The sequence below is a fragment of the Notechis scutatus genome, chromosome 1 (genome assembly GCF_049901735.1).
Source record: "Notechis scutatus isolate UNSWTSFEM ecotype Mainland chromosome 1, rNotScu1.2, whole genome shotgun sequence".
NCBI classification, from domain to species: Eukaryota; Metazoa; Chordata; class Lepidosauria; order Squamata; family Elapidae; genus Notechis; species Notechis scutatus.
Genome location: NC_142009.1, coordinates 77299621 through 77443799, shown reverse-complemented (window position 1 = coordinate 77443799; position 144179 = coordinate 77299621). Strand labels below are relative to the sequence as shown.

Genomic DNA, 144179 nt, shown 5'->3' with positions numbered 1-144179 from the left:
TAATGAACATACAAAAGGAAAAAATGGCAGTGCTTGCGCAGAAGTAGTTATCAGTGCAAACTTCCTCAACAATAGACTTCCTAAAACAGACGTTAGGAATGCAATTTTTTTCCCCATGGTAACCAAAGGCCTTTACATGGGTTCCATTAAATTGAAGGTTCACCCTTTTGAAGAATAGTACTGATCTTTATCACTTGTTACCTCTCTCCAATCCGATGAGAAACCATTGATACGTACTCTCTATGTATGATTTTTGAACCAGCAATATACGTTCATTTAATTGTTATGGACTGTAATAATCCATTCTCTCTTAACCAGCTTCCTAATCAACATGTCACTAAATAAAAAAAAATCTGTCAAATGCTTAGCAAAAGTCAGTGAAGGAATTTATCTGAATCAGGCAAGATTGGTTGTCAAATCCACATTGATTCATGGCAATTAGAAAATAGCAATATTTAATGGGAGTGATTTGCACTTTAAAAAGAGGATTTCCTGTTTTCTGTTATGATCTTAAGCTGAATGCATTCTTAGAAACCTCACCACTGTATTGATGTGGTTGTTCCCCCCCACTCTGTTTTCCAAAACAATTTTTCCGCAGGAAGTATAAGGTATGTTGCCTGCTTGTATCCTGGAGGTTTTGCTACAATCACTATCAGGATTCCCAATTCACTTGTTGGACTGTGAAGTGTTTGCAATGCTTTGAAATGTTTTTGTGTGCATCTTGCTAAGCTTTTGATGTCTTGGTGTGAACATTAGAGTTGGGTGTGAATGAGTGAATGCTTTCTCAATTGCACCAACCCGTCCTCTTAGCAATGCTGATGGAATACCTATTTTAGTCCCAGGATAAACAGCTTAATCTTTCTTCCACTAGCTCATCACCTCCAGCATCTGTTCTGCTTTACTGGCTTCTTAGTATAAAGAGTCTGTGATAGTATTATCATCTACAAGCACACTACCATGTATTGTAACTGAAGTTTTCTGTGGAGTGACAGCTTCAAATATTCACGTTCTCTTCTGCCCTTACCTAGTCATTTGACTTCATTGGAACTGCTGACTGCATGACTATAGATGGGAAAATGAGGCATAATTTCTCTTGGGGGAAAAAATACAGCACTGATAAGCAACTACCTATCAGCTTAAAATCAAATCCCAACCCAACAACCACTACTACAACTACTACGTCAACTACAATCACAACTACAACCAAAAATAACCACCAAACCACAACCACAAATAATTACTATCCCATCAAATAATTCCACAAATGATATCTCCTTACTCATCAGAGACACCATAGAATGTGATCAGAAACGTCCAAATGCCGATCTTATTTGGTCTTGAAAACACCAACGAATCAGATGACATCACCAAAGTTCGTAATATTATAAGCAACTCAAATACAACAAACATCTCTCCTAAAGATATCATTGAAATAACCAGAGATGGCTGTGGGTACAAATACAATGACAGCTCTCTGGCCCCAAAATTTTGTAGAGTTGTTTGCAAAAATGAGTCCAGCAAACGCATTACAATAAACGCCATTGTAAAAACCAATCCCAACCACAAAAAACTTCACTCAAGACCAGGCTTATCCATACTGCAAAGAATCCGCTCCACACAATGAACTCAAAAGACATCTAGACAATGGAGAGAAGGATCTCTACATTGACTACCGTGCAGATTGTATCAAAAGTAAGTCACACAACCCACAACTCCACATCCAACCCTATCTCATACAACCCACCATCACTCAAAACTAGGTACACACACCCCTAACTACCTCAATTCCAACTACAACTGGCCTTAAATGCAAGCTACTCAATGCAAGAAGCCTTGTGAATAAAATACCTGAATTTCTCCTCTTACTAAATATGGCTAAATTTGACATCATATTTGTCTGTGAAACATGGCTCAATGCATCTCTCCCTGACTCCATTACCACAATAAGAGACTATCATGTTTACCGATCAGATCATGAAATCCATAGAGGAGGTGGTGTTGCAATCTTCTATAAAAAGTCCTTACATCTAAAAAACATCCAAGTTACCCAAGAGCTTGCTCTTCTGAGACCATTGTCTGTGAACTGTCCTTAAATATCACATTTTGATTCTTACTATGTTACAGAGCCCCTGATTATGACATCAAACATGTAAACAAGCTAAATTCACGACTAACATGGGCAACATCCTGCCCACAAACTTTTATCTTTCTTGGTGACTTCAATCTACCTCACATTAACTGGACCCTAAACAAATGTAAAACTGAACCCATACATGCAACCTTCTACAATGCTGTAACAAACCTGGGACTGGAACAACTAGTAACCAACAATACTAGACTTAACAACTGCCTCGATCTCATCTTCTGCATTAGTTTGAATTCAATTTACAGAATAAAAATTAAAGAACCCTTTTCCAACAGTGACCACAGCATGATTGACTTTTGTCTCAACATACGTCCACACAAAAATCAACACAACGATGTGATCCCCAATTATAATTTCAAAAAAGGCAACTATGATCTTATAGACAACGATCTCTCATCCCTTGATTGGCAATTTCTATTCACTGGATGCAATACTGTTGAAGACCATTACAACATATTTTTACTTGAAGTCAAAAGAGTCATCAAACTATATGTACGAATAACAACTCCAAAAACCAGAAAAAACAGATTACCCATAACAATAAGGAAGCTTCAATCCCAAAAGAAATTATTTTGGTGGGAAAAAAATCTGGTCACGTTGCCAACTTCAAAAGCCAATACAAAAATTTATGCCACCAGATAAAGACTGAATGCACCAATTATCACATTAAACAAGAGGAAAATCTTCTAAGCACCAATTCCACCCACACTTTCTACAATTTTGTAAACAACAAACTAAAAGCCTCAAGGTCCATCCCACCCCTAAAAGGACCTAATGGTAAAGACTGCAATGATGACACCATTAAAGTCAACCTCTTTACAAAATTCTTTGGCTCAGTATTTGTAAACAGCAATGGATCATGCCCAGTATTTCCTAGTCGAACCACAGATAACAACAATGATCTAATACATATCGATTTTACAGAAGACAATGTTGAAAAAGCACTTTGCAATCTAAAACCATCTCTATCTATTGGACCAGATGGAATATGTGCCTACTTCTTAAAAAAGCTATCCATTGCCATAGCCGAACCTCTCAGCATAATCTTTGAAAAATCTTTCAGGACCAGCTCCTTGCCAAAACTGTGGTCACAAGCCACAGCCATCCCCATCTTCAAAAAGGGAGAGCCCAGCCTAGTTGAAAATTACAGACCAATCTCTTTATGCTGCGTCACCTGTAAAGTCATGGAATCAATTATTAACCAATCCATTATCCTCCACTTAGAGATAAGCAACCTACTCTCTAATAAACAATTTGGTTTCAGAAAAAAACTATCCTGCAATCTGCAACTCTTACACTGCAAAAACATATGGACTACACAACTCGATCAAGGCAAAGCAATAGACGCAATCTACATATACTTCTGTAAAGCCTTTGATTCAGTGGTACACGACAAACTACTCCTAAAACTAAAATCTTATGGCATCTCTGGACACCTGCATACCTGGATAGAAGCATTCCTGTCAAACAGACAACAAATAGTCCAAATTGGGAGCGTCCTATCAAAATCTGTAAATGTCAACAGTGGTGTCCCCCAAGGCAGTGTCTTATGACCAACTCTTTTCATACTCTACATAAATGACCTCTGTGATCATATCAAGAGCAACTGCATCCTTTTCGCTGGCGATGTAAAGCTATTCAACACCACAGACAATACTGCTACCCTTCAAAAAGACCTCGACTATGTATCAGAATGGTCAAACAAATGGCAACTTCAAATCTCAACAAACAAATGCTCTGTCTTACATGTTGGCAAAAAAAGTCAGAAAATAAAATACAGGCTGAATAGTGAAGACCTAGCTGATGATCCAAACTCTGTCAAGGACCTTGGTGTACTCATCTCTAATGATCTAAGTGCTAGAGCCCACTGTAACTACATAGCCAAAAAGCCATTAAGAGTTGTTAACGTAATCTTACATAGCTTTTTCTCTGGTAATATTACGTTACTAACTAGAGCATACAAAACATTTGCTAGACCAATACTTGAATACAGCTCATCAGTCTGGAACCCACATTACGTATCTGATATTAACACAGTTGAGAAAGTCCAGAAATATTTCACAAGAAGAGTTCTCCACTCCTCTACTTGTTGCAGAATACCTTATGCCACCAGACTTGAAATTCTAGACCTAGAAAACCTAGAACTACGCCGCCTTCGGTCCAATCTAAGTACAGTATATAAAATCATACATTGCAATGTCCTATCTGTCAATGAATACTTCAGCTTCAACCATAACAATACAAGAGCAAACAATAAATACAAACTCAAGGTTAATCTCACCAAACTAGATTGCAGGAAATATGACTTCAGCAATAGAGTGATCAATGTCTGGAATACTCTGCCTGACTCTGTGGTTTCTTTGCCAAACCCCAGAAACTTTAACCTTAGACTTTCTACTATTGACCTCACCCCTTTCCTAAGAGGTCTGTAGGGGGCATGCATAAGCGCAGTAACGTACCTACCGTCCCTGTCCTATTGTTTCTTTTATTTTTCTTATATGTATCCATGTATTCATAACTATGTTTTTACTTATACCTATTATCTTGTAAGCAATTGACAAACCAAATAAAATAAATAAATAAATACGGGACCAAAAAAAATTCTACACAAATGTAGAACCGATTCAAGCTATAATATAATATAATATAATATAGATTAATTTTCCCCATCCTCTGCCACTGATCATATTCAAACATATGCCTTGTTTAACCCCCGATGAAGACATCCTGACAACACTAGTTTGTGGAAAGTCTAAAGAAAATCTCAGATTGCCCCAGAATCATGGTCCAACTCCCAGCAAAATACAGGTCCTGTTGTAATACCATAATAATAATAAAAAACATTTGAATATTTCTGGAAGTTCAGCTGTTAACTACCTGTTATAGAGGTTAGATATTAAAGGAAAAGTAATCACTTTCAGAATAGTGAAGTGTTGGTCCTGGGGGTTATTTAGAACAAAAGTAATCTAAGACTTGAATTAAAGAGAGCAAAATCTTAACATGGCCAGATCCAGATTTCTTAATATCCTCGAAAATGCAAGAGACAAAGCACCATAACAATCTGGAACATTGGAAATAGGTACTGCTGTTTAAGATTTAGAAACTCAAATACATGCAATTATACATACAATATATCCTATTTCGTTTGGCTATAAATGCAAATTTGGGACTCAGCATGTAAAGCAGTTAGATAACTTTAAATGACAAAGTTACATATCCATCACTCAAAATGAGTAATTTCTCTATTTGGCTCAATAATACGTTAAATAATTTCATTCTCAGGATAGCATAGAAACAGCTTTGGTTGCGGTGATGGATAATGAATGGGGAGAGAATGGGAGCACTTTAAACCTAGCTTAATATTATTAATACAACTCTTAAAGCAGCTGCATCTTTTTTTTTTTTTCAGGACAAAGCCTTTAAAAAAAATAGGCTGCTTTAATGAGTAACAGGTGTTACATTTGCAGGAGGCTTGAAGTACTTCTCAACCAAGTTTAAAGTGTGCATTGCCAGTCATACATTAATGTATTTTTCTTCAGCCCAAGGTATTTGGAACAGAAACCAGGATGTGCAATGGACAGATATACCAATACAATAAAGACAGGAGTATCAGACATACCTTCTGCTTAAACCAAGAAGGTGACACCAGGAGGGATTTCAAAGATCAACTCAGGCAGTAATCTTATGACCTTAGAAATAAACCACAATTGATCTCACAAAGAGTTATTTCTGCTTAGACACGCATACAATTGTGCTGCATATATGGTGATCAGTAAAAAAAACTGTACTAGGAACAAAGGAAATCATGACTCAGCAGTTAATTTGGCCCGTGGTGGATTTAGGGTGGCTCAGCAAAGAACATTTTGCCACAACTGTACAATCTGTTATGGAATTCACTATCATAAAACTTTGGGATAACCATAAGCATAGATCACTTTAAAATGAAAGGGAGCCAAATTCCAAGTTTCTTTTTCTCAAAGCCTAACTGCTTTGATGTTTCTTAAAGTTCAACTTACCCATAGCATTTTTGTCGTACAGCTATACTCTTATTTACCTATGTTATTTTTCATTTCTTTTCTTTTTTTAATAACCACTTTCCGAGCAAGGCAAAATTTCCTGAAGTAGTGAGGCTGATCACATCATTATGCTCCCCTGCCCCAAGGCCCATCCTTTTTGCCCTTTCCTATTTGATGGTTCTCTTGGATACAAAAGATAACTTGCATATTCATATTCTAGGAATGAATGGTAACCACCTTATGCATCAAAATAAGGATCATAATAAAGTGGCATCTTAAGAACAACAGTGTAATGAGTCACATTTTCAAAAAAGAAGAGTATGGCATGACAAAAATATGCAATCTCCCAATTCCAATATGAAAATAGCAGCGATATTTATATACTATTAAAACTCTTGCTGTCATGACTTTTAACTGGGCGAAACAGTGCATCATCAGGTAACAATTTTTGAACCAAGGTACCTCAAATGGGCTAAGTTACAGAATGAGTCTAAAATCTGAGACCCATGACTCAGGGATTGAAATTTGGGGAAGTCATGACTGCTTTAGTGTTATTGGCTAGTGCTGCAGTCATGTGACCTTCTTTTTTAACATTCTGTGACAGTTTCCCAGCCGGTCTCACAAACCCTTGTAACCTCCGCCACCCAGCACTAGCCCTGGTGGGGTAGTGGGGAGGGGAAGGAAAAAGGTTTCCAATGCTTCCTGTCAGATTCCCTGAAGAAACTTAATGGGAAACCAGCAGGAATTTGGAAGTCACTCCTGCTACCACTGCTTTTTTTTTTTTTTTTTTGCTTGCCCTTGGTTATTCTATTTCTCTATTCAGGTAAGGAGATAATTGAAATGATGATCCAACAAGGCATGGGTTGTCTAGTAAGGTTGTCAACTCTCCTTTAACCTGAATACTACTATTGATGATCTGATCTCCACATCTATGTGTGGAAAGGGAACTTCACGAGGACAGTGGTGTCACCCAAGCAGGAAAAGCCCAAAGGGAACATCAAGCCAGCCATAAAACAAACTTGCATAGGAAAAGGAATCAAATAAAAGGTATTAAAGAAGCCCGTTAGACAAAAGCCCAAATAATTAAGAAAACTAAGGAAACAAGAAAAGAAAACCCTTACAAACACAAGACATGCCAAATCAGCAAAACAAACAGACAAAAGACACAAAATATATTGCAAAGGAGACAGACAGGAGATTGCCACAAAACAAATATAAGAAACCATTAAGCAAAAAAAAAGACTAGGACGAAACTGATAATCCAATCAAACCACCCTGCGGAGTTTACCCTCTGGCGGAAATGAAGACAACCCCTGACAGGATTTAAAACATTAAGACATACAAACACAAGCACACACACACACACAAGGAGAAAAGGTATAAAAAATCAGGGGCTTATACAAAGCTAGCTAGCCCCAGGAACGCAGACTTCTTGCTATCTCTCGCCTTCCTGAAAATAAAAAGATCCAGCTTTCAAGCAGTTGTCTGTATCCTTGCACCGGAGCTCTCCCAGCAGGAAAATCGAATCCTCAGAAGAAAGGCAATTTCCAAGCCTTTCAACATATGTAAGGTGTTTTTGTTTTTTTCCCCACCAACACGAGAATGGGAGGTGATGTGCTATTCCCTTATTCAATGGATGATTTTATTTTGTGTCTAGCCTATAGCTCTGCCATTCCTGGAGGCTTTCCCATCACAGCCTTAACCAGGCATGACCCTGCTTAGCATTTCAACTCAGAGAAGAACTGCTAGCTGGTAGCTGCTGTTAAGAATGTTAAAAACAACACCATTCAATGAAACTGCAGATAGCACCAATCAAATTTTCAGCGAATGACTTGAAGAATTATGCTTTATTTATATTGCCATGTAGCTTATGTCAAGTTATGCCAACTGTTCAATTATATCTGGAGGACTTCAAATTGGGTAGCACCATTATAATGGTCTAATAAATACATAAAGACAAAACACTGGACTTGTTCTAGGGCTGTTTGCAGTTGTAGGGAATGGTGATTCCAATGCATGGTGTTAAGTTTGGGAAATAATGGAGACCAGACATCTGACCAGTGACTTCAACTCTTTGAATCTCGAGCCAGTTTGAATAGGCGTCGACAGTAATAAGGAAAGTGTGTCCTTTGGTAGGCCCGCAAAGTCAATATGAATACGGGACCAAGGTCCCCTCGGAGTTTCCATTCGGTTGGGCTTGCTTTAGGCAGGGCGTTGCTGACGTCCTGGCAGCGTTGACAAGTAGCGACCCAGGCCTCGATTCTTTGTCGATTCCCGGCCACCAAGCGTAGCTGCGTGCGAGTGCTTTCATCCGCATCGATACCTGGATGTCCCTCATGCAATACCGCCAAAACAGTTTGTTGCAATTTGCCAGGGATTACACGTGATCGCCCACAAGATACAGCCTTTTTGGGAAAACAGTTCGGTTTGGCGGGCTTTGAAAGCGCCCATTCCAGTGCTATTTGGTCCGTCAGCCACCCCGTTCAACCCAGTGTAGGATGTGTTGCAGAACTGGGTCACGTTTCGTTCAAAGGTAATGTCTCTAGCAGCTGTCAATGGTGGTGCATGTAGAGCTTCGATCTGTAGTGTTGAGATGGTTGGGGCTGGATCTACAACAGAGTCTGGGAGCGGTGTTCTGCTCAATGCATCAGCATGGAGAATTGATTTCCCGGCGATGTTGCAAGGTGTAGTTGTAGGCCGCCAAGAATTCAGACCAGCGGGTCATTCTGGGGGACAATATATACGGGTTGGTTTATTACCCGCAATGATCCCCAGTATCGGTTTATGATCAGTAATTATAAGTAAGCGGACGGCCATAAACATATTCATGAAATCTTTTAACTGCAGCCACAATAGCTAAAGCTTCTTTGTCCAGCTGACTATAATTTCTTTCAGCTTTAGCTAGGGTTCGTGAAAAAAAACGCGATGGGGCTTCGCTCCATTTGGTATCGTGGGCCAGAATTGCCCCAACCCCAAAGGTGATGTGTCACACGTGATAGTGAGCGGAAGAGTCTCGTTGTACTGCATAAGTACAGAATCAGAAGTTAGCAATTTCTTTACTTGTTGGAAAGCACATTGTTCCCGTTGTCCCCAAACCCACATTGCTTTTTGTCTAATAGTCTATGCAATGGTTCAGCTACTGTTGCTTTGTGGGGTAAAAAGACATTATAGAAATTGATAAGTCCAAGGCGCCTGTAGGTCTGCCTTGTTCCTTGGAGTGGGGGCCTTTTTAATCGCCCTTAATTTGTCTTCGATGGGATGGATTCCTTGGCTGTCCAGGAGGTATCCCAAAAATTCCACTTTTTCGGTACATAACTGGCATTTATCTTTTTTAACTCTGAGGCCTGCGTTTTGGAATCTTCGTAAAACCTCTCTGAGTCGTTTTTCTAGGATGTCTTTGTTAGGGCGGCGATGAGTACATCGTCGAAATATGGTACGAACCCTCTGATCCCTTGTAACAACCTTTCCATTAAACTCTGAAAGATTCCGGGGCAACACTTACCCGAACTGGAGCGGTTGCATTTAAATGCGCCCTATGCGTTACGATAGTTTGCGCTTCTGCCGTGGTAGGATCTACAGGCAATTGCTGATACGCCTGGGCTAGATCTAGTTTAGCGAAAACTTTCCCGCCACCCAGGAATGGAGCAAGTGTTGCACTACCGGCACTGGATATGCACTTTGCTGTAGTGCGTGGTTTAAGGTTGCCCGGTAGTCTCCGCAAATTCTTAGTGACCCATCAGGCTTGATAGGCGTCACTATAGGGGTTTCCCAGCGGGCGTGGTCGGTGGGTTCCAGCACGCCCTGCGCTATTAGCTTATCGAGTTGTTCGTCGATTTTAGGCTTCAAGGCGAATGGCACCCGGCGTGGCTTAAGGCGGATGGGTGCTATCTCAGGGTTCAAGTTAAACGAGATCGGGGTCCCCTTGTACTTGCCTAGTCCGTTCGCGAAACGTCTTGGAATTCTTGCCGAGTGCCTCCTCCCAATTGTTGCTCTCGGCTCGGTGGACTCCGGCTACAGTAATTCGGCGGCCTGAACCATTGAAGGCCTAAAGACTAGGCCTGTCGCGGTCCACGACAGTCAGTGGTAGAGCGACGGTACGGTCCTTGAAAGAGATCTGGAATCTGCGGGACCCGGCGATGGGAATTCGGTTGCCCTGATAGTCTTTGAGTATAACCCTTTGAGGGTTAAGGTCTTGGCAGCGAATCGTTGGAATGAGCTGTTGGAGCGTTTTCCACAACACCATCGAGAGGAAGATCCGAGTCTACCTCCATCACGCAAGGTTTGTTTTCGATGGCGACCTTTACTCGGATTTTCCGGCATCAAGGGATGTAGCGTGGCCAATGGTGATTGTTTGGTGGGTCTCTTCCCACCTGGTTTCTTCACGCCTGGTGGAAGTGGTGGACGGCTTGTTTCTGTAGGAGTGGTTTCCCCATTGGTGGTTCAGTTTTTCTCGGTGTGTGCTGAAGAATCCTGAAGATTGGGATTCGACCTGTCGGGGTTTGGAGTTTTGTTTGCTTCTGCAAACCTTTGCGATGTGACCTCGTCTCCCGCAATTTCGGCAGAGTGCGTCGAGGAATTTGCAGCTGGATCCTGGGTGATTCGCCCCACATCCTGCACACGGTCGGAAGGAGGGTTTCGTGAACTGGTCTCATTCCGTTCGGAGTCGGTTGACCTCTTCCTCATCGCTTTCTGATGGGGATTCTAGGTCTTCGTGGTGAGTTGATACCGGGTGTTTCTCTGAGCGAGGCGAGGTATCATTGGCGAGTTTACGTAGCGGTGCGTTGGTGCGGCGCATTCGGGCTGCCGACTTCTTGGTCACCTCCGCTGCCGAGGCTTCTTTAAGGGCATCGTTGAGGCTGATGTCCCCCTTAGACATAATTTTGCTCTGGATCATGCCGTCTTCTAGGCCCAGAACCAGGCGGTCCCGGAGGGCTTCTTCTAAGTCGGCGAATCCGCAGAGGCCTCCAAGGTTGCGGAGGTCCGCGATGTAATTAGCAAGGCTTTCGCCCTTCCGTTGGTCCCTCTGGTAATATTCGTGTCTTCTGACTAAGGTTGGCACGGTGGGCGCATAGTGAGCCCGTAGTAAAGGCTCGAGGCGTCCCAGTCCATCTCTTTTACCTCTGCCGGCTTGGCAAGTGATTTTGCCATTTTAAACACGGTAGGCCCGCAGTGAGTTAGAAAGATAGCTCTTTTTTGCCGGTTGTTGCATCTTTCAAATTGTTGGTCTCCAGAAACTTCTGGAACCGATCCATGTATGCCTCCCAGTCTTCGGTTTCTGGGTTGAATGGAGCGGGTGGTACGGCACCGCTGGCCATGTTGCCGTTGATGGTGCGTGTTCGACCATGTGCTCTGTTGGTTGCTCTGTAACTCAGTCAGCTCTTCGGTCTCCGTATCCCACCTTCGTCGCCAGTGTTAAGTTTGGGAAATAATGGAGACCAGACATCTGACCAGTGACTTCAACTCTTTAATAATCGTGAATAGAACAGAACAGAGCAAGGCTATGGGCAACAGCAACCCTTTTATAGGGTTATCTGCTACCTTATTAACCAATGACATGTGCAATAAGTTCAAACTTATAACCAATGAGAAGTGTCAAAATAGTGGCCAATCAGGGACTACTTATGGACCAATCCCTAGTTGTTGTATAAGGGCCAATCAGGTATGCAGGTTTCCAAACCCTGATTTGCATTTATGCTAGTAACTTTTATTGATTCACAACACATGGTGCCTATGTGCATTGTTTGGAATACAATAGCTGGCCTAGGAATTTCTGCATAGGACTACGTTTGTGATTTTTATCTTTGTTTTGAGAAAAAGCTTGGCTGCCCTTGAGAAAATGTTTTTTTTGGGGTGGGTGGGGTGGGGGGGAAATATCCCTGCATCAGTTTTCTCAATCTCAGCAGCTTTAAGATGTATGGGCTTCAATTCCCAGAATTCTTCAACCAGCACGACAGGGTGAGGAATTCTGGGAATTGAAGTCCATATACCTTAAAGTAGCTGAGAAACCATGTTCTGCACCAGGGGTGTCAAACTGGCAGCCCACGGGTTGGAAGTGTCACATGCAGGCCACACCCACCCCAGTTGCGCGAATGGGAGAAACATCGTGAAACATCATGTGATGGCTACATGACGACGTGAGTTTGACACCCGTGGTTTACATGAAGAGGTTTAGTATATACATATGAAGGCTCTGATTGAATACATTATGGGTCTTTCTTTGTCAAAGGATCCAATATTCAAATATTTTTTGACATATATATAGAATGCAATTAATTGGGATGCTAATCGCCAATTATCAAAATATTAGTATTGGATTTTTTCTTTTAAAAAAACTGATCTCATTTCTATGCCTTCTAGAGAAACTGTACTGACATTTTATTCTGGATCACCAAGGGGTAAGGAGTGGGTTGCAATTCTAGCTGTCGCCTGTTAAGTTCAAACAGCAGTCTTTGTGGCCACCTCCATTGAAAGGATCACAGGCCCATTTGGAGGGCTTCAATTAAGATCAAGATCCGGAAAACAGAGTGATTAGTGTCTAATAAACATGCAGCTCTTTTCTTCATGGGCCAGTAATAATACTTTATTTTTCAGCACTAATTTAGCTTGGGCTGTGGAAATGGTTTGCTTTGAAGTAAATTAGAAAGAGCTGTTTTATGTACTGGGCTTATTTGTAGTACAAATACTTAAGGACGGTACAATTAGATCCAGCTGCTGAAGCCACAGTAGATTCTGCTGTTAATCATTGATGGAGACAGATGCGACTCAGCCTGAGGCGACTGCTGCAAACAGACCCATATATAGATTTCCAGAAGCTTTAAATGCTATTATTCCACAGGAAGAAAAAAAGATAATAAGTTTAACACCCAGAAGTTCCAGAGAATTACCTATTTCCTACACCTGCACAAGTAGGACTGGTAAACTTTTCCTTCACCAACTTCCTTCATATCAGGAAAAATTTCATCTGCATATTTTTACATACAAATATACTTCTAATGGCATGAGAGTCAATAATCAACAATCATTCAGAACCATAATTGGTTTGATTTTGGTTTAATATGCTGTGAGAGCCAGCCCTTCTGGTTTGTAAATTATATTTTCTGGTTATGCTTTATGATTCATCCAACCCTGATTTATTCAAAAACCATGACTAACTATAGCTCAGCAGGATGGACAAACCAGTTAAACTTCCACGTTTTTGTTTAATAGAACTATCTTTAGAATTGTACCTGGTAACTGTATCTATTGTTGCATGTCATTGTACGAATCGGTTTAATTGTATGAATCAAGATTTGAATTGATTTGGGGAGGGAGAATGAAAAAGTTTGCCTTTTAGCTACATTAAAATAATTCTGAACTTCAACAAGACAAAAAAGAAGCATCTACTGATGCATAATTAAACTATGCAATATTGTAATGCTAGCCTGGATTCCTCTCCCCTTTCTTCTCAGGCTGAATGGAGAACTTCAGCAAATACAGATGCTCTGTCAGACTCTAAAAACCAAGAATAACCCACACTGAGATGCTTTTAAGCAGTTTCTTTTATTGTTCTTCATCTATTGACAGAAATCTTGCCAAACTAAAGGAAGCTACTTGTACCATTAAAGATAGATTCCAATGGAGGAGCTATCTTAATTCTCTTTCTCCCACACAGACTATCTAAACTTTACTATTTTTTGCTCATCTGGAATGAACTTACTCCCTCCTGGGAATCTGGACTATATTCTACCAGCTACTGGTAATAAAACTCCATAGGTTGCTTTAATTGGGGTGGGGGTAAGGTACTTTATGACGGTTACTGAAAAACATCACAGGATTTGGTACAGTTATACTCCAATTTCAAAAGATAGCAATAGCACTTAGACTTACTGTATATACCGCTTCACAGTGCTTTCTTAAATGTTGATATATAACTTTCTAGATTCCATGTCATTTTCCTCACACTTATCCTATCCCTGTTTATAATTACCTTTTATGAACCAGGTTTGAGAAAGAACAAAGTTGTGACTAGCTTAAATCTTTAAAATATTCAGGACAATATAAAAGAGAAGTTTTCAAGTACAAAGAAAGGAATTCTAACTTCAAAGCCAGGAAAAGTATTAGAATTCTGCATTTTCTCACATTATAAATGAAAACTGCTTGAAAATATCAACTAGCTTTTTTGTGCACTTGCTGAATTGTTGCAGGTAGGCAAACTTTCAGATTGCATTTCCAAAAATGGCTCATATGCAATGAATGTGCATGTAGGCTTGTGTTTTTGTACTGATTTATGTAAGAAAAAAGGAATCAGTAACTGATCTGCATCTATTCATCTGGTTGAAGAGCTTCCTGCTAAAATTGTCTGTGGTGTGTTATCCAGGTCATGGACATATGTAATCTGTAATTTGAAATTGGAGTCATCTTCACCCGAAGAACAGGATTCCACCCATTCACTTTTGTTTAACTTCTACTTGAAGCTGCTGGGGAAGGTCATTTGTTGGCATAGGACAAAGTACCAGCTGAATATCTCTGTTTTTAGATGACCAAGTGATGCTGTTGCAATATTTGTCCAATGTCAGAAGGCTGTGAGTGCTTAAATGGGGGTAGAATTGACTTAACCTAGGCAAAGCCATTATTCATGAGTCTTGGACCAGTTAGGATCCAGATCAGGGGATTTTCCATCTTTGGCTATAGATGGGTCTGCAAATTTGGAGGCCCTCCTGGACTCACAACTCCTGCTTGAGAAGGTGACAGTTTTGGCCATAAAACCCTTTGGACAACTTGTGTTGCATCCATTTTTATTAAGCAAATCTTGCTTAATAATATTATTATTAAATTTATATGCGGCCCAACCCCCAGGCTGTGCTTCATAATTGTTAAAACATTTACAAAACAAAGGACAATGCTAAAAACAATACTAGACAAAGGGACAATGATAGCAGAAGGAAGCAGAAAGAAAAAAGAAGTGTCAGTTCTTCTCTCAGGGTGAAAGTTGGGGTGAAGAGCCAGACCTTTAAGGCCCTTTGAAATCCTAGGAAGGTGAGAGCTATTTGAATTGTGGGGAGAACCTCATTCCAGAGGGTAGGTCCTAATATTAAGAATGTGCACTTCCAGGCTCCTGATCTGTGGCATTGTTTAATTCAGGGGTCGCCAACCTTTTGGACCTCAGGGACCACCAAACTCATAATTTTAAATCCTGCGGACCAGAGACCCTGGGAAAATCTCCATAAAAGTCTGCAGGAAAATTCCCCACCCTGTTTTCCTACTGATCGATCATTCTTTATTTGGGATCATAGGATACCATCTCCAGCTCCATTCTCAGGGGTGGAGAGAAAGGAGAGAGAGAGAGAGAGACTTTTGGCTTCATGCAAGGAAAGCAGCAGAAGCAGTAGAAGTCTTTCTTTCTCTCCCTTCAAACTCTGCCAGAAATGAGTCTTTGTGAGACTTGTTGTGCTGGCGCAGCCTCTTGAAACAGGATGCCTTGCAGGGTCCCAAAGACTCATTTCTGGTGGAGTTTGGGGGAGAGAAAGAAAGACTTTTGCTGCTTTCCTTGCGTACAGCCAAAAGCAGAAGAAAGAAGCAGAAAGAAGCAGCCCAGTGGCCAGGCGAGGTGCGTGGAGCGAGTGGGGCAAATTCCCCCCTCCGCCCTTTCCCCCTTCCCCTCACTACCTCATGCTGTTCGCAATGCAAGCAATGCAAGCCTTGTGTTCCCGTGAAGCCTGGTTTAATTGCTTTGGGGGTGACATTTTTCTGCAGACCACCAAAATTTTCTCGTGGACCACCAGTGGTCCCTGGCTCACTGGTTGGTGACCACTGGTTTAATTGATGGAAACTAGAGTACGCCAACCCTACCAGATTAAACCAACCAGGCATTATATATATGGGAGATGGGTGGTCCCTTGAGTAGCCAAGTTCAATGCTATTCCTTAATTAATTTTTTCTTAGACCTCTGCAGCACACTGAATATGGAGTTAAAGATGATCCAGAAACTACAATTGGTCTAGAATGCAGCAGTATGGACAGCAATGGGTATGTCTACTCTGCGAATTGCAGTGGCTCTTGATTGAGCTTTCAAGTGGAATTCAAAGTGTTGTTTATCACCTATAAAGTCCTGCCTGGCACAGAGCCAGGTTATTTATGGGTTCATCTGTCTCTGGTTATTTCTTTCTGTCCCATTAAGTCACACAGGATGGGCAAGCTCGAGGTCTCTTCTATGAGACAGTGCTATCTTATGGGACCTAAAAATGTGCTTCCTCTATGGTTGTACCTGCTTACAGATTTGGAACAACAAAATCAAACAAACAAGAATGTATTTTTGAATGCTAGGTCACAGGACTGGAATTTGTGAATAAATAATGTCCTGCGTGCAGAAACATCTACATCAACCAAAAAAACCCTCATCTAAACAAAAACACAAGCACTCTGGACAATTGTGCTATGAGCACAATTTTGAGTAAAAATCAATTTTTTTTCCAGCTGGCTGCTATTGGGCCTGCCTCTTTTTTTTGTTCAGAAAATGTAACATCCTGTGCTTCTTACAACTTTAAAAAAAAAGAAGTAATGTAGAAGGCAGGAGACAAGGAAAAATAAAGCCAGAGGAAGGGAAGTAGCCAACACTAAAAAAAATCACAATGAGTCACATTCTCTTGGAAAATAGTCTTTTTTTTTTTGTTCAGAATATGGAGAGGTAATATAATACTTGGCTTTGGAATCAAAAAGGAACTCAGAAACTTGCCTTAGTAAACTAATTTATCCAGCATGCATCTTCTTTTCACAAATTCCACTCAGTCACTTAATCATTTAGAAGAGATGAGGAAAACTCACAGAAATGGTATGGAATACAGATTGCTGATCTCTCCAATGCAATCGTTTCTAAAGAGTAGGCCACAAATAAGTTGGGGCCGAAGGATAAAGTGCTGAAATATTGCTTTTAAGTTCATTGAGTTGTGTTTCATGAATGAAGGTAAATATACGTGTCCCAGGATAGCGTTGCAGGATGTAATCTGGGTCGGTCACTGGCACCAGAGTTTTTATCTTCTGAGCTTTCAGACTCATGCTGGAGCCCATCTTCAGGCAATTTCTCTGTATGCTCTGGCTTGTTCTGTGTGTGGTATTTTTATGGTGGCTGGTTATTTTTTATTTATTTTTATTTTATTTGGTTTGGCAATTGCTTACAAGATAATAGGTATAAGTAAAAACATAGTTATGAATACATGGATACATATATATGTATGTGTTGTGACTCGGAGGTTTGAGCCTGCTCTGTTAGAAGACACAGGCTCGAGTAATGAGGAAGAGGAGGATTTGGCCTTGAGGTTTGAGCCTGCTTTGCTGGGAGACACAGATGTGAGTCAGGAGGAAGAGGAGGATTTGGCTCTGAGGTTTGAACCTGCTTTGCTGGAAGAGTCGGAATCATCTTCCTCCCCAGGACCTTCTTCCCTGGTTGTGCCTCAGGTGTTGGCAGATAATCAGGAGAGAGTGCCGGAGTCCTTGGCTGAGGATCAAGCTGAGGAATGCTGGTTTGATGCAAGGCAAAGACGCAGGCAGAAGCGTGAAATTCAATGTAAAAGGAAATGTCAAATCAGGGACTGACTTGAGAGACTGACACGCCCCTCAGGAAATAAAAGAGGGCGTGTTAGCTCTGAATCCTCGTTCAGGACAATTTGTTTATTGGGAATAGAAGCTTGGACAAATTCTCTGTGCGGGCGTTTGCTTTTGATTTATGGTTTTGTCTTGTTATCGCACTTTACAGGCAGCTTTTGGAAGACTGCCAAGGACTTCTCCAGCCGAAAGAATTTAACTCTGTCGTTCCTGGTCCTGTCTGTTTATTTATATTCCTTTAGAAATTTGGACTCTTACCTCATGGTTACAGGTGAGACAGAACATGTATGTATGTGTGGCATTTATATGTGTGGCATTTGTATGGTGGTCAAATATTAACACCTAAAAGGCCACACACAACAGCCACCATATAAATATCATACACACAACAGAGCACACAAAGAAATTCCCCGAGGATGGGGTCCAGCACGAGTCTGAAAGTTTGTGAGACAAAATCTCTGGTCCTAGCAACCAACCTAGATTGTATCCTGAGTCATGTTTCTTTAGTTTCTTTTCATGTATGCTGATAATTTGCTTTAAGTCCAAACACAGTTTATTAACAGAGTCAAAGGTGTAAGGTTTACCTGACCTAGAATTGTTGTATTCTCAGAAGTCATTGCTCTTCTCATTGTTCTTTTAAGATTCACAAACTCTGAATCTGAGGCATAACTTCAACCTTTGTTCTCCTCTATTCCAGTTTTATCTTACGTTTCCCACAAAAAGTAAATAAAATGGAGATCAAAAAGCTCCACTCACACACAGAGCAAGGACTCTGACCACTGTCTCTGATGGACTTAAGAAAGATGGAAGGCAGGTCAAATTCTGACTCTGACACCATATAATGCAGAATTGACAACTTGGGGGTCTAGTGGCCTCATTTGCAATTTTGGATGTCTTACAAACTGTAATCTTTGGTAAGTGAAGGGATTTCTATTTACCAAAATAGAACACTTCTCCACCTTAACTTCTGGTACCGCTGAAAAATATTTCATTTTTAATGTTATAGATTTGGAGTCAGTGTGTACAATATTGAGCTAGATGAATCAATAATTTAATTCAATATTACCTAGCTGTCCATCTATCAGAGTTCCTAAAAGAAAAATAAATGTGTATCACCCATTTTTTTTAAAAAATGCACTTTAATCCTAAACCCCTTCAGTGTTGTTGGGATACTGGTTACAATTCAAGACTCAGAAATGAATCCCACTGAAATAAGTTTAAATTATTCACAAGCAAGCACAAATGTAAAGCGATTAATTTCTATTTATTTCAGTGGGACTACTTATACTCAGCTTCCAACATGTTGGAGAAAGTCTTGCTTTTAGGGGGCAGATCTAAGCAGAGCTTTTCTGACAATTTTGTGAAATTTCACAAGGGCAAATGGGAAACTGCCTTCCTCGGTGGGATCTGGTGGAAGATAGTATGTTTATGCTACTTCACAGCGCCAGTGATGAAAAGGTTAGGCCACCACAGCTACCAATAAAGCACAGTCATTCTCAGAAGCTTCCAAGAGGTAAGCAGTGGGGTGCTAAAACCTTAGAAGTTACAAGACAAAGTTATTCGCAAGAGAAGCAAATGGCATTAAACAGTTTAAAGGCATTCTTGGTTCTCTATGTTCCCTAATGAGAATTGATAACTAATGCCAGAAAGCCTGTTCATCTCAAGAGAGGGCAAATACTGAAATCAGCCTAAAATCACAACCTCAAAATTATAAGGAATCTGAAATTACCATATAGAATGTATCTGAAGATAAAGATGAAAAGAGAGGGGAGCCTCTTTAATGTTAGACAAATAACATTTCCATTGTGCAGTATAATTTTGTTTTAAAAATATATATTTAAAAATTCTATTAGAATCCCTGCCCCCATTATATTCTCCAGCTGTTCTGTTTTTATTTCCTCTTCTCTTCCTACTAAACCAGGGCTCTCCAAACTTGGCAACTTTAAAACTTGCGGACTTCAACTCTTAGAATTCCCCAGACTGCATGGCTGGCTGAGGAATTTTGGAAGTTGAAGTCCACAAGTTCTAAAGTTGCCAAGTTTGGAGACCCCTGTACTAAGCTTTCACATTGAGTATGGACAGCTATGGGATTTGAACAGCCTTGGATCCTTTTTAAAAAAAACCTAAATAGACGAACAACTGCCATTATTTCATTAAATCTTCATTTTCACAATTTCTTTGCTTTTAGTGGGCTATTTTAATCCTGTCACCCAAGATAATGCTTCCCATAGTTAAACTACACAGTTTAAGCATTGATTTATTGTTAGGTATATCTATTTATTCATAACAGAGAGCATCATGAAGACTTTCATGAGGACTGAGATCTTGGGCATGTGGTGATAAGTTTAAGACTTTTCTCCTGCATAATTTCGTCATAAGGAGTTGAAGTCCACAAGTCTTAAAGTTGCCAAGGTTGGACACCCCTGGTTTAAATCATAGGCTGAATCCTTTAATGAGCTGCAGTGAATACATAGAGGCTGCACTTTCCCTTCAGATTTCCCACTATTTTAGGATGGGCACATTTAAGATTAAAAACAAAATATGCCTTTCTTCCAATTCAGTTCCTTAGGATTACATGCTTAAACGGCATCTCATCTGCTATAAGTACACATTTTTACAGGTTGGTAACTGTTGTAATTCTATCAGAAAGCACACAGATAAGGTTCAAGTTGCATATTTTTGGAAAAGTATGCAGTGGGACGTGATGCCTGTTGTATGTTAGATAACCACATATTTGAGTGAAATCATGCAGCTGTTCTACTTTCCCCCCTATTGGAAGAAATATCCATCTGGGTTCAGTTCCAAGTGGGAAGAAAGACACTAGAAACATGGAGGGTGCTTGGAAGGATGGTTTAATGGTGAAGCAGAACCACCAAGCACATTTGATTCTGGGTAGCTGACTCCATGGAGTGGAGCAGTGGTGAAATGCTGCCGGTTTGGCCCGGTTCAGCCAAACCGGTAGCAAAAATTGCTTAGCTGAGAGTAGAAAGAAGAGAAAAGCGCAGGATTGGCTCTCCCATCCACCCCTGCGCTTTTCTGTTCTTTAGCCCCTGAGCTGATTGGTGCAGCAGAGCCTCAGCTGGTGTTTGGAAAACTGCACGCATGCACAAAATGCACGATCACCGAACCAGTAGGGAAACTGGTAGAATCCCGCCACTGGAGTGGACAGTGAGATATATTTATATCTTCTCTTGGGCTTTGCAAGAAATGTATCCTATTGGTTGTCAGACACCCAGGGGGCTATGTGTGTGGTCCAGTAACCTTGTAGACTGCCTGTGTCTCAGGCTTGGTTGAATCTTGCTGGGTGATGATGTAATGAAGAGGGCTGTGTTCTGAAAGTGTGTTGGGCAGTTCCTATTATGGCTTAATGGCTTTGCCCTGCTTTGGGTCTTGAGTGGGGGCTAATCCTATCATGTCCTGAGGGTAAAGGTCTTTTATTTTGTAGATAAGCTGGCCCAACCTTTTATCTTGTATATAGGATGGCCCAGTCTTTCTGGGGCTATTAACAAAGGTTGGGGGCTGCTTTCCAAGAGCATGTTTCTCCTTTTCTCATCCAGGGAGGAAGTATAATATTCTGTCTTTTTAATATTTCCTAGAATATTTCATTCTTCTAGGAGAGGGGTGGGTGCTAACTTTCTATACCCCATTACTGTTTTGGATGACTTTATTCCATTCCTAAAGGTATGGTCTCAATCCAATGCAAAAGAGAGTCAAGGGCTTACATTTGACTTTCTGGGATGGCCCCTAAATTATTGGTGTCATTACATGATATTAATGATCAGCCAGGTATCCAGAAGTGAATTATGTATCCCATTTCAATGCAGCTCCTGAACAATTTATGATGAGAAGCAATGAGCAAAGAAGACGGATACATAAATAAAATACCAGCATTAATAATATTGGGGGAAAAGACTTGACCTGCTTCATGGGGGTCTTTGTTTTGGCCTGGGGTTAAATGACTGCTGTGTCAAGTTGGAGCCAACTTAGTATTTGGCAGCAGTTAAAAGCCTGGATAGAGGGAAATGAAAGCTGCACAAGCTTTACATATCAACATTGGTGTGTGTTGGAGCCACAGAACAGACAAGTCCAAAGTAAGCTATCAAAGAGCACTCATGAGTGTTTGCTACAGCTTAGTCTGCTCTGTGGTCTTGGGAACCTTTCCAAAGTTGGTGGTTTGCTGGCTTGTGTCTGTCTCTCTGTGGCTGTCACTAAGCTCTCATTCTTGTCTGTAGAGACATCAAAGGCCATTTGACAAGCCTGGCTGTTCTTGACATGCCTCATTTTCCTTACATTCAACTAATCAAACAACCTGGGAAACAACTTTTGCTTTTATTTCAGTGGCAAAGAGACTGATTTACATGTTTGGCTCATATTTCACTTCTGCCACAGCAAATTCTGTAACTTTCTGCCCAATATATACATGAAGGCAGTATGCACTACTTCCCCTCATACATGCTGGCCTCCCCCCACCCACACACCCAGCCTAGCATGGACCGAACATCTGAATCTCACCGATAGACATTTTGTTTCATGTGCAAAACCAGAATAAGGAAAGGAGGCACCTGAAAGGATGACACATTGGCTCATCTTCATTTTTCAGTGAACTGAAAGAAGTTTATTTTTCCCAAAGAATTTTTCACTGCTCAGGTTAATAATTGTACACCAGGATGTATTTATTGTGATAAAATTGCACAGATGGAAAATGTATTTTTATACATCAGATTTAGAGGGCATCTATCTCACTTGCAGAGCAACACCGAATATCAGACCACCTTTTGTCTAGAAGTAGAAATATCATGCGTTAAGGGGGAAAAAATTGAAAATTTTAAATGTGAATTGTTAGAAGTGTAAATTACAGACCTGTACAGAAACTAAAAGAAATAAACTGATAATACCTAATTCAGGGGTCCCCAACACCCAGGCTGTGTGAGCGGTGGACGAACATGTGTGTGGCTCCACTTGTGTGAGAGACGGGTACTTACACTCACATACAAAGCTCCATTTGTGTCATTGGCATGTATGTGTGTTTGCTGCTCAAGCAAATGGAGCTGAACATGCGTGTGCTACCGCTCATACAGAACTATCCCCTCTCCACCCCACAGCCAGGCTGTCAAGCTGGAAAGGTTGGGTATGACTGATGTAATTCATGCATATCTTCTTGTCAAAATTTCACACTGTAGCAAGATATTTTGCATTGAATTAGGTCTATGAACTGCTTTGAAGTGAATGGGAGCACAAAGTTAGCAGCTCTCTGCAACACTAGTTTAAAACAACCTCATCGGTTCCTGGATCACATGAAAGCTGCACAGAATAGCTATTGCAATCCTGGAAAAAGATGTGGTAGCTTTGAGCTAAGTCTTTGCCTCATTCACTTCAAAGCAGCATTTTTGGAAGTGAACCTAAAGCATTGCAGAGCTGTTTTGAGTATGGCATAATGGAAAAGTCTTCCATAAGTTGCTAGTTATAATCAGAAATCTTTGGATACAGCAGGTTAGAAGAATGCTTAATACCAATATATGTCAAGGTTTTGATTTTCTTTTGTTTACTTCTGCAGTTGCATCAGCAGAAATGACAGGTTAGATATTCTTGGTGCGGTATTTGAAATATTACTAAAAAAAAGTTGGACTGCATGAAATTAGTCGATGTCCATGTGCACACAATGTATGTTTTATTACAGATGAACACATGTGTCACTGATGCACTTCATAGTTACCTTTTGGTCTTGGTACAGGTATTTGAACTGCTTGTGCCACTGTTTCTTAATTCAGACCTCATCTTACTCTGTCTGGAATGATAGCCATGAAAAGAAAAGGGAAGAAGAGGAGAGGAGAGGAGAGGAAAGGAGAGGAGAGGAGAGGAGAGAAAGAGAGACACAGAAACAGAAAGACAGAGACTCTTGAAGAACTTATTTTTGCTAGTTTAAGCTACCAAATGTGTGCAAACTGAGTGAAATAAACACAGATAAGTAGACACACAACATGCACACTATGCAAGATTTAATATTGTTGCAAACTGATGAATGTGCTATAATATTCTAGTCATGCCCTCTTGTGTTACAAAAGGATAATACAAGCACATTTAAGCAGTGCAAGGCAGGTTAATTTGGAAAGAATTAAAGAAATTAAATAACACTTTTTGTAAGGCAATAAGCCATCTCAGGCCGAGAGTCAATGTTTGAAAGCCGTAATTGCTTTCTGAAAGCAAAGGGTATGGGTGAAAATCCTTCACTACTATCTCTTTTTTTGTGCAAATCATTCAGAGAATATTCTTTTCTTGAAACCAGTTTTCTAAATAGATAGAAATTACAGGTTTAGCAATCAAAGCTATAATGACTCATTCTAACTATTTAGAAGATTTCTATTAAGAGTAATTCTGACAAATAATATATGTCAACAAAAACTTCCCAACTAATCCTTGAACAGGACTGCAATGAATTCTGTTCACAACTACAGAAGTGTGAGGATATTCACTGCTAGTCCCTACAGTTTTCTTGGCAAGGTATTTAGGAAGTAGTTTGCCATTGCCTCCTTCTTGCAGCTGAGAGCAAGTGACTGGCCCAAGGTCATCCAGCTGGCTTTATGCCTAAACTGGAATTAGAAATTCACAATCTCTCAGTTTCTAGCTTGACAGTTTAACTACTACACCAAACTGGCTTATACGTTGCTTGCTAAAATTATTTATGCCAATGCAAATTCTTTGGGCAGTAAGAACAAATACAGCTTCTTTGATACACAGATGTGTCAGGCTTATGCACATTCATTTTTAATTACACATACAACTAGGTGACCTGATCTCAATAAGCTAAAGAGGGTAGGGTCTGGTTAATACTTAGATGGGAGACCACCAAGCCTGTAGGCTTAGATTGTATGTAAGGATGCATGTGTTGTGACTCCAAGACTTGAACCTGATCAGTCAGCAGATGTGGGTTCGAGTGAGGAAGAAGATCTGGCACTGAGATTCGAGTCTGCATTATTAAGTGACTTAGAGGGGAGTCAAGTAGAGGGAGAGGAGTTGGATTTGAGAGATTAAGCTGATTTATTGGAAGATTCAGAGGCCACTCTCTCCCCTGAATCTACTTCCCTAATTAAACCTCAGGTGTTAACTGTTAATCAGGAAAGTGTGTCAGAGGTTTCAAGCGGAGATGAAACTGCCGGATGCTGGCTGGATGCCAGAACTAGGAGAAGATTGAGACGTCAATCTCAATTAGAAAAGAGACGTCCAGCAAAGGATTAATTAATGAGACTGACACGCCCTCTCTTAGAGGATATAAGGGAGCGTACGACTTTGTAATAGTTGCTGGAAACAAAGTGAGTTTTGCCTTGGAAAGATTTGCGTCTGATTACTGCGTTGTGATTTACGAACTATACAGAATTGCCGGACAGATTCTAGGAGGATTGTCAAAGGACTGTGATAACAGAGCAATTGAATCTTCTGTCTCTGGTTTTGTTTACGTAAAGTATTTGAACTATATAACTTGAAGTTTCATCTGTGGATACAGGTGGGACAGAACATTAATGCATATCTCTCTTTCTGTCTGCTCTCAGGTCTACAGGTAGGTAGGAACCTATGATTAATTGTGCCAGTTATTTATCAGTCATTCATCCAGTTAAAGATCTAAAGAGAAGGAAAATAAGCAAAGCATCTCCCAAATTTTATAGTCATTTTTCATTGGGTCATTTTAAAAAATTTGTTCTTCTCTAAATATACTAGAACTACAACTCCCAGAATTTTCTGCTCCCTTAGCTGGAAGCACACCCCTGAATTATATTTTGGGGCCCATAATGATTATGATTATATTACAGGTGGTTATATTATAGGTAGTTATATTACAGGTGAGCTACAGGTTGCCCAATGGGCAATCTGTAGGACACCTGTAGCTTCCAAAGCACCCCAGAATGCATGAGATTGAAGTTCATGGATCTGGACAAAACGAATGCTTGGTGGCTTGCATAATTTGATTGTACCCCTCAACCCATCCAAAAATTGGCCTGAATTTTCCATGTTTTGTAAAGTGGTCAAAGGCCTCAGCTATTATCCCTCCTTACTACCTGAACTCAAAATAAAAATCTTAAAATGTTGGTCCTGCCCATTCTAGTGGCAATGCAAACCCCTTTAGGCAGAACTAAAGACATAATATGGCTCCCAGTTTATCTTGTTCACTATTGTATTAACAGAGGAGGAAGATGGGGAGCTATGGGCATCTAAGAAAAATAGTCCTGGAGGGGGTGAATCCAAGAAAGTTGGAGCCAATAATTCTACTTTGGCTGAGGCAGATCCAGCAAGCCCATAGGAGTCCATGCCTACACCCCCTGATAGTGTCTCAGATTCTGAAGTTCAACTGCCCACCCTAACAGAGGCATATTTTGAAGACCCAACAGCAGTTGGCTGAGTTCTGCAGGTCAGACAGATTGCCCAAAAGCAAAGCCAGCAGAAGAGACTCCCATGACATGTCTCAGCTGGGTCTATGAGCAGAGGCTCATCATGGTTGGTTTATTGTCCTTAGCTCTTGAAAGAAAGTGTTGAGATCAAGTTTCAGCTCTGTCGTGCTTACCTTGCTGAGCCTTGTTTAGAATTCTGGCTTCCATTTTAGCTTCACTCCGGTATCTCCTCTTGGAGTTGTTGCTCAAGTCCTGGAATTCCTGGTCTTGGCTCAGGCCAAATCTGTTGACTAGATTGACGGTGGCCATCCTAAGATACTGGTGAAAGGATGTTTTCCTTCCCAAAGATTGTTCTGCATGAATTCTTATTTCGTTGGACATCCAACTTGCTATCTTGTTGGCTGGCAGCCAGCAAGACCTACCCATGAAGTAGGAGAATGGGTACCAAACAAACAGTTGGCTGCTTGATACCCTGTTTCTCCAACAATATGGCCTCCCCCAATAGGAAGTCCCAGCATGTTTTATAGGCATGAAATGAAATTAAGCCCCTCCCCCAAATTAAGGCCTATATTAAAACATGCGAAATGGGGGAATGGTGGGGGGCTTGCCGTTAGGAAGTACTTTTGTTGCACACCGGATATGGTGCTGCCTGCGTTGACCCCGATACGAAGTGCCCCACCAACGCCGAGGTCAACATTCAAGCCATTGCTGCCTGCCCGCCCGAAGATGCAAGGGGGGAATTAAGTCACCCCGAAAAGACAGCCTAGCCTTTTTTTCGGGGCTCAAAAAAAAATAAGACCCAGCCTGAGAAACACGGTACTATATAGCTCTTGTTCTTGTTAAAATATAAGTGGTAACAATACGTAACTTCTTGGGGGAAATAGCAAAACACAGTCAAAGTTACTATAAGGGAACAAAGTGATTTCACTCCCCAGTATTATGGAAAACAAAGCTGAAGGGAAATATACCTTGCAGAATAATTGAAAGGAAGGCCGGCCGGTTATTATTGAAGAAAGATTTGAAACATGGACTATACTTGCTTGGGGATTAAAGATAATTCTTTGCACAACCAATCTATAAAGAAAGATCGTGCCGTCTGTACAATCTGTTGGTTGCTCAAAAGTTTCAGGAAATGAAGATCCCAAAGAATAGCATGGAGAAGAAAGACTCCAAGGAGGGGGGTCTGAGCAGCTACGAGGGCTATCCACAAAATAGATTACGTTTTCGTCTGTAGCAAGAAGGGGCGGAGCTAGCGCAGCCATCTTTGGTCTGTGCGTCCGCCGCTCAGTCTGCATCTAGTCGTGCTAGTGGGAGGTTCGTATCATTGCCCGTTACTTCACAGCAAACGTTTGAAATGTGTGCTGCAATTGAAAATCCCGCGAGTTGTGAGGTGCGATCAGTGATAAGGTTTTTGTTGGCAAAAAACCATAAACTGATTGAAATTTTAATTGAAAAATTGAAAACCTAAGAAAAGCAATTCAGAACAAGCGTAGAGGAAAGTTAAGCTCAAAAATTTTGTTCCAAGCCAGGTCTTCATCCTCGGAAACAAGTGGTAGTCGCTTGGTGTAAGATCGGGGCTGTAGGGCGGATGAGGAAAAATCTCCCACTTGAAAGCATTCAGGACTTCTCGAGTGCGATTTGCTGTGTGTGGTCAGGCATTGTCATGCAAAAACAAAATTTTTGAGCTTAACTTTCCTCTACGCTTGTTCTGAATTGCTTTTCTTAGTTTTTCAATTTTTCAATTAAAATTTCAATCGGTTTATGGTTTTTTGCCAACAAAAACCTTATCACTGATCGCACCTCACAACTCGTGGGATTTTCAATTGCAGCACACATTTCAAACGTTTGCTGTGAAATAACGGGCAACGATACAAACCTCCCAGTAGCACGACTAGATGCAGACTGAGCGGCGGACGCACAGACCAAAGATGGCCGCGCTAGCTCCGCCCCTTCTTGCTACAGACGAAAACGTAATCTATTTTGTGGATAGCACTCGTATTATAAAAATTTTACTGTGTGCTTTCTGAAACATGAATTATTTCTAACCACTATCACCACCCACTTCATCAGAAAAAAAAAGTTTTGTGTGTTTTACAGCAAGGGCAGTCCAACTCCCAGTCTGTGGACCGCCACTGGTCTGCAGCAGGGCAGAACCAGGATGCACAAACAAGCAAACCCCATCCGTGGGATGCAGGCAGTGCACGAAACCACACCCCCTCCAGTCCACAGAAAAACCTCTCTCCACGGAACTGGCCTCTAGTGCTCAAAAGGTTGGGGGGGGCACTGTTTTTGAGGAACAAAATTACAGTTATTACATTCTTTTTTCCCCTTCTTTTTATTATATATGACAGTAACGTTGTTAAAACAATATCATAAAATGAACTTTCCTAATTGTTTTCAGGCAAAAAGAGAGCCTAATTAGCGGACCAGAACTGCAGATGTGCTTAGAAGGCCCCAGATTTGTATATTTTGTAGGTGGAACAAAGATATGTCTTTGCATTTATAGAAATTGACATATGGATATTTTTATTTGAACCTATCCCTGAAATCAGTGGTGATTCAATTTTTTTTACTACCGATTCTGTGGGCATGGCTTGGTGGGCGTGGCAAGGGAAGGATACTGCAAAATCCCATTCCCTCCCCACCCATCTAACCTGATTTCTGGTTCCGTTCTCCTGTGCAGGGCAACCAAAGAAGACCTAGCCAATCAGCTGGGACTTGGAAGGCAGAGAATAGATGGGGGCGGGGCCAATCAGAGGTGGTATTTGCCGGTTCTCCGAACTACTCAAAATTTCAGCTACTGGTTCTCCGAACTACTCAAAATTTCCGCTAACGGTTCTCCAGAACTGGTCAGAACCTACTGAATACCACCTCTGCCTGAAATACACTGCTCAGCAACTAATACAGTCAGCAGATGTTCACAGATTTGCTGTTTCATTTTATAGTTCTGACATCTCCCTATTTTTCATTATTTTTAAGCGTGTACCTTATTTCCTCTCTTCTTTCCCAGACCGTATCTGCTTTCTCCCACAAAACCGAGTTTCCAGACCTGACATCACCCTTTCTTCTCTAACATTTTATTTCCTATTTGGAGCCATTCTATTTCTGATGAGATGAGCAAAATACAGGTCTATTTGACCACAACTCAGCATTAAGGCAAGATTTGCCTTGTAGAAAGAATGGACTTCCCTAAAACTGGTGGGATCTGGGGTTTCTATGATTAAATGCTAGGTTTCATATGGACACTAGCTGATCCGGCAATAACAACTGCATCGTAAGAATGATGATCAAAGAGGCTGGCAGACAAATATTCCCTTGGGGTGCAGAGACTTTATTTTTTTAAAAATTGTTGTTCCACAGTAGCACACATTTGTGTAGTTTTGGTAAACTTCTATTACATAAATAGATGATTGGTGTGGTTCTTATTTTTTACCTAGGAAGTATTTCCTTTCATAAAAAAAACCCACTGGACATAAAAGATGGAGATGTCATAAATATTGTTCAGTTAAGACAGCTGGGTTTTCTAACTTCTATAGACAGTAAGGCATTTTTAGGAGAGAAATCCCATACATCAGTTAAGCTGTACGGTACACAAAATAGAATCTCAAGATTGAAATTAGAAATACAAGTTGTAACTTTAAAAGAAAGTTGAGTGATAAGAGAGTGTTCATTAAGACATTGCATCAGTTGAACCTGATTCTCATTTCCTTTCCAAAGCTTTGAAGGTTCTGGGGGCACAGTCTAGCCAGAAATAAAACAATGTTATGAGTTCAATAGAAAAGAATTGAATAATGGCACCTGGAAATACTATTAAACCTAGTACTGAATCTCATGGCTCTCCACAAGGACTCATCTTCATATTGCCTGTGGTTTGGGTATTCCTCCTTTGCTCTGTTCATCTCCTCATATCTCTTGTGGGAAATCAAGCCAAAATCTGGACAAGTTGCACATTTTCCATTCTGGCGTATTACAAAAAATAATAGCACTACTTATACAGCAGATATACCACCGCCTTTTGTAATGCAGCAGCATGTAAAGGAAGAGATTGGCAGTGATATTTTTTTTCATGCAGAAATGTGAAAGTTGGCATCGTTTATAATCATGCAGATACAATAAAAAGAATTGTTGCAAAAATTAATTTGAGCAATTGGTGCGGCTAAGATACTACTTTAACTGGGCCTCACAGAATCTTTCTCTGTGCAAGAGAATTTTGTAGCAAAAAAGGCTCAGAGTTTGATGCTGTTCATCTATATCAGGGTGTCAAACTCTAGGCCTGGGGGCGGAATCTGGCCTGTGGTGTGCTTAGATCTGGCTTGCGGGGCCATCCTGGAAACAGTGAAGGTGCCTCTGCCAGCGAAAATGGAGCTCGGGAGGGCTCCTGAGCTCCATTTATGCTGGCAGAGGGTTGCAGGAGTCTATCACAGCCGAAAAGGAGCTTGGAAGCCCGTTTTCACTGGAAGAGCTCTTGGGCCACCACAGGCACCCCGACATGAGTGACAAACTGGCCACGCCCATCTTGCCCCCACAAGGTCAAACACCAGCCTGATACGGTCCTCAATGAAATCAAGTTTGACACCCCTAATCTATATACTAAAATTCTTGTTGTCATGCCTTTTAACTGGACAAAATGGTGCACGAAAGAGCAATAATTTTTTGAACCAAGGTGCTTCAAATAGGCTGATTTACAGAATGTGACCATAATCTGAAACTTCTGACTCCTGAGGGGATGAAATTTGGACAAGTTATGGCTGATTCAGTGTTATTGGCTGCTGCTATTGCTGTCATGTGATCATTTTCAACATTCGGTGACAGTTTCCCAGGCAGTCTTGCAACCACTCTCACTCACTCCCCCACCCAGCAGCTGCCACTTACCTGACTGCTGGAAAGGAAGGGAGGGAGGGAGGGAGGGAGGGAGGGAGATTTTCAGTGCTCCCTACCAGATTCTCACAAGGAAATTCAAGGGGGAAACTGGCATGAAATCTGAGGTCTCTCCTACAGCCAATGTTTTTTTTTTGTCCATTCTGTTTTTCTGTTTAGCTAAGGAAAAGTCTCTAAAACAGTGGCCAAACATTGAACAAGTTGTCTAGTATTCTTTTAAATGTGGAATCATGAAAATAAAATACTGTTAACACCAGCTTTAGAATGAATGAATGGATGGATGGATGGATGGATGGATTTCAATCCTCTGATTTAATGCGGGTAGTCCTTGATTTATGACCACAATTGAGCCAAAATTTCTGTTCCTATGCAGGACAGTTAGTCTTTCCCCATTTTACAATCTTTTTTGCCACAGCTGTTTAAGTGAATTGTTTCACTTAATTGTTTCAATGGCTTCCCCATTGATTTTCCTTGTCAGAAAGTCGCAAAAAGTGATCACATCACCTTGGGACGTTGCAACCGCCATAAACAATGCCAAGCACCCAAATTTTGATCACCTGACCACGAGGATGCTGCAATGCTCATAAGATTGAAAAATGGTTATAAGTCACTTTTTTCAGTGCCATCGTAACTTTGAATGGTCATTAAACAAAAGGTTGTAAATTGAGGACCAGCTGTAATATACATTGTCAAACCGACCATCTCAGATTGTCTTTCAAAATGCAAACACCTTTGAGAGGAGATCATTTCCATTGAAAGAAAGAAGTTGTTGTGGTTAGCTGGCAGCGGGTGTGAATGGCTGAGGAGAGGGAGGACTCAGATGAGGGGCCAGGACCATCAGGGAGTGGACTGCTGCCTTCAGAGATTGTGGGGGTTGGCAGCAGCGATGAGGAGGTTTCCGAGGAGCCTGTGCCAAGTGTGCGTGCACGCAGGGCTGCTCGCAGGAAAGAGCAGCTGCAGCAGCACAGGTGACTCAGGAGTAAGGCTGAAAGGTAACGGCCCCTCCTTCAAGAAGATAAAAGCCAGCTGTAAGTTGATATTTGAAGACTCTTTATGTTGTGAAATATTTCTTATCTGTTATTCTTGGCAGCCTCGCAGTGTTTTGGCAAAGCTTATGCTTATCAAAGTTAATTAGTTTGCAGCAGCCTTTTAATTGGGGATTTGTAAGAATCATTCAAAGGTTTCTGTTCCCTTTGGTTTGTGTTTGTTTTATAGGAAAAGGGTTTGGGTCAGAAGTAAAAGACAAAATTCTAACATAATCAAGTATACATTGTACCATCTGTACAATGTATACTTCTTCCAGCCTTACGATTCTATGGTTCTTGGTCATCCATTTCTCCATTATTCAGAATAAAAACTCAAATTTGCTGAAATGGCATTTGTATAGTTTTAAAAGGAGTCTTTAAAAAAATAATCACGTGGGAAATCTGGTTTGAACTGTGGCTGTGATGCCTGCATGAATAGATGGTGATGGTTATGGTAGCCTTTTGTGGTAGTCTTCTAAACGGGGGTGGGGGGGTGCAGGGGGAAACTTCTCCATCTGAGTGATGGGCACCTCTCATCTAATGTGGTCCGTAGATATGCACAGTCAAATATATATTCTCTCAAAAGTATTGAAGGGGAATAAAAATCAGGGCAACAGTGATGAAATTGATGATATCTTACTCATACTTACAGGCTGAAATGTTCCGTTTAATTCTCTGCTTTTTAAAATGATGAACTTAGAGAAAGTCAACTTACTGCTTTAGGGAGAGAAATTCTACCAATTAGGGAGGAGATTGAAAACATATGAGAATATAGGAAAAATGAGGACAAGAGCATATTTTTCTTTTTCTAGAGTAGGTTTTCTGCCAAGATCCTCCTATAAGTGGCCCCTTTGCCCTTCCACTCCCATCCTTGGAATGACAATGTTTTATGACATAGCATTAATATAAGGGGCCACTGAGGGAGGAAAGAGCAGCCACCAGCCCCATTTCCCAATTCACCGTTTTGAAAAAAAGAAGAAGAAGATTCAGAACAGACCTGCTGGCATGATGCTATCAGCTCATCATAGATAGATGGTACGGTTAATGAACACTGAACGGTCTCTCAGAGGAAACACATGTTTGTGTATAATAACTCATGAAAGTTATGGCAATGTCATCTTTGTGAAATAAACCAAGCATTAGCAAGCCAACATTTCACAGGAATGAGTAGTTAAGAGCTTCACTAAACACAGTGCCTTTCCTTCCCTCTAGAATCATCATCATATAAAAAGTGCACCTAGTCTCAAATCAATGAGATGTCAGTACTGAATTGTATTATCCTTCAAAACAGGGATATAATTTTGATATAGCTCTGAGTACCCTTTATACCCATGATGGCAAGCCTATGGTACGTGTGCCACAGGTGGCATGCGGAGCCATTTGTGCCAGCACGCGAGCTGCAAACTTACCTCACTGCGCATGTGAGTGCCTCACAGCTAATTTTCGACCGGTATGAAGCCTTTTTCGGCTTCCCAAAGGCTTGAGGAAGGCTTCCGCAGGCTCCTACAAGCTTTGTAGTCCGAAATCTAGCCCCCTTTCGTCACTTCCTTTTTTTCGGAAAAACAGGAAGTGACTAAATGGGGCTAGATTTCGGCCTACAAAGCTTGTAGCATCCTGCAGAAGCCTTCCTCAAGCCTTTGGGAGGCTGAAAAAGGCCTTGCACCGGCCAAAAATCAGCTGTGAGGCGCAGTGCAGATAAGGGGGTGGCAGGGTGGGTGGGTGGATTGCGCGCGCATGCATAGGGGATGTGGGGGGGTGCACATTGCCTTCTGGGTGCTGGCACGTGAGTGCGAGCGTGCAAGCGCACGCACAATTTTTGGCACAGGAGCCCAAAAAGGTTAGCCACCACTGCTTTATACCAATAGTTTAGAACTTTCTAGTCAGTGACCTGATGATCATTTCTAAAAAGGGGGCAACATTTGTTTGTATAATTGTTTGTGTTTCTTACATAGTATTCTATTACAGATTACAAACATTATTGCACGTTATCTGCTTCTAACAAGCACGGTCATCGTCCCTACGTAGAGGTCAATAAAACAAGGAGAAGCAAAGCCTGAAAACAAGTTTTCCCCACCTATATTAATTTATTCACATTGAAAATAGGCAAAAAGGTTGTTTATAATTAAAAAAAAGTTGGAAGGAGAGTCATGAATTTAACAACAACAACAAAAAGAACAGTTTATAAAAATGGATATTCTATCTTGATGAAGCCAAGAACAATGGAAGTTACAAGCTTTCATGAAAATAGAAATGCCCCACTAAATTATACATAGTACAACCAGGTGAAAAACAAAAGTGTCTGATGCACCAGACTCAGGGGAAAGACTTTTAGGTTGGACATTCACTATTTGAGATCCTTTGCCAGCTGTATTCTTAGTGACAAAATGTTCCAATGAGATATTTAAGATACTTATGCATGTACTGTTTTCCAACAGTAGCAATTCAATTGTTTTGCAGATGCTCTGAAAAGGTGGTCCGAGAGACTTCCGCCATGTGGCTACACCACAAATTCTTCTGGGAACGGATCTTCTCCCAAGAGATCTAAAGACAAGCAGTTCATGGACCTCTTTCCATAGAGGGCTGACTTAGTTTTACAATCGGCTGTTGAATACACATATCCATAGTTGGCTAGCTTATCCTCTAAGTCTAAGGCACAACCAAATGTATAACTGTGAGAGGTATCCGAAGACAACGTGGTACTCAGTGGTGGATGTAGACATTTACGCAGACGGACGTCATCTAGACTTTGGCTGTGCTGCTCTGGGGACATTGCTGCTTTGGGTAGGGCAATCTGCCAATTAAAGAAGAGCACATCTTTTTAAACATTCCACATTCAGCCAACAGAACATTAAAAAAAAGTGTGTTGATGCAAGTTGCCCCCATTATCCCTCTCGTCCAATTATTACTAGCATTTCTTTTGTGAAACTTGTCTCAGTGAAAAAGTTATGAGCCAATTATAAGCAATTATGAAGTTACTCAGTGCTCAATTCTAAGCTCCATTCATATCATTCCCACTGATATATACACTAAACTAAGTGTTAAATAATCTGAATTGAAAGAACTAAGAAACAGATTTAACAAATCACATGCATGCAACTTGGTATGAGCACTTAGCTTTATCACTGATTTAATATTATAATTATGTGTGTATTATATAATCTGACTGGAACAAGAAGTGCTGAGATTTAGATGTTCTGCTGGAAATCCAAATAGTTAAAGTTTGAACTGTTTTACAGAAGGGGTCAAATAAATATCAACTGCATGAAAAAGGTATGGGAGACAGAATTCCAAAATATATGAACTTTCATTTCTGCAGGTTATTTATGAAACTGTAGTAAACAGAACTGCTGTGCACAGGAGAGACCAACACAGTTAAGGAAGAAGCTATTCTAATATTTGCTTTTCTCTTCATTCCTTTTGGATTGTATTCACAAGACCAGAGGTGTCAAGGCCCTCAGGGTGTGGCCCTCAGGGTGTTTAGATCTGGCCTGTGAGGCCGCCCTGGAAATAGTGAAGAATAGTGAAGTGCCTCTGCCAGTGAAAATGGAGCTCGTGAGGGCCACACACAGCCCTTCCGAGCTCCATTTTTGCTGCAGGCGGCTGTCCCAGCCAAAAACGAAGCTTGGGAGCCCATTTTTGCTGGCAGAGTGCTCGGGCCACCACAGGTACTCCCCGACACAAGTGATGTCATACTGGCTATGCCCCCCCTGGCCACACCTCCCCCCCACAAGGTCAAACACAACCCTGATGCAGCCCTCAATGAGGCCCTCACACCCCTGCGCTAGACTGTAAGTCTGGGATTATGATGATGTATTTCAGTGTGGATACAAGGTTTTCACAATGATATAAATGTAATAAAGATGACAATGACAAAACTATAAGAAGAAATGGGTCAGATGAAATATCATTTTATATTCTGTTCTAACCACACAGAGCCAGGACATGAAGATATATAGACAGTGGCTTGAACAATGGGCTATGACTGAGAAGACCTCAGTTCAAATCCCTTGTTACCAATGAACTTCATAAGAAGGTTTTTGTTAGTGTAGTCTTACTGAGTTGTTGTAAGACTAAACAAGTTGTCCTTCCTTCCATATACCTGCAAGGCAATGACTGAAGATATTAACACTGAGAAGCCTTCAATCAATATGAGTCCAAGCCCTCAATGGTAATTAACTTATACTTTATGCTCATAAATATCTGGACATGCACCACCAAATTTGAGCACTATTATAATTCAACTTAAAAGGTATGCAGCGTTGTATTATATTTACAGAAATGTGCTACAAGACCACAATCTTAACTGCACGTTTAACTTTCATTGTATAGTAAAAAGGGATATGTAAGATCACCCCAGGTTAGGCTGTGTCTACACAACTAAACAAATTCAGTGTTACACAGTCATCATTTGATATGTATCACCAGTTTGAAGAGTTTCATAATTTAAAGAAAGTGAACTAAACTACCTAGGATTATTGATTTCAGGGAAATTAATCATTTTTTGCCTTTGTTAAGCTAAATTTGACTTCACTTTCATAACTTTGCTGCTCATGAATGCTAGGAAATGAACTTTGGGAAACATTCTTCACTGAGCATTTTGAGCTCCCCCAGTAAACTGAGAATGAATAGCAAATCCCACAAATATATTCATTTTTTTCAACCATACTTGGAACATACAATAGCAGCATTAATACTGAAGTGCAAAGATGAAAGTATATTTTCATCTCTATCCAGGCCAGGTTATTATTGCTTCACAGGACCCTTCTTTGGAAATTAAATCCAAAAACTAAGACTTTCTATGAATTCTTGGTTTGGGATCATATCCAGTTTCTAGAATATGTTACACTAGATTTTTAGGTGTAGAAATAGATGTGTCACAAATCCAGATTTCCTCCCAAATAAGACTAGTTGATTTCTTTATCAGATGGTGGCATTTTGAATTTCTACATTTTAGGAGCACCTCTTCTGTAGTTTGGGGATTTTAAAAGTATGATTTCTGGGGCCAGCCAGGAACAACAGGATGAAATGAGGATGCATAAATGGGCAATATATGAATTTGGGGGAAATACTGAGGGTGAGATTTGGGGTTGGGTATTTTTTTCCCCAAGTAGTTGATGTGAAACATATTTTAATTTAGATGTGCACTGAAAAACAAAAAAAAAAGGAAAAAAAAAAGGATTTCATTTCTCAGCCATCAACCATTGTGGCACAATTTTGTGATGGTGGCATTCTGGTGGACTCACGGTGGAATCAAAGTGCCTGGATAGAGCAAAAGAGAAATGACATGAGATTTAATTTCATTCTTTAATGAACCATGATCTTACCTGATTAAGCGAGTCTGCACTCTGGCCTTTGACCTTTATTACGGTGACATGTACCGCAGATAGAGGATGCTTGTCAATATCTGTGAGGGGCAGAGAGGAAACCAGGATAGTCGGTGACAGTCAAAAATGGAGACAGGTTCTGCAGCTTCCAGAGACATAGTTGGAGCCAGCTCTCAACATACAAATCAATACAATTGTAATCAAAAGACTCAATTCAATGCATGATAAACTCTGGACTGCCAGGATGAGATCCTAAAATTGTTTAAGCAAATCAGCCAGAATGGCAAGAGGAACATCAAAGCAGTATAGACTGTAGATGTCCCATTAAGTGTAAACCTGGTTCAAAGCTTGATTACATCTATGTATGGGCCAACTATGCTTGGTTTTAGTTGGATCTGGAGGCATTGATTTCATAGATACGCCTACATACAGGTTTGTATCTATTTAAAAAAACTTCAGTCCAAAAGACAAACCTTCCAGTAATATGAATCCCCTTGTTTTAGATTACTTCCTGAAGATAAGGGGTGATAAAATAACTTTAAATGTTTTGCCCAAACCTTTCCCCCTCCAATATAATTTACTTCTACTGGACAGTCATAATGGTATGCTGCCCACCAGTTCATACATCCAGTCTTATAGCTATCTAATACACTATGGTACACTAATACTCACAGGTAAATGCATGTAAGTATTTAATAACAATATGTAAAGCAGGTTATAGAGAAAGAAAACATATATATTCAAACTGACTTTAAGTTTCAAAGATTCATAAAAAGTACTGAATGTGCTAATGCTTCATTTAGCAATTTAGGAACTCCACTGTTTAGAGAAACTGATGAAATTACCATTATTCCTTATGAAATCCAGACCATACAAAATGTTGGCCTTGCATCTGTCTTAATCAACAATGGACAAATAAAACTTACCCATATATGTCTTCCTTTACCCTTTACGTACAAACTCTTCCAGTTCAGTGAAAGAGTAGAATTGAAGTGTCTTACATAAAATTAGTCTCAACTGAATAACAGGTAATCCAGCTTGTTTTAGTTAAGAGTTAAGGAATATCAACATTTTACTAACAGGAGGCAACACTCAATCAAGAAGAATCATGCAAATGCCATCCTACCTTGGCACCAAATATCATCTTTTGCCTGAGAATCAACAGATTCCTCATAGAACATTTCTTCAAAATGACATTCATCCGCAGGTAAAGTGTCTGGCTCATCTACAGCCAATTCCACCTCTGGACACAATAGAAGACAGTTAGCAAGAACGCTGCCTTTTTCTAAACCCACCTGCCAACCATTTTTCTACAGTTTCCATCTTGATTTGGAGACACAATGGCTCCTAGTGATTCTGTCCTTTCACAACTTACCATCATCGGGCAAGTCATTTTCGGCTTTATCTTTGCTGCTGCTATCAATTCCAGAGCTACTGTAACTGATGTTGGAACTGCAAGACTGCTCCTTCTGATGGATTGGATCCATCCCAAAGGGTTCGTCCACAGACATCTCCATGGATATGTGTTGTCTTGAGTCAGCCTCAATGCCAGAGGTGTGTGAACTGCCATGGCTGTCAGTAGACTGTCGAGATAGGCGGTTGTTGCTCTCACTTCCTCTGCTGCTCCCACTGTTGTGAGATTGCTTATCGGATGGATCAAAATCTATCTCCAAAGTATCACTGATGTAGGATTCTCGATACCTCTTTTTCTCTGGAAGAGTGGAGTGGGAGATAAAGAAAAGTGTGAAAAAGAAATAAATAAACTGAATTTTATATCACGATTAAAGTTAAATTAATACAAAAAAATTACAGCCACACAATACCAAAAACGTTACAGGAAAAGGAGAAATAAAACCTAGCAACAAAGAACTAATTTATTTTTTAAAAAGGCAATATCCCATATAATTATCATATATAGCATTTGTCGCGGTGGCACAGTGGTTAGAGTACAATACTGCAGGCTACTTCTGCTGACTGCCAGCTGCCTGCAATTTGGCAGTTTGAATCTCATCAGGCTCAAGGTTGACTCAGCCTTCCATCCTTCTGAAGTGGGTAAAATGAGGACCCAAATTGTTGGGGGCAATAAGCTGACTCTGTAAACCACTTAGAGAGGGCGGTAAAAAGCACTGTGAAGTGGTATATAAATCTAAGTGCTATTGCTGTTTGTGATATGCTTCAACCATAGTATGATTGAGTTATGATTCAACCATACTTCTTTTGCATAAGAATTATTCCATGTGTTGAAATTAATAAAAATGGATACCTTTAGAGAGGAAAAATGGAAACAGTATGAATTCCTACTAACATGCAATATTTATTCTGAATATAATATGTGATTTTTTTTGGTGTGCTAGTTTTATGTTGTTTTGCAGTTGTTTAATGTCCACTGAATGTATTATAGCCCTAAGCTGGACCACAAACATGTTTTGACGCCATCTACTTTCAATAGGATCTGCCTATCCAGTAAAATTGGAGCTCATTGGGTCCCATCTCTCAGAGAAGTCATCCATAGGAACAATGGAGGCAGACTTATACACCCTCCCATATGAAAATGAGGCTGTCCCTATTTATAGCAGGATATCTCTGTAAGGTAGAATTTATGTTCCTCAGACTAGAAAGGGAAATTCTATTTTATTGGGGGGAATTATTCATTGCTGTCATCTGTTTTATGGATGTTGAGTATGTAAGCAGCTCAGCATTTGCAATAATTGAAAGGCCCATTAGCTCAGTTAAATAAAATAAATAGATAAATAAAGAATAAAATGCAAAACTGGGTCGGAAAAACTTTCTCTTCTTTCATCTCACCATCTGTCTTTTTTTGACTCCAAACAAGTAAACCAGAAAATGTAATAATGATTAGCAATGGTTAGGGGGTTGATTGAAAGTCAATTGATAGAATACAAACTTTGGCAGGTGTCTTAACATTGTCACTCATTTATATTGCTTGCCTCAATTGGCTCAAATAGAGTATTTGGCTTACCAAATAAATATTCACATTTTCAACCAACCCACCCACTAACCAATTTAATCAGAACTTTCTTCTTTAAAAAAAACCAAAACCAATTTTAATGGCAGTATCATTTTCACATACCTTCTGCATCTTCCATTAGCTGGATCTGTTTGAGTATAGGCTGGATATTAAGAAACAACCGATGACTGTTGCTGAGCAGCTGTAGCAAATGCCGAGATCGGAAGGGGCAGCCTGTGTAGTAAACCAACTTACGGGCAGAAGGCAAGCCATCTGGCTGGATCACAAATTTTTTCCCCTAAATGAAAGAAAAAAGAAAGACAAGAGAAGAGAGGAGAGGAGAGGGAAGGAAAACTAAGTCTTTGAAGGACACCGGAATGAGTCATAGAAGAAGCTGCGCACACAAAAAAAAGGCCTTTATTATGATGAATAAAGTTCTCTATGGATATTCAAATATAACTTTTCCTGTTGAAGTATGACTACTTCCTATCAGTAAGCTTATCACCCTGGTCCCAGGGTGACAAGCTTCTTCAGATGTCCAAGTCTTTTAAGATCCAAACTACTCTCAGCTATAAAAGCAGGATATTGGCACACAAGCAGGTAAACTTTGATGGGTTGCACTATCTTTGCACTAATTTCTGGGAAACTTTGCTAAATTCAAGACTTTTCCAGGGGCAAAGAATGTACCTCTACTTTACATACAAGCATGGATTCCTTTATACCAGGGGCGTCAAACTCAAGGCCCGGGGGCCAGATGTGGCCCACGGGGTGCTTAGATCTGGCCCATGGGGCCGCCCTGGAAACAGAAAAGGACTGGCCCATGGAGCCTCTGCCAGTGAAAATGGAGCTCGGGAGGGCTGTCTGAAGCCCTCCTGAGCTCCATTTTCACTGGCAGAGGGTTGCAGGAGGCTGTCACAGCTGAAAACGGAGCTTGGGAGCCCATTTTCATTGGCAGAGTGATCAGGCCACCACAGGCGCTCCCGACACGAGTGACGCCAATCTGGCCACGCCTACACTGCCCCTCAAGGTCAAACACAACCCTGATGCAGCCCTCAATGAAATCGAGTTTGACTCCCTGAGATTCCATACAAGCAATTACAGACAATTGGGCTTCTTGCAGCTTATATGCGCCTAGTGAACCTGGAGGGGATCTGGTAGCTTCATATGCCAATATAGAAACTAGATGACGACTCGTAAAATATTTCTATGGTCGTTTTAGAGTTGCCAACCAGAAAGGGAGGGGGGGAAAGGGGTTTCAAAGAACAGTGTGGCAGCTTGGAAATTGAAAGTGCATTCCATACATAATTTTTCAGAGATAGTAACTAGATGACTGAAGAACATGATTGATGATTCTTGGTTATAAATGTGTCTCATTGGAGAATATGAATTATGATACATCCAAGGGTGGGGGAAAACCAGGGTCAAGGGTGATATTGAATTATGTGTCTCAGAGTCGGCTACACCCAGGCAGTGCCGACATCCCAATAAATCCTTTGAAGTTTTGGAAGTTTGGCTCGAGACTCATGTTTTAATTGGGGTAATTGCCGGAATCCTGACACTAGAGAGCTCATCATGTTTTAATTGGGGTAATTGCCGGAATCCTGACACTAGAGAGCTCACCTGACACAGACCAGCCTCCTGTGATAAGCTTAAATGAGATATACCATTCTAAGGAAATTATGATTGGGTTCTTTTTGACTGGTTGTCTTATCTGTGGACATGGGCCATCTTAATTTTTGCCAGAGCCAGACCAGCAGGCACATCACATTTCTAGCATTCAGAATTTTTCCTCCTTCTCACAGAAACATCATACAGGGGACTGGAAGCATATTACAATTTTGTTACTACTTCTTTCGCCAAAGCACTTCAAGCCTGGACAGATTCATTTCTTGGAAATCTTTATAAGGGGACCATGAGTTCATTCTGAACATATCTGGAGAACAGGGAGGGCTCAGTAGACTATCTTACTAATTTTCTAGGTTATCTAATATATGAGATGGAAGAAGTAATAAGTTAGCCATCAGGTTGACCAGTGAAGGATATGTATTCTATGTTATACAAAAAGTCTGTTAGCTCTAACCAAAAACTGGGACCATTTTCACTTCAACTTATATGTGTGTGCAGATTTTTTTCTTCTCCTATGTACTCACTGCCCTCTTTTGGCAGTGCACTTTGTTTTATTTTAATACACTACCATTGCAATTCTATATAGAAGCTCACTTAATTTACTTGAAGGTAATTCCTGGGTTCCTGAATAAAGGACTGCAGGACTACAGGATAAATTACATTTTATCTATTTCTGTTCTAGAATAGACACACACCTGCATACAGATTCATGTACTTTCATACAAACACATTTGATATTTAATGTATATTTATCTGTTCCAAGCTTTTAACAAATAATACAATTTAAACTAAAAGTAGGTTTAAGAAGTCATATTTAACACTTACCAAAAATGCAACTTTTCCAATATATGACCAGGGAAAATCATAAAGTAATTGACGAACATGGTTTATTTCCTGTAACAATATTAAACACTTGAGAATCCATTTTTCCTAAAAACATGATTCAAAAATTTGATCCATGCAATATTAAAGGCATCTTCAAAAAGTGCCACAATGACATTTTTTGTGTTGAATTTCTAACTTTCCTTGTTTTTATAGATTTAATTTATAATTATAATTATTCAAAAGTTCCTTAATTTTCTTTTCAAAGATACTTGATTGAAATTCCTTTGATCTTTTCTTACAGGAGGCATATGTAATAATTCTATGCCTAACATATGTTTTGAAAGTATTCAACATACAGTAATTATCACATTCCCAGAGTGTCTATTTATGTGAAAAGCTCATCTCACATTCCTTTTTGAACTAATCAAGGAAATTTAAATCTTTTAATGGTTATACGTTAATGGGTATTCTTAATCTCAAGTCATATTAGCAGAATGTGGTTGGATATAACAAATTGTACAATTGTTTATGTGATTTTACTAAGGATAAAGATATTAAAAAATAATCCAGTGAAGAACAAGTTTTATATGGGGCCAAAAAAAGCTTATTTTTACTTTGTTGTATTTAAAGCTTGTCATATAACCACCCAATTAAATTCAAATATATAATTTGGAAGTATACTTCAACTTTATTTAAGTATTATTTAAGTAATACTGTAAGCTAACGTCAGAATAAAAATTTAATTAAAATATACAGCTAATGTCATATAGTCTACTTTTTAGTGAAACAGTTGAGCAAAATATCTATAGAAAACTGTTGGGTTATATTTTATTGTGTAATAATAATTAATAAAATTAATCAAAGGGATAAAATCCCAAATACTCTTAATGTCCAAATCTTAAAACAAAACAAAAAAACCTACCACTCTCTCCTGCAACCCCACTGATGAAGGACAAAGTAACATGATTACTTGTAAGTGGACCAAAGAATTAACACTAATTTTATTTATTATTTTTACTCAAGGCAGAAAAAACATATCCAACACACCTTCCACCTCCTACTTTCCCCACAACAAAAACCCTGTGACCTGAGTGAGAATGACTGGCCCAATGTCACCCAGCTTGATTTACTGGCTAAGGCGGGAGTTGAACTGACAGTCTCTTGCTTTTCAGTCTGTTGTCTTAGCCACTAGACCAAACTGGTTATAATGCTATGTTATGGCTGAAACTCATGTTCAAGAACTGGACTGAAATTAATGTGACTTGTTTTTGAATATAAGCTTGCTCCAACAAACGTGACTCTTCTATTCCAGAAAGACTTGCATCTATTGGCATTGGACCAACTTCCTAATTCTGGCCTGGTTACTTTGCACTGCATGCACAATACCCATTTTTATGTACTTGAACACTGAAAATGTGACCCATGGAGACAGTAAAGTCAAGCTTAATAAAGTAAGATCTGATATACCTGAAGGCATATCTGCATTCTAATGCTATGGATGTTGTTACCTGATAGATGTGTATCCCTTTAAGCGTCAAACCAAGGATGACTGTAGGACGATCCTCCTTCTTATCCTGAGAAGAAAGAGACATTCAGCATGACAAGGAATTCTGCATCTTCACTTCCCTGACAATTAGTGAAGATGATTCTCGACATTAGTGATTCTCAACCCGACACAGTTGCAGGCTAGAACTATGGTCAAGGTTATTTCCCATCCGCAACATTTCTTTCCCATAAGCAACACCCTCCTTTGGAAAATAAGATTTTGTTACATTCATCCATGCTTTAGTAACCACTAGAATGAATGACTGAAATATTCTATGTAAAGAGCTGACCTTGGAGACTCAGAAGATTTTAGCTGCCTGCCTGCAGAGGATGTGGACATGTGGGAGCATGTTGAACTAAATTGGGAGTGACTGCATCTGCTACAGGGAAGTTACAAGCTCTGCTCAAGCTTCTGCTTTTAATTTTTAAAGTAGTTTTCAAGCTGAAATTCCTATGTCAACAGTTACCTCACTGTGTCTCTACATTATCACTCTTCTCCCTGTTTCCTGTTAAGATCTACCTTTGTAGAGCAGAGGTAGCAAACTTGCAGCCAGCGGGCTGGATGCGTCATGCATTGGCCACGCCCACGCCTGGATTAGCAAAGGGGGGGGGGAATTGCAATACGTCATGTGATGCCATTGTGACGCCGCGAGTTTGACGCCCCTGCTGTGGAGGTTACACCCGTGGTTGTGTTCAACCAATGGTTTCAACCAAATCAGGAAAAGATCCAACAGCTGTATTTGCACTTAACACAAATGCTAAGCTGGAGTCACTTTACTCAGAGGTCTCCAACCTTGGCAACTTTAAGACTTGTGGACTTCAACTCCCAGAATTCTCCAGCCAGCTGGCTGGAGAATTCTGGGAGTTGAAGTCCACAAGTCTTAAAGTTGCCAAGGTTGGAGACCTCTGAGTTACTGTTTCATGGCTTGCCTTCTCATGCAATCAGGTGAATTTGTGATTTAATACCTTGTGGTATGTACTCTGTGAATGCAACCTATGTGAATACAAGTTAAGTCCAGCACTGTTATTTTCTGTTGTTGGTTCTAAACTAAATAATGGTTTACTTGACCACTTTAAGGAGATAGAGGAAGACTTTTTGCATTAGCATTTGAGAATAGAACTGGACATTTCTTTGATTTTTAAGAAAAAAAAATTTTTTTTGAATCAACTAGTCAAAAAGTACTAATGTTGCTGAACACTTCATTCTGTACTGGATGCTGGTCTGGATTTCTCTGTAAGGAAAACAAATTATCAAGAAAAGCCCCCTCTCTCAGAATTCCCATCCAGCAAAACTAAACACTTCTTTCTAGCACCGAGCAGTTTGAGATGGAAACAGCATAAAACACCCCCTCTCCCCATCACTATTTTTCTGCCTAAAGGATCACTTGCATCAAACTTTTCAGGTCATTTCAGGACTGATGAAATAGAAGATCAAGTGAGAAAACCATTTTTTTTAAATAGCAAACACAGGTTGTGGCCAATAAGCTGACAAGTCAAGCTCCAAAGAAATAGCCAAGACCATCACAAGATCTCTGAGAAAAGCCCTCAGCAGGAGGCACGGAAGCCTTTTGTTCTCCACCTTGGTTTCATCGCCAGGCAGCATCCACCCATGATAAACAGGAGCTATGAATTAGGGAATTAACCGTTTAAGGATTAAGTTTTGACTGGCGCAACTCCGAGCAGTAATTCCAGATTTCTCTTATCCAATTATGCTGATTATGAAAGAGCTTCTTGTGAAGCTATCAGCAGTTTAACAGTGTTGTTTTGAAACCTTAGGTTGAAACCTATGCCTACTTCATAAACAATTATCCATCCTCCTTCTTTTTCTTCTTCTTCATCAACACCAACATCACAGAAGGCAATAGTGAAAGATAAATATATTTTGTCTAACCATCAACATATAGGGGAAGGGGAAGGAGCACATACACACTCATAATCACTCCCTCACTCCCTCCAGTATTTCAAGTTAAGCAGGAATCCAAGTATTAAAGCAACCAATTTTCAACCTGTTGAATACATGAGGCATGTTAGATCTTGCCAGTTTTTAGCACTTTTAGTTTACGTCAGGCAAAAGCCACGAATATCTTAAAAGAAAAGGAAATATGAAAATAGATGAAGCTAGAAGGTTGACAAAAAAAAGCAAGCTTTCTTTTACTGACTATTCTAGAGAGGTGCAAACCCCTGCTATTGAATCACAGTCTGACAGCTACAGCTCTTTCAAAATACATCTAGGATAGGAGCTCAAACAAGGCCTACTGGCAGGCAGAATATTATAAGCAGGGATGTCCAACCTTGGCAATTTTTAAAACTTATAGACTTCAACTCCCAGAATTCCTCAGCCAGCATGGCTGGTTGGAGAATTCTGGAAATTGAAGTCCACAAATCTTAAAGTTGCCACGGTTGGGCACCCCTGTTCTAAAGCTTGAAAAAAGGCCTCTTATTGCACCTTATGCAATCTGTAGAAGTGGACAGGGACATCTTCCAGCAGACACGACTCCTTCACATACTTCAGAATTGCTTCTCTGGTTGTCAGCCCTTTCTGTTCTCGGTGCATCTCCGGTGCATGCTTCAGGATGTAGTCACTCCCCCGTTTGGCAATGATCTATCAGAAGGGGGGTGGAACCACAATCAGTAAATAAATTGACAGGAGAAGGCAGCTAAAATTCAACACATGATAATATTAAGGTAAAAGTTCTTAACGGCCAAACTTTGAACTCTGTTCAGTGCAAGGTGTTTGTGAGAATGCACTTTTTCATTTGCCCGTCTTTGCCAGAGCTTTTTCAGCTGCTCTTCCCGACTATGGAACACAATCTAAAAGGCCTGCCCAATGTCTTCGTTACAAACTCTTTAATGTTGTAAATATATATTTCCCAAAATATGTTAATCTACAGTTTTCTTGGTGCATTAAGGCTTTTATTATATACTTAACTGATTTCTTATTTTTAATGGGAAAATAATTAAAATATAGAGCACGTTGGCCTCCAAACAAGGTGAAGTGCTATATTCAAATGTATAAAAATACATTAAAATAAATACAAATAAGTACGCCTCTTTCTTCCCTAAAGGAGTTAGCTATTATTACTTGCCACATATGTGTAATGAGAACTTTCTAACTTTGTCTCTCTTTTTAAAGTACATAGCAAAACTGCTCAATAAATAATAATAATAAAAACATTTATGGCAGGTATATTTGTGATTTTCAAAATAATGTAAATTTAAGTAATGTAAATGTTCATCTGAACTGGAGAGAAGTACAGCAGACATTAGATTTTTTTTATCCAACTGCAGCACATTTTACATTGAATATGTAAAAGCTCTGTCTTCAGAGCACATTTTTGCTAATAGACTATTCTGTACAGACTTCACCACACAGGGACCTTCCAGGTGTGTGTATTGCAGTCATCCAAATACTTAACAATGGCCATACTAATTGAATTTTGGCGATTGAAATCTGTGTACCTGGAGGGTGCCCAAGTTGGGGAAGTCTAACTTTGGGGAAGTTTTTGTTATCTCATCAAAATGGTTATAACTGATAATTGACCTAATGTCAGCAAACATGACTGTAGGGATGTTGAAAGAGCTCAGAATGCCCCAGGTATCTTAAGTCATCTTGGTGGGACTATTGCCCTAGATTTGAATCAACAGCTTCTTAGCTTTTCAAAGCTTTTCAAAGTGTGTGAACCCAGAAGAACGCCTCCTGCATGCTGGCCTCTATGACAGTTGGGTACTCTGTAAGAGAGTAATCTACGAAGGTTTAAGAAGTAGTAGGGTTATGCAGATCTTCAAAAGAGTTCTTCAACTCCTCAGAAGTCTGAGCAAACACACCTTCAAAGCAATTCAGGGAAGCAAAACAATGGCCTCTCTTAATCGGCAAATCAGGGCCTCCCTGTCATTTTGCTTGCAGAAAAATAGATCAACCAAACAAAGTGGAAATAATCTCCACATATCCCCCTCCCATTAAAGGGGCACCCAAACGCAGGGATATTTTTTAATAGAGGAAGAAATGTTATCTAGGCTACACCTTGAACTCCTGGAGTAAAGGTGGGACAGAAATCTTATAAGTTGAAAGGCTGGTTGAAAGAAACTGATGGCAATGAGGAGAGGACAAGACTCACTGACCTCACCTGGCAGTTTTACACGTCACCTGGACACTTCTCAATCTATGGAGGTTGTACCTATCTTTCAACTGGAGATCTTTCTTCCAGCTTGATCAGCTTTTTTCTCTGTGGGTGACCCAGACTCTATGCAATTCTTAGCAGCTGCCCTATATATGATGCTGTTTGTTAGGGAGCTAGTCTGGATTTAGGGGGCTTTTACAACTGAGACCGACTATGCTCGCATTCTTCTGCCTAATCACCGTCTGACCTTTAAAAAGCCCTTAAGATCTACCTTGGACAAGAATTCCTCCTGAATATCCTCTTAATTAGAGGGAGGATCCCTTAGGCGGCTATGGTATGCCTGTTCTTTGTGTGCCTCATCAAATTTCACACAGTGTTAATTATCTGGCTGCCTGGGGGCTTGATCTTTCTTAGCTCATCAGCTCAGCGCCAAGAGTTTAGGAACCAGATTTCCAAACAAAATTGCTTGTTTGTTTGCTGCTTTTGGCCTCTTCCCCAACATCTATGACCATGATCATAATTCTTTGCTGCATGCTGCAACAATCCTGAACTTCGGAATCAACGGAGAAGTATTATATGCATAATCTCACTGCTATACCCGGATGACAGGGAGAAATATGTCCCACTGGATTCCAGGTTCCTTTCTGGTAGTAAATTACCTGTCTCATAGCATGCAAATAATAGCAATAGCATTTAGACCTATATACCACTTCATGGTGTTTTACAGCCCTCTCTAAGCGGTTTACAAAGTCAGCATATTGCCCCCAACAATCTGGGTCCTCATTTTACTTACCTCGGAAGGATAAGAACAATGAGGTTTGGACTCTAGGTATTTGCTAACACCAGAACTGGCTCTAAGAACAGATGCTACTCCTTTCCTTCATCACTTAGGTTAATTTTATTCTCAATAGAGAATAGCAATAGGAGAGAAAACTGTGGTTGACTGAGACTGAAGCACTTTATTAGGAAGATGTGTGCATGCATATTAAAACCATCCTTTCTTGATATATAAAATTCCCTTCGGACCCCTCAGGGATGTATTTCTGGTGGTTCAGCCTAGTTTCCAGTGTGTTCAGGAGAACAGGTTATGGCCAGTGAAGTATTTGCTTTCAGGAGAAATCCCTGTGTCCCCTGCAGTCTTAGTGACCTTATTGGATGAGGAATTTTCATGAAAGGCAGAAGATTTAAGAAGGTTGGTGATTAGGAAAAAGTTATTTCTGTACAATCTTCTTTCTCAGTGCCATGCCCCATTTTTCATTTTAAACATCTACAGAAGCAGAAGCAGAACAGCCTGATCCAGTCACAGTTTTCTTCCATATAACATCAACCTTGTGTACTCTCTAGCTTCTTCTTTCCAATAAATATTCAAGATAGACAGTGATTTATATCTGTCTGTCTGTCTTTATTTATTTATATGTATTTATATGTATAGGTGTAGGTATATATGTACTGTGTGTATATAGCATGTGTATATGTGTATTATGTATGTGTACGCTTTTGAGAGCAGGCAATAATTTAATTTTTAATGTATGCCAGTGTGCCCACAGTAAAAAATAACGATAAAAGTTATCTATCTATCTGCTGAAGATCTGTAAGCAGAGATTCCAGAGAGAACTCCAGAGCTGCCATGAGAAAAAAATACATTTGAGTGGCTCATCCCACAAGGATGTGACCAGCATCAATTGCAGGATGAATTCAGATGACTTGTATTCTATCCAGGCAAAGGTGAAACAGGAATGCAAAGAAAGTGCAAAAGAAGAAAGATTCTTAAGCTCCTTTGAACTCACAATGCCTCAAAACCTAATGGTTTAGCTTTCGTTTCCAAACTCACCCACTGAGGGAAATATGTCTGTGGTTCAAAATAGTTTTCTCCATGGACATTATCTTTGTAGTCACCAAGGTCAACCTGCAGGCCATAAGCAGCCAGTAGGAAGTAGATTTCTTCTTTGTTGGTGCATCGCGACTTCAACACTTGTTCCCTCAGATGGCAGTAGTAATAATGCCGGGCCACTCTGTCACTGCAGAGGAGGGTAAGAATGAGAAAGAAGAAGAGGACAGACCATTAGTTAAAAGCAAAATAATAGAAGAAGGGAAAGGAGGACATGTAACAAAATTTCCCATCATTAGAGGATTTTTGTATTGATGAACAATCAATTCCAATCATTTATTGTTAGTTATGTTGTTTAGGGCAGGGGTCCCCAACCACCGGTCTGCGGACCGGTACCAGTCCGTGGAACAAGTCCTACCGGGCCATGGCTTGCTGGGCACGCCATCTTGTTTTGATGAAAAGAGCTTTTCCGGGTAGAAAGCTCACCGGAAGCACTTTTTCATCAAAACAAGATGGCGGTGCCCAGCTGATGTCGGTACCGGGCCGCGCCATAAAAAGGTTGGGGATACCAGGTCGCGGCGTAAAAAAGGTTAGGGATCACTGGTTTAGGGAATAGTCTAAAATCTTCCTAAAACCATCTGAGAGGCAGAGAATTACTTCTTGGATATTATTTAAGGCAACTTCTTTACTCAAGTTTCTGCTGAGGTACTGAATGACCATTTTTATTATTCTCAGCAACTTAATCAATAGAAGCAATGGCCATACTAACCATGAGTGAAGGGAATTTTAGCTATGAATTCAGGGAAGTCAGACCACTTTAGAAGTTTAGCTAAGGAACAAACCCTAAACTATTTTGAATAATTAGGCACAGAGGGAGAGTAATCTGAGAGAGAAGAAATCTATAGAGAGATGTATTCCATATTTTGTTGCCCTGATTTTAAGTGAAGGCTTTGAGGTTATATAGAGCAACTGTGCTACAAAGTTAATCTATCGTTCATCCTAGGAATATGTACTCAGCAAATCTCAATAAAGAATCTGGGTGCCATGTTCTATATTCACTGCCTTTCTGAGGATCAGGTTCCTCCTGGAATGAACAGCAAAATATCTTCTGATTTCAGAAGAGGGTTATGTCTGCTTCAGCCATTCCCCACCTAAAGCAGGCAGAAATGGCCCCGCCTAGAGCCCCCTGAGGCATGTCTACAGAGGCCATGAACATTCTTGTTGTGATTGGAGGTCCAGATCGGTGGTGGGATTCATTTTTTTTTTACTACCGGTTCTGTGGGTGTGGCTTGCTGGGCATGACAGGGGAAGGATACTGTAAAATCTCCAGTCAGAGGTGGTATTTGCCGGTTCTCCGAACCACTCAAAATTTCCGCTACCGGTTCTTCAGAACTTGTCAGAACCTGCTGAATACCACTTCTGGTCTAGATCATACATGGAGATAAATGAAGCAGCCTATGTAAATTCAAAAATCAACCCCTTTTGTAAAAAAAAGGGCAGCCCTTCTGGTTTTCCGGTAACAGGAGTGAAATTAATTCATCCCAAAGTAACCACAACCAAATGATTGTAGTGGTTGAGGCATCAGACTAGAAACTGGGAGGCCAGGAGTCCTTATTCCATCTTTAGCATGAATCATAGGCTTCTCAATTTCTCTCAGCTCTAGGGAGGAGGCAGTGGCAAACCACTTCCAAAAATGTTCAAGAAAACTCCAGAGACTTCTCCAGGCAGTTGCCATGAGCCATCAATGACTCAAAGGAAGAGAGAGGGGGGAGGAAGGGGGAGAGGGAGGGAGAGAGGACTCTAGGGAATTGACATTAAACTGAACGTATTTCCTTGTTACTGAGAAATATGATAAAGTTATTTTACCTCTGTCATCTCCACATTGTAACAATGGGCAGTAAAGAGGACAAGCCAGTCAATTGTGTACAAAAATGACCTCTGAGTGGCATTCTAAGGGGAGGGTTTCTTATAACAAGAAAAACAAAGAGACCATTTCAACATGAAGCTACCTTTCTAGGATTGTGGCTAAGGATATATACTTTAAGGAGTGCTCATAATTATAGAGTTTTGCTTTGACCAAAGGGCTTTGGAAAGCACTAAGGGATACTGTGAGAAACATTCTTATAAAAGCAGGGTAGAGATGCCCTTCCTTCAGCCCAAAGGAAAAGAAGGAACAAAGTCTTGTTGAGCTCTAAATTTTAAATGATTATGTGAATGCAAAGGATAAGCTTTAATTTAGGCCTTTCGAAAGTTTTGGCTAACCCAAGGACACAAATTCAGCTTGCAGTGTGGGACTATCACACAAATGTATTCTGTTACTTGCCCATTTGGAATGGAACCACTTTTTGAAACAATATCTGTTGTTTGTAAGCTGCATTCTATAAGAATCAAATCTGCCCCAAGTTCTATTTTCTTTTTCCTCTACTCCTACTTTTTTTTATTCACTAATAAAACTAAGCCTCCCCCAGCCCCCCCCCCCCCAAAAAATATCTGTAATTAGATATGAGTAGAAGATAAATTGTTTGTAATGTTGTCAAATTTTATTACATTTTAGTATGAAAATGAGGTAGCTGATAAAGAACATCTGGAAATATTCTATGCTTTACACATCTGCTGTGCTTCCTCAGTAGCATGTCTGCAATGTATTGTCCATTCCTAGATCAGGGGTACTTCAGATGGTCCCTCATGTCCTGATCATGTCATGGCTTGACTACTGAAATGTTCTCAATGTGTGGCTACCCTTGAAGACCACCCAGAAGCTTCAATTGGTACAAAATGTGGAAGTGAGCAGTAATGGCAAGTAATGTGGGTATTTAGACCTTCCAGACACAAGGTTCTTCCATCTTTAGCTCTGGATGGGTTTGTACTACTCCAGACACACCTGGCGTGCAATCCGAGAGTCCTCCTAGACTCACAACTCCTGGTCAAAGAACAGCTGGCAGCCGTGGTTAGGAAGGCCTTTGCACACCTTGGAGTGGTACGCTAGTTGTGCCCATTTTTGGACCAGGAGGTTTTACTCATTATAACTCAATGCCCTTTTAACATCTCATTTAGACTACTGCAACATGCTCTATGTGGGCTACCCGTGAAGAACATTTGGAAACTTTAACTGGTGCAAAACATGGTTGTACAGGCAATAAACGATTCCAAATATACAGCACGCATTGCACCACTTCTGCATGCATTGGTTGGCAGTGAAGTTTCCAGACGCAATTCAAGATGCTGGTCGTCACCTTTAAAGCTCTACAACATGACTCCAGACCAGGCTACTTGAGGGATCACCTTTTTCTAAGAATCTCTAGCTATCCCAGTTGATCCTAGCAGAATGAGCATGCTGCAGATCTCATCAGCCAAAGGGTATTGGCTGGCAGGTGTTTTTTTTCCCCACAGTGGCTCCTTTCTATGGAATATCCTCCCTCTGGAGATTAGAATGGTCCCAACCCTGTTAGCCTTTTGTAAGGACTTAAAAATCTGCGTATGTTCCCAAGCCTGTGTCAACCCCCTACCACCTTTACCTTTATTGCTAACTGGGCAAGTTTTTCACCTACTACGTATATTTATTTTGGATATTTTTATTGTGTTTTAATTGTAACATTTTTGAACCGTAAGCCACTCAGACTACTTGACTTGAGGTAGGCAGCTATGTAGAAATTAACTGAATGAGGAATGCCTTCCCCGCACAGTGATACCTCTTGCTTCATCAGCTGATGTGGTTACTGATTTGCCTCTGAAAGTGATTACAGGGCTCTGGCTGTTATCTACAAAGACCTTCATGACATACTACCTGGTTACTTAAGAGACCATGCATCTCCCATAATATCTGCCTAGCTGGGTAGATAGGTCCAAAATTCCTTTGATTAAACAATGTCATCTTTCAGGATCCCATAACTATACTTTTAACAGCATCTGCCCTCTGGAACAATGTTCTCTCCAAGATCCGGATGGATCCCGCTTTGCTGTTATTTAGAAGACTCATGAAGCCCTTCTGCCTTTGGCAAGGGAGAGTGAGACCCCTCACACATACACATACTTTGCTTCCTATATTTTCTTTATTTTTATGTTTTAGTGACTTTATTTAATTTATTGGATGGTTATAAGCTTTCCCATAGTCATACAGAGTTGTGCAACATACAAGTTTTATAAATTATTATCATTTTTATATACACAAGAGAGTGTTGTACAGGTGAGCTGGACTGCCCACAGGTATATGTGTTGTACCTGCCTATATCACCTTAAGTATGATTCATTTTTTTCTGAAATCAGGCAGCAGTAACCATGTGAATCAGGAAAAGACCACGCTTCTTTGGATTTGATTTCAAATGATGCCCACGTGTGTGAGGTGTATTCTCACACATGGTAAATATCACCTTTTCCTTTTCAAATCCAGATCACTGCACAACCCTGGTGGAGAATGCAGCTCTATTCAAGGTGTGTGCACAGGTGTTTCCATGCACCTGCCATTCATACTTTCATGTTTGCTACACAAAAAAAGCTCTGCAGGTTTGACAACAGGCCATTATAGGCAATACAGTTAATGAAAGAATTAATCTAACTTCTATTGTGGAAAAGAAGCACCTTCAGAACTCTCTTGACAGTTTGAAAAGAGGCAACATTTTCCTCTTCAGGTTACTAAACCAGCCAAAGTCATATATAGAACTACCTTAATCAAAAATAGAAAACCAGATTGCCATTTACAGAAGATGTCACATGTGATGGAACAATGATTTAGTGCCAAACTATTATTTTGTGTTTGACAGCGGGGCTAAGCTACTTGAATCCAACACATTCACAATCCATCCCCTCCTAAGCAAACTGGCTACAGAAAGCTAAATACGGCATTATATTAAACAGAAGAACAAAAGGGTGAACATTGATGTAGAGGGTTTTTTTTTTAAAGTAATAATCAATAGTACCTTATAACTCGTCCATTTTCTACATAATACTGTACTCTGAAGAATGCAACCAAAGGAGGGATGAACTTTTCTGTTCCCTTTGAAATAAAAACAGCAAAAGAGAAGTCAAACAACTTCATCCATCCATCCATCTATCTGTCTATCCATCTGTCTATCTATCATTTATCTATCTCATTTATAGGTGTTCCTGGTCACTCAAAACTATCTGTCTAATTCTTTCACAGTTTTATTCTCAGTCCATTTTGAAGCTATGCAACCATCAATGGAATGGGTTCAACTCTTGTGTCTACTGACACAATTGATCCCAAACAGAGGATCCCAAACAGCAATCTGCAGGTTATATTTATAAAAAGCATTAAACTATCTCTGAGCCTTGCTCTGCACTAGTTTGATTTTTTATAACAACAGAGATTAAAATTGTTTTAACTAGAGCCAGATTGTACTGGATATCTGCCCTTCGATTTTTAAGTGAAATACAAGGAAAACCAAAAGAAATAATTTTCTATCAACAGGCACCTATCTGCCTGGGCTTTCCAGTAAGTGATAAATACCTGTGTGTTGATGCTTACTTGTATTTTATTTACACCTTTATTTTAAAATATTAAACTCTTATACTTTAGTCTCTGTCTTTTTTAATCCTGATTTCTGGTAGACCCTACATAATCAAACCCACATATTTAACCAGGTATGTTCCAGCCAACATGAAAATATGGCTGCCAAAGTAGGTAGATAAACTGATAAGGATACATTATACTTAAGTCCCTAATGTTTATGGCAGTGGTACCACAAACAGTGAAACCTAAATTTAAATAACATAAATAAATAACGACTGAAAAACCTTGCTGTACTTACAGCAAAACATTGCAAATATAGAACACTAAATATTGGGACAAAAACAAGCCATGATATTTTGCATCAGTTTCTCACTGAATGACATATTTCCTCAACAATCACCAACGTACATTTATATTTACCAAAGGGCTTATTTCTGAGTAGAGAGGCAGTGTGGCATAGCGATTACAGTGTGGATTGGCACTGGGAAGGATCCAGATACAAGTCTACTTGTAGCTAGATCCAGATACAAGTTACCCTACCTCAAGGGATTATTCTTGTAGAAAAAAGAAAGAATACCACATACACATATGCATGCACAGAGACCCATTTTGGTCTAGTGCTTAAGGCACCAGGGTTGGAAAGCAAGAGACCATGAGTTCAAGTCTTGCCTTAGCCATGAAAGCTACCTGGGTGACTTTGGGCCAGTCATCCTCTCTCAGCCCAACAGTTTCTCTCTCAGCCCAACAGCCCTAAAGTTGTTGTTGTGGGGAAAATAGGAGGAGGAAAGTGTGTTGGATATGTTTCCTGCCTTGAGTTATTTGCAAAAACAACAACAACAAAGGCAGACTATAAATACACACACACTGTTGCCTAGGAGTTTGAATAAAAGTCAAAATGTAAATCTAACAAATACCTAAAGGATAGGATTGCATTGTTAGAATTTCAGAATGCTCCAAGAAAAGAAAAGAAATCACTGCAGCAGACAAATGTATGTGGAGTACAAAACTGACATTGGACCCAAGTTATAATTAGCTTTAGTTCAATCAGATGCAGTTTCAGCAATACAATACAGGAAAGAATTCAATGCTACAAATACACACTGAAGGACTTACTCTGCTTCCTTCTTTCTTCCACTCCTTTACAAAATATTTACAAAGCTTCTGCTCCAGATCAATAAATACATATTCATTATCTGAAAAGGAGAGAGAATAAATGGTAGGAGGGAACACGTGAAATTATTTAAATGCTCATAATTTTATATAAAGAGAAAATTAAATATACAATTAAACATTTTGGAATGTGTTCTGTTTCCCTGCCAATGGAATAATTAAAATGTCCAAGCAGCCTTTGATGGATCTCTGTGATTTTGGGTACTATTCATGGCAGAAAAAAATTGGAACAAACCTGTGATACATTTTATGAAATTGTAAATTTACCATATACATATAAATGTTAAAATTCATTTTACATAGCCATCCACCCTCCTGCCAGAATAAATATCACTGTAAGGTGAAACTCTGTATTGTATGAAGACAGTATATTCCAACTTGTAATTTTCCAGCTATATACAAAGACACAGGAAGCCATAGCAGATACGGGTCCAATATAACACAAATAATTTCATCAGGTGGCTGATGATTTATCAGGACCACAATCACCTGGAGCAGGGGTCTCCAACCTTGGCAACTGGCTGAGGAATTCTGGGAATTGAAATCCACAAGTCTTAAAGTTGCCAAGGTTGGAGACCCCTGATCTGGAGGGTTTCTGTGGGTTAGGATGTGGCTGTAATAATCTTACTATAATCTCTCCATTTCCCTGCTAAGAAAAGTTGATATTTCCTAGGAACAAATCTCCCATTGGTATTAATGAGGAAGTTTTCCTACAATTATTAGTTCATGGGAAAAACATTTCAGAACTGAAAAAAGGAAGAACAACTCCCCTTAAACTCTTTTGGCAATGATCTCATTAATTATCAGCTTGCTTCCCAGCTAAAGTTGCTTAGGTCTAGGGGGAAACTCCCTGTTATGCTTTATGTGGGTAATATGTTAGGGTAAACCAACCTTCCTTCCTGCCTGCCTGCCTTTCCTCCAGTGGTGGGATTCAATATTTTTGACCAGTTCTGTGGGAGTGGCTTGGGGGGCATGGCAGGGGAAGGATGCTGTAAAATCTCCCACCCCACTCCAGGGGAAGATTACTGCAAAATCCCCATTCCCTCCCCACCTCACTAACCTGCTTTCCAGCTCCGTTCTCCTATGTAGGGAAACAAAGAAGACCCAGCCGATCAGCTGGGACTCGGGAGGCAGAGAGAATAGATGGGGGCGGGGCCAGTCAGAGGTGGTATTTGCCAGTTCTCCGAACTACTCAAAATTTCCGCTACCGGTTCTCCAGAACTGGTCAAAACCTACTGAATACCACCTCTAATTCCCTCCCTGCTCCCTCCCTCCCTCCCTCCCAGCCTGAGCTTTACCTGAGAGATTAGCTCCCGTTTTGTTAAGAATTGGCCTTTGAGACTATTTTATACCTAAAGAGGAATTTAGGTATTTAATTGCTTGGGTTGGGGAAGGATTGGGAAGACCAAACATAGGAGCCAAGCAGGATTTCTTTGCACCAAAAGTCAAACTTCAGTGACTCACTAAGCCATTTTGAAATGTCTGTAAACACCAAGTGACCTGCCTGCCCTCCTCTGCCAAGTACTCCCCCCTCCTTTTACTTCTCCATCCCCAAACTGTCCCCAGTCTCACCCTGCAATTGCAGCCTTCGTGCAGGAATGCAACCTTACATTCCAACTCTAATGAGGTTAATGTTGTCAAAATTCCAACTTGCAGGGTAATCCTCCGGCTACAAAACCCCCACAGCTCAGCTGTCCCCCCCCCCACCTTTCACAAGAAAAGCAGCGTGCAAGAATGTGTATTTCCAAGATTAAAGGTAAAGTTATAGATCCTTGTCAAGTGCTTAGGTTTCCTTCTCTTTTGGAGGAGGAGGGGAGATACGTTCTCCCGCAAAAAAATGGCACCTGAATGCTCATTTAATTAAGGTGCCCTGTTTGGTAGGTGTGTGTGTGTGTGTGTGTGTGTGTGTGTGTAGGGGAGAGGGAGAAGGCTGGCCTGCAAATAACTGATACCAAGTGTAATAACTGATACCAAGTGCTGAAAGCATCCCACTTCAATAAAATGGTGGGGGAGGGTTTGATTTCTGTCCATGGCATGGCCACAACCACAAATGACAGCTCTTCATCCATTCTCTTTCCAACCAAGTCTGATGCCATTGGGAACATGGCCAGTTATAATCTCCCATCAGATTCTTCTGACCAAAAAGGGAGACCATGGCAGAAATCAGAGTAGGGTGAAAGTAAACCCTTTAGAAATAATAATAATAATAATAATAATAATAATAATAATAATAATAATAATAATAATAATAATGCACAAGAAAGCCTCCTCGGAGGTCATGTCTAAACCCCATTGATTCAGCGTGACTGGACAGTGCAGATTTGGAAGAAAAACTGATTTTTAAATATGCATGTGACTTCTTGGGAAATCACAAATGTAATTCTGAAGTGTGCATTTCTCATTTTAAATGACAGGTGAATAACAAGTTTCATCCAGAGAAACTCTCCGAATTAAACTCTCTTTGTTTCTCCGTGTCATATAATATATGCATAAAGTATATGCATAATTTTGTATTTGTTTAGTTTTTATTTATTTTATTCATTTTTTTAATTTATTTTGTCCTGTCTATATAGTATATATTAGAGGTGGAGACCCTTTGGGAGCTGTTTGCAATGAAATTTCATTTTAATGTATGCCAATTAGTGTACATTCAAAGTGACAATAAAGTTATTCTAAGTCTAAGTCTCATTTTAGTCTAGGATTGTACCTGGTGGGCAAGGTTCAAACTGTCACATATATAGGTACTTTTGCATTATATTCACGTGTGCAAAATCTCTATTTTTGAACACAGAGAACTCAAATTTATATTGAGATGCAAACCAGGGAGGAAATAATGTATTTTTGAGGGCCAAATCCTGATCCTCCTGTTTAACTATTAATTTCTACAGTGAATAAAATATGGCAAAGGATTATTATGTTCTTACTGATGCTAAATGAATTGGGATAAAGAAGAAGTTAAACAACTGATAATCATTATCTTGGGTCAAAAGAGATAAATTGAATAGGGATTATTAACACATAAAGGTTAGATAACCACTCTCTAGACATACCAGGCCCACTCATGGTGGGCTTTTATCCCAGGTATGGAAATATTTGAGCTTCCATACGTAACCCCTGCTACAGGGTCACTGACTTCAAAACACCAAAAACATCCCCTCCTCCCAGGGACATCAATTACATAGAAAAGAAAGCAGAGGCAATGCTCAAATAAAAATCCTGATCCCGGGTTTTCAGACTTCAGTCCCCGTATTCCTTTGCCATTGGCCATGTTGACTGAAGTTGATTGAAGCCATAACTTTGAAGCATATCAAACTGTCTACAGCTGACATGCAAAACCTGAGAGTGCTCATTATATTTTGAGGGAGACTTTTTTTTTAAAAAAAAATTCACAGTAATATTCTGACATTTAAGAGAGGAAATACTCATATAATGAATGAATATTTGTGGAGAGAAAACAAATTCCACATAACAGTCCACCCAGTGTCTACAAAACACTGGCTGAACCAGACATCCAAACACCGAGGGTCAGTTTTCTCTTATAGAGTCTCTTTTTGAATTATATCACATGCAAATATTCCCAGGGTATCAAGGTGATGAGGATTAGCTACAAAAATGCTGTTTAATATGTTGGAATGATTTGTAAGCCTTTCCCATGGCATAATTTAATAAAGTTCAAAGTCCTTCAGATTTTTGTAGAAACAACATTCTTTGTAAGTTATGAAAGAAACTGACTTTGTGATGACTTTGCAAATAGTCAGCCTTGTTACACAAACAATGCTTTAAATTCTACCTAGAGGTGAAAAGAAAAGTTGGCAGAAAGAATAGCTGAAGGTAGGAAAGGAGAAGGAGAAAGAAAGAAATAAGTGCAAATAAAGAGACTCCTCCCTTATCATATATGTATGTTCACAGGTCAGTGATGGAAGGATGTTGAGATGTCTTTCATGCCCATTTAGGTACAGGCTATGGATAGTTGTCAAATAATTTATCTTACTTTTTACAACGCTGATGCCAAAGAAGTGAGGGTCTTTAATTTTCAGTACATCACAAACTTGATCAAAGAGTTCCTGTCCTGTGGCTTTTACCTACAACACAAAAATAGTATTTAAGCAGTTTAGAGTAGGATATTTCAAGTCCACCACAACTATGAATTCCTTTGCATTAAGGAATTGCAGATATGAAAGGAACACAGTGCTACAGAGTAAAGTTGTGGATCATTGAAGCATTTATGGTAGGATTCCAGGGCAATGATTATTATTTAAATTATTTTTCACTGTAACCAAAGGCCTTAAATTAGCTTAATACAATATTAATTTATAAACACTTTAGCAATGAATCATGATATTACTATATAGTAAAACAATGATGTACAGTATTGTGTGATATCCTGCTATGTTGTTGTACACCTGAAGGATATGACAAACAGTGGGCATTTTATATATCAGAACACTGTGATCCACTGCTTTGGTTTACGCAGTGCACCAAGCCAAAATGTGATTTGGTTGGTTTAGATTAATTTGTTCTATGAGTCTAATCATCTATGAGTTGAGTATAACTAATCAATTAATATTATAATGATTCAACATCTCAGAATTTTTATGTTCTTCACTAAGAGTTAGTGCTCAAGAGAGTTGCTAATTTCCTATTTTTGAGAACCATTTTGTGCAATTAGGAAGAAGAGAGAATTAATCCTGTTATCTCCTTTCTTCTATTTGGAGAACATAGCTGGGTAGGGGAAATTAATTTAACCCAAAACAATCTTGGGGCTGCTGTGCCCACTAACCTCAGTGATGAATTATAGCATTTGCATAATCTCACCCATGTCACGTATGCACAGCCATTCTTTCTGTATTGTTTCCCAGGTTAAACATACAGAAATTATTTTATTGCAAACAGTGAAAAAGCCTTACAGAATACTGAAGAGCTGTCTACTCCAGAACATAGTAATTAAGCCCTACACATCTATGCCAGCCCAAAGTTGAAATCCTAAGCCTTTTCACACTGGCCTTTCAAATTAATAGACTTTGAACATTGTTTTCTATGGTACCTCTTTCATCTTTATACAATGGTTCAACATGGCCCAAGCATTGCTGATTCTTGCCTCAGTAGATCCATACTCTACAAATCCAGGGGTATTTAAAAGGGTTTTAATTACTTAATTGGCCAAGGTGGCAGAGGCTTTAGGTCTAGAAATTATCTGCAGGTGACCAGCTTAGCAATAGCACTTAGACTTATATACCACTTCACAGTGCTTTACAGCCCTCTCTAAGCAGTTTACAGAATCAGCATATTGCCCTCAACAATCTGGGTCCTCATTTACCTAGGTTACCCATTCTTGCTTTCCAATGAATTCTGTTTTATATTTAATGCATGACAAGTCATGGCCTTGATCTGAAACCAACAAAGCGAGGTTTGAAATTGAAGTTTGTCCTAATTGTATGTTACTGCTATGTCTGAATTAACACCCTTTCCCTTTTGACTAGACTTCAGCTCCATCTCAGATAACTTTTATATCTGCTTCACCACAAGAATACAGAATCACACAGATGGAAGTGAAGTATGAAGCTTTGCTTCTATAGATGGAAAACAAAAGAACCAAACAATGGAAAACTGTTAAACACACCATATTTTCAAAGCCATGCAAAAGAGAACCCAGCCATATCTTGATTCTCATCCTATACTCAATGATGCCCGGAGGAAAAAATGAGGAAGGAATGATAATTCCTAATTCTGAACAATTACAGAAATGGCTAAACATCAGTATTTACCTCCAAGGGAGATAATCCATTGTTACAAAAGGGAAAAACTGGTCTGCTTCCCTTATCATATTCTCAACAATTATAAAATGACACTCCCATTTTAAGGGGAAATTATACAGGGGAAAACCCTTTTAAGCAAATAATGAATAAAAATAAATAAATAAATAAATAAATAAAAATCAAAAGGAAATACTACATTCAGTACTATGCATCAGCATATCTACTGTTTTTCTTCACAATTTTTGCAGAGATTACTATATCGACAAACAAGATTCTCTACCAGAAATGCAATGTTATGTAAAGGCCCTTCCATTTCTTTTTAAAAATGGATATACCCCACCCAGATACTGCATACTGTTTCTCATAAAAACTATTTAAGTTGTTGTTAAATGGATGTGTATCAGTGGTGGGATTCAAATAATTTAACAACCGGTTCTCTGCCCTAATGATTTCTTCCAACAACCAGTTCACCAAACTGCTCAGAAAGTTAACAACCAGTTCTCCCGAACTGGTGCGAACTGGCTGAATCCCACCACTGGGTGTGCTGCTCTTCCACCTTGTTTCTACAGGGTGGTTTACCATTTTCATGGCTCTAGTCAAAATGACAGTGAAAAGCGTCCAGAAAAAGCACATTTGATAGAGGCAAATAAATGTGGAGAAAAGGATCTTGGACAACTTCTGAAAAATCATTTTGAAACTATCATATAATCTAACCTCAGGGAGAGATAGAAACTTGAATATCACTGCACTAAAACAAAGTGAGGGGAAGAATGAAATCAAGTGTTAATTTAATTTCACTCCTTTTACAGTAAAAGTTTTGCCCGATTTTATGATCTTTCTTGCCACATAGTTGTTACTAACGTATCAATTGCCACTGCAATTGATACGTTAGTAACCTGGTTGTTAAAGTGAATCTGGCTTCCCCATTGACTTTGCTTGTCAAAAGGTTGCAAACTGTGATCACATGACCTTGGGACACAGCATGGTCATAAGTATGAACCAGTTGCCAAGCACCTGAATTTTGATCGTGAGACCATGGGGATGCTGCAAAGGTCGTAACTATGAAAAATGGTCATAAGTCGCTTTTTTTCACTGTGGTTGTAACTTTGAATGGTCTTTTTGAATGGACTACCTGTACTGTACCTGTACTGTGGGAATCATAGGAAATTTGAATATTTTAAGCATGTTTCCAATTAAATAGATTTCTCATTTTTAAGGAACAATTTCTAAGAACATGTACTGTAACTACTGAGATAATTTGAAAGCAGAAAACTTTAATATGAAGCAAGATATGAAATACAAGGTGGCCATAAATTTTTTAAAAATCTTATTTTAAACTGGAGGGAACCATATTTTAGACTTTCTTACATTCTATATCGTAAGTCATGATGTAGACCTATGTCCCTCGCAAAGGAACGTAATCCTCCTACCTAAACAAAGTGAACATGTATAGCAATATGAATATAACACATGCATGCAACTCTTTAAAGCAATCATGTATTTTTTTCAGAATCAAAAAGATGCTGTGGAGAAGCTGCTTTTGTAGCCATGCAATCCTGAAATCAGACATTCCTGAAATTCAGCTATGGGAAGAGGAGGGAACATCATATTAGAAGCGGAAATCCACTCTAGGTAGTTTCCTATGGCTGATCCAGAGGTGGTATTCAGCAGGTTCTGATCAATTTGGAAGAACCAGTAGCAGAAATTTTGTGTAGCTTGGAGAACTGGCAAATACCACCTCTGACTGGCTCTACCCCCATCTATTCTTTGCCTCCCAAGTCCCAGATGATTGACTGGCTCTTCTTTTGTTGCCCTGCACAAGAGAACAGAGCTGGAAAGAAGGTTAGTGGGGTGGGGAGGCAATGGGATTTTGCAGTATCCTTCCCCTGGAGTTGGATGGGAATGGAGATTTTACAGTATCCTTTCCCTGCCATGCCCACCAAGCCACGCCCACAGAACCGGTAGTAAAAAAAATTGAATCCCACCACTGGGCTGATCTGACTCCCTCCCCCAGAAAACAGTATGATGAGCTCTACACAGAAGCTAGACTTCAAACAGGTTTAATATTTGTTGAGATATTCAGTTACAAAGCTAAGCTGAAGAACTCTGTTTATAAAGTACAAGTTGAATCTACTCATAACGGTTATTATTATTACAAATTCACAAAGATTATGAATTCATTTGTACCCATGGCAGTTTACTGAATAACGTATGATGAGGAAAAGTTCAATTTAAGAAATGTATATGCAAAGTTAGACCACTCTCCCAGAGATAATGGCATTACATCCTTCATTTCTACCTACACAGTCAGTGTTCAAAGTGGGTCCATTTTGATGAACTTTAATTAAGTGTTTTAAGTGCAGCAATTTGAGGATGAGATAAATAGTAGAAGTATGGGAAATTGATAATAAAATGATGATACAAGAGGAGAAACAAAAAAAATAAAATAAACCAGCTAGAGTTTGGTTTAAGATAAAGGGCTATACACATGGTATAGGTAAGTAGTAAGTGCTAGATCAGTTCACCTCAGGATGTGCATTATAACACATAAACACCAAAAGAGGAAAAAACTGTTTTGAATATCCAGCATTAAAAAATTATTTAGAAGCAAGCAATCACAATGTATGAAGCCACTTAAACAGATGAGCTGCAAAGGCATTAGGAAATTCAACAACATTTTGGGCTATTTATGTTGGGTTTTTTTTTAATGCTTTTTGAAGGGCCATGTTATTCAAAACCGAAGCGGGAAAATGAATTATAGTCCTTTGACAGTTTACTCTGAACACACAGCTCCATGTTTTAGATGATTTTAAAGTGCCCAGTAAGCTTCCCATACTTTTCTTTCTTTGATACTTTTCTCTTCAGTGACAGAACAGATTAAAAAAGAAAGAAATAAACAAGTCTGTGCATGACTAGAAGTAGCTGAAAAAGTGTATTTTTTAAAGGGAATCTACCTAAACAGGTGTATCTTGCACTTAAAAAAACACATGCAAATCATGAAGTTTAACTTCAGTGATAACAATTTTTATTAAAATACAAATCTTTAAAAACATGAAAAACCTGGGCATTCAAACCTGCAACACTATAGAAGTATATAATTCCATTGATATCTCTAATAGGCATCATAGATTCCAAATTACTTCATTCTCTACCTTACTACCTGCACTACATTTCAACTTTTATTTTCCTACAAGGGAAAAAATTCTCAGAATATAGTGCTACATAATTTTGTTGGAAGATATACAGGATAATAACACTTGCAAAGTATGATTCCACAGGTCTACCATGTTGAAAAATTAACACAATGAAATCAACAGCCTCCAAGCAAAAACTTTTTTTAGTGTTCCAACACTACGAAAACATCAAATAAATATGAAAAGAAGTTTCAGAAGAAACAGATCCAACTTATGCTAATATGGATCCATTTTTAAAAGAAAATGATTTTTCAGCTTACAAGCTTTTTTTTTCCAACTTGCAACTCCACAAAAACTCTAGTATATTCCTCACACTCTCTAAATAACACAGGTACCTATCTGTGTTATTCATAAGGATTCCTGAAACAAGTTTAGATACACTTACCCCAACAGTCAAACTGAGCTGGTCTCGATCTGGCAGAAGGACACAGACATTCCTAAAATCCAAAGGCATCTTCTTTGGTAATAGCTGTTTGCTCATTGCAGAACTGGTTGTAAACTTCTCATACCGCTCCGTCAAGTAACAACGCTGCAATCAGGAATCGAGCCAACTTTGTTGGGATTTTTTTCTCTCTTCAATCTGAGGAATAAAAATCCTAAGAATGAAAAGGCTGCATGGTTTCGTAGCAAGAAGCCTATATATTAAACAAGGATTCTTCGTAGCTTCATTCTAAGAACCAGCTCTAACCACCAAACGTCTCTCTCTGAGCTCTGGCATAGTTATAACTAATCTTCTCATTAGTCAGCTCTTTTACTGATTAGCAGCTGGTTACGTTACACAGTAGGTGGAAACACTAACCAGCTGGGAAATTTATCTCAGGGAGGCCCAGGAAAGTGGCATCCACAGGCTTGCATTCCCTTCTTCTGAATCAGCTACTTTATCCTGTGTGCCAAGAATCATAATCCAGAATTACTGGTGGCTGGTTTTTTTTTTCCACTCACACTTCCCTATGCGATACTCAGCTTTTTCAAAGCAAATACCTGAGTCATTGGAAAGATACACAAAGAAAGCAGCGTAAGGGGCAAGCGTAAGGGGCAATAAGAATAAAGGGGAAAACAATTACTTAGACCATTGGACCCTAGATTAGAAAGTCATTAGTAAATAGCATTAAAGATGACTCAGAAGAGGGAGCAACCATGTGTTTCTGTGGGTTTTAAAGTATTAGTGGAAGTATGTGGGGAGGTTTTTCCTTTTAATCTAGCACCTGATTTCATTGGAACAGGTGGGAAATGAGGCATGCAGTAGAAATGCCTGGTGCTATGTAACATGACACCATTGTGTTAGTATCTCTAAAGTATACAGTGCCTCTACACATGGCAGTATTTAAGCAGGGATAAGTTAATCCTTCAATATGAGAGCACAAATAATCAGTGTTTCTCAACCTTTTAAGATGAGTGGACTTCAACTCCCAGAATTCTCCAGCCAGTATGGCTGGCTGGAGACTTATGGGAATTGAAGTCCACCTATCTTAAAGTTGCCAAGGTTGAGAAACATTGATACTGTTGGATAAATGAGCAAAAGACTGTACTGTAACCAATGAAAGGGACTGGGGGACAAATCCGTATTTTCTGTTTGGACATAGTTAAAACTCTTTCATTGTTAAAAATGCCCTGTAACTTTTGCACTGATCATTGTTGCTCCATTGTTGCTCCATTTTACCTAGTCAATAATTCTTGATTTGCAACACACAAACAGAAACCTATTGGATCCGCTTTCTATAGTACATGACAACTTCATATCCGAAATGAAAATTAATAGGTTTTTTTCTTTCATATTTCCACTTTATGAAGACACTGGATAACAATGTCTATTTTCTCCTTTGACCTTTAAAATTTGTCTGGAACCCCAGTGTGTGCTATTAGACACGATTAAATTATTCATGGTTTATATTTTAATTCTGCAGAATATAAATTACATACCAATGATATTTTATTGTTGATCTCTATGTTCCATGCTTCAGTTTTAGTTTCAATGAATTTAATAATATGATTGGGAAAACAGCAGGATATGGAATTAACTGAGCCAATTCAGAATTTATGTCAATAGGTAAAAATCCCTTCATGAATTTATTAAGCAATTATCACTTTAAGATGTGCAGTGAATATGTTAACTGTCTTGGAGTTCAAAACTTTTCCTTTGGAGCAAGATTGATACTCATACAATGAATGACATATATATATATTTATTTATTTGATTTGCCAATTGTTTACAAGATAATAAGTATAAATGTATACATAGTTGTGAATACATGAAATGGGTACATATAAGAAAAATAAAAGAATAAGAGAAACAATAGGACAGGGACGGTAGGCACGTTGGTGCGTTTATGCACGCCCCCTACAGACCTCTTAGGAAAGGGGTGAGGTCAATAGTAGACAGTCTAAGGTTAAAGTTTTTGGGGTTTGGGGAAGAAACTATATATATATATGACGTGGGAAAATACCCGAACAAAGCTGAATACCATACATGTAAGTACCACGAAAACTTAAGAAAACAAATATATATATATATATATATATATATATATATATATATATATATATATATATATATATAGTAATTAATTAATTAAGTAATTACTCCGAGAAGCACAAAGCCGAAGACACAAGCCTGAAGATGACGAATGAGAGTTCATCTAAACATCGCCAGGATACTTCCAATTTTACGCAGGAGAAAACCCGAATAACCAAAGATCCGCATACAAATACCTGCGAAAACCTCAGAAAACAAATATATATATATATATTTATTACCCAAGCTGTTACTACACAGGAGGCTAATGGAAAAGAGATCAAAACACAAACGACCCAGGAGATTACAACGCAAGACCCAGGATACCACAACAAAAGAACTCACAAGCCCATCACACAACCCATTACCCAAGCCGTTAAAACACAAGAGGCTAACGACCCAGGAGATGACAGCACAAGATCCAGGATATCTCTACAACAAAAGGCCATTACACAGCCCATTATACCAACATCAACTCCATCAACCAATCAAGAGGCTGCAGCACAGCCAACCAGCCCAGCACACCATCCCCCACCACTTGTATATATAGAGAGATGGCAGCTCCGGTCACACACTGCTTGCACCGGCACTAAGCCGAAAGCACCAGCCTGAAGATGGCGAGTGGGACCTCGCCGAAACGTTGCCTAGATACTTTGAATCTTACGCGGGAGAAAACCCGAATAACCAAAGATATATATATATATAATTTGTTTTCTGAGGTTTTTGCAGGTATTTGTATGCGGATCTTTGGTTATTCGGGTTATATATGGTGTTCGGCTTGGTTCGGGTATTTTCCCACGTCATTGTGTGTGTCCTGTGGCTTTGAGGTGTTGGACCAGGGAAGAGGTTGGTTCTTCTTTTTTGATTGAGTTCTTATGTTCAACAACGCGTAACCTCTTCCCTGGTCCAACACCTCAAAGCCACAGGACATGAGATTGACTTTAAAAATACCAGAACTATCGCCAAAACTGAACACCACAGCAGCAGAATAATCAGAGAAGCCATAGAGATAGAAAAACGCCCACACAGCATGAATAAAAGAGATGACACCTCCCGCTTACCAGCCATTTGGAAACCCGCCCTCATGAACAGACGAGTACCCAACATGATAAATGACACCAGACCCACACCCATGAGGGCCACACAAGATGCCACCACCACACTTCCATGTAAAAATCAGACTCACACCCACACAGAAGATGAGACACGACCACAGACCAGAAGCCGCACTGCAGTTGCATCACTACCCACTTCAAACTCCTCTGAACCATACATGAAGCGAACTGACCCCCACCATGAAGATGTGGCACGACCACGAACTCGAAGCCAAACGAACACAGACCCAGACCCCAAACTCAAAGCCATATTAAAACCCAAAATGCTACATCACAGCCACCCGCTCAGGACATCACATCAGAAAACTCAAGAAATTACACCTCAAGAACTCAAGAAGTCACAACACAGCAAGTGACCCAGGATATCACAGCACAAGACCAAGGATACCACAGCAATAAATCTCACAAGGTCATCACACAACCCATTACCCAAGCTGTTACTACACAGGAGGCTAATCGAAAAGAGATCAAAACACAAACGACCCAGGAGATTACAACGCAAGACCCAGGATACCACAACAAAAGAACTCACAAGCCCATCACACAACCCATTACCCAAGCCATTAAAACACAAGAGGCTAACGACCCAGGAGATGACAGCACAAGATCCAGGATATCTCTACAACAAAAGGCCATTACACAGCCCATTATACCAACATCAACTCCATCAACCAATCAAGAGGCTGCAGCACAGCCAACCATCCCAGCACACCATCCCCCACCACTTGTATATATAGAGATGGCAGCTCCGGTCACACACTGCTTGCACTGGCACTAAGCCGAAAGCACCAGCCTGAAGATGGCGAGTGGGACCTCGCCGAACGACAAAGGACAAACATTCAATATATATATATATGAAAGATATCCAGTTCAGGATCCAACTACAGCATGCATGACTGGTATTACCCAACATCTTTTCAAATACCTTAAGCAGAAGTCAATTTCAGTCAACTTCTAGATCTAATTTAAAGTGACAGACTTGAAGGATCAGAATTGTGGAAGACTGACATAGTCCAAGAAATTATCTTTGCTGATTCCAAGTTTATAGTTAGATACTAGTTCTTTTTAAAATGTGATGACCAGCAAATGACCCTTAAGCACACCTACTCTGTTAACCCTCTGATGTATTTTTCCTATAAAGCTGAGGTCAGTTCAGGCCAGAAAAAAGAGATAAACTTGATGAGTATCATTTAGTTTCCAGATAAACTTGCAGCTAAGATTGTTAGTTCAAACCTGCCTGTAGTATATCAATGGTTCCTGGATGATGGATTAGGTCTGCAAACTAGGTAGTTTCTGGAATGCCTGAATACTAACTAACATGCAAAATTAAACCAAGAGGCATCTGTGAATTTACTCTGAATTCTCAAAATACCTCTCTCAAAATACCTTCTCAAAATACTCACCCAAAAATGCCAAACCCCAAAACAAACAAACAAAAGAACTTGGCACCCCTTGCTCTAAAAATATTGAAAAATAGGTAATTTCAGAGGGGAAACCGCTTTTCCCCATTTTTCTTCTTCTGGATGCCATTGAAAGCATCATTCTGTTTCTGATATTTAAAAGCAAAGATGCTGGACTGAAGAGATGGGGATTTTTAAATGTATTTCAGGTAGATGCGTCAACAGATCTCAAATGTTCAGTTTTAGACATTAGCCCATCTCCTAACAGTTCAGGACTAGAAGGTGAACACAGTTGTAAAGGCAAACAATCCTATTAGTCATTTCAAGAACCATAGTTGCACAACAGACATTAATAATTAATAGTGATGATAGTATGATGTAGTATATAGTATGCAGTAGCAGCAATATGACAACCTGGAAGGACAGATTAATGATCAATAACTCTGACCACAGTTTACAGTAGTCTTAGGTCACTGGGCCAGTCTTTGGCACAAAGCCAACTGGGTGGCCTTGGACCAGTCATATCTTCTCCATTCTAGGAAACACCACTTCTGAAATCTTGCAAACCACTTCTGAAATCTTGCCAAGAAAACTGCCAAAATCGCAGGTCTTGTACAGGCAGTTTGCCAGGAGGCAACATGTACTCAGACACTCCCCTGCCACCTCCCCCCAAAAAATAGTCTTAGAGGATATAGAAAGATTTCACCATATGACCATCCAGTCAGATTATCAGAAACACCTCCATTTGTTAACTGAGCAACTGCAGACTTTACAGGGGTGTCTGCCCATTCTCTATATTAATAAAAAGGGAAGAAAACCATGCTTTTTGTAAGCTGTAAAAAGGTGGGAAGAGGAACACTTAGATGTTAATCTAGCAAACGAACTATCCATGAAGATACACATAACATGGGAAGATGCCCCATAGGTTGGAAACAGAATGGCCATGAGGCATACAATAAAACAACACATTGTGGAATAAGCATGCACAAAGGGCCAGCCATTTCTCTTCCAGGACACTCCTTTCCACCCCCTTCCCATTTTATCTCCTTCTCATACCATGAGGCTGCATGAAGTCTTTGGCACACTTTAGATCAGGGGTGTCCAACTCAATTTCATCGAGGGCCACATCAGGGTTGCATTTGAACTCGGGTGGGGTGAGGGGGGGCAGCTTGACATCACTTGTGTTGGGGGTGCTTGGGTGGCCTGAGCTCTGCCAGTTAAAATGGGCTCCCAAGCTCCGTTTCCAGATGGGACAGCCTCCTGCAACCCTCTGTCAGCAAAAATGGAGCTCGGGTGAGCTGCGCACGGCTCTCGCGAGCTCCATTTTCACTGGCAAAGGCACTGCGGGCCAGTCCTTCGCTGTTTTCATGGTGGGCCCATGGGCCAGATCTAAGCATCTTGAGTTTGACACCCCTGCTCTAGATTACTCTACATCTATAAACTTGGGGAGTATAACTGAAATGATCATCATCTTCTTTTGTGAGTGAATATACAAAAATGCAGTCTTTGTTACCTAAATTCAGTACAGATGTATGATAGGTATGATAGGTAGGTAGGTAGGTAGGTAAGTAGATAGATACCGTGTTTCTCATATAATAAGGCCGGGTCTTATTTTTTTTTGAGCCCAAAAAAATGGCTAGGCTGTCTTTTCGGGGTGACTTAATTCCCCCTTGCATCTTTGGGTGGGCGGGTGGCGATGGCTTGGATGTTGACCTCGGCGTTGGTGGGGCACTTCGTATCGGGGTCAACGCAGGCAGCACCATATCCGGGTGTGCAACAAAAGTACTTCCTAACGGCAAGCCCCCACCATTCCCCCATTTCGCATGTTTTAATATAGGCCTTAATTTGGGGGAGGGGCTTAATTTCATTTCATGCCTATAAAACATGCTGGGACTTGCTATTGGGGGAGGCCATATTGTTGGAGAAACAGGGTAGGTAGGTAGGTAGGTAGGTAGGTAGGTAGATAGATAGATAGATAGATAGATAGATAGATAGATAGATAGATAGATAGATAGACAGATAGATAGATATGGATATATAGAGACATAGAGATTCACACACACAGTGATAATACAATAATATGCTATATATATATAGGACTAATATACCGGATAACCACAGCACAAAGTTTTTGGAGAGTACCATAACTATGATCTAAGTGGACCTGCATCCTGATAGCAAGCCAAAATTTAGCAGTGAAGTGGGAGAAGATTCCTGTGTTCGGGGGAAAAAAAAAAAGATTTTCAGGGTCATGATGGTTGACATATGCTTATCCCAAGCATGTTTTTGTCAGTTAGTGATGACTGATCTACTACCTTCACTGGAAGTTAATTTCAAGCTTCCACTATAATAATACTCTCTAACATTACTTTTGAACTTCCCTCCACAGGTTATGCCCCTGTGTTCTGAATTTTTTGCTTAATTAAAAAAAATAAAATCAGGAGATGAAAGTCAAAGCGCCTATATATATTTCAGAAATGTTTTGCTTTCTCTATCTCCTATACCTACATAAATATTGTTACCTATGAAACAAATGATTGATTGCATCTCCTCCCCTAATAAATTATCAATTAAAATTCCTTCTGATGCACAACAAACCAGATCTCTTTCAAAGCAATTAATTCTCATTAGAATTTGGTGCTTTATTTCAGCGAAGCTCCTGGGTTTAATTTCTTTCAGTTAAATCCAATCATGAAGGCAAGTATGATTTATTGGATCACATAAATCCGAAGACTATAAGCTGCAATGTAGTCAAACCACTGGCCCATCTAGCTGAATACTTGCACTCGCTCCAGGATTTCAGAGCGGGACTTTTCCCAGCCGTACCTGGAAGGCCAACAACAACAAAGGATTAAACCTGAGAAACGTGCAGTGTATCTTTGCCATGGACTAAGCCGCACCCAAACATCCATCATTTGAGTCTCTGATACAAGAGTCATGAACACGGTTACTGCTATGCTCCTGAAATACAATAGAGCATCAAAGGCTTAGGTTTATTGACACATTACTGTATACCAGAAGTCAAGATTTTTATTTTGTTTTGTCTATAGCACTGTTCAGCACAAAACAGTCTAACAGCAACAGTTCTGACTTTTACTGTAAAAGGAGTGAAATTAAACAGGTGATTACACTTGATTTCATTCTTCCCCTCACTTTGATTGTTCTGAATAATAACAACATGCTACTTGTAAGCAGCTAAGTAAAAAAAATTGCCTGGCAGAAATCCCAAAAGTCAATCAATGGGTCTGAGTGTGTCACTCTTCATGAATACTTCAAATTAAGGCAAGCAAACAAACAGCACAAAAGACCCACAGTGTCAGACAAAAATCCAAATTCACTAGTTCTATTTTTATTGACTTTAGGAACTCCCTTTTCAAGAATGGAACACAGAAGGTAGCACGATTCATGTGGTAGCCACACATACGAGGAAGCTCCTTAGTTCCAAATCTAAATCCAGTTAAATAGACTTTGCTCTATTGGCAAAGGTTAAGTAAGAATTGCTGTTGAAAAATTGAAGCAATCAATCAAGACAAAAATGGGCAATCTCTTTGTTATGACAACACATCTTTGTCTCAATACTGCAGAATTCAACAATCATGATGTGCTGAAGATAAGCACGACATGCAAACAAAATACAAAATGGGAAGATATAGTAAATTCAATCCTTACGGCCTGCCTTTGTCAATAAAATGTCTGATTTGAACAGCGGAGCAGAGAGAGAGGTATAGCTCCAATGTATAGCTCCAATTCACATGTTAACGTTTAGAATACAGTATGTTCCCTCTTTCTGCAATACAACAAGGGATGAAATAATTATACGACCTTCATAGGTGGTACTCTGAGGAATCTCTTGAAGAAAATGCAATGCAGTAAATGTCTGTAATCACTACAGATAGTCCTCAACTTATAATTGATTGCTTAGCGACTGTTTGAAGTTACGACGAGCCTGAAAAAGCTCCTTATAACCAATATTCAAATTTCTGATATCTGAGTCTTCCCTCATCTGGTTGCATGATTGCATTTTTGGTGCACAGAAGATGGCCCACATTTATGGCCATTTGCAGTGTCCTGAGGTCACATGATCACAATTTTTGGCATTCTTGTCAGAAACCAGCATTTATTTCAAGTTTTCATTTTTTTTAAAAAAAATGGTTCGCTTAATGGCATTCACTTAAGAACCGCTGCAAAAACTAATTGTAAAATTAATCAGGGTCACATGGTGACTCGCCTTACAACTGTCACAACATACAACCAGACTTGCAGGCTCAACTGCAGTCATCTGTCAGGGACAACCTGGGTCATTCCATGCAAAATCAGCTCACTGGAAACAGAATGGATGATGAGGAAGTTTCTTTCTGAGCTCCCCACAATCATCCACGTTGGTCACCAGTGAAAATACCTCTGAGAAGCAAATGTCCCAGCCTCATTGCAACATGTGTGTATGAGGCAGAAAGTATGTCTCCTCTGCAAGTTGACCTAGTCAGGATATTGTACCTGGAATGTTGGAAAGTGACTCAGAAGACTATGAACTTTTTCCTCCCGTTTCCCATGTTCAACAACAGGAAATTTCCAGAAAAGATTGAGCAAAAACAAAGAAGAAGGGAACACAATGCTATCGACCCATGTTGAAAGATGTTGACTAGAAGCATTTGAAATGTGGATTTACAGATGGCTGTTATGTCTAAGCTGGGGTGACAAAATCAGAAATAAGGAGTGATAAGCCACCTGGGAAAGCCAAGGGAAATCATCAAAACCATTAAAAAGCAAAAGTTAGATTATTTCAGACATGTGATGTGACACCCGGAAAAATAAGGCATACTTCACTTAATCCTCCAGGGAAAGATTGAAGGCAAACGAGATCCAGGCAGAAGAAGAACAACATGGCTTCAAAATCTAAGGAACTGGTTTGGACAAAACTCAGCAGCACTAAAATAGGATCTCCAACATGATTGCCAAAATCCGATGACAGATATGGCACAAGAAGAAGAAGACTAGTCATAATATATAAGACAGTTCTTAACATATTTTAAAGAACTAGTTTTTGTTTTTTTTAAAAAAAAAGAATTGGACTTTTGTAAGTTTCAATTAGTTTTTAGTTAATTTCTTTTTTAAAAAAGAGCACAAAGACACAATGTAAAAGTAAAAAGATCAAGGAAAGTAAAACTACCATCTTTTCTTCAATGTATTAGCGCAACATGTGAAAGCAATAAGGTGAACTGTGTTCAAATTCGTAACATTTATTCATAGCAGCTTCTCCGCTCTGTTCTATAACAATACAGTAGCAGTGCTTTTTCTAACTATTACTGTGGTATGGCAGGACGTGTCATGAAAGAAGAAGAAAATATCCTGAATAATAAGGTGGGGGAATCCAACTATAACGAGAGGGAGGAAGCATGGAAGTCTTCAGATGTCAGTTCTTAATCATTTTGCATATCAAGGTGAGAGTAGAGATTTTACTCTGTATGATTTGGCTTTTGAAGAGCTGTGGGAAAAATGCTTGAGCAGATTGCTAAGTAGCGCACTCCTTTTGACAAAATTATTATATACACCAACCCACTTAAGACTTCCTTAACATTTCACAAGATGCTTTTAATGCTCCCTGCCCAGCAAAGATGTCAAGCTTCTTATAAATTCTATCTTGTAACTCTTGCTGTTGTATTTCCCCTAAGCAGAGAAAAAGCTCACCATTTTCTGTACTGAATAAACGATGCTGTAGCCAGTATCTTTGCATTTCAACAGGAACACTCGCAGGAACATTCAGTGGTAAATAAAAGTTGGTCCTGTTATTACATAAAAGCTCTGTATACTGTCTGGAAACATGCACATTCTTCCACCCCAAAATCAGCCAATTAATAAACATTTCACATTCTTTCTTTCATCGAAAGTAGTGAACAATCCTGTTGGTGTTATTTTATTATGACAGCAACCCCTACAAGAGGGTAAGGCTTGAAAAATTATTGGCCTATGCAACATAGCAGGTACCATACCTATTGAAAGAATGCCTTTGGGATGGTTAGAACTTAATGTTATTACAGATCATTTATAATTTAACAAGATTTATTTTATTAGTCTCTGTCAATCCTCGAGGCAGGGATTTATAACTAAACTTTTCAAGATAGAAAATAATGTTGTTGGGGAAAAAAGGTTGGAAGGCAGAAAACTTAGAGGTGAAAAGAACTTAAGACAGCTTTTCCCAACCTGGAATCTTTTAGCCATGCAACTCCAATTACCATGAGCTGGTACTATGGGTTGTGGTGCTGGGGAGCACATGGGAAGTACAGACTAATGCTGGGGAGAACATCCGGTGTAAAATTCTGGCTTAGATGTCTGCACAACAGAAAATGGAAAAGGGAAGATGGAAATGGCTTTCATAGTAGTGTTTCTGAGCTAATGGGAAGGATGACCATGTGTTGATAGTCAGATGAATTTGTCACAGGAAGGATTCTATTTTGTACACATTACACAAATTCTTTTCAAGGATTCCACTGTCCTCTTCAGGTGTTAGCTCTGATAATTAAAGTTTCCTCAAACTTGGCACCTTCCATTATGACTATGCCTGCTAAGGTATTCTGGCATATAAAATTTACCACACCTCCCCCCCTCTCTTTCTCTCTCTCCCTACTTACCCATCCATCAATCCTAATCTATCATCTACCTATTTACCTACCTACCTATCATCTCTGTAGGAGCTTGAATCCTTCTTATATAGGAATCTGGCTTACATAAAAGTTTGTACATAACTTTTTGAGATAACCATACCTTAACACAAGGATTATCAGAACAAGGCTAGGAAAACACACAAGTTGGGCCAATACCGGGGTTACAGTTTGCTATAATTTGAATTCCATGCACACCACATTATGTACCCTTCTTACTGTCTATTATTCAAATTTGAACATTAATTCCCGCAGGTAGACAAATACCTTTTGCTTCTATTTTTTAGCCAGATTACTAGACCTTTTTTATTGAAACAAACAAAGCAGTCCTTGCAGTTTAATACTAGCATAGTAAGTAGGAGCATTCTTCATTACAAGAACATCTTGGATTTAAAACCCAGCTCAACCATGAATCCTTGGGGATCCTTTTGCAATAAATAAATAAACAACGAGGTGAACCTCAAACAGGCACCAAGGAAGGAAGGAAAGTAAGTTTGAATTGCCCAAAGCATCAGTGTTTTACTGAGCCGGCAACTGTATCTTTTGCTCTGGTGCAATAATTTTCTTGCCACAGGAGAACCTGCTTGCTATTGCCCCAATAAAGATTACATCAAAATACCTTGGCAACTCTGCAGGTTCTTTCTTGGCACCAATCCATTTCTTTTCTTCACTTGTGAATCATTGTGTTGCCATTTTTTTAACAGTAATGTAGTTGCTGCTTCTTAGCCTTAGTAGTTTATTACCCATTAAATATACAGAGCAAACAGTACAGGTAGTCCTCAACTTACGACCAAAACATTGAGTCTCAAATTTATGTCGCTAAGGGAGACATTTGTTAAGTGAGTTTTGCCCCATTTTATGACTTTTCTTGCCACATTTGTTAAGCGAATCACTGCAGTTGTTAAATTAGTAACAAGGTTCCTAAGTGAATCTGGCTTCCCTGTTGACTTCACTTGTCAGAAGGTCACAAAACTGAAAATGTCATAAATGTGAGTCAGTTGTCAAGCATCCGGAAGTAAATCATATGACCGTGGGGGTGCTGCAATGGTCATAAGTGTGACAAATGGTCGTAAGTTACTTTTTTCAATACTGTTGTAATGTTGACCATCACTAAGTGAACTGTTATAAATTGAGGACTACCTATGCTTTTTTTTAACCTATTAAATATGGGGGGGGGAATACTGGCCTACCTTCCCTACATAAGCTCTGTGTGCAGTAAAAAAACAGCTTTACTCTGATGTAGATAACAGATAATCAGAGTTGGAAGGGACCTTGTAGGTCATCTAGTCCAACCCCCCGCCCAAGCGGGAGACCCTACACCATTTCTGACAAATGGCAGTCCAATCTCTTCTTGAAAGTCTCAACTGATGGTGCTCCCACAACTTCCGAGGGCAAGCTGTTCCATTGGTTGATTGTTCTCACTGTCAGAAAGTTTCCCCCTATTTCCAGGTTAAATCTCTCCTTGTTCAGTTTCCATCCATTATTCCTTGTCTGGCCTACAGGCTATGTGGTCCTCATCATGCTAATTCTGGAACTCACTGAGAAAATAACTCATATCTTCCATTCTTTCTTCTCAGGAAACATCACTAACCCCAACGTACTCCCATTTATCAAACTCACCTTCTCTTCCAGTTACACATATACTTCTCAACTGTACTGATAATGAAAGTTAAATCCAACCAAGAACCCTGGAACCCTGGGTATAATTTGTCCGAATGCCAAAACATAAAAAAAATCAAAACTGAGAAAGAATATGTGAACTAGGACCAATCAATAAAATACTCAAGGTGATTTTATAGATAGATAAACAAAACATGGCTGGAAATATTTTACAAAAGCAGAGACTGATCACTGGACAGATTATTCCAGACATGAGACTTAATATTCGGTGTCAGTTTTTGTATCAGCATTTGGAATCATTTCCCCAGGAAATTTTTTTTTAATCCTTTACAGGAGACAAGGCTGTGTGCTTTAATCAGATAAGATGAAGAAGGTATTTTTATAATTACAGACCAGCAAATCAAACTGTGGAAAGAACAGAACTCCCAACTGTTGGAAAACAGACAGGAAATAGATATAATTTCTGGCATGTTTTGGTTCTTGCTGCTTTTACTATGAACAATACATGTTGTGGTGTTTGAAATCTGGATCATCTCAGTTGGTCTGAAGATGGAGCTATTCCCATTTTATATTCTCCTCTGTATATAAAAACAAATATTAAAATTGTCCACCAGGGAATTGGTTTTAGAGAGTCTTTTATATGTCACAATATTATCTGACTTTTTTTTTTACTATTTAAAAATTTTACTGGCCACCCATGGTCCCAAATTTTGTGACTTCTGGCTTTTCTTCATAAGCTACAATTCCACATATTAGCAACATGTGGCACATTTGTGCTTCATTCTCCAAATCCTTCCTTCTCCCACAGGTCTACCTTACTTAAAATAGCAATAGCACTTAGACTTATATACCGCTTCACAGTGTTTTACAGCCCTCTCAAAGCGGTTTACAGAGTCAGCATATTGCCCCCAACAATTTGGGTCCTCATTTTACCCACCTCGGAAGGATGGAAGGATGAGTCAACCAGAAGCCTGGTGGGATTCGAACTGCCAAACTGCAGTGGGAGTAGCTTGCAACTGAGGCTCTCTCTATTTTGTGTATGTATGTATGTATGTATGTATGTATGTATGTATGTAGGTCTAGGTGTGTTCGGGTCTTTTCTCGTGTAAGATTAAGAGTATCTTGGCGACATTTCGGCGAGGTCCCACTCGCCATCCTCAGGCTGGTGCTTTCGGCTTCATGCCAGTGCAAACACTGCTTGCACTGGCACGAAGCCGAAAGCACCAACCTGAGGATGGCGAGTGGGACCTCACCGAAACATCACCAAAATACTCTTAATCTTACACGGGAAAAGACCCGAACACACCTAGACCTACATACCTGTACCCGTGAAAATCTACATACATACATACATACATACATACATATATATGTATTGTGTTCGTCTGGACGAACACACACACACACACCTGATGATGACAGATGAGATTCTGCTGAAACGTTGCTACAACTTTAAAAGCACAACTATAATGACGTGGGAAAATACCCGAACAAGCCTGAATACTATATACAGATATAGATAGATAGATAGATAGATAGAGATATATGACAGGAGCTCTACAATTGGGAGGGGGGAGGAGGCAGGCAACATGCCATATTCTATAGACATGGGGCTGCCATGATGAAGATTTGCTTCCAGGTTCAGCCCCTCTTAAAGTATCCTTCATGTGCTGCAAAGCAAGAGTATAAGAAAAGTCCTAGTTTAGTTAAGCCATGTAGGTGACTCCAAACTGTGCAAGATAGCTAACTCTGTAGTTTATGCATTTTCAATACCTGCGCAGATTCTTTCAATCGAAGACAGAGAGGTATCCACAACGGTGCTTTGAATGTCTGTTCCTGCTTTCTTCTTCACACGTTCTCCAAATACACAGGAAAAATAACCCATGTGAGTTTCACTGAATGCCTTCACCAGCATCTGACTGCTGATTCTCATGTATACAAGTAGGCAAGAGACGGTAACCCTAAAATCTATATTGTACAGTAGAATTACAGAACTTTTTTTTAAAAGGGGGCAGATCTCAAAGCAATCTGCCATGAGATTTAACCACATCCATTGACCATTAAGTCATTAAGTGCTCAGTGAATGTGGGATTCTATGTCCCTTAAAGGAAGCTTGTGAAGGCAAGATTAATAATTTATCCAAGAATGTATTCATTCTATTAAATCAATTTAGATGGCGCCCAACTCACACACAGGTGACTACCATGTTCACAAGAAGCTAAATAGTTGGGTTAAATCTCTATTTCCTTGCATTCTTAAAGGAGGTAACGTTGCTTATTTGGTATGTGGGCAGTTGGAGGGAAATGATTAACTTCAGAAAATATGCACACATGATATTTCCAGATGACAATATTCCTAGTTTACACCTTGTAGGTAAAACAAAAAGTGTCTGAAGCAGCCCTAAGAATGTAATTTTAATTGAATGACAGAAATTTTACCTTTTCAGCTGAAAACACTCATCTTTAAATTTAAATGAACTCCTTGAACAACACATTTTCATAAGCAATTCCAAACTTCAGTTGTCTGATAAATCTGTTAGATGTATATTCTATGCACACATCCTAGATTCCTTTTATAATTATTTCAAACTAAAATACCATGCTGCATCTAAATACTGAAATCTAAAAGGCGCACCTCATCTCTGTAAATGCAATTGTCCCAATACTATTGATACTCGGAGCATACAAAACTCAGGGGGAAATCCCAGTGGGGTGGAGTAGGGCAGGAAAATTAGGAGTGGAGAAACTCTGAAGTTTTTTCAGGGATTCATCTGAGCGTTTGCATCATTCTAAACCTGTTTATCTCTTCAAGGTTACAGCCACGGAATTTAGAATTATACTCACTGTTTCTTCTATGGTAACTTTTTATTTCTAACGCTTATCCTAGAAACTAACTACCGTAGATTAAAAAAAACAAAAAACCCTAGAAGCGAAATTAAACAAAAGTTAGCGTTTTTCATGCAGAGCTAGGCTACCTACACATTAAAAAAAACAAAAAACAAAACCACACACACAAGAAGCATTCTTCAGGAAAGCTTTATCCCCAAGAGCCCAAGAAATGAACATTCAAGACTTTCTCCCCAGCCGATGCCTGCTTAAACCTGTTGCTTGGCACGCGACTCTTAAGCACCGCCGAGCGAACGTCCAACAACAACAACACCACAACAAGTCTAGGAGGAAAGCAGCAACAAAGACTTTCAGCTCGGTGCTTAATCGCAAGTTTTACAAAAGCGTGCTGGAAAGGGGGGAAAGGCGCCCTTCGTTCTCCCGGCCGATCGTGTGAAACGTGGATTACACGCCGCGCGCGTGCACGTGTCTGCACGCGTATAAAATATGTATATGTGTGTGTGTGTGTGAGAGAGAGAGAGAGAGAAATCCAACTGCTAGTACTTACGGCCAAGTCCTGCGTGCGGAGCGGCGAGTAGCCGACGAAGTGGGGGGAGGGGAGCGTGTAATTAATTTGACTCTTGACAAGCGCGGCCGCTCCTGTTTCTCGGGCGCGGCTACTACTAATCTCGGCGCTTCTCCTCCCCCCCCCTTAAGGAACTCAAAAGGAGTCAACCTGGATCCTCTTTAATGGCGAGGTACCTTCCACCCCTCAACAAAGAAGGGGAGCCGGTGGGACTGGCGGAGGGCGGAAATTCAGCCTCGGCAGGCGCCCTTCTAGCTGGCCCTTTGGGATTAAGGGTGAGCCGGGGCGGTCAAGCCCTCGGCCTGGCGAATCGGCCGCCAATCGCGACGCTGCTCCTGCCATCCTCACTCTCCCTCCCCCCCGCCCCACCGCCGTCGCTCGGTGGCGCCTTCCAAAACCGACTGCTTGTAAACAGCCGAGAGGGCGGCTTTGTCGCTCTATCAAAGGAACCCCACGTGGAGAGGCGTCCTCCGTCTCCCCCAAAAGACGGAGTCACCCCGAGAAAGCCCAGCGGCCCCGCTTCCTTGAACAGCGGCACACATCCCGCCCTTTGGGGGGTGAATGGCGGTGAGAGGGTTCGTCAGCCCAAGAGAACGCGCAGCTACTATAGTTACAGTTCAGGTCGATGCGCCCGATACCTGGGAAGCTCAACCAGCAACGTTGGAACCTGGGCACAGCCGAGCCCAGAAACAGCCCCTTTCCACTTTTCAAGGGGCTTCGTAGCGGGGACCCCCCCACTCTTTCTGCCAGGAGCTGAGGAAAGGTTGGAGGAGAATCGCTGAAGGAGGTGTGGAGTGGAGCTGGAGACGCGTTTGCTGAGGACTAGCGCCTCGCAGTAGGTTTTTAGTCCTTAGTCCGGTGATTCAGACTTCATGATTGGAGTGGGTGACTCATGAGTCAACTCATACATGGATTCATTTGTGTGGCGGGCAAAAAAACAAACAAACAAACAAAAAACCCAAAGGAGGCTAGGCTAAAGTCACCAGCCAATACAAAAATGGGGTAGGAGGGCAAAAAGGGAAAATTTATCCTTTTAAGACAAATGAAAAATGTAGTAGCTGAGAAAGCAGAGGTTGGCTTGGGGATCACTGGCTTACAGTTTTCAAGAGAGTAATTGTTACTTGCTGGGTGGAGATTTGTCTGTTTATTTAAAAGCCACCCAACTTGGTGCTAACAACAATTTAAAATAACAGTGACATAAATAACATAACAAAAGCCAATGTAATGCCATGTCTCCATAGATAAACTCAGACCCCACCAAAACATGACCAGTCATGCTGACCAAAGTCCTGGCCTAATATACAGGTAGTCCTCGACTTACAACAGTTCATTTAGTGACCATTCAAAGTTACAACCACCTAACCAGTCAGGTGTCAGTGGCGTTTCTGCCTAGCATTCAATGCCTCTTGGTCTAACTACAGGTACTCCTTGACTTACAACCACAATTGAGCCTGAAATTTCTTTCGCTCAGGGAGGCATTTGTTAAGTGAGTTTCTCCTCCCCTCCCCAATTTTACGATCTTTCTTGCCACCGTTGTTAAGTGAATCATTGCAGTTAAGATAGTAACAAGGCTGCTCAGTGAATTTGGTTTCTCCATTGACTTTGCATGGTCAGAAGGTCGCAAAAGGGGATCCCATGACCCTGGGTTACCGCAACCGTCATAACTATGAGTCAGTTGCTAGGGGGCTGAATTTTGATCATATGACATGGCGATGCTGCAATAGTCGTAAGTGTGAAAAACAGACTGTTGTAAGTTGAGGACTGCCTGTAAAGTTTGCACTCTGCATCGCTGCCAACTCATCAAAAGAATACATTCCATTCTATCTCCATCTTGTTACCACCTCTGTAAACAGAGGGGAACAAAACAAAACTCTTGGGTGCTAGGCTGCACCTTTCTCACCCAAAGGTGATCCCATGACAGCCAGCAATCATCCCTCAACATTAACCCAAACCAGTCCAAACCAACAATTCCAAGGCCGGAGCTTCTCCTCACCAGTTTTCCGAGAGATGGTGATACATCACTCCAGAGCCACATAATGGTGGAATACGTAGGACAGATACCAGCCCTTATAAATCCCTCAGTTCCGCGAATCAAATGAAATGGACAACATAAATCGGTCACCAACCAGCAGAACTGGTGACCCAACTGCCAAGTTGACCTGCTCTAATATGTGCGTTGTACTCTACCCTATTCGAAATTCATTGCGCTGGGCATTTGCTTCACATGTCCCATGTATAGGTCCCATCAATCGAAGTGTGTAATCGATACAGAACAGGATTGTGAAAAATCACATGCTTCAGTTATACTAAACCTTGGGAAAGAAAAGTGGTCCACATTCTGTATTTAGAACTGCTGTGGATTAGGTTCTAGAATGGAGTCCATTTTTTTTCCCTTCAGCTCCAAATTTCTTCAGCTGTGTGCGAGCGATGTCAACAAATGTTGGAAGGTGTCATTACCAGAAGTGTTCTTTAAGTAGAGGCCATTATGAAAATACCCACATTTCCTCTCAGAAGTCAGCCCTGAAGCTTAATCAGAAAAAATTGGAATTAATTTAATTCTTCTGCTGAGGAAATATCATTTACACAATGACACCAATTTTCCTTGAGTGTATGCACACATTACACAGGAATCACACTTGACATTCTTTGCTTGTTACACACTGTAATAAAGATCAACAATAAGGCATTTATATGAAGTTGAAAAAGATTGCTTGGTTTGGAGTCCTTGGTGCGGTCTGAGCTTAGTTGTTTGCCTGCATGTGTTTCATTACCCAACTGGGTAATTATTATCAGTGCAACTGAGTGGGGCTTGCTCTCTGTTTCTATACAGTAACTTCCCTTTGACCCTTCTGTGGAGAAAATCGATGGGATGTTGTAAGATGGGAAAATGGGAAATGCGGGGAGGAATGATAGAAATATGTAAAAACATAGATGCTCTAGAGCAGGGCTGTCAAACTCGCAATCCACAGGCCTGATGCGTCGTGTGCTGGCCACGCCCATGCCCGGTTTAGCAAAGGAGAAAAAAAGTTCATGATATGTCACGGGACGATGCTGTGATGACGCGAGTTTGACACTCCTGGCTTAGAGAAAGTGGCTAGAGAATTTTTTTTTCTTGCTCTGGCAAAGTAGAATTCAGGAGTATTGAATATTGAAACTAAACGGAAAAATAGATAAAAACTTGGTTCGTACATTGATTTAAATTATGGCTTCTTTAACCATGATTTACTCAGCGTATCACAGTTGGCAGGATTCACATGCGATATGCCATAAATATTAGTCACGTAATATTTTAAGTTGAGGATAGATTATGGCAAGGGTCCATACTCCCAGGCCCTGTCCCACTATTGGGCCGTGAAAACGGCAGGTGAGCGCTGTGTGCATCCCCACTTGTGTGAGCAGCGGGCAAGCATGTGCACATGCATTCCATTTGTTTGAATGCTGGGCACACATCCCCGCCACTCGCGCAAACGGAACGGCACATGTGCTTGCCAGTCACTCGTGTGGAACCATCACCTCTCTCAACCCCGCTGGAAAGATTGGGGAACTCTGGATTTTGGCTTTGTGTAATGTTTGAATCCAGCTGTTAGGAAGTACTTCTTCACATAACAGTTAATTTGTTAGTGGTAGAAAAAATATATATACAATAATACATTTATTGTAAGACTTTTAATTATTGCGACATGTTTATTTTCCTGGAAGCTAATTTAAGAGAAATCTTGACTTGTCATTGTCATCAGCCATTCAGTCAGGTCCAACCTTCAGCCACTTTATGGGTCAGCACCAGTGGTGGGATTCAATTTTTTTTTACTACCGGTTCTATGTGCGTGGCTTGGTGGGCATGGCAAGGAATGATACTGTAAAACCTCCAGTCAGAGGTGGTATTTGCCAGTTCTCCAAACTACTCAAAATTTCTGCTACTGCTTCTCCAGAACTGGTCAGAACCTGCTGAATACCATCTCTGGTCAGCACTTTCCATATCCCTCTGTCTCACCCCACTTCCTTCAGATCCGTCATGGTCATTTTGGTGTCATCCTTTATAGTGTCCACCCATTGGATACTAGGGCCGCCCCTTCTCCTTTTTCCGCTAATCACTCCCAGCATGACTGACTTTTCAAAGTGAGTCCATGGCCAAAACATGGTAGCCTTTGTTTGATAATCTTGCCTCTGAATGACATTTTTGTTTTCTTGATGTTAAGGTGCAGACCAAATTTGTCACTTTCATCTTTGACTCTTAGGATTAGCCACCCCAAATCTTTGTTGCTTTCGGCGAGCAAAATTGTATCATCCATATATTGGAGGTTTGTGATAGTCCTACTTAATCTCAATGGTAGATTCTGCCAAAGAATGCATTTCTCTTAACTATTTATGTCAAGGGTCTTCAAACTTGGCAAGTTTAAGACTTGTGGACTTAAACTTGAACTAACATGACTAGAGGAGGAATTCTGCGAATTGAAGTCCACAAGTCTTAAAGCTGTCAAGTTTGAAGACCCCTGATTTATGTGAACGTGTTGAATATATAGGTGACAGGATGCAACCTTGCAGAGTGCCTTTTCCAATTCTGTGTCTCCATATTCCATTCTTACAGTGGCTGCTTGAATGAGCTGGATGTGGTGTGGTGATATTCCCAGTTCTTTGAGGCAGTTCCAGAGCTTGTCATGGTCAACACAGTCAGAAGCATTTGTGTATAAAATGAATCACATATGTAAAGGTCTTTTGGGTACTCCTTTGCTTTTTCCATCATCAACATAGATTGGCAATATGATCACATGCATTCATCTTCCTTTACGAAATCCTGCTCTCTATTGGCAATTGGATTCAAATGTTGCTGGATGATTTTCAAGAGAATTTTACTCATGTGTGTATCAAAGCTATGGTTCAATGGTTGGAACAGGCTTTTGTATCACCTTTCTTTGCTATTGGGATAAATATTGACCTTTTCCATTCTTTTGGCCAATGACCAGACTTCCATACATTTTGGCGTGGTGCTGTTGGTGCTTTTGTTGGCAGCAGTCACAGCAACTCTGCTGGAATTCCATCAATTCCAGGAGCTTTGCATTTAGGGAGCTGGTTTGAGTGCCCACATTACTTCCTTCTCCAGGATATCTGGTAGTTGCTTTTTTTCTTACAACTCGGCCTTGTTTTTCCGTTTGTGTAAAGTTATACTGCATATTCCCGCCACTTTTCTTTGATTGCTTGTTAGTCATGCAATTCTTGCCCCTCACATCCTCTGGCCATAGCCTTCTTTGCTGTAAAGCAGGGGTGTCAAACTCGAGGCCCGCCGGCCAGATCCGGCCCATGGGGTACTTAGATCTGGCCCGCAGGACTGCCCTGGAAACAGCAAAGGACCGGCCTGTGGTGCCTGTGCCAGCAAAAGTGGAGCTTGGGAGGGCCAATTGCGGCCCTCCCAAACTCTGTTTTCACTGGCAGAGGGTTGCAGGAGACTCTCCCAGCCAAAATCGGAGCTTGGGAGCCTGTTTTCACTGGCAGTGTGCTTAGGCCACCACATGAGTGATGTCAAGCTGGCCACGCCCACCAAGCCCCCTGAGGTCAGACGACCCTGATGCGGCCCTCAATAAAATAAAATCGACTTTTGACACCCCTGCTGTAAAGGGGTTTCTGACCTTATAATCTTGACTATTGGTCTCTTCTCCTTAGAGCCGTGAGGATCATCCAGAGAGTGGAGGAGCTTCAGTCTGCGTCGTAGAAGGCTGAGCTTAATTACTGAGGAACGCTCCGCCCTCCATCACGTGGCTCCCTTGCGTTCCCCAGTTTACGCTCAGCCTTCGTGAAATTAGGCTGTGTATTTTCCACTCCTTGGCCGATTCAAGAACTGCTTTATTCTTCAGGTTTGATTATTATTTGGCTCGGCTCTTCCTTAGCCTCTGCGCATTTGGGATAGTTACTATAGCAGGGGAGCGCGTTTTTTCGCCCCCAGGGGGGATAAAGAGCGGGCGGCTTTCGCGCTCCGGTGCCAATCCCCCCCCCATTCGGTCCTCTTTCCTGCCGCTCCTCCACACCGCACTTGCAGCGGCTTCATTAGATCGTGCTGATAAAGCGCAGCTGGTATTCCCCCCCACTGAGAACGCTGATCGCCCCAGAAAGGGGTGAAAATCACCTGGCTACCTCTCTTGGTCTCTAGACGTGACGGAGAGGCTTATAGTTGCTCTGAGCGGCCCGCTGATAAAGGATCATGGGCGGCCGCCATTTTGGCCGCTGCCACGTGTCGGGCGCCATTTTAAAAGGCCTCATTGAGCTGCGAAGGGGTTAGCCCTAGTCACAGGCCTTCCAGCCTGTGGAAGCTACTGTGCATTCTTATAATTAGCAAACTGTTGGCTTTCCGCAGCGCGCTCAGGGCAGGAAACTGCAGCCTATCCCTCCCGGTGGTAGCCTGGGAGCTCCAGCTGCCAGAGGCCTTTATTCCAGCCTCAGGCGTTCATTTGGCGAATTGGAGAGAATTAACAGCACCTTCTGGGGCCACTCCCTCCTGGGAGCACCGAACCAGTCCTCGATTTGAATATTTGTAAAAAATAAAAATAATAATCATAATCATAATAATCATAATATTATTAATAGATAAATACTGAAATATTATATATATTTATACATATATATCTTACCGATATATGATTATAACACATTATCAATACTATTGGTCTGTATATCTTTAATTGTACGCATAAGAATATTTATATTAATAGTTATAACAACAATAATATTATAGATTGTATACATCTAAATTCCAAAAGGGGGCGCCGGCCAGCTGAAAGGACACCCGGCCTTTGCTGTAGGTCAAACCCTTGGCGAGCCAACCGCCGTTAGATTTATATTACAGTCCTTTCTTCTATAATGGCAGATGACAATTCCGCTAAAGGCTCTTCTTTGAAGGCCAAATCCAAATCCTACCACCTGCGCAGACAGGCTAAGGAAGCCTCTAAGGAAACTTCCAAGGCCTCTCAGAGAGACGCCCTAAGATGTCATAGGGCACTAGAGAGAGAATTTGACAGGCGATCTAGAGAGGCACAACCGGTGCCTTCAGCCCTTCCACCCTCCATTCCTTCTACCTCTAGACACCCCCCCTCCTCCAGATTGCTCTTCCCTCTCCAGGCGCAGCTCATTCCAGGGACACCAGGTCCCCGGACCAACGACCAGACAGACGGATGCCCGAAGCTACTTTCACGCCCACGGCCGCTGGTCTGCGCCAGGAGGAGGCTGCCACGGTTGAAATCCCTGCTCACATGCAGGCATGGATGGAATGGGCTATCCGCCAGGGGATAGCAGAGGGCCTTCAACAGATGTCCAGGTCCGCCCCTCCTCGATGGCGCCTGAGCACGACTCGCCATCAGTCAGGTCCTCGCCTAGATCGGACCTTCCTCATGGTCAGGTACCTTTACAGGGGGACAGTCCTCTCCCAGAAAGGGAACTGGAGGAGGCCATAGATGACCTGGATCAGTTCAGGGAGGAGGAGGAATTTGAATGGGGGTCTATGCACCAGGGGGAGCCCCTATCGGAGATAGACCCTATGGAAGGGGACATGTCCGAGGACGAGGGCCTCACTCCCGATCAACCCACCTTTGTGGGCCTGTTCAAGCCACACAGGTTTAAATCGCTTTTATTTAAGGCCAAGAACATATCTGGCCTGTCGGTACAGTCCCCCTCAGCTCTCCCCCGGCGGAGGGACAAGACGACGCCATCTTTAGGCAGCCCGTGGTGGAAGCGGAGGTTATTCCGGCTCCACCCATATTTCATGACCTAGTCTCAAACCAGTTGGACTCTACAAGGGCCCCTCCTGCCCCATCCAGCCAGGACAAGAGGTTCTTTAACCTCGAGTTGAGCTTCTGCAACCTGCTTAACACTCCCGAGGTGGATGAGCCCATCGTTGGCTTAGCATCCTCGTCCTCCCCCAGTGATCCCCTGGAGGCCCTGAAACCCGAGGACAAGAGGTCCGAACTAGCTTTACGTAGGGCTCACCAAGCGGACACCTGGGCCATTAGATCGGCCATGGCCGCTTCCTTCTTCACCAGATCTTCGATCCGGTGGCTCCACCAACTGAAGCAGCATGTTCCCCCCTCTAATACAAGGGCTCATCAGGACATAGCAAAATTGACGGCTGCGGCAGAATTCTCGGCCGACGCCACCTACCACGTGGTTAAGTTTTCCGCCCGTGCAATAACTTCTCATGTTACAGCTCGCCGCCTGCTCTGGCTCAAACACTGGCAGGCGGACGTAAAAAACAAGGTTAAGTTGGCCACTGTCCCCATTAAGGGGGACAAACTATTTGGCACCACCCTGGAGCCATTGCTATCCGAAACCCGAAGCAAGAAAAAATTTCTTCCTCCCCTTTTTCGGAGGTCAGAGTCAAGAGCCCCTCAGCCATTTCGGAGAGGTTCCTCCCGACCTTTCTACCAGTCACCTTTCCCGCCCAGGTACCCGAGACCCCCCTCCTTCCGGCCATTCCAGCCCCAGGATCGAGCCGATCCGGGCGACAGGAACAGGAGGGGCGGCAGCTACAGGCGTCCCTTCAGGGGTTCAGGAGGGAAGCCTTTCCAGCACACCAGATAGATCCCGTCCCTCCCTTCCCATCGGCGGATGCCTCAAGCATTTCGCCGACCAATGGGACTCCTCCACTTCCGATGCCTGGGTCCAAGACACAATCAGGCTTGGTCGCGCTTGAATTCCAGCGTGCCCCCTGACTTTTTCATGGTATCCCCCCTTGAGGGATCCCTCCAAATGCAACTTGATGGACTCAGCCATCCATCATCTCCTCAACATACAGGCCATACAACCGTCCCACCATCCCAGCGGGGGCAGGGGTTTTACTCCCACCTCTTCGTGGTCCCCAAATCCTCAGGTGGATGGAGGGCTATTCTAGACCTGAAACGCCTTAACCGTTACCTGATCTACCGCAGGTTTAAGATGCACACCCTACAGTCCATTCTACTGGGCATCAGGCAGGGGGACTGGCTATCCTCTATAGACCTTTCAGAGGTGTATCTTCACATCCCAATCCGGCCCTCCCATTACAAATTCCTTAGGTTCTGCTACAACCACCGCCACTTCCAATATGTGGCCCTTCCCTTTGGGCTGGCCTCTGCCCCGAGAACCTTCACTAAGGTCCTCGCGGCTCTGGCGGCCCATCTCAGAAACCTCCCGGTTCGTCTCCACTGTTACCTGGATGACATCCTCATCCTGTCTCACTCCAGACCCCAAGCAGAGAAGGATATCAGAACTACTCTCTCTGCCCTCCAAGACCATGGGTTCCTTGTAAACTGGCAAAAGAGCCAACTGTTACCATCCACACGGATCACCCACTTGGGGTCTGTCATTGACTCAGTTCAAGGAAAAGTTTTCCTTTCCTCGGAAAGATTCCTTAGCATCCAGGAAACCATCAAACACATCAGACGATCAAGAAAGGTAACTCTTTTAGAATTGTCTAAATTATTGGGTAAAATGGTCTCATGTATCTCCATTGTTCCCTGGGCCCGTTTACACACCAGACCCCTACAGTGGTTCCTGCTTCCGTTCCAAAGAACCGGCAGAAGCAACTCAAAGGCCACGGTCAAGGTGCCTTCAAGGGTCCTCACGTCTCTCCTCTGGTGGACCAGTCCCGCCATCAACAAGGGACATTGCTTCAAGGAGCCCCAATGCCTCACCATCTCCACAGACGCCAGCCTGTCCGGATGGGGCGCTCACACCCACTCGCTCTCGACACAGGGCACATGGTCACAGGTAGAACGGGCATGCAGTATAAACTGGTTGGAACTCCGCGCCATCCACCTGGCCCTGCGCAACTTCCTCCCTCAGGTACGCGGGCGACATGTCCTTATACTCACAGACTACGTCACTGCCAAGGCTCATGTCAACCGACAAGGGGGCACCCAGTCCAAACGCCTGATGAGAGAGGCCGAGCGCCTCTGCCATTGGGCGGAGTGCAATCTCCTCTCCCTCAAAGCCGAACACATCTCAGGGGACTCAAACATCCAAGCGGACTGGCTGAGCAGGACCACGGTGGACCAGTCCGAGTGGCACATCCACCCGTCACTGTTCAGGGAGGCGACCATGATCTTCGGTCCCCCGTCAGTAGACCTCTTCGCATCCCCCAACACACAACTCCCCAGGTTCTTCTCGTGGTACCCCTCCCACGGGGCCGAGAATCACAACGCCCTCCATTGCCCCTGGCCCACAGGGCTTCTATATGCATTAGCCCTGGTCCCCAGAGTCATTCAGAGGCTCATCTCCGAGAAAGCAGAGCTGATTCTAGTGGCACCCTACTGGCCCAGACGCCCATGGTTTGTGGACCTCCGCAACTTATCGGTGGCCCCTCCCTGGAAAATCCCCCCGAACAGGATATCCCTGTCTCAGGGGCCCCTCCGACACCCGGATCCTCAGTGGCTCCAGTTAGCCGTTTGGAGGTTGAGCGGGAACGTCTAAGAAAGGAGCAGTTTTCTGACCAGGTTATTGATACCATTCTGGCCGCCAGGCGGCCCTCAACAACCCGAATATACAATGCCACCTGGAATAGTTTCTGCAAGTGGTGCCATAGTTGCCAGGTCAACCCGCTTTCACCCTCCATCGCTCAAGTTTTGGAATTCCTCCAAGAGGGTCTGAGGAAAGGTCTTTCCCCGAACACCCTGAGGCGTCAGGTCGCAGCCCTCTCAACTGTCATTGCTTGTGACAATCTGAGTTCCCTATCCCTCCACCCTCGCATTAGGGCATTCCTCAGAGGCGCCACTAACTTGTGCCCACCAACCGTACACCGATACCCTACCTGGGACCTCAATAAGGTCCTTGTGTCCCTTACTAAACATCCCTTTGAGCCCCTCAGGGAATCCTTACTCCAGTTCCTAACATTCAAAGTCGTGTTCCTGGTGGCCATTACTTCAGCTCGCCGAATATCGGAGATAGCGGTCTTGTCGGTGAGGCAGGACCTTTGCATTTTCCATGCCGACCGGGTGGTTCTCTGGCCGGACCCTACCTTCTTGCCCAAGGTCAATTCAGCCTTCCACAGGGCACAGGAACTCACACTTCCGAACTTCTGTCCCAATCCCTCGCGGGAAAGGGAGAAACTTTGGCACACCCTGGACGTGAGACGGGCCCTCCGCATCTACATTAAGCGTACCCAGCCCTTCAGGAAGTCCGAATCCCTGTTCCTTTCCTTTCAGCCCAAATCATTAGGCCACAAAGTGTCCCCTTCAACCATAGGCCGCTGGATTAGAGCTACCATTTCCAAAGCTTATTTGTCCCAGGCTCTGCCGGTACCCAGCGGAATAACAGCACACTCCATCAGAAGTGCAGCCACCTCGGCAGCTTGGGCCACCCAGGCTCCAATTGCTGATATTTGTCGGGCGGCCACCTGGGCCTCCCCATCTCCCTTCATTAGACACTATAAGATCGACATATTTGCCTCGGCGGAGGCTTCGTTTGGTAGACGAGTCCTCCAGCGAGTCCTCAAGGAACCGCAGAGATTACCGAACCAAACGGAGTCCCTCCCGTAGGACAGCCAAGCTTTGGTATGTCCCACTCTCTGGATGATCCGAACGGCTCTAAGGAGAATGGGCGTTGGTCCTTACCTGACACGCCATTTCTCTTTGAGCCGTGAAGATCATCCAGCCCCACCCTTATTATTTCACCATCTGGTGGGGTCTTGTTTCGGCCAATGAACCTTTTTTAGTATAGTAGGATAAGAGCACGATCTTCTCTTCACTCTCGACTTCGCATAAACTGGGGAACGCAAGGGAGCCACGTGATGGAGGGTGGAGCGTTCCTCAGTAATTAAGCTCAGCCTTCTACGACGCAGACTGAAGCTCCTCCACTCTCTGGATGATCCTCACGGCTCGAAGAGAAATGGCGTGTCAGGTAAGGACCAACGCCCAATCCCTTAATCATAGAGTGTACTATCAGGGCTAAATAATTGTTTAAGGTTACAATTGTTTATTAGGGAGTAAGCCCTATTAAAGTGCTAGTAAGAAAAACTTCCCTTTGCCTGGAGGATATGCTAGTTTTTTTTAACTATAATCCCTGATCAACTGCTAGAGCTAATACTTAATCAGTAAGAACAGTGGAAGTCCTCATGACTTTTAAATGCTCTAACCTGTTTCAGCCACAAGTGAATGACTCAGAAGTTAGAAATCTGGGGAATTTAGCCTCCATACATTTAGTAAATACATATCAGTGGAAGAATATGCAGAAGGCATCTATAAATATAAAATAATTCAAAGAACAAAACAGAGCCGAATAATTCTTCTACTATTTTTTCTATGAGTATAGTGTAGGGAATGGAATTACACCCAATTAGCTTCTGATATATTATGCTGAACACCATTTCCTTTCTGAAGTGTTATTTTTTTATTCTTTAAATATTATACAGCTGGTTGGTATCTAGAATTAGAAAATAATCTTCAGGTGCTTCAGGATAATTATTTTTATGTGGTTACACTGAAAACACAAGCGAACTCTCTTTGAGAATTTCATTGTGAACCCTGTTTTTAGTTACGTCCACATTTGATTGAGAGATTTTTTCCATGCTAAAAAGGAGTCCACAAAATTTAACAGGTTCCATTTAATAAGATATACTACAGTATGCCAAATCTTCAACATCCATTTAGTCTCATGAATTAGAACCAGATTTAAGTGCAACTCACCGGTTCTCCCAACATACTAAATTAGGCTAAAATGATGCATTGTTTGGCAACTTAGCCACTATTGTAGTATGCTGTGTGAATCCGGTCATTACAACAAGAGACAATAGGCCTTACTTAGACCACAGGTGTCAAACTCGATCGCATCACAGTATGGAACGTGACCTGCTACCTGGATTTGTGAGGAAGGATGTATAGGCCGGTAGTGGGATTCACATTTTTTTACTACTGGTTCTGTGGGCGTGGCTTGGTGGGCGTGGCAGGGGAAGGAGACTGTAAAATCTCCAGTAAGAGGTGGTATTTGACGGTTCTCCGAACTACTCAAAATTTCCGCTACTGGTTCTCCAAAACTGGTCAGAACCTGCTGAATACCATCTCTGGTATAGGCATTCATTGTCATATTGGAAATATAGGTGCTGTCAGGATGGGACTTTTTAGCAAAATTAGGAGAGGGCCTCCAAATTCATCAAGGTTAGCTAGGTGCATGTTTGACATAAAATACGTGATCTATGTCACCTTCTAGAATTAGTGCACACAAGAACATTGGGCTAGAAGTAATATTCACAGTTTCAGACAATTAACACCTAAACAGTATTTTTGTTCAGCTACTTGATATCTAAGAAATAGCAGTCAATTGGGACAAAAGCTAGCCATGATTGCTTCACTATAATTAAAAAAGAACTGGCTCATGTTAATCCATCATTTTTTTTAAAATTACCAGCAGTTTTGGATTGTTTCTAAAAGAAAAATGGGATAAAAATATTTGGAAAGTAAATAATGAATTAAAAGTGGATTATACATTCCCAAGCTATCATCTATCAATAGAAGTTATTTATTAAGATAGGCGAGATGGACAGCAAATCAATCAATCAAACAAACAAATTAATAAGTTTATGTACACCAAAAGGAATAAATTTACCACATTGAAATAAAACAACTTTTTAATCTGCTATCTTCCAGATGTGGTGACCTACAATTCTCATCATTCCATTACTGTGTTGGTTGGAGATTACTCTATTTGTATTCTAACCCTTCAGGTGGGCACAATGAAAAAAGAAAGAGTATCTAAAACATATTTTTTTTTCAGTGTGGAGATTGTGTAAAAAGTACTTTTTTTTTATTCTGTGAGCCACATGGATTCTAAGAACCCTGCAGAATCCAGTTAGAAGTATTTGTGTGCATGTCTTCTATCAGGAACTCCTAAGGTTTTCTAGACTAAACAACTGCCTCCATCTCATCTTCTGCAACAGTTTGAATTTAATTTACGGAATACAACCTAAAGAACCCTTTTCCAGCAGTGACCACAATATGATTGACTTTTGTCTCAACATACGCCCACACAAAAATCATCACAATGACGTAATCCCCAATTATAACTTCAAAAAAGGCAACTATGATCTTATAGACAACGATCTCTCATCCCTTGATTGGCAATCTCGATTCACTGGATGCAATACTGTTGAAGACCATTACAACATATTTTTACTTGAATTCAAAAGAGTCATCAAACTATATGTACCAATAACAACTCCCCCCCCCCAAAAAAAAGACAGATTACCCATAACAATAAGGAAACTCCGATCCAAAAAGAGATCACTCTGGCGGAAAAACAAATCTGGTCACGTTGCCAATTTCAAAAGCCGATACTAAAATTTATGCCACCAGATAAAGACTGAATGCACCAATTATTACATTAAACAAGAGGAAAACCTATGCACCAATTCCACCCGCGCTTTTTACAATTTTGTAAACAACAAAAAGACTCAAGGTCCATCCCGCCCCTGATAGGACCTAATGGTAAAGACTGCAACGACGACACCATTAAAGCCAACTTCTTTAACACATTCTTCGGCTCAGTATTTGTAAACAGCAATGGATCATGCCCAGTATTTCCTAGCCGAACCACAGACAACTACAATGATCTAATACATATCAATTTTACAGAAGACAATGTTGAAAAAGCACTTTGCAATCTAAAACCATCTCTATCTATTGGACCGGATGGAATATGTGCCTACTTCTTAAAAAAGCAATCCACTGCCATAGCCGAACCTCTAAGCATACTCTTTGAAAAATCTTTCAGGACCAGCTCCTTGCCAAAACTATGGTCACAAGCCACGGTCATCCCCATCTTCAAAAAGGGAGACCCCAGCCTAGTTGAAAATTACAGACCAATCTCCTTATCCTGCATTACATGTAAAGTCATGGAATCAATTATTAACCAATCCATTATCCTCCACTTAGGGACAAACAACCTACTCTCCAATAAACAATTTGGTTTCAGGAAAAAACTATCCTGTAATCTGCAACTCTTACACTGCAAAAACATATGGACTACACGATCAGGGCAAAGCAATAGACGCAATTTACATAGACTTCTGTAAAGCCTTTGATTCAGTGGTACATGACAAACTACTCCTAAAACTAAAATCTTATGGTATCTCTGGACAACTGCATAACTGGATAGAAGCATTCCTGTCAAACAGACAACAAATGGTCAAAATTGGGAGTGTCCTATCAAATTCTGTACCTGTCAACAGAGGTGTCCCCCAAGGCAGTGTTCTAGGACCAACTCTCTCCATACTCTACATAAATGACCTCTGTGATCATATTAAGAGCAACTGTGTTCTTTTCGTTGATGATGTAAAGCTGTTCAATACCACAGACAATACTGCTACCCTTCAAAAAGATCTTGACTATATATTAGAATGGTCAAACAAATGGCAACTTCAAATCTCAACAAATAAATGCTCTGCCTTACATATTGGCAAAAAAATCAGAAAATAAAATACAAGCTGAATAGTCAAGATCTTGTTGATGATCCAAGCTCTGTAAAGGACCTGGGAATACTCATCTCTAATGATCTAAGTGCTAGAGCCCACTGTAACTACATAGCCAAAAAGGCATTAAGAGTTGTTAACCTAATCCTATGTAGCTTTTTCTCTGGTAATATCACACTACTAACTAGAGCATACAAAACATTTGCTAGACCAATACTCAAATACAGCTCATCAGTCTGGAACCCACATTACGTATCTGATATTAACACAGTTGAGAAAGTCCAGAAATATTTCACAAGAACAGTTCTCCACTCCTCTACTCGTAGAATACCTTATGCCTTATGCAGACTTGAAATTCTAGACGTAGAATTACGCCGTCTTCGGTCTAATCTAAGTATGGTATATAAAATCATACATTGCAATGTCCTACCTGTCAATGAATACTTCAGGTTCAACCATAACAAGACAAGAGCACACAATAGGTACAAACTCAAGGTTTACCACACCAAACTTGATTGCAGGAAATACGACTTCAGCAACAGAGTGGTCAATGTCTGGAATGCTCTACCTGACTCTGTAGTTTCTTCCCCAAACCCCAAAAACTTTAACCTTAGACTGTCTACTATTGACCTCACCCCTTTCCTAAGAGGCCTATAGGGGGCGTGCATAAGCGCACCAACATGCCTACCGTCCCTGTCCTATTGTTTCTTTTATTTTTCTTATATGTACCCATTTCATGTATTCATAACTATGTATATATTTATACCTATTATACCTATGTATATATTAATACCTCTTATCTTGTAAGCAATTGACACATCAAATAAATAAAAATAAATAAATAAATAAATAAAATAAAAATGTATGGAATTATGCTAAGGTTCTTTTAAAATCATTCTAAAAATATGGCTTATAGGGAATTCCTCCTATGTCTGCTGGCATAACTCATGCTATCACTTACAGCAACTGCATTAACAATTCAAGCAATTAGCTGGGTCATTGGAAGGTGTTAGAAGCACACATGATCTTTAGTTATGAATAAATATAATGCCAAATTGCACTCTTTGCCTCTGGTGTTTGAGTCAGAAAGTTTATACTGTTTAGACTAGATTGCCAGCATTAAAATAACTTTATGTAAATGTAAATTATTTGGTACAAAACAAAATTGTTTATGATCACCTAATTATCCAGTTCTTAAGCAAACTATTCAGTACTTTGCTTATGAATAGTTGTGCAGATGAAGAAGCAATATGTGCCAAATTCATCTCTCTCTCCCTCCCTCCCTTGTTTCTCTCTCATAAACTCCCTTTTATGATAGAACCATCCCAAGCATGATCAAACTGCTAGAAAAATATCAAAACTTTTGAAAACATTAAAGAACAGCCAGCTGAAACTGATCAGCATAATAAAAAAAATACAATGGCTTATAATTATCTCCTTTTAAAAATATTTATTTAGTTCATTATGATTTGCCCAAAAATTTTCAGTAGAGACCATGATTCCATCCATGGTCATCTAAAACTGCAGTCTCAATAGAAATGATTAAAATAAAACTGCTTTTACTACAGCATTATGTAAGTTCTGGAACAAGTACTATAAAATTATGTTAAAAATTATTTAAGGTAAACCCACCAGCTGTGTTGGGCTTCATTTCATTTCCAGAACAATGGTAGGTTCTAGTCTGACATTTCTGGACAGTTTCAGGTTAGAGAAGATTGTGCTTCATTACGGTAATAGCTTATTCTATTGAAATCTTCTCTTGTGCAGCTCTTCTGTTCTCAATCCCTATTTCTTTCATTATACTTAGTTTCATTCAAGCCTGCATGAAAATCCCCAACAATCTCCTTAGCAGAGATTGACCAGACCCAGACCTACTTACCATCACTAACTAAGATTGTAGGTTTGGTTTTTGTACCTTTGCACCTTCTCGGTGGCCTCCCAGATTTTTTTTTTTAATTGAAAGCACGTGTGCAAATATATTTAAGTGGCATAGTCACATAGGTTTGCTGCTGAAAATAATGATAGGTTTCTAATGCATCAGGGAACTACTTGGAATCTTGAGCAATGTTGACATTTTGGAAGTGAGGCTGAGTTCCAGTTTCACCTAGTTTTAATGCCAATAAAGTGGTATTTGTCTTTGTGTGTGTGTGTGTCTGTGTTAACCACTGTATTCTTTTTTAAGCAAGTAGGGTTCCACATGGCTAAAATTCCAGAAGTTAAATGATACATACATTTTATTATAGGGGGATTAGCAGTGGTTCATTCTTGATGCTTTTTCCTGAAAGCATGTTCATTTTTTTTTGTCCTTGATTCCCCTACCCTTTTGATTTACCTCTCAGTATCTCTCAGATCCACCCAGAATGGAGGATCTGGCAGGTACATTCTGGAAACTGTAATCTTGCCTCCTCCCTTCTTCCCTACTTTAAAATGAAAGAAGGAACTTGGAGAATGAATAAGGGGTTGAGAAGAGGCAGACGTGACTCAAGGCAGCTCTGCAGCGCTGAAACCCTGAAGCAAACACAATTGGAAGCAATTGTCCTCACTGAAACGGTCCCTTGTAAATTCCTGTTAATTTCTCTGCAAGCCAAAGTGAGATACCACCCCCCACTTCTTTGGTCCCAGACTTTTTCAGATGTTTCCCTGGAGGCAAATAGCCTTCCTGAAAAGCAGCAAGGGCCAGCAAAGGCTGCACAAGCAAAGGAAGGCTGAAGCCAAGAAAGGGAGTAGAAAAAACACACACGATATGCAGAGATTCTTCCAGAAATTATTGCCTGAAGGGTTTATTTTAATGATACATTTTGCTCCTTATATAAAACTCATCTACAAAAGGTTCTTCTTGGGAGCTATCGCATTTCCCCAGCACTCAAAAGTATTTCATATCTCAGGATGATTTGTTGTGGGCCAAAATTGAGTAATTGCTGAACAATGGCAGAAAATGGATCTCCATTTCCCCTGAAATAAATAAATAGGACAATCAAAAAGGAATTTTGTAACTGGCCATGTGACAGATTATCTGAGAGCACTTGACATGTTCTCAAGATTCTCCTTGGTTTATACTGCTAAATTCAGCATACTTGAGTCTTTTCCTTTGAATAGGTGTAGCAGAAATTTCTTGGAATCATGCCAGTGATATACTTGGAACACATTTTTTTTGTGATTTTCACTAATATTTTTTTCTGTCTAATGTAATGCAAAAGGTCCAAGTTCCAGGACACTTTGGGAGTATGAAAATAATAGGCTGTCTCTGATCACTTGAGTCTAATCTTCAAGCACCCAAGTTCACGTGGATGTGCTTTATAGGTGAAACGCAAAAAAATTAGAATATCGTGCAAAAGTTCATTTATTTCAATAATGCAACTTAAAAGGTGAAACTAATATATGAGATAGACTCATTACATGCAAAGCAAGATAGTTCAAGCCGGGATTTGTCGTAATTGAGATGATTATGGCTTACAGCTCATGAAAACCCCAAATCCACAATCTCAGAAAATTAAAATATTGTGAAAAGGTTCAATATTCTAGGCTCAAAGTGTCCCACTCTAATCAGCCAATTAAGCCATAACACCTGCAAAGGATTCCTGAGCCTTTAAATGGTCTCTCAGTCTGGTTCAGTAGGAATCACAATCATGGGAAAGACTGCTCACCTGAAGTTGTGCAGAAAACCATCATTGACACCCTCCATAAGGAGGGAAAGCCTCAAAAAGGTAATTGCAAAAGAAGTTGGATGTTCCCAAAGTGCTGTATCAAAGCACATTAATAGAAAGTTATGTGGAAGGGAAAAGTGTGGAAGAAAAAGGTGCACAAGCAGCAGGGATGACCGCAGCCTGGAGAGGATTGTCAGGAAAAGGCCATTCAAAAGTGTTGGGGACTTTCACAAGGAGTAGACTGAGGCTGGAGTCAGTTCATCAAGAGCCACCACACACAGATAGATCCTGGGCATGGGCTTCAAATGTCATATACCTCTTGTCAAGCTGCTCCTGAACAACAAACAACGTCAGAAGCGTCTTACCTGGGCTAAAGAAAAACAACTGGTCTGTTCCTCAGTGATCCAAAGTCCTTTTCTTATGAGAGCAACTTTTGCATCTCATTTGGAAACCAAGGACCCAGAGTGTGGAGGAAGAATGGTGAGGCACACACTGCAAGATGCTTGAAGTCCAGTGTGAAGTTTCTACAGTTTGTGTTGATTTGGGGAGCCATGTCATCTGCTGGTGTTGGTCCACTGTGCTTCATTAAGTCCAGAGTCAATGCAGCCGTCTACCAGGAGATTTTGGAGCACTTCATGCTTCCTTCCGCAGACGAGCTTTATGGGGATGCTGACTTCATTTTCCAGCAGGACTTGGCACCTATCCACACTGCCAAAAGCACCAAAACCTGGTTCAATGACCATGGGATTACTGTGCTTGATTGGCCAGCAAACTCGCCTGACCTGAACCCCATAGAGAATCTATGGGGCATTGCCAAGAGAAATATGAGAGACATGAGACCGAACAATGCAGAAGAGCTGAAGGCCGCTATTGAAGCATCCTGGTCTTCCATAACACCTCAGCAGTGCCACAGGCTGATAGCTTCCATGCCATGCCGCACTGAGGCAGTAATTGCTGCAAAAGGGGCCCAAACCAAGTACTGAGTACATATGCATGCTTATACTTTTCAGAGGTCCGATATTGTTCTCTGTACAATCCTTGTTTTATTGATTGCATGTAATATTCTAATTTTCTGAGATTGTGGATTTGGGGTTTTCATGAGCTGTAAGCCATAATCTTCACAATTATGACAAATCACAGCTTGAACTATCTTGCTTTGCAGGTAATGAGTCTATCTCATATATTAGGTTCACCTTTTAAGTTGCATTACTGAAATAAATGAACTTTTGCACGATATTCTAATTTTTCAAGTTTCACCTGTATATCTTCCTGGATCATTGCCGTTGATGTTAATTCTATTATTTGAACATAGAAGATTCTTATTAATATTTTACACGTTACAGAAAAATTCCAATGCATGTCAAAACACAAAATGCAGAAAAATAAATGGAAAATGGAGTCCTTCAGAAGAACTAATTCTACTGAATTTTCTCCTACTCTCTATAACTGCTGTTAAAACACAAGGCATCCTACCTTCCTTTCACAGCCTACAGTTGACAGATTGAAAGTGTTGACATATCCCTCTTGGCACTTTTCTTTAAAAGAGTTTCAAAGGATTATCTCACTTGTTAAGCTACATATTTTTTATCGTATGTGGGCTTACAAAGTTGGGAAAAATGATGGCCATCATTTTGAAATACAAATGGACTGCGTCACTAAATGCCTTGTAAATTAGGAACATGGCTTTAAAACCTAATGTCTCCAGAGGATCAACTTATAGCCTTTCATCTCCAAAACTGGATAAATAATATCTTAGTCTCATGCCTCCCCTCAAGAAAGTGTGGGTAGCTCCATGCAATAAAATCTGGCCCTGTTTTTAAACAGGCTTTGGTGGCTGAATGTTTTAAACTATCTTCATTACAACATAAATATTGCCATCAACTGTGAAAGGAATGCAAGGTTAATCCTTTTAATTCTGTAATATATCAAATAGATATTTGAGTCATAGCACAGTTAAGCATCTAAAGTTACATAATCTCCCTGCATCTTTTTAAAGACCCCTTTAAACTGTTAAATATTTTTCCCCCTCTACTGATTTTTTGTTTCATTGTATATAATACTACACACATTTTCAAAGTCTAATTTCTTAAAGTAGCCTAAATACCAAGACAATGTATGAAAAGATTTCAGGAAAACCAACGTTTGCAAAGGGGCTAAATTTATTCAGTGTAGGTGCCACTCAGTTCCAGAATGACTCTGGAAGAGCTGTGGGGAGGAATAAAAAGCTGCTAATTTTTAAAAATTATTCCCTGTTTTTTTAAAAAAAGTCAAGATTGAGTTCAGGATTGATAAAATTGTGAGGTAAGAATGGGATGTAATCTAATGGTAATTGTAGATCCCCCCCCCCTTTTCTAGTAAGAAAAAAATACTCAGTTATTCAAAAAACAAGAATAATATTTGCATGTCACTTGAGACTTTCAAGAAGAAATTGGACTCCCATCTGTCAGAAATGGTGTGGGGTCTCCTGGCGGTTGGACTAGATGACATACAAGGTCTCTTCCAACTCTGATTATCTGTTATTTGGTCTGTCTGTTAATGTGCACAAATAGTCTTAAGGAAAATGCATATAAAATAAAATAACCATCCATATTCAGTACTTCTATGGTATCTAAAATGCTCTTTGTGAAGACAATGATAGAATTTATGATAGACTTATTTAAATTTGAGGTCAGCAGATGGGATGGAACCAAAATTCTCAACAATCCCAGCAATTGGTTAACAGCTTCCTACTTCACTGTAGCTTCAAAACTCTGATAAAAGGGTCTTCTAAATGCTACTTTTCTTTGACCAAAAAAAGCACTCCTATTTGCAAGTAGGCTGGGAAAGATCAATAGCATCCAATAATTGGGTGATTGAAGCCTTACATACATGCTCCTATTTTCCTAGTCCATAGCTCAGTTGCAGATATGCGAGCAAATAGCTTTCATTTATTTTAGCGCTGTTCACCTGAATCTTGGGACGCAAATGTTCCACAAAGCCTTGGTTTTTATTGCTACTGTTGGAAGAATTATCCTTCTGGGTTCAGTTCCAAGTGGGAAAAAAGACACTGGAAACATGGAGGCTGTTTGGGAAGATGGTTTTATGGTGGACAGGACCACATGGCTTGGAGCTCCAAAGTGAAAAGGATGATTACATGCTTCAAGGCATTTTATATGCATGCAATACATGTTACAAGGGGTGGGGGGGCAGGGCTTCAATCAACCAGTCATGCCCACTATTTGACTGCTTTTGATCTTCTTGTGGACATTTCTGAGCACATTTGCTGTAGGGGTAAAAGCTGAGACTACACTTAGAAATAACAAGGTGGTGGAATCCTTTCTAATCTCTACCACTCCAAAATACAGGGGATAGTCACATGATAGTACGATGCTTCCAGTGTCTGAAAAACGAATCCATTTTAGCCTGCCTTGCTTTCTGAAGTAATAGCTTTCCAGAGGTAGGTAGTTCTGCACACTTCATGACATTTAAAAATGCATGCTCCTATTTTCCTAGTCCATAGCTCAGTTGCAGATATGCGAGCAAATAGCTTTCATTTATTTTAGCGCTGTTCACCTGAATCTTGGGACGCAAATGTTCCACAAAGCCTTGGTTTTTATTGCTACTGTTGGAAGAATTATCCTTCTGGGTTCAGTTCCAAGTGGGGAAAAAGACACTGGAAACATGGAGGCTGTTTGGGAAGATGGTTTTTATGGTGGACAGGACCACATGGCTTGGAGCTCCAAAGTGAAAAGGATGATCACATGCTTCAAGGTGAAGGAAAAGATCAAGAAGGGCTGATATGCTGAGAGTGCCTGGGTTTTATAACCTTTGTTGGGATTTGAATTGGAGCTTGTATTCTGATTGGTTGTCAGACTCCCATGGGGCCATACCGGGGCAACGCTGTAGGCTGTCCTGAGTTCCAGGCTTGGTTGAGCCTTGCTGGATGATGATGCACTGAAAAGGGCTTTTGGGCAATTGCTATAGCTTTACCTGGAGACCTTTGTTTTCTAAAGTATTCTGGCCCAGGCCTTAATGACCCACCCATTAACAAAGGTGGGGGTGAGCTTCTACTTCTGAGGTGAGTTTCTGCTTCTGAGTTTCTACTCTTTTTAGGGGAAATATTCTGCCTTTTTAATATTTCCTAGGATCTTTCAATTTTCCAGGAGAGGGTTGGGTGCTAACTTCCTACACTACTATCAAGAGCCTTTCCTAGACTGGAATTTTAAAAGTCTTAAAAGTTTTTAAGAAAAGATTGGTCAAGGATGGCATAAAAACTCCTACCTTGGGAAGTAGGTTGGACTAGAAGACCTCCAAAGTCCCTTCCAGCCCTATGATTCTAAGATGAATAAAATGTAGTTTTAGCCCTGATTCCACCCTCTCTTTTATCCTGGCTTAATCTCGGTGTTGGGCCATAAGAAAGGCTGAGGGCCAAAGAATTGAGGCCTTTGATCTATGGTGCTGGAGAAGACTCCTGCAAGTCCCTTGGACTGCAAGGCGATCAAACCGGTCAGTCTTAGAGGAGATCAATCCTGACTTCTCTTTAGAAGGCCAGATCCTGAAGATGAAACTCAAATATCTTGGCCACCTAATGAGAAGGAAGGACTCACTGGAGAAGAGTCTAATGCTGGGAAAGATTGAGGGAAAAAGAAAAACGGGACGGCAGAGAATGAGGTGTCTGGATGGAGTCACTGAAGCAGTCGGCATGAGCTTAAATGGACTCCAGAAGATGGTAGAGACAGGAAGGCCTGGAGGAACATTGTCCATGGAGTAGCAATGGGTCAGACACAACTAACAACAAATCTCGGTGTGAGAGCCAGGGCCTGGCTTATTGTTAGCCCTCTGTTTTACACAGCTCTCCCTTGGCACTTAGGTTTTCTTTTATGACTGCAAAGTTTCTTTTGAAGTGCAGCATAAGCAAAGAAAGCCAGACATTATGAAAGTCTTTGTTTATTTTTTACAGGGACAGATCTGAAAGTGAAGGAGCCGCAATTGCTGTGAGGGATAAAGAGGAATGCTGGTAACTTCAGCTCTCTTTGAAAAACATTAGCTGCCTCGGGTGTGCTTGAGGCATCTCTAGTCACTGGGAGCAGACCTCTTTGAACCTGGCCTGAGTTTAGACCACTTGGCAGAGGCATTCTGCTGTCTGGAATAGGTATCATTTTTTCCCCCTCTCTGTTAAAGCTTGGCTCCCTATCTTTATTTTCATTCTTAGCCTGCCTTAGGAATACCTGTTGCCTATAGCACCACCTGTTGGAATTTGTGGGCAGTTTAATGATTAACAGATGATTAAACAGATAATTCAGACAAAACAGGATGCTGAGTCACAACAAAGCATAATTTATTGCCATGCTAAAAGCAAGTGGGTAGAGTAGCACAAACCCAAACACCATAAAACTCAGAACTGCTAATAATTTACAGTTTCTCCAGTGTTCTAAATCTTCTTCGCCCAGAACATGCGGCAAGGAGGGACCCCTTTTATAACATGGGGCATGTGTGAGCCACAAACTTCGCAAACTTTTTTCTGCTTTGGTAGGATTGCCCTGCCCCTGGAGGTAGCTCTCTGGGGTCCTTTTTTTTCTTTCCTCCTTGAAGTCACTGAACAATTACCAAATGCCATTTGAGCTTCTTGTTTCATTTCCATACATGGCATTACATCATCTCACAAAGCATCTTTCACTCAAAACTCCGCACAATGGAAAGCAGTTGGTCCTTCTCAATTGGGGGTTAATAGTTGTCAAGGAAATGCCACATTCCAGCATCAGCTGCAAATGCCCAAAGTGTGCTGTAAGGAGCTGGGCAGGAACAGGCCATGGGAAAACTTTGTGTATATTTTATGGGAAACCCCCCACAAGCACAACCCCCCCCCCACCTTCTCCAAAATAATATACAGAGGATAATAGGAAGTCTTCAAAATATGCTGGAACTTTAAGGAGAGTAGAGAAGCCAGGGAGAATTTTATTCATGGCAGTTCAATGTTTCCATGTGAGTCTATTTTGTTTATCTGAAGGAAACATGGGTATGGGCAGAAGGGATCTGATGTCAAAGAAAGGGAGGGTGGTGGTTTTTTTTTGGTTTTTTTTTGGAAAGCTCACTTGTGTAATGATTAATTTCTGAGAAGAGCAAAGTTCCAAATAACTTGGCAGACAGCATTATGACATCTTTTGCCCCATCTTTTTTTTTTTTTTTTAAATATCTTCAGCTTAGTATTGCAGCTGGAAACAACAGTTTCTTGTCTCTTTGAGGCTTTTCATTCTAAGCAACACTGCTTACTAATGGCTAGTGTTTCTGTAGCAATACAGGCTTTTGTTGTAATTTTTTTTAGAGATATCAAATAGACAGATGCTCAATATTTAGGGACATGCGTATGTTTCTCTTACTTTTCTAAGCTGTGCACAGAGAGGAAAAAATGAGAGAAAAATAAATAACAAAAAGGATACTGTTAAAATTGTGTATGTTATGTGGACAGCTTATTAAGAGGAGCTTTAACTGAAGAAATGTTAGCTTTCAGTTTAAAGAGAGAAAACGTTCATATGTAACTAATTCACAAAGCAAGGATCTGGCCTTCAAATATGCTGTAACAATTTGATTCTTTTAGAGGTCTCCTTTATTCAAGTTTTATCATGTCTTGATTCCAGAGTGTGATTCTTTGGACAATGGCACCCTTTGTGTATACAAATGCACACACAAAGGCAATATCAGCAGGCTTGGGGGGGGGGAGGTAAAATCTAGACCACTGTGTTTCAGCCTTGGCAACTATTAAAATGTGTGAACTTCAACTCCATGCTGGCTGAGGAATTCTGGGAGTGGAAGTCCACACATCTTAAAAGTCCAAGTCCACACATCTTAAAAGTTGCCAAGGTTGAAAAACAATGCCCTAGGCCAGGCGTGTCAAACTCATGTCACGGCAGCGTCACATGATGTATTGGGACTTCCCCCCCTTCACTAAACTGGTCGTGGGCATGGCCAGCATGTGACGCATCCAGCCCGTGCGTGTTCTGACCCAAACCCTTTTCCAACAAAACAAACGCAAACCAAAGGGAACAGAAACCTTTTAATGATTCTTAGAAATCCCCGGTTAAAAGGCTGCTGCAAACTAATTAACTTTGATAAACACAAGCCTCGCCAAAACTCTGCGAGGCTGCCAAGAATAACAGATGAGGTTACCTAGAAATATTTTACAATACAAGAGTCTTCAAATACCAACTAAGATACTGCAATGTCCACGAGGCTCGAGTTTCAAAACGTCTTTGCTTCCTGCAAAGAACGTCCGATTCACAGCTGGCTTTTATCTTCTTGAAGGAGGAGCCATTACCTTGCAGCCTTACTCCTGAGTCGCCTGTGCTGCTGCAGCTGCTCTTTCCTGCGAGCAGCCCTGTGCACATGTGCACTTGCCACAGGCTCCTTGGGAACCTCCTCATCGCTGCTGCCAGCCCCCACAATCTCTGAAGGCAGCAGTCCACTCCCTAATGGTCCTGGCCCCTCATCTGATTCCTTGCTCTCCTCAGCCATCCGCACCTGCTGCAGGCTAACCACAACAATGGGCCAGGAGTTTGACAGCCCTGCCCTAGGCAGATAAACACGCAGACATACAAATTATTGAGAATTCCCACTTCCCCCCAATAAGTAGTCCAATGCAGTGGTGGGATTCAAATTTTTTTTTACTACTGTTTCTGTGGGCGTGGCTTGGTGGCTTGGTGGGCCTGGCTTGGTAGGCGTGGAAGGGGAAGGATGCTGTAAAATCCTCATTCCCTCCCCTCTCCTGGGGGAAGGTTACTGCAAAATCCCATTCCCTCCCCACCCCACTAACCTGCTTTCCAGCTCCATTCTCCTGTGCAGGGCAACCAAAGAAGATCCAGCCGATCAGCAGGAGGCAGAGAATAGACGGGGGTGGGGCCAGCCAGAGATGGTATTTGCTGGTTCTCCGAACTATTCAGAATTTCCACTACCGATTCTCCAGAACTGATCAGAACCTGCTGAATACCACCTCTGGTCCAATGAGGGAAATGTAGGCTGCATAATTAGGGAATGAAAATATTGGAATTCTGAACACAGAGCTGTTTTACATCTCAACAATTCACTGTTGTTCCTGCCTATTCTTTATATTTTAAACAATGTTTGGAAAAATCCTCCAACTTTTGCTATTGTCTTCATGCTCTCTTTAGGGAGTTCCCAGAAGCCTCTGCTTTGTCATAATGAGCATAGAGGCTACAGAATTCTTTGGTCTGATCCAGCACAGCTTTTCTTATGTCCTTGGACCATGGTGATCTTGCTTGGGGATGATACATTGGTTACATAGACGGACTGAAGTTTGGACTGACCAAAGCTTTCCTTAAGCTCTATCAACCTTGGGTTGATATGGTGGAAGCCGTAGGATCTCCTGACAGAGAAAGGTAACCTTGCAATAAATTAATGCTGTAATCTACAGGTCCTTGCACGTAGAAAAGAGAGAGAAGAATATAGGAAATCAGTAGTCAGGAAAGTAGAAATAAAATTAAGCTGCAGTCCCAAATTTCAAAACAAAAACCATGTATAAACTTCTGTGTCACACGAAATCTGGAGATATAGTATTCACAGATGAGGCAAGGTGTTCAAATGATTAACAAGAAGAGTCAGATAAGAATTTGTTAAACAAAAGTGATTTGTTTAGAAAGAAATCATATGGATCAAATCAAACATTAAATACTGATGTCAGTATGAAATTAAAGGTTATTCCCTTCTGTACCGTCATGCTGGCTAAACTTTTCTTTCCAAACGATTACATGTAGAAAAGGAAACTATAATTTACTGAACAATTCTATATATAGAGTCTGAAGAACAGGAGAACCGCTTTCTTGTTTTGGGTGGGGAACCAGAAGGCAATGGCCTAGAAGCAGAAGACAATTGCATTGTTACAATAGAGCTCAGTGGAACCTGCAGAGATAGCAACATTTTGAATTGTAACCTGCCCAGCCAGGACATTGACTGAGATGGGTGACAATAGAAATTGAATGAATGAATGAAATGAAATGAATGCTGAGATTTAGGGATTCTAAACTGTAGTCTTATGAATACACTGAGTTCAAGTGCAACTGGGCTTCCATTTCTTTGAAAGGCAGTGGCAGCTTTTTCTTCTGTTAACATCATTGCCAAAAGTTCTTGCTGGTCAATGAATTCTATCCTTCTGAGTACCTCTATTCACAAAAAAATAAAGCAGATTTCCTAGTCATTTGATATTTCCTTTGATTATATGAGAACAAGAAGAACATAATTAGCTTCAACAGAATAATGTTAAGTGAAGAATCAAAATGCCATTTATATTATTGAGAACTCTCACCTTTAGCAAACATTACACATTGATACTGATAAAATAGCCTTTATATATATTTGTGAACACACTGGCGCACATTAAAAAATGAAATTCTGATGCCCACTCTAAAAAGAATCTCTCTCTCCCCACTCTCTCTACACACACACATCCTGATATGATGAGGACAAGCCTGTGTGTATCTTGTGATCTTATTTACTTATCCCTCCTAGCATTCCTACAAAGTTTGTTGAGGGGTGAGGGACCTGAGGTATAACAAGATTTGGAATGTCACAAATATGTTCATTTTTCTCCCCTTTCCCATGGCCATTTATTCATGAGAAATAATTGGAATGCCTGTGCGTTGACCCCAGGGACCTTCATCTATGTCAGTCACCTGGAGGAATGTTCATCACCTTGACTAGAGTTGTGTCAACAGATAAAAAGTTAGCATTGAACATTCCACAGCTGCAGGAACCCTTTGAAGCTTTCCAACTTTTCATTGCCACCAACAAAAAAATGGATATATCACGAATGCAATTTTCTCCCATTTGTTCTCCAATCTGCCAAAAAAAGCAATGGGCTTTGCACAAGATTCACTTTTCCAGAGCTTTGGGAAAGATAATTTGGAACTTGCGTAGCCTAAGGCAACAAATTTCTTTAATACCACCTTTGGTTCAGTTGTAGGAATGTTACATGCTTCAGAGGCTCTGCAGGAAATGAAAAATGCCAGTGTTACCAGCACATCTATGAAGAATTACAACTAACAACATTCCCAGGTGTGTTTATATCTGGAAATTTCAAAGGTAAAGTGATCCAGGTTCATCATGACTGGAAATCCTGGGAACTGAGATACAGTACATCAGTCTGGAGGGGACAGGTGCAATAAAATAAACTTGATTGACAGGTTGACTAATAGTTCTATTTAACATAAGGTAGCTTTTTTATGTTCCTAGCACCAGCCTAGCATGTTTCCTTTCTCAATTTTCATGGTGTGGATATTTTTCAAAGCTATAGATAATTTTCAGGGTACTTTGAAAAGGAAAAAAAAATGTTGTTTCCATTACTAGCAAGGCTGTCTTAAGTTTCCCAATAGCTTCATTTCTTACATGATGAGGATCTGCTCCAGAATTTTTGTTTAGTGCAATGGTGGTTTAGTTTCTAAATGGTGGTTTCTAAATAAACATTTATGAGCCATCATTATGTGAAGAGTCACCAATTATGGCTTAAATAAACTATGATTAAAGCAAGCCTGATTTAATATGCAGTGTTTTTGTTTCCAGACCCTTAATCATCTTAGTTGTTCTTCTTTGTGCACTTTTTCCGGGGTCTCAACATCTTTTTGTAATTTGACCAAAACTGAATGCATGGTGGTCATGGCAGAGAAGGCAGACTCCCTTGATCCCATCCAAGTCCTCTGCCTCACCTCACTTTATAGCAATAGCAATAGTACTTAGACTTATATACCACTTCATGGTGCTTTTTACAGTCCTCTCTTAAGCGGTTTACAGAGTCAGCCTATTGCCCCCAACAATCTGGGTCCTCATTTTATTAACCTCGGAAGGATGGAAGGATGAGTCAACCTTGAGCCTGGTGGGATTCGAACTGCCAAATTGCAGGCAGCGGCAGTCAGCAGAAGTAGCCAGCATTCTAACCACTGCGCCACCACAGCTCATTATTATAGGTGATAACCAGCACTTTACAAACCTAATATTGTGTGAAACCAGCACAATGCTATCTTATTCAGCTGTTTGCCTTAACATAGTATATACCTCATTATTCTTGAGTTTGATTTATAATAATTTACAAATGGCAAACCTCGTTTTATATTTTTGTCAGCTCATCAAAGTAAATAGGATGGTCTAAAATGCCATCCCCCAGGGACGGTTTTTTTTAAAAAAAATATTATAAGATAAGTACAGCAATACGCATTACTGTCAAATGCTGAGGATAGTATAACACCACAGCATCCAAAGTCTCAATTGGCTGAATTTATCACTGCATAGTGCAGCATCTGCATACTGCTTCAAGAGATCCTTCACAGTTTTGGCAAATGAAATCATACCTGACTTCTGCTAGCATTTTATATTTATCTGTTTGCTTATTTATTTATTCTTTCAATAAACTGACAATCCACAGAATAATGCAGCATGGAGAGACAGACAATCTATAATAAAAAAAAATATTGCTTTAATGGGATAAATTTCCATGTACTCACACAGCATGATTGCTATTCTTCTCAGGCAGTGTAGTCACACAAGCCCGAAGGGCAGCAGAGAATCAAAGCTTCAAAGTCAGAGGTCAGTACAGCCTCAGCCCTTTAAAACTCTTCAGTAGGATCTTACATAAACAGCCTCATCTTAAAAACAAAACAAAACTGAAGAAACTTAAAATAGAATCAAATGCACTTTTTAGATAGGATGAACACATTTAATATAGCATTGTGTTTTCTTTACAGTGACTAGCCAACCATTAAGACAGAGACAGACCTGTTTATTAAATAAATTAATGTTTAGGGAGGCAATTATGCTTTTTTCCATTTGACTCCCCTTGCTCTACCTGTAGACGCATCGGGAAAGCAGAATCACTTACTTCCTGCATCCCTGCATCCATAAATATACATTTATATCTAACTTACTATAAATCACATCTGTAATTCTGTTACTTCAATTTAGACATTTGGATCAGAGGTGGCCTTCAGCAGGTTCTGACCAGTTCTGGAGAACCGTTAGCGGAAATTTTGAGTAGTTCAGAGAATCGGTGGTAACCTTCCCCCAGGAGCGGGGTGGGAATGGAGATTTTACTGTATCCTTCCCCTGCACGCCCACCAAGCCACACCCACCAAGCCATGCCACGCCCACCAAGCCAAGCCCACAGAATCAGTAGTAAAAATGTTTGAATCCCACCAATGAATTGGATGTTGCTTCTTGTGGATTACCCAGAGATGTACCAGTAGAGCTTGATCTATATTTTATCTATACCTGACTTCTAAAGCACCCCTTCTTCCTTCCCTCCCTTTGCTACAAGGTGTAAGTAGACAGAATTAATTTTTTTTTCCCAAAAGTGGATGAAATCAGTGGGTAAAAACAAGTCTTTATTATTTAGGCTCTAGATCAATGGAGAAAAGGTCCGTCTGCCTGCTAATTTTGTAACGTGATGGCTTAATATGGAGTAGTAGTATTCTCCTGGTCTGGGGATTTCCCCTTACAGGTTCCAAGAATTGCATTAACTTGAATGAGTTGATTGGATCTTTCTTTAGCTTATCTGGAAGCCTAAAAAGTTGTGCAACTTAAACAAAGAGCAGAGAGGTTCTGTTGTGCATGGAAGCTTCATCTGGGATACTTCTTCCTAATCATATCCACCCATGTATAGCTGCTCCTTTATGTTTTACAATTGATGCAATAGGATTGTTAATTTGTTCTTTAAATCTGGCACATTCTTGACTGCTTATTCTTTTATTGCTGATACCCTTCTGCCTTTTAGGATCATCTATCAACCACTTCAGTATCGTCATTGTCAAGTCTAATGCCAGAACTTTATCACCTGATATTTTTGTGCCTATTATCAGAAACATATTAATCTAAAAGGCCATATTTATATAGTTGTCATGTTTTACTCCCTGAAGTGAATATGTGTTTGTTTGTCAATCTCTTTTCCCAATGCCACTAAGATAATTGTTCCAGCTCTGCTAAAGAAACAGACATGAAACCCTTTGTTACTCATTGTAGAAAATAAAAAAAATTATTGCTCTGTGACTCTTAAATGAACAACCACTTCACAAATATTTGCTTTTCTCAGAAGTGCCTACTATAAAAAAAGTAAAAGCCTAAAGCTCCATGGAAAAACAATATAAAAGAAAGGAGAGTTATTTCAGAGGACAGTAACTAGAAACACACACACACCCCACACAAGATTTATATTACCCACCTCGATACAATAAAGAATAGTGGCAGTAATGAAGATGAAACAATGCTGTCAGTTATCTAATAAAAAGAGAATTTGGAAATAAGCCACAAAAAGCTAAGCCCTTTCCTCCATTGCTTCTCTCTGTGACAATTGAAAGTTTTCTTCCTCCCCCAGCCCCTCTTTCAATTGACCTTTAACACCAAATACAAACTTCAGATGTCCCAACCTCTTCCTTTCAATTAACACTTGGCAGAAACAGCTGGCAAATTTCCTGTTTTAAATCTCCCAGGAACGATAAGCAAAAGAACATCTTGGCATCATGTCTGGAAACATCACAGCACAGAAGTCACATGTTGCAAGATTATTCGGAGCAGATCTTAGCAGAAAAGGGAAAACTCAGCAGGAAGTTAAGACAGGCTCAGAGCTCCTTGAAGGAATATACCTGAAAGAACTCACCTGTACGAGTGCTCCTTGCAGTGTTTCTCCCACCAAAATGCAAAGCCATCCACCTGGGAAAAAGTGAGATCCTATTGCCTGCTGTCAGGACATATCAGACAGCAGGATTCACCATCTTCTAGTAGTTGAAGGCAGAACATGATTTGTACAATTTAAAATGAGTACATTGTTACTAATTTACACCTAGTAGATTATACAGTGAACCGAGATACATAAAGTGGAAATAGCATCTATTGTGGGATAGAGACTCAAAATCAGCTTGATGACAGTTAAATATCACAATGAACGCCCCAATTCTTTTGAACATCTCTGCAACTTTAGGCTCTCCTGCTTGGGCAGGGGGTTAGGCTAGAAGACCTCTGTGGTCCCTTCTACTTCTGTTTTTTTTATTCCGTATATATACAAACATATTCCATGTTTGGTGCATGATTTTTCTTAGCTTTTTTTTCTGCTCTTGATCCCTATCTAAATCTGAACAAATGAATATGTGCAAAAGGGGCCGAAATATTTATCCTTGAGTAGTACAACACAAGTAATAATTCTATTTTCATAATATATATTTTTCTATGCATGAATATCTGGATGATATCTCAATGTCTTCCAGCCTTCACTTTCTTTTTAATATTCATGATCAGAAGTTGCAGTCAAAGAAGGAAAAATTCTTGAAGCATAAAAGAATAGGAATTTTCAATTTTCATCAAGGTAAATCTAATAGTTCTGTCTCCCATTTCCCCCAAAACACAACTTTGTGATATGGGTTGGGCAGAGAGGGAGTGACTGGCCCAAAGTCACCCAGCCATCTTTCATAGCTAAGAGAGGTCTAGAACTCACAGTCTCCTGGTTCCTAACCCAGCATCAATATACCAAATGACTGTAATTTAAAGTTGATTATTGCATTTGTGTCCATTGCATATAATTGCTCAGTCACTAGACAGTGGTAAGTCTGTTTCATGCATTTGTTCAGCCCTTACTAGAGAGAAAAAAAATTAGTTTCTTCACTGAAGTCAGCTAAACCGATCTCAATAGGGTAACAGGATAACAGGAAGGAACCTTGGATATCTTCTAGTCGAAACCCTTGTCAAGCAGGAGACCCTGCACCATTTCAAACAAGAGGCTGCCCAGCCTCTTCTTAAAAGTCTCCAGTGATGGAATACCCACAACTTCTGAAGGCAAGTTGTTCCACTGGTTGATTGTTCTTAGTGTCAGGAAATGTCTCTTTAGTTCTAGGTTGCGTCTCTCTTTGTTTGAGTTGGATTGAATCCATCTTTTAACAATTGTAGAGAAAAATAACTGAATAACAGAGGTGGAAGGTCTTCTAGTCCAGGGGTCTCCAACCTTGGCAATTTTAAGACTTGTGGACTTCAACTCCCAGAGTTCTTCAGCCAGCTTTGCTGGCTGAGGAATTCTGGGAGTTGAAGTCCATAAGTCTTTAAGTTGCCACGGTTGGGGACCACTGTATCTAGTCCAACCTCTTGCTCAGGCAGGAAACCCTATACCATTTCAGACAAATGCTTGTCCAATCTCTCCTTAAAAAGCATTCATAATTCTGGAGCATTCACAACTTCTGGAGGCAATTTGTTCCACTGATTAATTGTTCTAACTGTCAGGAAATTTCTCCTTAGTTCTAGGTTGCTCCTCTCCTTGATTAGTTTCCATCCATTGCTTCTTGTCCTGCTTCAGGTGCTTTGAAAAATAAGTTGACCTCTCCCTTCTTTGTGGCAACCCCTGAGATATTGGAACACTGCTATCATATCTCCCCTAGTCCTTCTTTTCATTAAACTAGACATACCCAATTCCAGCAACTGTTCTTTATGTGACTGCAGTCCCTTTGCTGCTCTTCTTTGTACTCTTTACATAGGGTACATAGGATAAACAATATCTGAGAAATAAGTGAACACTTACTAATCAAGAGAGGCACCTCATCAATTTAACATTGCCATATGGTTTGATAAATGACCTCATGGACATGGAAAATGTACTCTTAGAACTTAGGGAAATCTTCATCGGTTGAGATAATTTGTTTTGAGATAAGAGCCACAAAAGTATTGTGTTAAATCAAAGAGAGTAATTCTTTGGATAGATATGGTCAGAGGGAATGTAAACCAAGGACTAAGAGCAAGAACTCATTCCAGCCTTCTGCTTGTATTTAATCCTTAGTTGCTCATCCTGGCACTAAAGAAACAAAGAACAGATAAATAGTAGTAATTCAACTGTTCTACAAATGCAAACAATGCTAAGGCCTGTCAGTCAATAAAAACTAGCCAAATCCTAGACAACTCACCTTTTAGGTCAAGTGGTTCAATGCAGTGATGGTTTTTGGAGACAAAGCAATGAGACTATGTTTTGCTAAAGGAAGGTGGAAGTTGAAAGAATAAACCAATGCAAACTTTTATGCTGGGAAATGACTGCCAGAACCAGAGACAAAATGGGTGGGGAGCAGATCGAAAGCCCACACAAGCATTGAGCGAAGTTAAATCAAGAATCCTTTGCAAATGTAATAAGGGGCCTTTTATTTGAGTCTTAGTCCTTTTCACTCTTGATTAGAAGGGAATGAAACTAGCTCAATTGCTATTGCTTTTCAAAGCTATAGAAAACTCGAAAATAATAACTGCTTTTTTAAAAAAAAAAATTTTTGGATTATATTACTAAGATAGAGATTCTTCCCTGTAGCAGAGATTGGGAGGAGAATTTATATCTTAATGATATAGTACTTGCTTTGCATGCACAAAGTTCTAAATTAAACCCCCACAATCTCCCCACGGGGCCATAATACATTCTGCAGCACTTGCTATTGGCACTATTAGGCTAGACAGACCAATATCTGACTCAGTATATTGTGGCTATATTTTTAATAGTGGATGTTAAAAAAAATACATTTATAAGATAGCTGAAAAGTTAGCTTCCTCCATGGAGCCTGATAAGGTTATGGTGTCCTTATAGAAGCCGATCAAATGCATCCTATGGTTTACCAGGCAGTTTGTGTTAAGCTTAGTCTTATGGACCAGGTGTTGTAGCAGAGTAATGGGTGGCTGTTTTTACTTCCAGAAAGGGGTTCTTTTTCCTGTCTTTTCTTAACTCCTTTTGAATTAAAATAGTGCAGACAGGCCCAAATGCACACACCACTGATGATGAAAAATAGGTTAAATTACATTACCACATGTCTGGATGTGCCTTTAGATCAGCAAATCAAGGCATCATCAAATCTTGTGAACTGAGGCTCAGTTCTAGGTTTTATTGTCAATATTTTTTATCAATTTAAAAGAGGTCATTGTTAATTTCTTGCTCAGATTTTCATGAATTAATTAAATCAAGAATCCTTTGCAAATGTAATAAGGGGCCTTTTATTTGAGTCTTAGTCCTTTTCACTCTTGATTAGAAGGGAATAAAACTAGCCCAATTGCTATGACAAAAACATAGTCAATAAAATATAATTTTAAAGACGCTTCAAGATTCTATGTTTTTTTAAAAATAATTTTGCCACTGTTCATATGCTCTGACGATGAAAGAGAAGTAACTTGATCAGCTCAAGGATAAAATTACTGTGCAGGAGTAACAGTTACTTCTTTTCCAGTGAGAGGGTGCATGGTTTTTATAATTTATATACAGGTAGGAATATACTGTAGCAGTAACAACTTTTTTCAGCATTGTCAACATGATTTCTGCTAAAACAGCCTTCTACAGTCTGGCATTCTCCATTTGTGCTGAGTTACATCTCAATATTCTTAGCAAGTATGGTTGAAGAAGACAGTATAAACATTAGGTAAATATGTGGAAACTCTAATCTTAGTGGTAAATATTGAAGGTCCATAACTCTTGACCTATAGTCTTATTCAGAAATGGAACTGGGAGATGATGAAGGCATGGATAAAGTGACCAATCATCCTCCTTTAGGGAGAACAGTCCTTCTTTTGTAAGTTCTGTCCTCTCTTGAAAAGTGTCCTCTTACATGTCCTCCTTTTTGATATTTGAAGACTAATCTGTAAATCTCCCTATTTGATCAATGCCGATCCGATCCCTTGTGTGTGATGTGACGTATTTGTATTTGACATGATGATTCGTCAAGGCTTAGTACAGTGCGGCGAGATGCGATTATGAGATGCATGCACTCCACACAGGAGAATTGTTTTGAGAGAGTGTGCCATGCACAAGTGGCTTTGTTTCTTTTCTTCTATTTATTTGTGTCCTTCTCATTGTAAAAAAGTTGGTCACCTTAAGCATGGATGCCATTGAAAGGAATATAGAAGACATTGTACCAAGAAGAATATAGAAGACCTTTGTACTAAGGTATTGACCTTGGTACAAAGATAGCATCAGCAAATCTATCTGTATTTTCCTGTTTGGGGCCAAGAGATATTGAGATTTATCCTATGGTCTTGTTATAGTTTGTGTTCTTTGCTCCCCAAAGAAGTAAACAGTTTGTTCTTTCCCAAATTATTACTTCTGCTATTTAAGATAAGGCCTCTTTGTGAAATCAAAGCAAAGTTTTATTTCCTTGGAGATAAGATTTTCATGAAGGTTAGTTATGGATTTGGTAAGCTTAGAACTAACTGCAGAATAGTGCTATCAGATCTGGGCTTACAGAAACCACCACTAGTTGACAGCAAAGGGACAGAGAAAAATATTTGCTGCCATCTGATGGTGCTTTGGATTTTTGCAAGCCACATCTGGTAACCTTACTACAAACAATGGAAAATGGGATTATATCACTATTTTTTGTTTTCAGTTAAGACTGAAAGCATTTTTTTCTGGTTTAGTGATACGGTATGTGTGTACGTATGTGTGGGTGGCACAAAACCATCCATAATATGCATAGAACATTCACTTCTTAAATCTGACTTCTTAAGTCTGACTGAAGGAAAACTTTGAATGAAAATCTCACTGTTTTGAGGGAGAGTTGTAGGAAGAGGTCAGCCACAATATAGGATTAGTTTAAATATTCTGGCAATGCAGCAATGGATTCTGAGAGATGTCTCCTACCTGATGAAGTTCTCAAAAATTTTGTGGCAATTACTTGGCTTTCTCATCTTTGGACGATAAATGAAGAAATCCTTGATTATGTTAAGCCCGCATAGTTTGTGAGTCATCAAACTGAAAGCCAGTAGCATGACTCTTCTGTTGGTCACTGAATGCTGGTATCTGCTAGGTTGGGCAAAGCTAAACTCTGGATTCCTTCCTCTGTGTAATATCTAAATTCTGTATAATATACAACTCACTCTGCCACTTGAACTTGCTTAATCACAACTTGAGGAAATTAACTGATAAGGAAAGTTGTTGATATGTGTATGGCTGAACACACACACACACACACACACGAATGTGAGACTTCTTTTCTTCTAGTTCAACAGTTCTGAAAAGTGACTCTCCCTCCCTCCCTCCCTCCCTCTCTCTCTTAAGTGTTTTCTTAAGTTTTCATGGGTATTTATATGTATAGTCTTGGAGTTTGCTGTGTTCTCCAAGACCAATAAACACAGACCAAGACTCCCAACCAATCAGGATGAAGAAAAAAACCATTCTAACAAAGCATGAGGCTTGCACCAAATTTAAAACAGAAACGGCTGCAAAAGCCTGACACACAGACGAACCCAATACACAAGCCTGATGATGGCAGATGAGATTCTGCCAAAACGTCACTACAACTTTAAAAGCACAACTATAATGATGTAGGAAAATACCCGAACAAAGCTGAATACCATACATGTAAGTACCTGCGAAAACTTAAGAATATATATATATATATATATATATATATATATATATATATATATATGTATATGTATATGTATATGTATATGTATATGTATATGTATATGTATATGTATATGTATATGTATATGTATATGTATATGTATATGTATATGTATATGTATATGTATATGTATATGTATATGTATATGTATATGTATATGTATATGAATATGAGAGTTATTGTGTGTGTGGGTGTCTGTCTGTCTGTGTAGCCTGCCCCCTTGACATAACAACAACAACGTATTAAATTTTACACTCCTGATTCTCACCAACTCTGGGCAGTTCAGATGCAAATATTGTATATATTAAGCAGCTGCATTTTTCTTTGCATCTGCATTTTGAACATGGAGCTATTGATGGTAAGTGGTTCACAAGGTCTTAGGACACATAAAGGATCTTTAGCATCCAGGTATTACCGTATTTGCCGGCGTATAAGACGACTTTTTTGCCCTGAAAAAGATGCCTCCAATTGGCACTTTGCACCGTGAAAATCCCGTGAAGCCAAAAGGAGCAGCCAGCCTTCCCCAGCTCCCAAGGAAGCGAGGCTCGCACCGCCCGAGCTCCACTGAGGTATCCGGCTGGGGCTGTCAGGAGTTGTTACCGCTGGCGCGGCTCCGCGTGCTCCAGTCCCGCGTTGCCTCGGGAAGGGAAGGCAAAAGCCGCGGCTCTTCCTTTTGCCTTCCCTTCCCGAGGCAACGCGGACTGGAGCTGCGCGGAGCTCTGCGCCAGCGGTAACAACTTCTGACAGCCCCAGCCGGATACCTCAGCGGAGCCCGGGTGGTGCGAGCCTCGTTCCTTGGGAGCTGGGAGAAGGCTGGCTGCTCCTTTTAGCTTCACAGGATTCGCTTCCACGGTAGACAAAAGTGCCTCAAAAAAAAAAAAAGTGCAAAAGTGGAAGGCGTGCGGAAGAGGGGAGTATATAACAAACTATATTTTGAGTGGAAATGTTGGGGTCGTCTTATACGCCGGGTCGTCTTATACGCCGGCATATACGGTAATTGCAGAAACCTCATGAAAAATTGTTGATTTAATTTAGCATTTAAGAGCCTCGGTGGCGCAGTGGTTAGAGTGCAGTACTGCAAGCTACTTCTGCTGCAGCCAACTGCCTGCAATTTGGCAGATCGAATCTCACCAGGCTCAAGGTTGACTCAGCCTTCCATCCTTCCGAGGTGGATAAAATGAGGACCCAGATTGTTGGAGGCAATATGCTGACTCTGTAAACTGCTTAAAGAGGGCTGTAAAGCACTATAAAGAGGTATATAAGTCTAAGTGCTATTGCTATTTGGAAGCACTGTATTACAAGTGAGAATAACCGCAGGAAGAATTGTTCCACTCTGTCACATTCTCATCCTTGAGCACTTCCTCAAGACCCAAATACTGGTGCAAAATTCTCTCTTTCTGCCAGCTATCTTGAACTGTTTATGGTTTCAAGACAGTTTTAAGGATGGGAATGGGAGCCAGTGCCTTCAATGACTTTCTTGCCAATCCCATTCTTAAATTTCTCCTAAGGAAGGATCAAAGTTGCCTTTCCCTTTCTGAGGATATCTCAGTGTTTTTGGGAGGCTGTTTTTTCTGTTTGCAGATTTATTTGACATCAAAATGATATGATTATGGCCATATTTATGTATGTGCTCCTAGAAACCCAATCATCAATTATTGCTTGCTATTGCTGTTAATAGTGGAACACTGAGAACTGCCAGCCTGTCAGTGTTTATTTGATAGCTGTCATTTACTCTGCCTATTGAGCTACCACTGACCACATGTAACAATAGCAACAACATCCCAAGACAAATAGAAATGACATCAATTTGCCAGGCTTTTGCCTATGCTGGGCTGTCATGTATTCGTCAGTGTTTGTCCTCAGGTTTGGGAGATCTAAAAGAAAGAAATATGACAGAAGTCAGGTTAATTAAAAAATATCTATATACTACTAAATTCTCACAAGAGCCGCGGTGGCGCAGTGATTAGAGTGCAGTACGGTAGGCTACTTCTGCTGACTATGGCTGCCTGCAATTTGGCAGTTCAAATCCCACCAGGCTCAAGGTTGATTCAGCCTTCCATCCTTCTGAAGTGGGTAAAATGAGGACCAAAATTGTTGGGGGGATGTTAACAAAACATATTGAAAAAAAAAAAAAATAAAAAAAATAAATGAAAAAAATAAAAGAAATAAATAAAAAAAAAAAAAAAAAATTTTGGAAAAGGGGGGAAAAAAAAAAAAAAAAAAAAAAAAAAAACACCCTTTCCCCCCCGTAAAAAAAAAAAAGGAAAAAAAAAAAATTAAAGGGAAAAAAAGAAGAGGGGGGGAAAAAAAGAAGGGGATTTTTTTTTTATACGAAAAAAAAAAAAAAAAATAAAAAATAAAAGAAAAAAAAAATAAACCAAAAACACGGAAAAAAAAAAAAACCCCCCCCCCAAAAAAAAAAAAAAAAAAAAAAAAATACCCCTTACCAAAAAAAACCCCAAAAAAAAAAAAATAAATAAAAAAAAAAAAAATCCCACGAAGGTAAAACACCCCCCCCACCCCCCCCCCCCCCCCCCCCCCCCGGTCCCCCCCCAGGGGCAATAAGCTGACTCTGTAAACTGCTTAGAGAGGGCGGTAAAGCACTATAGAGCGGCATATAAGTCTAAGTGCTATTGCTAATGCTATTGTTTGTAACCTTCTATTGAGCAGATAGGGTAACTTCATAGGGTAACCGATTTTGAATCAATATATCTAAAATGGGATAGCTTACCGAATGCATTCAAAATGTGGGGCAGATGATTCCTTTGGGATTGAAATGTGGCAAAATAATGTCTGCTTCAGCGTTGCTGTGCTTCTGCACTTCTACAGTCAAACACTGTCAAGTAATTGCAATTTCCAACACTCCCTTCCTATAATGAAAGTCAATGGGAAAGCCATCATAAGTCACCCAGAATCTCCTTATTGGTGAGAGAGGCAATATAAATTTAAACAAGCAAACACACACCCAAATAAATAAATAAGTTGAACAGTTGCCCCTCTTTCCACTGCTTCTTTTGTCCAAACATGGTCTTTCTTTTTCTGTGTTTAGGTAAGGACATATCTTTGAAATAATGACCCAGCAAGGAACATGTTGTCTACTATGCAGTAAAACCATTCGGAAGATTCTGCTGAGATTCTCAGGATATTGTTTGAAATCAACCTAGACGTGATTGATCTAACAGCACGATATTTACGCAACAACCAAGAAGAATTAGAATTTTGAAGAAAGAAGGAAGAGTACATTTTCAGAATTCACTGAATAGTATGCCACTTGGTCTTTAAAGCTGTATTTAATTTCTGATTATTTGGTAATACATACATCGGAGTTGATTTGATTTCCATATGTGTTGTGACGCTATATACATTTGGAAGATGGGAAAGTTGCTAGATACATTACAGTGAAGGTATGATTGGCTAACTATCTTTTAATTCTCCAAGAATTCTGAAATGTTTTTTTAAAATAATGTAGGCAATAATGAAATTCTAAAAAAACAAAAATATTTAAAGTAGCTGCTGTAAATGAATAATCTCAGTTTTCTGCAAAACCACAGTGCCACCTAGTGGCTTTTATTTTCTACTTGGCCTTTTTATACGCATATCTGACTAAACAACAGGAGTGCCTTAATTGATCTTCATGTCATGTTTAGTTAGTGATATTGCTAACAAATAGCTGCAGTGCCATAAATCTTCATGATAGGCTATTTCTTCTTCTCCTCTTGAAGCAGTTCTTAGTTAGATGCGCAATTATTATTTTTGGCATCACAGGGAAGAGAAAAGAATGATAATACGGATCCCAATTTATTAAAGCTAAGGGCTTCTAACAGCCACTTTAATCAGTCTTGTGACTTTGATAGTTAACAAACACTTGTCTTTGGTCTTCTTTCTCCAAAAGAAGACAAGATCAGAAAGAACATGGAGAATGTTGGGTGAATGACCTGGAAAAAAAAAACCAGGGGTGAAAGGTCACAGGGCCATAGCAAGGGCCAGAGATTTCCAAGGGGATTAAATTTCACCCATACTTGGCATAACCCTTTTGCCTTCAAGTCTGCAGGCAACCCAGCTGTGTTTTGTTTAAAAAATTGCACAGTGCACGGCCATGCCTACTTCTTCCTGAATGGTGCCATGATACTGTTTTCCCAGCTGCTTTCTTCTTCCTTCCATTCTAGTTCCTACAAAAGAAAGACTAAGGCTGAGTGAGTAGAACAGGAATTCAACTTCCTTTAAAAAAAACAATTCTCTCTCAAAACCTGCACAGTTTGGGGAAATTACGCACCAGTGAGGCCAAACTTGGAATACTGTACTGAGTATAGTTCTGATCACCACAATACAAAAAAGAGGCTGAGACCCTGCAAAGCGTACAGAGAAGAAGAACAAAGATTATAAAGGGTCTGAAGGCTAAATCGTATGATGGACAGTGGAGGGAGCTAGGTATTTCTAGTCTAAAGAAGAGAAGGACTAGGGGCGATAAGACAGCTGCCTTCTAGTGCTTGAGGAGTTGCCACAGAGATGAGGGAGTTGACTTATTCCCCAAAGCATGAAAGAACAGGAGAAGTAATGTATGAACCTTGATAAAGAGAAGTAAGAAGTAAGGAAAAGTTTTCTGATAGCGAGAACAATTAAACAGTGGAATAGCTTGCCTCCCAGAGTTGTGGGTACTCCATCACTGGAGATTTTCCAAAATAGATTGAACAACCATTTGACCAGGATGATATAAGTTTTTTTGTCTTGAGATTGGATTGGAAGACCTCTGAGGTACCTTCCAGTGTTATGATTCTATGTTCTCAAAGTTCTTCAAAGGTTTCTCTTAAGTCACAGTGGAAACCATCCTAGTTTCTCATCCTGTAACAAATTCGAATGTCTTCATTACTGTAAAGATAAGATTTTGCCAAGAGAATTTTTTGACAGTGCTCCATTTGTGCACTTTCCAATTGTGTCTCCCAGGACTGATGTCTAAAGGCATAGGATGAGAGAACTGGAGATGACCAAGTAGATCATCTAATCCAGGCCAGGCCAGAATTTCAGCATTCCTACTGATAGCTATTTGGCTTGTATCTGAAGATTTCCGATGAGAGAGACCATTATCGTTCTCAGCAATTGACCTGGAGTCAGCCAAATGCAAATCAATTTCATTCATTTGAAAGACTATGCTAAGATTTTTTTTCCCCAAAGGACAGTGGCAACGGATGTGTATCAGGAACATGTTCTAATTTAAATTAGTGTACATAGGAAGTCATAAGTGGCTTTATATTTGGTTCTGCTATCAAATGTTTGTTGGTCTATGAGTCACTCAGACCCTTTATTCTAGCCTATTGAACACAGATTTTCCCATGTACAGTTGTTTAAATCCTAAAATCCACTAGAACTTAGTCAAGCCTGAAAGCAGCCTGGACCATAGAGAATCCAGTGTGCTCTACAGCAGACATTCTGGGATCCACCATTTTCCAGCTGGGAACCTCAGGTTCAAGAGCTGGCTGTGCCAGATAAGCTACAAATATTTTTTTTTATATTCCCATTCTCTGCATTTCTTCCAGTCTACTCATCATTTAATATCTCCCTGCAACAAGCAATCTTCAACTGAAAGGACAGAATAACAGAGTTGGAAGAAACTTTGAAGGTCTTCCAATCCAACCCATGCTCACGCAGAAGACTCTATACCAGGGCTGTCAAACTCCCGGCCCATGGGCCTGATGCATCAGGTGCTGGCTACGCCCACACCCAGTTTAGCGAAGGGGAAAAAAGTCCCAATACATTGTGTGATGTGGCTATGACAACATGAGTTTGACACCCCTGCTCCATACCATTCCAGACAAATGGCTCTCCAATCTCTTCTTTAAAACCCACAAGGTCTCGAGACAACCCATTCTACTGATTGCTTAGTTCTTCCATGTCACCCCTAGTCCTTCTCTTTGTTAGCCTAGACAAACCCACTTCCTGCAACTCTTCTTCACATGTCTTAGCCTCTAATCCCCTAATAACCTTTGTTGCTCTTCTGTGCACTCTTTCCAGAATCTCTATTCTGTATGGCGGTGATCAAAATTGGATGCAATATTCCAAGTGTAGTTTTACTAAATATATAGCATAAAATATATAGCAGTACTAATACTTCACATAATCTTGATACTGTTCCTCTGTGGATGCAGCCTTAGCTTTTTTGGCAGCTGAAGCACACTGCTGGCTCATACTTAAGTAGTAGTCCACTAGGACTCTTGGCTCCCTCTCACAGTTCATCACCTCCATCAACATTTCCATGATATCTGTGAATATATTGCCTTACTTTTTGCTGGTGACAAAATAACAAACATATTTACTTTCTGACTTGCAAGCTTCTATTACTGTTACAACAAAGGTAGTGTTCCTACTCATGAGTTGTGCTTCTTGTTTGTTTTGATTACCTTGAAGGGGTGAAACCAGTCTTGCAAGCTCTAAAAGACATTTACCCTCTTTTATTTTCCAAAAAAAATTGTGAGGGTCCCTTCTGAGGTGCTGCCCATGGCCTTTTTGCTTCTGTGATAGCTTCTGCGTTAAGGTATTGATGATTTAATAGCTGACCAACTGCTGTAAGGCTGCTGCAAATGCTGATGCAATGAGAATGAGTCAGCAGGGTATTGCCATTTTAAGACTGAGGATGGGTCAGCAGGATTATCGCTGCTTTAAGAAGCTGTCTATATAAAGGCGGCCATGAGAGAGCGTCTCTCTCTCCTCATGTTCTATCTCCATTGTAGTTCTCTGTGCAGAGTAATGAAGATTGCTTGCTTGCCTGGTACGTGCCTATCATGTAAATGTATGTATAAAGTAGTCTTGTATATAAACTACTGTTAAAAGACAAAGCCTCTGTGTCCTGTGTTGTGCTCCTGGGTTCTCTCACAATAGTAGTCATGCTGCAAACACTTTAAGAGATTATGGGCCCAGCACAGAGAGAAGGTCAGAGAAGGAGAGCTTAGAGAGAGGAGAAACCCAGTGAGAGCTTGCACCAGAGCCAGAGCAGTTGTGCAATGTAGTTTAATCATGGTTAGTGGCTTGTGAAGGAAAACAGGCAACATGGCCTCTGTCAGTGTAATGGGAGGAGGTTTCTTGGTGTCTCAGCTGAATGAGATAAACTACAACTCCTGGAATGTGAAGATGGAGATGTACATGACAGTTGTCCAGTCTTGGATCTTCCTCCTCTCCCAAGGTTTCTCCCTTGCACACAGTGAATTTATCACTTTAAAGGTGAATATTCAGTGCATGCATCAAATAAGGCTGAATCCGATGCCTGGAGTTGGTATTTCATATCAGGACACCATCAATGGCATATAGTACAAATCTATTTAGTTATTTTTTTCAGTATTGGCTGATGAAATGGGCTAGCTCATTTCCACAAGAAAAAACAATGTGTTGGGATAAGAGAGAAAATACTACTTTAGAACTGCAACAGCTAAGAATGAACGTTTAAGCTGCTCTTTGGATAGCAGTGCCATAAAACCAGGGAAGAAAAAAAAAGTTGGCCAGGGTAACGTTGTTCCCTTGGAAAGAGCAAATGAGGAAGAAACAACAGAAGCATGCACGTTTGAATTCATTTTGGTTTGAATTCTTAGAGGTGTATGTCAGACCTTCAGGCTCAGGCGCTTTGTGATGATGGGAGAAAGCTGTAAATTGGTTTAAAGCAAATAGGCCTTTTTTTTTTTTTGCTCCTCAACCACCCATGCTAAACTGAATACTGTGGGTAGGACACGCCCTTTACCTCACCATTTATTTCTCACCATCCAGATGGCTATAGCAACATATCTCAAGATATTGGCAGACAAGGAAGTCAGGAGAAGATGGACTGGAAAGACTTTGCTGGCAGGCTTCCAGTTCCCAGGATAAGAACTAGACTGTAGACAGTTTCCCTGTCATCCCTTTGCCGAGAGGCTTATACACATGTTGACAGAAGGATAACTGTAAGTTCAGAGTGCTCTTTCCCTTGAGAGGCATAGACACACAGTGGGCAACCTATGTATACATTCACAGACACACAGGCACAGACACACACCTACCTACTATTATGGAACTATTACTTCATAAATATTTCTTAAGCTCAGCATAAATATTATCCCAATCTTCTAGAAATCCAGAAACACTGCAGAATGAAAGCTGTTTGTTACTCTCACCGTTTAAATATGGTTTAAGAACTGACTTTCCCTAATGCCTGTGATAATGTGGTGGCCCCCAGAACCTAAATTTATCATGCTAAATGGGATACTTTCAAGTCAGCAATTGTTAAAATTCCTCCTGTTTTTCTGCCTCTTTTCCAGCATCATTTCATGGGGGGTCACAGCGAGTTACCAATAGCTGGTTCTTCTAACCTCTGCTGCAGTCAGTCTTGGGGCTTTGAGAAACTCCCAGGAAGCCCTTTGCAATGAGCCTCATGTATCTCATGGCACCAGAACCTTGACATCCCACAATGCAGCCGTTTGTTCCTTCCCAGCCGCTGAAAATAATGCAATATTGCTATCTCAATATTCCTATGGTTAGAACTTTTATTTTATTTATTTATTTGATTTGCCAATTGTTTACAAGATAATAAGTATAAATGTATACATAGTTGTGAATACATGAAATGGGTACATATAAGAAAAATAAAAGAATAAGAGAAACAATAGGACAGGGACGGTAGGCACGTTGGTGCGCTTATGCACGCCCCTACAGACCTCTTAGGAAAGGGGTGAGGTCAATAGTAGACAGTCTAAGGTTAAAGTTTTTGGGGTTTGGGAAGAAACTACAGAGTCGGGTAGAGTATTCCAGACATTGACCACTCTATTGCTGAAGTCGTATTTCCTGCAATCAAGTTTGGTGCGGTTTACTTTGAGTTTGTATCTACTGTGTGCTCTTGTGTTGTTATGGTTGAAGCTGAAGACCTCACCTGATTTCCAAGCTATTGAAGACCTCACCTGATTTTAGGAAGACCTCACCTGATTTCCAAGCTATTGAAGAGGAGAACTGCCTCAACAAAAGTCAGCTCTTGTGCAGGATGGGGGAGGAGCTCCCACAGGTGTTTTGTGGAGTTTCTGGTTTTTTTTTGTGTGCTAAAGAAAATATTGACCTTTTGGAGGGCTCACAGTAGGTGTTCCGTGAGGTCATTATTTCCATTTTCAAAAAAAGAAGAAGGAGCAGGCGATGCAGATGAGGTTCCTGGTTCTTCTGGCATCTACAGCCAGCATGGTCATGGACTCGCCAGCTGGGTGGGAAGGACAATCCTGCAGTGGACAATTCAAAGGCAGCTAAATACTAACTTCCAAAAGTTCCTCCTTCATGGAAGGTCTTCTGTCAGCAAAGGACAGCAAATACTTGTTTCATGCTGGAACATCTCACCCCAACTTTAATCTGCCTCAATATCTGACCAGACATGAGCTGGAGGTTTGGCTCTCAGGATATGTCTTTAGCAAATAGTGGGGAATCTTCACACTGTATCAAAAAGGACATGTGGATGAATGCAATGAAAATTATCTCTCTTGGCAAGTTTCTTCCTCTTTCAAAAGAAAAACAAGCAATCTTCCCCCCAACAAAAAAAAATCTGGTTTATATTTTGAATGCAAATCTGTTTCTAAAAGATGTGAAACTCAGGAAGAAAACAGCCCTTGAGTTGATTCCGGTCAGAAATAAATGGATTGAGTTGCACATTAACTCTCAAGTTAGATTCAACACCTCTAAACCGATATTGCTTTGCCTGAAACCACAGCTTGTGCACTGGAGCCTAACGGATAGTAGTAGTTTGCATCAAAGGCCAAGAAAATACTCTGCAGTTAATGGTCATGTAATCCAAGGAGCCATCACACAATTAAATATCCATTCCTATTTTCTTCTATTGAGGTGAGGGTTAGAGTTCAAAGGCCAGCCACCTACTCTCTGAAGAGGCTGGGTCTCTGTCGGTGAATGGAGACATTCTCTGTGCGCCACATTATTCCACACAGAGGTTCTTTCTTGCTTCTTTTGGCTCAGATCCTCCTGGTCTTTTTCTCAAGGAAATACATGTCTGCAACTCAAGAACTTCAGTGTAGCAATCATTTGCACTCCAGGCCCAGTTAAATGGAACCAGACAGTCTCCTTTATGCTACTTGTCACTCCTTCAGTTGGAACTGAAGCCTGAAGTGTGTTCAAACGGAGGCCAGGGCTCATCTCCAAACTGGCCGCCTCAGGCAATCTGTTTGATCACAGCCACCACTCCTTAGATAAAAATTCACTTGTAAAAGCAGCACAGAGAGCCCTTGTAAAGATGCCAACCGTGTGGACTCTTTACAACTGAAATGTGCTGCACTTTGTGTAAACCTTAAAAAGAGGGTTAATTATCCTTTCTCCTTTTAGCATAAGGAAAAGTAAAGTTGTGTGAGTGACTCTCATAAACCGGTGGAGGTTGGGGGAAGCACAGAGGGGACTCTTTGATATATCCATGCTGCTTGATGAGTGGATTGAACTTTAGGTTGGTAGGCTTACTGAAATACCATCACCGCAGTCTCAATAATAGGCATTGATTTTTTGTTTTGTTTTGTTTTACACAGGGGAAACAAACACATTATTTTTCTGTTGTTGTTTTGGCATTGCTAGTCTGGCTTTTGGATTTTAAAAAGGTGGAAAACCTGTGAGGATTCTGCAGTGCTTCTTGAAGACACTTTTTATTAAGGCAACCTTACTTAGAGTCAGATGGCATATCGATTTAGTAGTTTAAAAAACCCTATGGGGATCTTCTTCTAAAGAAGAAATCCCACCGCCTGAAATGAGGAAAACATCCCCCAACCCATCCTTCACCCATCTTATCATCTTCTGAGCCTCATACTAATACAGGATAGAAAACAGAAAGCAATAGTCAAAATGCATATTTTACTCTGTGGAGGTTCTTTATAATTGTTACCAACAAGTTTTATTTTATAACTAGTCTCTCATTGATGCAACCAGTTTGAAGAAAGTGCCACAGTCCACCAAAAGGTGACAAGTCTGTCTGTAATTCAGAAGAATAGCATCCTATCTTCTCAACCTACCATTACTTGATCTGGGCAATCTCCAGTTGGATTAGGTTATAACTTGTCAAGTGCAGGAAATAAGGAGTCCAGGCAGTCAGGTGAATGTATTGTAGAGAGATGAAGCTCTCTACAAGAATCTGAACTACTAATGATCAAAGCAAATTGGCGGTAGATAAGAGTCCATGGAATTCATGGTGGGCTGGAGCTAGATTTCTTGCGGGCATAAATGGACTTGAGACTGACGGTGTGTTTGTCATCTGCTACACAAACTCCATTAATTCCAGCCATTACTGGCTGGAATCACAGCATGTATAAAAATACGCTTGGAGAGCAAAAAGTGTACAATCGGGACTCTCAGGTTGGGCTCTAGAGGTCCCCAAGCTGAGGTCCCAGAACTATTTTTACTCTTGAAATTTTGGCTGCAGTCCTTTCACCAGAGATCCTCACAAATTAATGTGACAGAAGGAATATACATAATGTATACATAAGAGCCATGGCGGTGCAGTGATTACAATGCAGTACTGCGGGCTACTTTTGCTGACTGCCAGTTGCCTGCAGCTTGGCAGTTCGAGTCTCACCTGCTCAAGGTTGATTCAGCCTTCCATCCTTCTGAGGTAGGTAAAATGAGGACCCAGATTGTTGGGGGCAATATGCTGACTTATAAACTGCTTAGAGAGAGCTGTAAAGTACTGTTGAAGTGATATATAAGTCTAAGTGTTATTGCTATATGCATGCATCTAGATAATGATTATATTAGCGCAGGGGTGGTATGCTACTGGTTCGGCCTGGTTCTATAGAACCGGTAGCTCTGAAGAGCAGCAGACGCTGAACCGGCTCGGTGTCTGCTGCTCTGTTTGGCCCAGCCGCCTGCCCGGGCTCTTGGCTGCTCTTTATTTCCTGCTTTTTCAACCTCAGCTGTGCTGCAGAAAGCAGCTGAGGTTGAAAAGCAGGAAAGAAGAGGATTTTCAAACGCTGTGCACCCTTGCAGCACTTGTCAGCTGTCCGGCCGGCACAGCTGAGGTTTTTAGGAAATGGTCTATATGAGCGCACAAAACATACTCTCACCAGAGGTGGGATTCTACCTGCTGGAGAACTGGCAGATCGCACCATTGGCTGGTCCAGCCCTGCCCACTCACTCCTTACCTGGCATGCATGCCATCAAACCTGCCTGCTAATTTCCTTCCTATTTCCCCCTTTCCCCCCGCCCCGATCATCAGCTTTTCTGCTATGCCAGGAGATTTAGATTAGCTAGAAAGCAGGAAATCATTGGATTTCTTGCTTTCTAGCTAATCTAAAAGCAGAGCTGAGCCTGAAGCTTCTATTATTCAGTGCAGACTCAGGTAGCAAATGGCAGAAACCCAGATCTCTAAGTGAATCTGTGATTCTGTGAGCAACACAATCTGCCTGCTTGCTCTGCCTGATTTTGGATAAAAGTTTCTCTTTAAAAAAATAATAATAATCAATATTTACATACATAGTGTGTTGTGAGTTAATTTTGAGAGTTTGCTTGCCAGCAAATGTTATATGACAGACTCAGGTAGCTGATTGCAGAAAGATAGATCTCTGAATGAATCTGTGATTCTGTGAACAACACAATCTGCCTGCCTGCAGATTTTGGGTAAAAGTTGCACTTTTTAAAATAAAAAATCAATATTTACATCAATATTTATAATATTTACATACAAGCCATGCCCGGCCAGTCACATGACCACCAAGCCACACCCACAAATTAGGCCACACCCACAGACCCGCTTGTTAAGAAATTTGAATCCCACCCCTGTATTAGCAGTATTTAACTTTTATTTAAAAGAGCCACTTTGATGTAGTTATTAAGGTATCGGGGTACAGACTGGGAGATGGTGAGTTCTAGCTCCACTTTGGGCACAAAGCCAACTGGGTGTGATGGAATGTAGTCAGGAAATGGATTTACTCCAGAGGAATAAAAAGCAACCCAGTCCAGATATTATGTGTGAGAGAAAGAAGGTGAAGACAGCCCCTACCTAATAGTTCATAGAGTATATTATAGATGTAGATAGGAGAGTCCCCAGTCTGGCAAGATTTAGTTTATAGATGTTAATAAGCAACTCAATTTGAAAGATTGACCATGGGTCATTCTTGATTTTGGATCTGACACTGGATGACCTTGGTCTAGTCAGAAATTCCAGCCCTAGGAAGGGGACAATGGCAAACCACTTGTGAAAAACCTTACCAAGAAAACTGCAGGAACTTGTCCAGGCAGTCTCCAAGAATAGGGCATGTTTTAACTGAAGAAAAAAAATGTTCTTTAAATTTAACTTAGGTGAAATAACATCAAATCCAAGCTTCACATGGTCTCCCTCCTTTCTTTTTTTTGAAGCACAGCCCTGTAAACCTTTCAGGGGTCAAGAGCTGTGTTGTGAAGATTTTGGTCCTGGATGATGAAAGTCACTTCAGCACCTGACAACAGAATAAGTTGGAAGGGACACTGGAGGTCTTCTAGTCTAACCTCAGAAGTGATATTCAGCAGGTTCTGACCAGTTCTGGAGAACCGGTAGCGGAAATTTTGAGTAGTTCGGAGAACCGGCAAATACCACCTCTGACTGGAGGTTTTGCATTATTCTTCCCCTGCCACACCCACTAACCCACGCCCACAGAAGCAGTAGTAAAAGCACCTTCTGAATTATAACATGCTCCTAGCTTTTGGGGAGGAAAACAAGGGGAAAAAATCTACCTCTGCCTCCCAGCGATTTGCCTCCTTACAGCAAACAGCACATCCTCATTTAGCATAAGCAGCTGATTGTCACTTGGATCTGCCTCCCGGAATACCAACGATCAGCTGTTCCAGTCTGCAGGGATTTCCATCAACTATCGCTGCCTCCGTGTGCCCCATTTTCAGTCTCCCAGGGAGCATGGAGGCTGAAATGGGGCACACAGAGGCCAAAAATGGGGCACACGGAGATGGCAATAGGCGATGGCAATCCCTGCAGACTGGAACAGCTGATCGTTGGTATTCCCGGAGGCAGATCCAAACAACAATCAGCTGTTTATGCTAAATCAGGATGTGCTGAAGCAGACCAGGCTGTTTACTGTTTGCTGCAAGGAGGCAAATTGCTGGGAGGCAGAGGCCGAAGGGTGGGCTGGCTTCAGCAACATTCACTGTATACGATTTGCCTAACAACTGTGGCAAAAAGGATCATAAAATGGGGCAAAGCTCAATTAACAGCTGCTTAGCAAGAGAAATATTGGGCTCAATTGAGTGCCATAAGTTGAGGACTATCTATGTACATTAGTGTTACATTTTCTATTCTCAGGTTGTTATGTTGTTTCATCCACTTTAATTGCAGGACTTTTATGTCATTAAAGAACTCACTACATAGTTTATTAAATTCACAGTTATTTTATTTAGAATCCATGAACAATGAAAAGGTCTCTACGGCTCATTTCCTAGATGACTTTTGCCAATAAAGGAGAATATTTGCAGTTCAGGGTTGAAATGAGGGGAGCACTGAACATTCAACTTGCATATTACATATCTTATGTTTGTAGTTGGGTCTTCTTGTCTAAACGACAAACTCCAGGCATTCTGTTGCAACTTGCATCTTGTTAAATGTATCGATGCATGTGATTGAGGATCAAAAGTCATCTAAGGAAGGAGGTGGAGGGGTCCTTGGTCCTCTCTGAGCTTGGTTGCCTTCAGTGCTAGCACAGATGATGTTACCTAGTTTGGGGAATGAAACGTCTGCAAGAAAGCAAGTAAGGTCATAGAGCACCAAGGACCCCCAACCTCTTTAGATGACTTTTGGGTTCTCAGTCACATGCATGAATATATTTAACAAGCTGCGAGTTGCAACAGAGTGGCTAGAGTTTGTAGTTTAGACAAGAAGACCAAACTACAAACATAAGATATGTAACCTGCAAGTTGAAAGTTCAATGCCGAGTCCTTGGCACTGTCGCTTTAAAACATTTAAAGGCACCAAATTACCTAAAGTATACCCTTTACCCAATATTGGACTGTGAACAAATCTTTTGGCCTTCTAAAAGGGAGCTTTGTGGGTTTCTAGCTTTCTACCAACAGATCTGGCAGTTAATGAGGCCTTGTTAATTAGGTCCTCTCTCCAACTCATTCATCCATTTCATGGTCACCAAAAACTTCATGGCAGGAAAATTTGTGTCCTCACAACCAATCCCCATCCTGTTTTCATTTTCTTGCAGATAAATGGTAGTGTCCTGATTTTGTGAGTGTTGCTCACTGTCTTTTGTGTGATTGGTGCTTCCTCAAGAGGCTTTCTCCTCTTCCAAATTTCAGTAGCTGCTGTTCCGACCTAGGCTTCCCCAACAGCACGAAGCTGAGTCCTCGTCCTGATAAATCCCTTTTATTTAATTTACAATGCATTTTCTCTCCAACAAAGTCTCGGCCAACAGTCTTTGAAGATAGTTCCCAATTATAGACCTTTATCAGGCTTGAAGAGTGGCCAGGCCAATATCTTTCAGACGCTGCAATGCTTGGCAAGCATGCCAGAATGAATTAATTGTCTCCTGCAAAGCTCCGCTCCCCTTTCACTCCTCTTTTATTCTCTAGGGGAGGGCTATTCACTGCCCACCTGTGGCTTTACTCCCAAGTCTGTCCTTGTTCCTTAGCTGTTCCCTTCTTCTGGGAACTCTGCGCATGCGCACACTGGAAACAGGCTCTAGCTAGTCTTCTGCCTTACTGATGACTGACTACGAAAGCAGCTGATAACTGTCAGATGGCCCTGGCCCCAACTCTGCCTCTGACGCAGAGCACTCATCAGAGCCTTCCCCAGACTCCAGGACTGGCCCATGTCCGCACACACACACCCCAACCTCCTCACTATCTGAATCTGCTGCCAGTTCCCTTGGCCACTGTTTTGGGCCACAACAGCTGCTGGGAAGTGTCTACCAATCTAGAACATGTGAAAGTGGGACAGGGCTTGACGCATTTGCCTGGCCTTTTAAATAGAGAATCATCCCGTTTTAAGACTAACAACTTGGAGCTGAAAAATCCAAGTGACCACTAGATGGCAACAAATATGTATGGAAAATTGTTAAGTCCTCCAGATCCCTGCAGCCCAGTTTTATAACTCTCATTTACTGTTGCACAAGCACTTTGAAAAATATGCCAGCTTGTGGGCAAGGAGGGATTCTGCCCAACATTCCTAGAACTCTTGTGCAATTCTTAATTGGTGCAAGTGCTAAACTCTCCCCTTTAGGCCACTGATGGGAAGCCCCACTGAGGCTCATTTCCTGAGTTTCCCAGCTTCATTCTGCCAATTTTCTAACCTCAGCAGCATTTTCAATTCATATTTAGCAGCCTGCAGGGCTTGAGGACATATTAGCCGGGTTCTAAGAGAATCAGGTGGTTGATGGAGTGGTAGGTTTTGAAGAGTCTCGGGCTCTCTGAAGAGGTGGCCTCTTTACAAGCCCCATAACCCTGCTTGCCTGTTTTTACTGGGAGGAAAGAAAAACAATGGGATGGCAAGCAAAAAGCTCTCAGAGGACCAGAGAGGAATGGCTGTATCCAAATTAATTTAAAGTGGCCAGTAGGGATCAAGATGACCTCACCTACATAGGTCACCTAATTGTATCACTAGCAAGAAAACAAAGCCGATCACCTAAAGCAACAAAACCCTACTGTAAAACTGATGCAGCTACCAATCCCTAAAGCTGCCTGACACAGGGTTGGGGTCAACTACATGAGGACTCGATACAATAAAGCTGATGTTATATGTTATGGCAAGAGGCCCTATCTATAGGCAACAGTTCACTGTAATTAAAAAAAAACGCATCAAATTAACCATGCCCTGAATGCTGAATGCTGTGCAGAATGGGGGAAAACAATACTAATTTCAAAGACAGAATAGATAGAAGCTTCTTTCTATGGAAAAAAGTAAAAAAAAAAAAAATCAGGATATGACTGTCATCTAAATAGTGTTACCCTCCAAAATAATTTTTTTTATTTGTGTGTGTGAGTGAAGACGGCCACAAGGATAAATAGTGGTTAATGCTACAACAATCGATCTGTTTATATGCTCTCAAGGAATGCATCGGGGGAACTGGCAAGATTTAAGGATTTTCAGATAAACAAATAGCCAGAAACTGATCAGCTGTGGCTGGCTAGAATTCCCAATTCCAGAAAGACACATAAAGCACTTCCACACGGCAATATTTCCATTCCTTCCAAATCATTCTGAAGCTTGCTGTGCAATTATCTTTACAGCTTCGGATCTCAGACTTCTGGGGATTCCAAAGCTACACCAAAGAGCCATTGATTAATTTCCATTGAGGGGACAATAGTATTGTAAAAATGTCATTCATTCCATGTCTTACTCCAGATTTCTGCAGATCCTAAATGAACAAAAAATTCTTCATTTCCCTCTACTGCATGCAAAAAAAAAGAAAGAAAGAAAGCACATAAACTGCTAGCCTCTTTTCCCCACATCCAAATTATATTGTGCATTTGTCTGGTTTTTGCCCCCCCCAAAAATCTGAGCAGCTAACATAAAACATCTGCAAACCTGCCAAGTCATCGTACCTCCATTATATTTAAAAACTTTCTAGTGATGATGATGAAAAGCTAGCCCTTCAACAATATCATAGATGGAGTGAGGAGGAAGAAGGATGGATACGTGTTTAATGGGCATGCACTGTGAACAAGATTATGATGGTTACATCCTCTTAGGAAGCAGAAAGATATAGATGAGCAACAAAATCCTCTCCAACAAAAAAGTGAAAGAAATAGCTAGCATATCCTCTGACCCACCAAACAATCCCTTTGTGGGAGAAGACAGGATGTGTCCTGGCATTTTGCAATTGATGACCTCATGTTATAAGAAAGAAAGAAAAGCAGAATCTTGCCAATGTCACCTGAACTTTTTTGCCCACATTACAATGCATATAGGAACAGTTGCAAAGACAGACTGAAAAAAAAAATAATATTAACGAAAACATCCACATCAATTCCAACTACTGTATATGTTCAAGTGGAATCAGTAGGATGGCATGTACTTGTCTAACCAAATATAGTACAAAACCTGAGCACTGTAAAGATCTGGGGAACTGTAAAAGCACCTTTCTCCTTTTAAGGATGTGCTATGCCAGCTGAAACCAAAGGAATGAGAGAAGGAGCGAGGCAAAATCTCCTAACAATAGAAAGCAGATCAACCACAAACTCATCAGGGCTCCATAATGAAAAAAAAATATTGCTTTTCCCCCCGCAGTTTCAGTTAACTAAAAGTAACTGCTGAACACAGAGTGAGAACACATGACTCTGGAACTGATACTGAAGTGTGAACGTGCCTTCTGAATGATCTAGGAGTGATCCAAGATAATAAATTGGATAGGTAGAGCTGAAATGTTCTGGAATTCTCTTTTTTCTTCCCCTTTCAGAAGAGAAACTGAGGCTGCAATCATAACTTGGGAAATTTGCTTGTGTAACAGCGTACCACAATCCAACTGGGTTGAACAATAACTTCTGTCATTTCAGCCAGCATCTGGCTGAAAATAATATGGATTGTAATCCTAACATATCAAGGGCGCTAGGTCTAGGAAGACTGTGGTAGCTAAACATATAGAAACAGCCTTGGATCTTTTGAAAAAACTATACCCGTTGTTTTTCTATCTTGATGGTTCTCCTTTCTGTGAACAAGAATAAAACATTGCCATAGTGGGAGAGGAAGCCTAATGCTTCTGTTAGCAGTGGCCTATGGATACCTATCCAGGGCCCATCATTTCCACAAGCCACTGTCCTAGGGACAGAGAAGATGGTGCTAGGAAATAGAGTCAGTCCCCAAATAAACAACCCCTTCCTTTTCTTTTATTTCTTTATTTATTTTAAGAACTGCCCATCTCTTGGGCAGGGGTTGGACTAGATGACCTACCAGGTCCCTTCTAAATCTGTTATTCTGTTAAACCTCACTGAGGGACCTCTTCGCTGAAGTTCCAGCGATAGCTGCTCAGAGTGATACCTTGGCCTAACATTGAGAGTGTCACTAAGGGAAAATATCAAATGCAGAATGTACATCTTGTACATCTTGCCGTGCAGAATGTACATCTAAGCAAACTTTCAACAATGAAAAATAAAATCTGTTTCCTGCCACCACTTGGGGAAGAGAGAAAGGGATGCCAGAGAATGGTCAGTAGATTCATGAGGGGAAGATTAGGGTCAGCAAAAGCAGAGAGAGAAGAAAGCAGTATGGAAACTGGTAGCTCAGATGTGGCAAGGCCCACGAAGGAATCAATGGCCATGCACATGTCCCCATGAAAGAAGCTTAACTGCCTTCTCTCTTTAGGGAAACTGTTTCTAGAAACATCTTCTCTCTTGAGGCCTCTTTTCCTGTGCTCACACAGGAATATATTCTTTCAGAAGATGAGAGGGACCAATTAAAAAAAACAAAACACACTGGTGGAATTTTCCTCCTGCTGGGCCTCAGCTCAATGCTGAGCCAGCTGTTGAGATGATGGCATTACACCAGCCCAATTCAACAACTCCTCCTTCAGGGAGAGGCATTTTGCTGATGTTAATAATGCTATAAATGCTCTATTGTTTCATACACAGTTTATGATGAGGAGAACATTTGTGCCTGATTTCACATACTTTCCAGCTTGTTTCTTCTTTTCTTTCTGTCCTCACTTCCACCCAATCTTGGAATACAGGCCAGATTTTAGGACAATGTTTTTCAGAGCTATATAAAAAATACAGCCAAATGGGTCTGCTGTGCAAATGACAGCAGTAACCAAGAGACAGAGGCTGAAGTTACCATAAAACAGAACCAAATTTACTGACTATTCTGCCTTAAGTTTTGCACAGTTAACCAGTCAGTCATTGTCTGGCTGTAACAAGCAATAATTAGGCCTAGTGTATTATAATTGTATTTTATAGGGTTTATATAGAATCTTAATACAACAATTCAAATACAATAAAAGCATATAAAATCTTTTTATAATCTAGCACCACTGGACATTTACTCACACATCATTTGCACTGAGTGCAGTGGAAATTATTCACAATGAATGATCCAGATCTGCAATCTATAGCGAGCTTAAAGTAAAAGTAAAAGGATAATAGATTAAGTTGGAGAAAGTACACTCAAAGGAGAAAACAAGTATCAGGTCTCAAAACAACCACGAAGGAATGCAAGGAAATACATTTTAAGGGTAAAAGATAGGAAACCCAAAGGAATAATTGAAGCATACTGGCTGTACAGACTAAGACTGTATTTCAACATATATTTTAGAAGATTGATCAGGAAGCCACTTAAAGCCAAGTAGGGTCTGTTTCTCTACCATCAATTGATTTTTATCTCCAAAGAACTAATTCCCAAAATGTTTCTTTGAGAAAGTTTGTATGTGTGCATTTGGTACCCCAGATATTCTGGTTAATTAGAAAAAATTGGACTACTCCTTTTTACTGAAGCAAGCTATGAAGCATACTGGTAAATAATTCAGTTCTTTGGCAAGTATAATGCTTTGCAATTATAGTAGAAAGATAGGCTGATCACCTACAGGAAATCTACTTCTAAGTAAACATCAAAGCTTGCTGCTTTAGGAACCAAGTTTTCAGGATGATACTATAGATCAGTGATGACTAACCTTTTTGTTGTTGTGTGCCAAAAGTGTGCCCGTGTGTGTGCAACAGCATGTGCATGTGCCTGATGCACACGCATCTACCGCATGTGTGGCAGAGACCCAAAAATCAGTTGGCTGGTGGAAGGCACACGTATGCGCTGTGGAGCTGAGCTGGGGCGATGGCTCGCATGCCTGCAGAGAGGGCTCAGCATGCCACCTGTGGCATTCATAGTTGCATACCATAGGTTCGCCATCATAGGTATAGATGATGTCTATAGACATTACAGAGGTAATAAATAGTTAATGAATGGTTCCACAGAAGATGTCCTAGGGAATTGTGGAAGGGAAAACTGCTAACACTATGGGAGCATATCTATCAGCAACAGCAGCCAAGTAAATGAATTTGTCAGTGACATTTCTATTTTGTCCACTCTGACTTTTCTTAGTGCTAATCAAATGAGATGTGGTTTTCTAAACTTGACTAAAAAGGCCCCTTTTCTTTAATGGAAAATAAATGGCTGAAATGTTGCAATTATCACAATATTGCTGGGCTAGATGAATGATGTTACCAATAACTGTAAGATGATTTTGTTTTGACTTTATTCTCGACAATGCATTTTTTCAGGAAGAGGAAATGTTCAACAATCAATAATGAGAATAGACATATTCCATTCTAGCGTCTAAAGCAAAAAGCTGTCTCCCACCTCTTGCCTAGAAATCTGCTTTTCAGAATGATTTTCACTCTGGAAATTGTCTTATTTGGACAGCTCTGTAATTACACTGCAATTCCCTATAGTTCCATTTTGTTCTCTAAGAAAAGATGAAGCTGTGTTGCTTACATGAAAAATAGGGTGGTATGTATTAGTACATTTGCTACAGTCGCTAGAAGTCAGGTAGCCTATCAAAGTTGGTTGCACAGTAAGCTAATTGTTTTGATTACATATTTTTATACATCTATCAACTCCTTCCACTAATAACTTGTGATGGAATTTGGGCCTGTCTGCAACAGCAAACAATTTTCATTACTTCTTAGGTGTCAGGATTAATTTCTCAGATAGACTTTCTACTTTAACTTAGTGTGGAATTTGAACATGAACAGTTCATGATCTGTTCCAGAGTCAGCTCCTAGCCATGTCCCTGCTCTTATAACTGAGTTTCCCCCTCTCTTTGTATCAATTATGTGACCAATTTTTTCCACTATTTTTAAAAATAAAAAAAAAAAAAAAAAAAAAAAAAAAAAAAAAAAAAAAAAAAATAAAAAAAAAGTTTTGAAAAAACCCCCCCCCCCCCCCCCCCAAACACAAAAAAAAAATCAAAGACACAAACCCCCCCCCCTCCAATTCCCCCCCCCCATCTTCCCGCTCCCCCCTCCCCCTCCCCCCTCCTTCCCCCCCTTTTTTCTTTCTTTTTCCCCTCTTAAAAATTATTATTAAAAATTTTCTTTGTTCTCCCCCCCCCCCCCCGATTACCCCCCCTCTCTCATCTCCTATACTCTGGTAATGTCCATATATACATACATGTTGTTTTGATTGACTATGAAACAATGAAGCAATCATTGAAAGTAGTACATTATTCTCCTGCTTCGTTTCAATTTCCTAGATTTTCCAACTGCATTTTCCCCCTGAATTTGGAACTTTGACATTCCAGTCTGCATCCACAAGCCTGCATGTTCTGTCAATCTCAAATAGAAGATTCTGCATGTTCTGTCAATCTCAAATTGAGATTCTGTCAATCTCAAATAGAACTTGATCATTAAACTCATCCACTGCGTCTTTTTTGCATCAGTGGTTGGGGCATAAACTTGGATAATTATCATATTATGTGATTATCCATGAAATCTAACTAGTGTTATTTGATCACTGATTGCATTGTAACTAAGTGCTATTCATGCTATACTCTTCCTAACCATGAAAACAATACCATTCCTTCTTTGTTTTTATGCCCTGAGTAGTAAACACTGTAATCTGAATGAAAGTACCTAAACCCAGTCCATTTTAACTTGCTAATGCCTAAGATGTGAATGGTAGTTGATTCTATGGAGAGTCTCAGGTCAACAGTCCTTTCAGCATTTCCAGGAAAATTCCACACCCACTTGCACTATTCAAGTGACTCTGAGGGCACAGGTAAACCTCCATGTGGCCTCCACAGTTCTCAGAAAGAGTGCTAACAACCAGATGACTACAAGGAATATAAATCCTTCCATTCTCCACCATTCATTCAGAACTGAAAAAGCTTCTTGGATGAGAAGTGAAACGTCTTCAAGCAAAAGCAAAGAAAGTCCAGTTGCCTTTTCAAAAAGCCCCTTTAGGTGTAGTTCATTTATTTCATCTTTCATTATGTCAATTTTCATTTCATTGTGTCCATGTCTCTTAAATTCCATGTCCCCACTATAATTCTGTGCTTGTAGTTTCAGATTTTCTTTTCCTGCAAGGCAGACACCAGCAAGTAGGTCTCCAAAGGGCTTCAATCTAGCCAGGCCATAAACATCATCAGCACTTTCAGAAATCTTTAGTTCATCCCCAATGTTATGTGGAGTCCCATTCAATCTGAGAGGTTTTCACATCTGACACAATATTGCCCATTATTTTATATTTTCTATCCATGTGATTTTCAGGGTAAAATACAGAAGAGGTTTACCATTGTTTTCTCTCACACAATATG

At 40.6% G+C, this 144179-nt stretch overlaps 1 protein-coding gene and 2 long non-coding RNA genes across 7 annotated transcripts; 1 reads left to right on the top strand and 2 right to left on the bottom strand.

Moving 5' to 3' along the window:
- Positions 1-34081: 34081 nt before the first annotated feature.
- On the bottom strand, positions 34082-83479 carry FRMD1 (FERM domain containing 1). Of its 5 annotated transcripts, none has more exons than XM_087968353.1 (14): positions 83194-83479; positions 66227-66421; positions 60883-60973; positions 56835-56914; positions 55168-55244; positions 50258-50444; positions 46755-46910; positions 44272-44337; positions 42764-42832; positions 40436-40610; positions 38720-39055; positions 38471-38587; positions 37345-37424; positions 34082-34811 (listed from the first exon to the last, which is right to left on the bottom strand). In XM_087968353.1, the coding sequence occupies exons 2-14, from the start codon at positions 66320-66322 to the stop codon at positions 34518-34520; spliced, it is 1824 nt and encodes a 607-aa protein (XP_087824479.1). In that variant the 5' UTR covers positions 66323-66421; positions 83194-83479; the 3' UTR covers positions 34082-34517. The 5 variants fall into 5 exon arrangements, with proteins under 5 accessions (XP_087824479.1, XP_087824488.1, XP_087824508.1 ...); XM_087968362.1 differs by having other exon boundaries at positions 82538-83214; XM_087968382.1 differs by lacking the exon at positions 83194-83479 and adding an exon at positions 82706-82883.
- Positions 83480-108766: 25287 nt separating this feature from the next.
- LOC148132869 (uncharacterized) lies at positions 108767-115289 on the bottom strand. The gene is made up of 3 exons (XR_015750153.1): positions 115239-115289; positions 109401-109603; positions 108767-109157 (listed from the first exon to the last, which is right to left on the bottom strand). It is a non-coding gene; the product is annotated as an uncharacterized LOC148132869 (long non-coding RNA).
- Positions 111386-124812, top strand: LOC148132868 (uncharacterized). Its single transcript, XR_015750156.1, has 2 exons — positions 111386-111655; positions 124034-124812. It is a non-coding gene; the product is annotated as an uncharacterized LOC148132868 (long non-coding RNA).
- The last annotated feature ends 19367 nt before the right edge of the window (positions 124813-144179 follow it).

Bases quoted from the DNA above. Each gene is read 5' to 3' on its own strand.
- FRMD1 (XM_087968353.1), bottom strand. From the start codon at position 66,322: ATGAGCAAACAGCTATTACCAAAGAAGATGCCTTTGGATTTTAGGAAT. The intron at 38,588-38,719 runs GTAAGTTGTGAA...TATTGTGTCCAG, and splicing joins AAATGACTTGCCCGATGATG to AGGTGGAATTGGCTGTAGAT. The intron at 34,812-37,344 runs GTAAGATCATGG...TTTAATTGGCAG, and splicing joins GTGCAGACTCGCTTAATCAG to ATTGCCCTACCCAAAGCAGC.